The following is a 144,179-nucleotide window of genomic DNA, read 5'->3' on the forward strand; positions in this document are numbered from 1 at the left end:
TTCACTTGAAAACTACTTCATAATTTCCTATAAAACTAAATTTAATTTGCATTCCTCTCTTTCAAGCACATGCCAAAATTTCTCGCTCCATAGTGGATTGTTCACACCTTCATCATAGAAATATTCTCTCGCATTTCATTATCTTAAAAAACAACCTTTTCTCTTTGTTATTTATTCCTCCAGTTATCACCCTCTTTCTTTTCCTTACCAAGAAAAGTATGTCAAAAATGCTTAGATTATGGACTGTCTCACCTCCAATTCTCCTCCCCCTACCCCAACTGTTTTCTGACCCAGCCACCAACTACATTGACAAGATCACGAGTTGCGTCCACAGCGACTGACCCCAAAGTTGCATCTCCACCCTCACTTTATGTGACTTTTTCAAGAGCATTCAGCAACTTGGCCATTGACATGTCCCCCTTTCTTTGCTATAAAAAATATTTTCTTTTCCCCAGTTCTGTGATACTGTAATAAATTTGGGCTCTCTCCTTATCTCACCAAACTAGTCTTTCTCAATCTCATTTGTTTGCCTCAAAATAGTGGCTTGGGCACACTAGTGTTCTTCTTCCAAAGGAATTCAGTGTGGCCTAAAGTGCTGAATAGCATCTATATTCTAGTGAGTGCTAAATTTATATTTTCAGACTCGACCTCTGCTCTGAAGTCTAGACTCATCTATCAAACTGCCTATCTAATATCCCCTCTTAATTCTGTACTCCAAACCTCTAAAGTCTAGACGCATATATCAAACTATCTCATGTTTTCTCTTAATCTCATGCTCTCATTTCCCACTATCTCAGTTAAAGTTATGAAAAACACTGAGGGCTCATCTGCGGCAACAAGGATGGATCTGGACTTAGAGATTTCCATATTAAGTGAAATAAGTCAGAGACACATACATCAATCTCTTGTATGTGGAATCTCAAAAAAAGAAAAGATACAGGGTGCTCAGGGCCGGTGCACTGGGATGACCCTGAGGGATGGGATGGAGAGGGAGGTGGGAGGGGGGTTCAGGATGGGGGAACACATGTACATCCGTGGCTGATTCATGTCAATGTATGGCAAAAACCATTACAATATTGTAAAGTAATTAGCCTCCAATTAAAATAAACAAACAAACAAACAAAAGATACAAACGAACTTATTTCCAAAACAGAGAGAGACTCACAGACATAGAAAACAAGCTCCTGGTTACCAAAGCAAAAAAGTAGGGGGAGTAAATCAGAAGGTTGGGATTAATATATACACACTGCTGCTGCTGCTAAGTCGCTTCAGTCGTGTCCGACTCTGTGTGACCCCATAGATGGCAGCCCACCAGGCTCCCCGTCCCTGGGATTCTCTAGGCAAGAACACTGGAGTGGGTTGCCATTTCCTTCTCCAATGCATGAAAGTGAAAAGTGAAAGTGAAGTCGCTCAGTCTTGTCTGACTCTTAGTGACCCCATGGACTGCAGCCTGCCAGGCTCCTCCATCCATGGGATTTTCCAGGCAAGAGTACTGGAGTAGGGTGCCATTGCCTTCTCCGATATACACACTACTATTTATCAGAAAGATAACCAACAAGGACCCACAGCATTGTGCAGGGAACTATACTCAATATTTTGGAATGACCTATAGGGGCAAAGAGGAGCTTCCCAGGTGGCGCTAGTGGTAAAGAACGCTCCTGCCAATGCAGGAGACATAAGAGATGCAGGTTCAATCCTGAGCTGGGAAGATCCCTGGAGAAGGAAATGGCAACCCACTCCAGTATTCTTGCCTGGAAAGTCCCATGGACAGAGGAGCCTGGTGGGCTACAGTCCATAGTGTTGCAAAGTGTCAGAGATGACTGAGCAAACACATATAAGGGAAAAGAAACTAAACAAGGACAGATATATCTATATCTATCTATCTATCTATATATATATATACACACACACACACACACATGCACACACATATAAATTGCTATTGTAAGCCTGAAACTAGCATGATATTGTAAATCACTATATTCCAATAAAAATTAAAACAAACAGAAAAAAAAAAAAAAACACCACTGAGGGCTCAAGGCAAGAGCCTAGAAGTCAGCCTTGATCTCCCTTTACCTGTCCCCCACATGTCCACTTCATCAGCTGTCTATTAGGTCCACCCCCAAAATACAGAGGGTCATATTTTCGGAAAATGATGATGATTTTCCCCTTGCTTTCCAGTTTGTCTATTTTTCTTATCCAAATGCATTAGTGAGGACCTCTAAGGTGGAACTCAGAGTGCACATTCTTCCTCTGTTCTTGGGTTTCATGTGAGTGCTTCTACTTTTTTTTGGAGTGTAATTACTTTACAATGTTGTGTTATCTTCTTTTTACCACTACTATTACTGAGTATAATACTTATGAAACATTTCTGCTATGCACACAGTTCGTTATAGGAAGTTTCTACTTCGCTGTGCTGCAAAATGTTTACCCATGGCTGTGTTTCGAATTTTCAAGCTATTTTTTGGCATGACCATAAAGTTCTCTTATTCAGTGAAGATATTAGATATAGTATAATTGCACCATCCTTGCGTTCTTGTGATTATCTGTTCCCCCAAGCTACTTTCTCTGGACTCGGGGAACTCTTGTAGTCACTTCTGCTCTGTAAAGCACTTTGCACTGGGCAGGTCCTCGGTTTTCTTTTACCTTATACCAGCTCCCCACTCTAGTATTCCTGCCTAGAGAATTCCATGGACAGAGGAGCCTGGCGGGCTGTAGTCCATGGGGTTGCAGAGTCGGACACGCCTGAGAGGCTAACACACACACACACAGACCATCTCGCTGGATCTTTTAGGGGGAGCCAGGCTCCAGGCTTTCCAATGCTGCTTTACAGCTTTAGAATAGATCCGGTCTTTCTAGTAATTCCGGGTCCAGGGGTTGAAGACACTGGAGCCTGTGCTTAGTGCGCCATCTTGTGGACAGACAGGGAACGGCTGGGTTATTTTGGTTGATGATACCAAGAGATTTGGGCATCATCCTGATTTAGAGGAATGCCCTTGATCCAGCATTTAATGACATACAGCAGGACTAGTGGAAGCGTTTATTCAGAGAAAAGAACAACCTCTCAGAAATTAATGTTGGCTGAAGTTAAAGCGAGGAGAGAAAAGAAACAGACGTGGGAAGAAGTGAAGACAGAGACCATAAAATGTCAAGACCTAAGGAATTTACTTAAAAACTTATTATATCCTTTGAAAGTTTCCATCACAATTCCCCACAAAAATTTTGCTGAAAACATTCTCATAAGTATGCATCTTGAATATATAAGAGGGGTGGGGAGAAGACCAATGGGAAGTTCCCACACATCCAGTCTGACCACAAATATGACTAAAATTTATGTAGACAGCTATGAGGTATAAAAAAATAGAGGGAGAGCTTAAGTCATCTTGCAGCTTCCTTCTACAATAAGAATTTCTTTGAATTTCAGTAAATATCATAGGGCTCTCTGAGACATTCAGTGGGTACAGGTGTTGGGAGTCCTTAATCAATCTTGTATGCCTTCATTGAGCCAAGAAATACTTACTCATCAAAAACTTTTGATGCGTTAGGAACTGTGCTATGCACTAGGGGTAAAGCTCTGAGAAATACAGACTTCAGTCTTGCCTTCATGAAATGTACAGTCACATTAAGCATGTATTAGATGTGAATGTGATGAGAAGTGTTGGACGAAGCTTGGGTGGTGTGACTACAGGTAACCAGTGTGCCTGGTCAGGACACAGCTGGGCATAGCGTTTCTTCTAAGAGATGACCTCGAAACTGAGACCCAAAGAGGAGCCAAAGAACCGTTGGTCTGTCTTTCTTACGAGACTCCTGTCTTTCCAAAGCTGGAAAAAAGCAAATTCTTTGTCTATCCTCTGTGTCCAAGTTCAGTCACACAATTGCATCCAACTTTTTGCGACCCCATGGGCTGCAGCACACCAGGCTTCCCTGTCCATCACCAACTCCCAGAGTTTACTCAAACTCATGTGCATTGAGTCGGTGATGCCATCCAGCCATCTCATCCTCTGTCATCCCCTTCTCCTCCTGCCTTCAATCTCTCCCAGGATCAGGGTCTTTTCCAATGAGTTAGTTCTTCACATCAGGTGGCCAAAGTATTGGAGCTTCAGCATCAGTCCTTCCGATAAATATTCAGGATTGATTTCCTTTAGGATTCACTGGTTTAATCTTGAAGTTCAAAGGACTCTCAAGAGTCTTCTCCAGAACCACAGTTCAGAGGGATCAATTCTTTGGTGCTCAGCTTTCTTTATGGTCCAACTCTCACATCCATGCATGACTACTGGAAAAACCATAGCTTTGACAATATGGACCTTTGTTGGCAAAAGTCCAAAGGCGCTTTTCAAAGGTATTGTGTCCAAAGGTACTTTTAAAAACAAGAATTTCTTGGTGGTCCAATGGTCAGGACTCCACGCTTTCACTGCCACGGGCCTGGGTTTGATCCCTGGTCAGGGAGCTAAGAACCCACAAACCAGGTGGTGTAGAAGAAAAAAAAATAGAGTGTATGGTTTCAAAACCATGCAATTCTAGAGGCGAAGGCCTTGGTGACCGTTGGTTATCTTCACCATCAGTGGAAAACTGGCTTGTGTTACCACTGTCTGGACTCAGGTTGTACTGCAGCTCACCACTGTGAGTAGAGGAAAGAGATGTGAAACCAGGAGTGTCTATTTCAGGCAAGTCCTGTGGGAAAAGACAGGAGTCACACTGCTCTAACAGCAAGCTGGAGAGGACTTAAGGAAGGGGGAATTTTTAGTTGGATGTTTCTGATGACAGGTAATAGGAATCCAGCTCAAACTGGTAGAAACACAAGGAGGAATTAATGATTCAAGAAACAAAAATGTCTGGGCACTGACATGGAGTTTACAGTGATACTAGATCTAGATTCTTGAACAATGTCCTTCGGGATATAGATGTTTGTCTTGATTATCATTGTTTTTCCTTGTTCAAAAGGTTTCATTGCTCTACAGGCTGTCTTTATGCAAAGATGATATTGCAAGGCAGCTCCTGGCTTAAATGGCTCATCGAAGCCGTGATCTCAGGGAAAAAAATCGTTCTTCCAGTAACTTTATTACTTATCTAAAAAGGACACTGCCTGGTTCTACTGAGGTCATATGAACACCCATGATCCAGCCAGCAGGTCCAGGAGATGGCGTACTCTGGTTTTCCGTGCTCTGTGCAAACTCTTCTGATGGGAATGCCGTGGTCCCTTGATGGACAACCCCTTCCAATCACAGAGAAGGCAGAGGCAGCTCCCAAGAGGAAGCTTCATAAAACAGATGGAAAAAAGTAATCAAGTCCACTAAAGAAAGGCACATGTATGTACTGTATTTTTCCTCTTTGAGTCTATACTTGGCTCTGTAATTAGAGGAAGAGTCACTATGACCACGTGTTTTTCAGTTAATCCGTTGGTCTGTTTTAAATTCTTGCTCGGCTGTCAGTTTTTCACTTCGAAATCTAAGTTTCCTGGTGTGCCAATGAGGATTATAGATGCATACACGGTTTAGCAGTATTCCCATGGCTGTGCAACAGTATTCATCTTCCAGCACAGAAGATTCTGACCAAAACGCAGCCACGCGTGCCATGCAAAGCTTTCCTCAGCATGCATGAAACAAGCCAATATTTCTTTTGTTCTTTTGGCTTGCCTTGTTCTATCTTTCAGACACTAACATCGAATTTTCTCAGATAACAGACTTCCAATTGTCAGGAAATTGTTTGATTGTTTCCTAAAAGAACCAAATGGGGTGTTTGGTAGGGTGTGTGGCAGCTCCCGTCTGTGGGGGTGACATGGACAGGTGTGGTCCTCTGTGCTACAGGAATAATTCTAAAGAATGCTATGAAGTATAAACCAGTACCTTCTTCCCCATGCATATGGAATATATCGTCATGAAATTTAGCCTATTATAACATTAGAGCTTTAATTTCTAGAAGCACATTCTCCTGCTTGGAACAGGGCCTGTGACAGTACCTAACTCATAGGTCCCTGTGATCAGGAAATGACCTGGTGCAGTTAAGGTCCTTACTGGCTAGCGTATAGTGAGTTCTCTACCGTGTAGCTGCTATTATTCATTTTAACAAGTATCTGCTGACCAGCTACACTGTGTTCAAACCATGCAGACCAAAGATGTTTGTGAAATACACGAAAGGATTTTAGGATAAAGGGAAAGGTGCTCTAAAGGGATCCAGAGAAAGACATTCTTTGGGACTGAGCAGCTTTGGTCACCCAATAAACCAGATGTAAAACACTCAACAAATCAGGAAAAATAACCTCTTAGTATTAAAAAATAAAACTAGAGAACACATTGTTGAGTTATATGTAGTACTAATTTTGAAAACCACTAACTTAATCTCTATCTAGCAAAAGAATTAGGATAGTCTGAACAAGATTAAGAAAAAAATACAGCTGAAATTTGGGTGGATTGCATGAGGATTAGAGCTGTTGCACCCAGTGATCTGTTTCAGAGCAAACATGTCTACAGTTCTTCACTCCTTTCTATAAGGTGTAGATGATTTCGTTGAGTTTTCTTCCCACTCAGGCAGAAACAGGCCAGGCTGGAAGCCACTTCCAGACAGGCCAGCCCCAGGCCTCAAAGAACGGAGCCAGGTTCTTCTGCACCTTTTCGGAAAACTTCCTCACCCACAGGTTCATCTTGCCTGGGTTGTCCCTGGGGATGTCAGAGAGGGTCTGGTACTCAGCAAAGAACTGGGTGAACGGCTTCCACCCAAAGGCCTCCTGGAGCTGGAAAAGGAGGAGGGGGCAGAATGGGATGTCTATCTACAAAGGCCACCCTCTCACTTACACACATACAATTATGTGTCTTGCTTGTGTGTGTGTGTGTGTGTGTCTGCTCAATCCCTTCAGTCGTGTCAGACTCTTTGCGACCCTATAGACTGTAGCCCGCCAGGCTCCTCTGTCCATGGGATTTCCCAGGCAAGAATAAGAATACTAGAGTGGGTTGTCATGCTCTCCTCCAGAGGAGCTTCCCGACCCAGGGATTGAACTCGAGACTCCTGCATTGTAGGCGGATTCTTTACCACTGAGTCATCAGGAAAGCCATTAGTCTACAAAATCCACCCCCTCATATACACACATAAAGTTACATGTACTGCTTAGTTATAAGCTACCTTTTAACATTGATTTAGTTCTTATCAGTGTCTGTCTTCTTCTCCATTCCCTTGACAGGTGTCATAGCTCATTATGCCTAACTCCAGGCTGAGATAGAGTCTGTGCTTGCACTTTCCTTGGTCTATAATGTGTTCTCAATAAGTGGTAGTTATTTCAGTGTTATTATTTCTCTTATCTTAAGCTTAGTAATAGATAAAGATGTTAATTTGACAGAAATGAGGATCATCTTGTGTAGCTGAAAAATGGAGGCCTTCCCTTTGAAAACACACAACCACCCAGACTTAATGATATTTTTATTCTGTGTTGAAGATTCAACTCTTGGCAAATCTGCTACATTGTCTTATGGACATGGGCAGGTATGTAACAGGAATGCATTCTTTCTGGGTAGAGCTAGAAAGAAGGGGCTTCCCAGGTGATGCTAGTGGTAAAGAACCCATCTGCCAATGTAGAGGAAATAAGAGACACAGATTCGATCCCCGGGTTCAGGAAGATCCCCTGGAGGAGGGCATGGCAACCCACTCCAGTATTCTTGCCTGGAGAATCTCATAGACAGAGAAGCCCGGCAGGCTACAGTCTATGGGGTCACAAAGAGTGATGACTTAGCACAGCACAGAGCTGGGATGAACTTGGACACGGGGAGAAATGAGTGCTCAGAGATGGCTCCTGGAAGGCCCTTGCAATGGATATTCAAGACTGTAGAACTATAGAGCTAGAAAGGATGTGATCTTGGTCCATCATTTAGGAATCTAAGACCCTGGAGGAACATTGCCTTGAAGGCAAGTTAAAGGAGTATCTCAACCAGCTCCACTATCCTTCTTTCATTACTGCTCAGTTGCAATCACAGACTGAGCCATTAGGAGACACTAATTATCATCAGGTTATTAAGTTAAATTCCATTAAAATTGAAACTAGTTAAATTGACTTTAACTGAAAACCTGGGATCATTCAAACACGAATACAACAGGGGGCATAAATAAATAATATCTCAAAGGAATGTATTCGGGGAAGGCTTCCTGGAGAAGGTGACGATCTGATTTTGACAGATGAACAGTTTTTCCGCTCTATAAAGAAGGCAAAACTATTTTAGGGAAAAGGAGTAGTGTTTGTAAACGTACAGAGATACGTATCATGGTGATATGTTCTGAAAGCTGTGAACAGTTTGGATTTGCTGGAGAATGAGTAAGACGGCAAAGCCTGGGCCTTGAGGCAGGAGGAGAAATCACAGCCAGTTACTGAAGAGCCTGGCATTCTCTGGGATCCCATCTATCATGGTCTTTCAGCTTTATCTTCCACTTCCCTCAGTAAGGACTCTGGTTTCCTTGGAAAATGTGAACACAGCCTGTGATTTTTTTTGTTTCTTTTTCTATAGAATCCCATTTTCCTATTCCCTTCCCTCTCTTTCACCAACTGCCATTACAAAAAATTTTAAATTACTCAAAGGCAGGTGAAAAAGTGTATTTATTCTGTGAATAGAGCCTTTTTCACGGAAGGCCCTGGCTGGTGAGGGGTGGCGGGGTGGGGGGAGGGACTAGAGAAATGAAACATGGGTTTGGTGCATTTTGAAGTCTGGATGTGAGCAAGGACTTGTTGAGAGGTGTGTTATACTGACTGCTCAGCCTAACTCAACACTATCCTCTTCCAATTTCCAAGGCTGCTGAAGAGAGGAGAAATCTTATCACTTTGAGAAGCCAGGAGGCTTGGCAAAATGTTTTCATTCTAGCACCAGCCCAGACTGTGGATTACCACAGTTGATTGGTTTTCAAAGTGAAAAGGTCTTGTGTCCATCTGCAAGTCTGAGGAAAACCAGGAGTTCTCTGTGGGATCTCTAAGCCCCTGCATCTCAGATGAGCGAATATCCTCCCCAGTAGGTGTGCCCTTTGGTCAGTTAGGAATGAGATGGCCACAGATAAATGCAAAAGTCCTTTTATATGGATGAAGCAATCAACTGTTTTTTTAATTGAAGTATAGCTGATTTCTAATATTGTTCAGGTGTGCAACAAAGTGATTCAGTTATATATATAATATACATATATTAAATATATGTAATTTCAGATTATTTTGCATTATAGGTTATTATAAGATATTGAATATAGTTCCCTGTGTTATAAAGTAAATCCTTGTTGCTTATTTATTGTATGTATAGTAGTTTGTGTGGATCACAACAAACTGTGGAAAGAGATGGGAATACCAGACCACTTTATCTGTCTCCTGAGACACCTGTTTGTGGATCAAGAAGCAACAGTTAGAATCGGACATGAAACAACTGACCAGTTCACAATTGAGAAAGGAGTATGACAAAGCTGTATAATGTCACCCTGCTTATTTAACTTATATGCAGAGTATATCACGCAAAATGCCAGGCTGGAGGAAGCACAAGCTGGAATCACGATCGCCAGGAGAAATGTCAACAACCTCAGATATGCAGATGACACCACCCTTATGGTAGAAAGTGAAGAGGAACTAAAGAGCTACTTGATGAAGGTGAAAGAGGAGAGTGAAAAAGCTGGCTTAAAACTCAACATTCAAAAAACTAAGATCATGGCATCTGGTCCCATCACTTCATGGCAAATAGAAGGGGAGAAAGTGCAAGCAGTGACAGAATTTATTTACCTGGACTTCAAAACCACTCAGGATGCTGACTGCTGCCGTGAAAATAAAAGACAGAAGAAAAGCTGCAGCAAACCAAGACGGTGTATTAAAAAACAAAGACATCACTTTGTTGACAAAGGTCCGTGTAGTCAAGGCTGTGGTTTTTCCAGTAGCCATGTACAGATGTGAGAGTTGGACCATAAAGAAGGCTGAGCACTAAAGAACTGATGCTTTTGAACTGCAGCACTGGAGCAGACTCTTGAGAATCCCTTGGACTTCAAGGTTATCAAACGAGTCAATCCTAAAAGAAAAAGTGAAAGTGAGAGTCGCTCAGTTGTGTCTGACTCTTTGAGACCCCATGGACAATATAGTCTGTGGAATTCTCCAGGCCAGAATGCTGGGGTGGATAGCCTTTCCCTTCTCCAGGGGATCTTCCCAACCCAGGGATCAAACCCAGGTCTCCTGCATTGCAGGTGGATTCTTTGCCACCTGAGCCACAGGGGAAGCCCATCTTAAAGGAAATCAACCCAGAATATTCATCGGAAGGACTGATGCAGAAGCTGAAGCTCTAATACTTTGGCCACATGATTGACTCACTGGAAAACACCATGATGCTGGGAAGGATTGAGAGCCTGAGGAGAAGTGGGCGGCAGAGGATGAGGTGGTTAGATAGCGTCACCGACTCAGTGGACATGAGTTTGAGCAAACTCTCGGAGTGAAGGACAGGAAAGTCCGATGTGCTTCAGTCCACGGGGTCACAAAGAGTTGGGCACGACTTAGTGACTGAACAAAAACAAACCAAAAGACACCCTAAACCTATTGTATAACACATGAAACTCTGTCCAATTTTCTGTGCCAGCCTGGATAGGAGGTGTGGTCTAGGGGAGAGTGGGCACATGTATATATGTGGCTGAGTCCATTCAATGTTCACCTGAAGCTAACACATTGTTAATCAGCTACACCCCAGTACAAAATTAAAAGTTTAAAGTTTCAGGAAAAAAAGATACCCTAAGAAGGGCAACCTGGAGTGGGAGAAGCTATCAGCTACATAAATATTAATAGCTGACCAGCGTTATCCAACAGAAAAATGCATGAGAATAAAATGGGCACTTCAAAGCAAAAACAAAAAAACCCAAAATCTAAATGTCCAATTAATACATGCAAAGCTGTTCAGCCTCACTAGAAACCTCTGTGCTGGATCTCTGAACACGTGAGATGTTGTACGAGCTTTTAAAGCAGTCCCTGTTTCCTGCAGCCCTCTGGCTCTCCTGTACACAAGCCCTGCTGGCCTGAAAGCCAGGGGGAGGTCACTAATTTAGGCAGGTCCCCAAGAATGAGGCTGGAGAAGCCTGCCCCAATCTTGAATGGGCTACCTCTAGTTATAAGGCTACTAACCTTTGTATTATGTATACGTATTATGTATATGTATTATGTATAGTAATACTTCTTTCTTAGAAGAGGAAGTGTGATAGAAAGGTAATGTTTACTTTGGGAAGATATTTCCCTGTGGTCTGGAATATATAGATATCTCTAGGGCCCCAACTGTGGTGTTGGAGAAGACTCTTGAGAGTCTCTTGGACTGCAAGGAGATCCAACCTAAAGTCCAACCTAAATTCCATCCTAAAGGAGATCAGTCCTGGGTGTTCATTGGAAGGACTGATGTTTAAGGTGAAACTCCAAATACTTTGGCAACCTGATGTGAAGAACTGACTCATTTGAAAATACCCTGATCCTGGGAAAGATTGAGGGCAGGAGGAGAACGGGACGACAGAGGATGAGATGGTTGGATGGCATCACCGACTCAATGGACATGAGTTTGAGTGGACTCCGGGAGTTGGTGATGGACAGGGAGGCCTGGCATGCTGTAGTCCATGGGGTCGCAAAGAGTCAGACACGACTGAGCAACTGATTTGAACTGAGGGCCCCAAAGGTATATTTTGAGAAGGACCTTGGGCTTGCTCCGATAATCATTTATTTTATGAAAGTCACAAATTTAAAAAGTGTTAACTAAAACTTTATATGTGTAATTGATAAAGGCAATAGCTCTTTTGTATGCCAAGAATCTAAATCCATTCTAACAACATTGTGAGCTAAACAGTAAATGAATTTGCTGCCATTCCTGTTCAGGCAAATTGATTTGGATGATTTTTTAAAATGGGTTTTAAAAATGAAGACCATATAAAAAAAAAGTGAAGACCACATTGACCAATCTGCCCCTACATGGGAAAAGACACATAAATATGTTTTTAAAATTAAAACTAAGACAGAAACTGAGTTTGCCTCCATCAGAATAATTTCACTGTTATAGTTGATGGTCAGGAGGTGCATAGCTCAGTTGGTAAAGAATCCACCTGCAATACAGGAGACCCTGGTTCGATTCCTGGGTTGGGAAGGTCCCCTGGAGAAAGGAAAGGCTACCCACTCCAGTATTCTGGCCTGAAGAATTCCATGGACTGTATAGTCCATGGGTTCGCAAATAGTCGGCCACGACTGAGCGACTTTTACTTTCACAGGCGGTGCAAGGTTTTCTAGGTGGCCACAAGGGGGAGACAAAGAGTGAGCAGAGAATCAGATTTATTTAAGATAGGAATCACTTTAATTCTTGTTAGCTTAGCATTGCTTATTGTTTCATTTCAACAATATTTACCACAAGGATGAGGTTTTTTGGTCCCATTTAGTGTGACCAATCACTAATTCTTTAAATTTTGGGGGAAATTAACCACCCATCCTTCTAATCAGTTGGCAATATTATGCTTGTGGGGTAAGATAGAGGAACAGTCCTTTTAATTCTACTTTCTTTAATAATCCTACAGTGATTTGTTTCCTTTGTAAACTATCCAATTTGCTAGAAGTCTGGGTATTTCAGATATTGGATCTAATAACCTATAGGACCTTGGGCTTTGTGCTCCTTTGTCCAATAACTCTCAGAAATGAGGATGGAAGTTTGGGTATCCTTAAGAGAGAAGGCAATGGCAACCCACTCCAGTACTCTTGCCTGGAAAATCCCATGGACGGAGGAGCCTGGTGGGCTACAGTCCATGGAGTCGCTAAGAGTCGAACACGACTGAGCGACTTCACTTTCACTTTTCACTTTCATGCTTTGGAGGACATGGCAACCCACTCCAGTGTTCTTTCCTGGAGAATCCCAGGGACGGGGGAGCCTGGTGGGCTGCCATCTATGGGGTCGCACAGAGTCGGACACGACTGAAGTGACTTAGAAGCAGCAGCAGCAGCAGCAGCAAGAGTGAGCAAAGGGCACTTAGATAAAAGCTCTGGGTTTAAGACGAGCTTCCTCCTAGGACTCCACCAAGTTGTTACATGAAGCATGTAACATGAAGCATGCTCTTTAGAATCCTCCAGGCTGGGTAGGGCAGGGTCTTGATACTGAGGGCTGTGTGGCTTGGATGAATGACCCTGAGTGTGCGTGTGCTAAGTTGCCTCAGTCATGTCTGCCCTATGGGATGTAGCCCGCCAGGCTCTTCTGTCCATGGGATTCTCCAGGCAAGAACACTGGAGGGGGTTGCCATGCCTACCTTCAGGGGATCTTCCCGACCCAGGGATCGAAACTGCATCTCTTACATCTCCTGCCTTGGCAGGCAGGTTCTTTACCACTAGTGCCACTTGGGAAGCCCCTGAACGACCCTTATGGGTAAACAGTTCCTATTTGAGTAACTGGAAATAACCTGTTTGGATTTTGGTAGTGTTTTTTTTTTTTTTAATATTTCTTTTCATTGGAAGATAATTGCTTTATAATCTTGAGTTGGTTTCTGCCATTCATCAGCATGAATCATCCACGGGCATACAGAGGTTCTCTCCCTCTTGAACCCCCCTCCCACCACCCACCCCTCTGGATTGGCACAGAGCACCAGGTTGAGCTCCCCGTGTTGTCCAGCAACTTCACACTAGCTATCTATTTTACACGTGGTGATGCGTTTTATTTCAGTGCTACCCTCTCAATGCGTCCCACCCTCTCCTGCCCCTGCTGTGTCCATTTGTCTGTTCTCTATGTCCGAGTTTAATTCCTGCCCAGCAAATAGGGAATTTTGGTAGTTTTCATCTGGTCATCTGGTGATTCAGTAGCCATACACATAGTTCCATGCAAGCAGAGCTGTAGGTTGTGGCAGGCCCAGTAATACCGTTCAGTATGCTCGCTAAAATTGTGGGTCCTGAGTACAACTTCCAGGGGGGAAATGTGCTTCCTTCCCTGAAAAATGGAGACAGCCATAGTACTTATTCTGTAGGACTGATGTGAGCATAAACAAATAAAAAGTACTTAGAACAGCTCCCAGCAAATGGCATTTATTGGCAATTCACCAGAACTGCGTTGACATCCTTGACAGCAAGTATGCTCTGGAATACAGAATACTCGGAGTGTCCCAGCTACACACAATGAATTCTGAACTTAGAAACAGCAGCAGAGACACAGTCTTCCTGTAGAAAGGAGAAAGGTGCTAGATTCTACTCCAGGGCACCTGGGGGAAAATCAGGTTTTGTCTTTGTCTCTGTGGCAGCCTCTTCAACCCAGCTTTATCCATTCCGTTACTCATCCTTAATGTCATGGCTAAGAACACCAGTTCTGGAGTTGAATTGCCTGAGTTCAAATCCTTTCTTTCTATATAGGGAGGCTAATCACATGCCAGGGCAACTGGAAGATCAGGTACCGATACATTTTTGGAGGCTAAACTTGATATTTAATAAAAATTCAATAGTGAGCATGGATAAGCCCAAACCTCTCCAGGTGAATTTTTTTCTAAATGGAAAATTATCCATGGAAGAAAGCTCCATGAGTTTGTCATTGTTATGGGCTTCAGTCAAGATCTGACTCTTCCTCTTACTGGCTTTGTGACTTCAGAAGTTATTTAATGTCCCTAAGTGTTCCCTTTCTCATCTATGAAGTGGAGTAATGATACTACCAACCTCAAGAGGTCTGTGGTGAAGATTATACAAGATAACTCATAGGAAATGCCTCTCACCAAGCCTGGGGCATAAAGACTGTTCATTATGTATTAGATGGCGTTACTGTTGGACATGGAACAACAGACTGGTTCCAAATAGGAAAAGGAGTATGTCAAGGCTGTATATTGTCACCCTGCTTATTTAACTTAAATGCAGAGTACATCATGAGAAATGCTGGACTGGAAGAAACACAAGCTGGAATCAAGATTGCCGGGAGAAATATCAATAACCTCAGATATGCAGATGACACCACCCTTATGGCAGAAAGTGAAGAGGAACTCAAAAGCCTCTTGATGAAAGTGAAAGAGGAGAGTGAAAAAGTTGGCTTAAAGCTCAACATTCAGAAAACGAAGATCATGACATCTGGTCCCATCACTTCATGGCAAATAGACGGGGAAACAGTGGAAACAGTGTCAGACTTTATTTTTTTGGGCTCCAAAATCACTGCAGATGTGATTGCAGCCATGAAATTAAAAGATGCTTACTCCTTGGAAGGAAAGTTATGACCAATCTAGATAGGATATTGAAAAGCAGAGACATTCCTTTGCCAACAAAGGTTCGTCTAGTCAAGGCTATGGTTTTTCCTGTGGTCATGTATGGATGTGAGAGTTGGACTGTGAAGAAGGCTGAGTACTGACGAATTGATGCTTTTGAACTGTGGTGTTGGAGAAGATTCTTGAGAGTCCCTTGGACTGCAAGGAGATCCAACCAGCCCATTCTGAAGGAGATCAGCCCTGGGATTTCTTTGGAAGGAATGATGCTAAAGCTGAAACTCCAATACTTTGGCCACCTCATGTGAAGAGTTGACTCATTGGAAAAGACTCTGATGCTGGGAGGGATTGGGGGCAGGAGGAGAAGGGGACGACAGAGGATGAGATGGCTGGATGGCATCACTGACTCAACAGACGTGAGTCTGAGCAAACTCCGGGAGTTGTTATCCCATATTATCCATGGGAGAAAGCTCCACGAGTTTGTCATTGCTATGGGCTTCAGTCAAGCCGTGACTCTTCCTCTTACTGGCTTTGTGACTTCAGAAGTTACTTAACATCCCTAAGTGTTCCCTTTCTCATCTATGAAGTGGGGTAATGATACTACCAACCTCAAGAGGTGATGGACAGGGAGGCCTGGTGTGCTGAGATTCATGGGGTTGCAAAGAGTTGGACACGACTGAGTGACTGAACTGACTGAACTGACTGTTCCTTCAGTGAACAAATATTTATTGATTTATTCTCCCATTTTATTTTTTAATTGGAGGAAGATTGCTTTACAGGGTTGTGCTGGTTTCTGCTATACAGCAATGCAAATCAGCCATAATTATGCATGTATCACCTCCCCTGACTCCCTCCATCCCACCCCTCTAGGTCATCGCAGAGCACTGAACTCAGTTCCTCGTGTTCTAGAGCGACTTCTCACCAGCTGTCTCTTTCACGCTTGATAGTGTACGTAAGTCGATGCTACTTTCCCCATCTGTTCGCCTCTTTCCTTCCCCTACCGTGTCCACAAATCCATTCTCTAGTCTGTGTCTACACTGTTTTCCTGCAGTAAGCTCACTAATACCATTGTCTAGATTCCATATATATGTGTTAACATACAATATTTGCCTTCTTCTCTTTTTGACTTCACTCTGTATAACAGAACAAGTGTTTATTGACCTTTTTTTCTGTTAGAAATGCACCTGACGAAGGACACGAGTGAAATAAAAGGAAATTATCCTCGAATTGGGAGAAGGATGTGCTGATGGGCTTCAGAGAAAGACATTCCCCAGGTCCGTTTGCCTGAGGGGCCACTGTGTCTTCGACAAAGCCCAGGGAGTGATACTGAGAACAACAAAACTATGGTTTAAAAACCAAGCTCGAGGAAAATGGCTCAGTGTACACTCTGCTAATCCTGGAGATGAATCTCTAACTGGAACTCCACCCAGCCAAAGAGCCAGGATGGACTGGAATGAGATGATAAGAAAGTTCAGGGGATGCTGGGTTGTGGGGGCGGTCAGAGTGTGATTAACTCGGTCTGCTACAACGCAGAATGCTGTTCCATCGGAGCCGTCTCAGCACTGCTGCTGTTGAGGACTCACAGTGCCTTGATTCCACGGTGACCAGAGGAGCCAGCTGCCTGTTTTGTGCCAAGAACCAACAGGCTGATGGACTTGGTAGGGCTGCTAGAGTGATTTTCACCTTTGGCTGGAGCAAAAGGACTCGAAGATGAAACTAACCAAGAAGACCAAACCCCAATAGTATTGTAACCTCCAGCTTGAGTTCACACCATCTCATTTGAGTTTACACCATTCCTGGGGTGAAGTTATATCCCAACATCCTTCCAGAGACAGGAGAAAGGACACACAGGATGGGCTAGGATCTTGAAGACTATCATTGACACCACATCTGGGCACAACATTCATATTCACTAAATACTCTCACTTAAGTGTCGGGAGCCGCGTTAGGCATTACTGACAAAATGGAGGCACCGTCCCCAGCCCCCTCTCCTCATTCCGCAGGCACGGATCCCGGATCCCGGGATGAAGGAGTTAGGCCTTGTAAATCTGACTTGTCTTTTCCTCTCCTCGGCTGAGTTGACTGAAAAGGAATATTAAGGTGCTTATTGTTCTTGAGAGGAGCATGAGAAGGCACAAAGCCTTCTGCAGTTGTGTTCAGAAAATAATTCATAAAGTTAATTATTGACATTTGTTCAAGGACTTTTACAAGAGTGTTCCAGGATGAGCACATAGGCTGTAGCTTGAGGCCATGGGAGGGATTGATATCTGAAGCCTATTTGTGAGGAGAATGTCTATGGCAAAGGAGTTTACTGAATTTAGGGCTTAGAAATAATTAAAATAGTTAGAAGTTAAAGATTTAAGGAATGTTGTAAAGTTAGCATATTTTACTATAGCTTATGGAAGTTAGGAGTTTTTAGAGACACTATAGCTAGAAGCCTTTTTGAGAGATAGTGAGCTCAGGATGTTAGGGGCAAACAGGATTTAGGAAAATTAGTAGTAAACTGAGGAATGTAGCTTGAATTACAATGTAATCACAAGTTAACTATAGGACACATTAGAGGAGGTAGATAATAGATGATAAGCCTGATCCCCAGAGAATCACTGAAGCAGGAACTCTGTTTGAAGAGCAACAATGATTTATGGAGATGATAAATCTGGGAGAGGGGGAACTGAAAATATCAAACCTCTGGCCTAATGTTTTTGTAACAGTATAGAAGAGAATCTTAAACTTGGAATAAATAGGCGGTCCGTAGAAAACTGAGAGGCTGTCTCATGTCTCTCACCGACACCGTCCATCTTTTCAGGCTGAATCCCTGGCTGCTGGAGTTGGACTCCGGCCAGTGGCGCCCAGAACAGGGGACACTGAAGAGGAAGTAATCTGGGAATGTAACGCGGGACGGTTAGGATTGTACCTGTGGGTGGCCGGCACCCCTCTGCAGTTTAGGCAGGGTGAGGGGGGTACAGAATCAGTAAGAACATTCTCTAGAAGAATGGGTCTTTCTGCATCTAAGAATAGACAAATGTTTATTGAAATATTACTTCATATGTTAGCCCATAGAGGCGTTAAAGTAAGCACAGGAAGGCTGTCTACATTTCTACGTTTGTTTTATACTTTGCATGAGCCAGAAAAGGTTCCTATAGATGCTTTTGCTCTGTGGAATATGATTAGAAAAGTCCTGGACCCCTGTCATGAGGCCGTTAGATAGCCTATGGGGGAGGCTATAGCGGTGGGTGGTGGGTCTCCACCTTCTGCGCAGATCATGTTTTCTGCCATTGACGAAGAAAAGGAGGGAGACTGTGCTCTACCTCCCGAGGAAGGAGAGGGCTTACAGGACGCTGCGGCCGGGCGCCCTGGCGAGCCCCCTCCCCCTTTAAGCAAACCTTTAAAAATTTATCCACCACTTTCTGATTTAAGGCGACCGCCGCCACCTCCGCTTGCGCCTCCCAGGACCCAGGAGTTCCCCACTTTGCCTCCAAAGCCTCCCAGAGCATTGCCTAAGGCTAAGAAAGATAAAGAGTTTTTTTTTTTTTTGAAACAAAGGCGCTTTTAAAGCAGACGCATGCACAATATACAGAGCCTGCTCCTTGGAGAAAACCCCCTCAAGGGGGCCTCACCCAGGCTAAAAAAAAAAAAAGAGAGAGAGAGATTAATCGTAATGGAAACGATTCTACAAATAAAAAATGTTTCTCTTGTGGCCAAATGGGGCATTTTTGCTGGCAATGTCCTGCCAAGCATGGGCAACAAGCCGTGCCAATCAACCCCAGGTAGCGCAGGACTGGACCTCAGTTCCACCACCGCAACAATATTAACCCGTGATGTGCCGGTTACTCCGATTCCTAAGGGAGTGGCTGGCCCCCTACCTGAGGGCATTGTAGGATTTCGGTGGTGCCTGGTGTGATAGATTCTGATTATACTAGGGAAATTAAAGTTTTGATCTTGCTGCCTACTAAAACTGTGCAAATTAATAAAGGTCAAAGAAGAGCACAGCTTTTGCTTTTACCTTATTATCAGACAAGAAAAACCTTGACTTCTCAAGCTAGGGGCCCCAGAGGGTTTGGATCCAGTGATCTAGCTTTTTGGGTGCAGGAAATTACAGCTTCTAGACCTTTAAAAGATCTTTCAATTCAAGGAAATAAAATGTCAGGGCTGTTAGATACTGGAGCAGACGTCTCTTGCATTGCTGGAGAAGATTCGCCCTAGTCCTGGCCGACATGCTTGATCAATGCCGGCCTGGTAGGAATAGGGTCAGTGCCTTCGGTTGCTGCTGCTGCTGCTGCTGCTGCTAAGTTGCTTCAGTCGTGTCCGACTCTTTGCGACCCCATAGACGGTAGCCCACCAGGCTCTCCTGTCCCTGGGATTCTCCAGGCAAGAATACTGGAGTGGGTTGCCATTTCCTTCCAGAGCTCACAAAGTTTGACATGGTCAGATGAGAAGCGGGCACAAGGCACTTTTTGTCCATATGTAGTTCCTTCACTATCTTTTTCTTTATGGGGGAGAGATATATTATCTCAGATGGGAATGCTTTTATATAGCTCAGATGAAAAGGTTACTAATCAAATGCTGCAAATGAGGTATAATCCTGATAAGGGGCTTGGTAAAGATCAGCAGGGAATTGTTTCGCCATTAGAGGCGGTTCCCAACAAGAATAGAGAAGGCCTGGGATATTCAAATTTATCCTAGAGGCTGTTGCTCTTGCTGCCGACCCTATTACCTGGAAATCTGATGACCCTGTATGGGTGGAGCAATGGCCATTAACAGCTGAAAAGTTACAGGCAGCTGAGGATTTAGTTATGGAACAACTGGCAGCCGGCCATATAGAGCCTTCTAATAGCCCCTGGAATACTCCCATTTTTGTTATTAAGAAAAAATCAGGAAAATGGAGATTGTTACAAGATTTGAGAGCTATAAATGCAACTATGGAAGACATGGGCGCCCTCCAGCCAGGTCTCCCTTCCCCAGTGGCTGTGCCTTTTCAGTATAATGTCATAGTTACAGATCTACAGGATTGTTTCTTTGTCATTCCCCTGGCTGATCAAGATTATAAATGGTTTGGTTTCAGTCTCCCTTCAGCTAATTTTAAACAGCCCTATAGAAGGTTTCAGTGGAAGGTTTTGCCTCAGAGAATGAAAAATAGCCCTACATTGTGTCAGAAATTTGTAGACCAAGCTGTACAAAATGTTAGAGGAAAAGATAAAGATCTATATTTATACATTATATGGATGATATTTTGGCAGCTCATAAGGACAGAGCCTTGTTGCAACAAACTTTATCTGAATTGATTGAGGCCTTGGAAAGCTGAGGTTTAAAGATAGCTCCAGATAAGATACAAGTAAATCCTCCTTTTTCTTATTTAGGGAGGGTATTAAATACCCATGCCATGAGTCATGCCCTGTGGAGTCATTGCAGCTGTGGAGAGATCGTTTACTAACTTTAAATGATTTCCAGAAATTATTAGGGGATATTAATTGGATATGCCCACGTTTAAAACTGACTACTGCAGATTTAAAGCCTCTGTTTGATTGCTTAAAAAGTGATCCTAATCCCAGTTCTAAGAGAAAGTTGACTAGTGAGGCAGAGTGGGCTCTTGTTAAAGTGGATCAGGCTTTAAATGATCAATTGATTAGGATTAATATTACCAGAGGATGGGGTTTAATTATTCTCGCCGCAGAGCATACACCTACAGGATGCTTGTGGCAAGAAGGCCCATTGGAATGGCTCCATCTACCAGTGACCCCAAGAAAAATAGTTTTATCTTATCCCAGCTTGGTGGCACAATTAATTATAAAAGGTAGAAAAAGACGTGTGGAACTTTTTGGAAAAGAAGCAGCAAATATAGTGATTCCATTTAATAAGGACCAACTGCAATTTCTTTTACAAAACAGTGATGATTGGCAAGTTGCCCTGATGGATTTCAGGGGTCAAATTTTGTTTCATTTGCCCTCAAGCCCCCTATTGCATTTTTTGAAAACACATCCAGTGATTTTTCCAAAGAAATTTTCTATTCAACCTCTGGAAGAGGCAATTTTGGTTTTCACAGATGGTTCCTCTAATGGTAAAGCAGTCACAATTATTGATGGAAAATCCCATGTTCAGGTAACTGAAGAGATGTCGGCCCAGAGAGCTGAGTTGAGGGCGGTTATTTGGGCTTTTCAACGTTTAAGAGACCACACCTTCAATCTTTTGACTGACTCCCGATATATTGTCAGGTTATTTCCTCATATTGAAACTGCTAATATTCCGGAAAATAAGACTACCATCTTCTCCTTGTTATTTGATTTACAGAAGGAAATTAAGCATAGAGATAAGAAATATTTTGTGGGACATATTAGAGCCCATTCCGGCTTGTCCGGCCCTTTGCATGAAGGAAATGCCTTGGCAGATGCATAAAGTAATTGCTTTAAACTTACACGAAAAGATTGACAAGGCCAAAAATTCTCACAAAATTCATCATCAAAATGCAGCTGGTTTAAGGTATGAATTTCATATCCCTAGGGAAGCAGCTAGACAAATAGTTATGTCCAAATTGCCCAACATTCTGAGGCCTTAGGCCGAATGCTCTCTGGCACATGGATGTAACCCACATCCCGGCCTCTGGAAAACTGTCCTTTGTGTATGTTACCGTGGATACCTCTTCTCATGTTATTACAGCCTCTGCTAGATCAGGTGAAGCAGCAAGAGATGTAATTCAGCACTTGTTTCAGTGCTTTTCCCAAATAGGACTCCCCGAACAGATAAAAACAGATAATGCCCCAGCTTATACTTCTGCTGCTTTTAAGAGATTTTGTCAACAATTTTCTATAGTGCGTTCAACAGGAATACCTTATAATCCCCAAGGCCAAGCCGTAGTGGAAAGGGCGCACCAGACTTTAAAAAGTGAGATAGCTAAATAAAGACAGGGAGAATTTAAATATTCCTCTCCACATCATGTTTTACACCATGCTATGTTTGCAATTAATCATTTTAACGTGGACACACAGGGGCAGACTGCAATGACGAGACACTGGACTCCTAAAGGGGCTACGACTCGGCCTCTGGTTAGGTGGAAAGACCTCCTTCCAGGAGAGTGGAAAGGGCCAGACATACCGCTAACTTGTGGGACAGGGTATGCCTGTGTGTTTCCACAGGATTCCACTTCTCCTGTTTGGACCCCTGAGGTTACTAAGATCCCTGGGGTCCTGGAGTCCTGGAGTCCGGGACCGAGGAAAGATGGGGAGACCAGAAGCTCATCGAGTCCAGACCTGATGGAGCCAAGGAAACGCCAAAGGGCCAGTGACCCTTCACCTGAGGCTTCACCACTAGTACATCGCTTCAGGCACCTGGCGCTTCAGGAGAGACATGCTGATCGAGTTCAACCGTATTCTGCCCCACCTCAAGTACCTTACCTTAAGTATCAGAGCTTAAGTATGATGTCGCCGTCATCGTACTTAAACAACCACCTCCAGCACGGTACCAACTTGGGGCCAGCTAAAACATCTTGCTCAGCGAGCTGAAGAATTAATAGAAAGGGGGAGATATGAGGCCACTCCTATGGTACTCTGCTTGCTGTGTTGGCTTGTCAGCCGAGGCCCTCCAGCTCAGAAAAAGTTCACTGGGCTCATTTGCCTAATCCACCTTCTTTCTAGCCTGTTGATTGGATGAATGAGCCCATTCGTGTTTTTGTTAATGATACTCTTCTTTTGGGCGGGGCTTCCATCTATCCTAATAATGTTAAAACAGTGGTCAGCACTCCCTTCAATTTTTCAGGCGTGTCCGTTTATCCACCTATTTGCTTTGCCATACCTTCCTCTCTACAAGGAGCAGCTCCAGTTTTGAATGGATACATTAGCACTTCCTTGAAAGGCATGCTTACTGATTCTCTGAGAAGCGATGGCAGGAGAGACTTTTGGTCTTTACAGCTGCTGAATCCAGGGGCGCAAGAAAGACTATTTGACGACTTAAAAAAGGCAGCCCCTCATTTAAAGGACTATCCGAGCTGTGCACTCCCCACTTCGGACTCTGATGAACAAGGACTACAGGCCTGGGAAAGCATAAGCAGAATTTCTGGCTTTCCTCGTTGGAAAGAATGCATGTACGCCATAAAGTTATCTATTCCCATTGCTGCCACCAAACATTTTCTGACCGAATGGGGGTGCCCCTATCTTTCAAATCAATGATGGGACTTGATTTATGTAGAACGTTATAGGTCCACATGGAATAATTCATTTCTCCCTATGCCTTTAGTAATTACTAGGTGGCATGCTGATGGATGGGTTCCTCCTTTAGTGAGCTTCGATGGGACGGGTCCCATGCAGCCTGAGTTATGGAAAGGACTGGCTGCCATGGCACCTGTGACTTTACATAGACCTTTAAATGAACAAAGATATATCGTACGGGCCTGCTTGCATTCTCCCTATGCCTTTTTGTTGGCCAGCAATCAGAGTGATTTGGAAGTTTCTGAAGGAGAAACTGTTTACAATGTTATATGTGTGGATTGTTTTATATCAAAGCGTGTTGATGGGAATGATTATAATAATTATAAGGCTGCGATGATTGTAAAGCAGCCACCATATTTGATGGTTCCTGTGAAATTAGAGGGACAATGGTTTGATGATTATGCGTTGAAAGTTTTATATGAACTTAATGGCTTAATTTCTCGACCTAAGAGATTCATTGCAGCTCTGGTTGTGGGAATAACTGCCTTGATTGCCAGAATTGCATCAGTTACAGTTTCTGCTGTTGCGCTGTCAAAAGAATTGCATACGACCTCGTTTGTCGATCAACTGTCCAAAACTGTCTCCGTAGCTCTTACTATGCAGGAAATTATAGATAAGAAAATAGAAAATAAGGTCAATGCTTTAGAAGAAGCTGTTCTGCTTATGGGGCAAGAAATTACAAATTTAAAAATTAAATTGTCTTTAAGGTGCCATGCTGAATTTAAATGGATGTGCGTTACCCCTCTACAAGTGAATGAGTCCATGCACTCTTGGGAATGCATTAGAAATCATATTTTAGGCATCTAGAATCATTCAGATTTTAGTATTGATATTTCTAAGTTTCATCAAGATATTCAGAATATGAAACAGGCGGAGTCTGACTTTTCCTCTCAATGGCTTTCTAATTCCCTCTTCTAAAATCTGGAGGGGCATCTTTCTACATGGATCCTTTTCTACAACAATGATTAATGCGGCCATGTGCTTATGCCTGTTAGTTCTGATTTGTGTAATAGCCCCGTGCCTTTTCAGGATACTCAGCCGAAGTGTCTCTGCTCTACCTACTGAGTTTTATACCTATGCTCTAAAAAATAAAAAAGGGGGCGATGTCGGGAGCCGTGTTAGGCATTACTGACAAAATGGAGGCACGGCCCCCAGCCCCCTCTCCTCATTCTGCAGGCACGCATCCCGGGATGAAGGAGTTAGGCCTTGTAATTCTGACTTGTCTTTTCCTCTCCTTGGCTGAGTTGACTGAAAAGGAATATTAAGGTGCTTATTGTTCTTAAGAGGAGCATGTGAAGGCACAAAGCCTTCTGCAGTTGTGTTCAGAAAATAATTCATAAAGTTAATTATTAACATTTGTTCAAGGACTTTTACAAAAGAGTGTTCCAGGATGAGCACATAGGCCGTAGCTTGAGGTCATGGGAGGGATTGATATCTGAAGCCTGTTTGTGAGGAGAATGTTTATGGCAAAGTTTACTGAATTCAGGGCTTAGAAATAATTAAAATAGTTAGAGGTTAAAGATTTAAGGAATGGTGTAAAGTTAGCATATTTTACTATAGCTTATAGAAGTTAGGACTTTTTAGAGACACTATAGCTAGAAGCCTTTTTGAGAGATAGTGAGCTCAGGATGTTAGGGGCAAACAGGATTTAGGAAGATAAGTAGTAAACTGAGGAATGTAGCATGATTTACAATGTAATCACAAGTTAACTATAGGACACATTAGAAGAGGTAGATAATAGATGACAAGGCTGATTCTGAAAGAATCACTGAAGCACGAACTCTGAAGAGCAACAATGATTTATGGAGATAAAAAATCTGGGAGAGGGGGAACTGAAAATGTCAAACCTCTGGCCTAATATTTTTGTAAAAGTATAAAAGAGAATCTTAAACTTGGAATAAACAGGCGGTCCATAGAAAACTGAGAGGCTGTCTCATTTCTCTTGCCGACAGCATCCATCTTTTCGGGTCGGATCCCTGGTTGCTGGAGCTGGACTCCGGCACTCAGGCACTGAATGCAAACGTCAAAGAGGTAGACTTTGAAGGGAGATTTAGTTCGCAGCTTGTCCACACAAAACTGGGCTGAAGAGCTCCCTTATGTGCACACAGGTGGTGATCAAACATGTTTTTTATCCCCATGTCATGAATAAGAATCCAGATGCACAGAGAGTTGATTGACTTTACATAGAACCAAAGCTGGTTCACAGCCATCTCCATTAGAACAGCCTGTCTCTCTTACAATCAGAAAGCTTCTGAGAGCTGGAGATAAGAGGTTTGTTCAGGGCCAGCTGGGGTGAGGGAGTGATATCAGATTACAATGCAATCCAGAGTCTTTAAAATAATTGGTCATAAATAGAAGCCAAGAGCTTGCAGAAACTCAAAGAAACATCCTCTGCAGGAGAGCGAGGATGGTAAAGCAAGTCTCTGGGTGGCAGAGAGCATAGAGGCAGAGATACGAGAAAAGAAGCACAGCGGTGTTTTCCTGAGAAAGCTGGTTTCATTTTGTCTTAGCATCTTAAAGGACTGCCTGAGGACAGGCGGCAAAGGAGGATTCAGGCTCAGGGCGCACTAGCAAGAAACACAGGGAGGTGGAGTGGGCGAGTGATCACCCCCGCCCTTCTGTGGTCACCCCTGTTCCAAACACACACTGCTGGGTGCCCACTGTCGACATTGCAGTCTAGATGTACATCCTCATGGGATTTTCTTCCCACTCAGGCAGACAGGCCAGGCTAGAAGCCACTTCCTTCTCGACGGGCCAGCCCCAGGCCTCAAAGAACGGAGCCAGGTTCTTCTGCACCTTTTCAGAGAACTTCCTCACCCACAGGTTCATCTTGCCAGGGTTGTCATTGGGGATGTCAGAGAGGGTCTGGTACTCAGCAAAGAGCTGGGTGAACGGCTCCCACCCAAAGGCCTCCTGGAGCTGGAAAAGGAGGAAGGGGCAGAATGAGGTGTAAGTCTGTGAAATACTGCAGCATGCATGTTCACGAGTGTATCTCATTTCCTGTGATTTCTGTGTATGTGTTAAGTCGCTTCAGTTGTGTCCAACTCTTTGCCATTCCATGGAGTGCAGGCTCCCCCGTCCATGGGATTCTCCAGGCAAGAATACTGGAATGGGTTGCCATTTCCTTCTCCAGGGGATCTTCCTGACCCAGGGATTGAACTCGCATCTCTTACATCTCCCGCACTGGCAATGGGTTCTTTACCATCAGCGCCACCTGGAAGCCATTGCTAGCTTTGCTTCTTTACTCGCCCCTGTCTCCCCATCTCACTTCTGATCATAAACAAGATCCTGTTGGCTCATTCCACTTTTTGGTCACAAACCCTGTACCCTTTGAATCTAGTAGGGGGCTACACAAGAAACCTAACTGTGAAAAGAGGTAAACCCTCAACAAATGACACTTATCTCTGTTATCTGTAATTTCTTTAATTAAAAAGAAGTAGTATTCTCAGTTCCCAAGTGTTTTCTTGACTTAGGCATCAGACAGATTTGAGCTCAATTGAGATGGGAATTTGGTCCCCAAATCTGGGAACTTAAAATATCTTTCAGACATAATAAAATCTTTTTTTTTTTCTTGTTTTTCAAGCCATCTCAGACCTGTGACTATTTTCAAGGCTACCGTTTTTCTCTACAGGATACTGCTTTTGGAGCAAAACAAGAAATTAGCAGGCATGTCACAAGCGGTTCAACATATGAGTGACTCATACTTCATAGGGAAGAACCTACCTGAAAGCCATGGGTAGGAAACTCTTATTTGCTAAGATTATAGAAAGTTTTGATTCCTTGGTGGCTCAGACAGTAAAGGGTCTGCTGTAATGTGGGAGACCTGAGTTCTATCCCTGGGTTGGGAAGATCCTCTGGAGAAGGAAATGACAACCCACTCCAGTATTCTTGCCTAGAGAATCCCATGGACAGGGGAGCCTGGTGGGCTACAGTCCATGGGGTTGCAAAGGGTCAAACATGACTGAGCGACTTCACTTTCACTTTCCACAGAAATTTAGAGCTAGCAGTGATCTTGGGGTTTCCAAGATCTCCCCCTGTTATGGAGGAGAATCCTCTGAGTCTGGGGTATGAAACCGCAGGGACAGGTGCACTTTGATCAGCTTCCCTGTGATCTCACGGCTGTGTCCTCACTGACGTGGCCTTGTGAGTCCTCCTGCTCATCTCTATTAATACATCACCACACTGAACATATTATTACACATATAACATTATGAAACATCTGCAGTGTGTCAGGTACTGCGCTAGGCCAAAATGATTAGGGCTCTCGTCCTTCTGGAGGTCCCTGGTCATCCCGAGAGACGGATGTGTAAGTAAACACATTACAAAAGAGGCTGGCTTGTCCAGGAGATGATGTCGGGAGAAGAGGACAAGAGAGCTGAGTTCGGACAGGTGATGTGACAGGAAACAGACAAGACGTTCAGCACATTTCAGCTGCAGGAGAGAAGCATGGGGAGACGCAGAAGCCGAATCGGCAAATGAGTTCCTAGTGGGAAGCGGCTCCGTAAACTGCAGGATAATTAAGGAGGTGGGAAACTGGGAGCTAGAGTGTTGGTGAAGGTCTGATGATGAACGGCCTTCGTCACCCATCTAAGCATTTCCCCTTTCTTCTGAGTGTGAAGGAGCACACTTGAGGGACTTAACCATGGAATATTCAGATTATTTTGGAGTTGGTGTGGAAGGTGGATTGAAGGTGGTTGAAGCAAGATGGGGGAAAAACTTAAGAGGCTTTTGGAGCGGACAGGAGGATGCAAAGGATCTGGGCTAAGGCAACGGCAGGAGGAAAGAAGGGGAGAAGACCTACCGCAGGTGGAGAAAACAGAAGGTGCCCATCTGTCCTGAGACCAAGTCTTGGACTCCAGGACGAGAGGTCTCCCCAGAGCTTTTGCAGAATGATACTCATGGTGAGTGGGTCAGCAGGTAGAGAGGAATGAGGGCTTTGCCTTATACTTCAGTGGCAACTACCATGTGGGGTCTGTTTCCCTGCAATCCTCAGACTGGCTCTAGAAGAATCCAGATCTGATACAATGCAGTTATCTCATTGACTGGGGCTGTCTCTCACTCAGATCTTCAGAAAATGAATGAAAAAAGAAAAATCAAAGTGAGGGTTTGGATGTGCAAAAGCCTGGGCTTGTCACTCCTGACCATAGGTTCTGGGCCCATCATTTAAATGTGTGATGTTTGTCAGGATGCTTAGACTCTCTAACTCAAGTGTGGCTGTGAAATGTGAGCCATGACCATTATTTAGAGGTCATAGCAGACAGGGCAGGAGATCTGACTGGGGCGTGGCTTTCACAGCTTGAAAATATTAAACTTCAAAGCAGGATGGGAGAGGGGAAAGGGATTTCTGCTTATGTCACAGGAAATCAACTCACTTTGAGACTTTGGTGTTCTTCTGTTGGGTTGGTTATTTACTTATTCATTCTGAAGACACTTTGGCTTCAAGTGGGTGGTGGAAACCTGACAATTTCGTTGACAGTTACCTCCTAAGAGGTCTTCTTGTGATGCAGTTGCCCCTCACACTATGAAGGGATGCAACACTCCCTTGACCCCATAAAACTAAGGTGAGAGAAAGCAAAGCAAGACAATCACCATTTCCGAGGCACTCGTTAGGGGTCAAAGGACAAGCCAGTGAGTGGGAGAGACATGACTCAGTCTCAGGGGTGTCTTACTCAGAGTGTCTGCTCTTGCCTGATATACCCAGAGACTGTATGTCTCTCTAGTTATTTTTTTCTCATAATAGTTGTCATTTTCTCTTACATATACAAAAGCACAGGATGTGAGTGGGGCAGGTGTCATTATCTGCATTTTAGAGATATTTGACCTGAGAGGCACCACCCCACAGCCAGGGAAGGTGGTGGGCAGGCTGGTGGGGGTGGAAAGGACTTGGAGAGTTCCTGAGATCTGGGATGCCCCATGATGGAGGGTCTGGGGGCACCCATCTCCCTGAATTTCTGCTCAGTACCTGCAGATATGTTTCCAGAGCTGTCCACACTTTCCAGTCGCACAGGGGGGCTCCCTTCTCCAGGTGTGTTTTGATCCTATTCTCCCGTTCTGGAGGGCTCAGAGCGGGGTGGGCCTGAGCCCTGGGGATGCCCAGGACCGTCTCGTGCACATACACCGACCACAGGTTGCAGGTGGCCTCGGTGGTGTGCGGGGGGAGCTCCCACTGCTCCCGCTGCTGGTTGTGGCCCAGCTCGTGCACGGGGCCCCAGAGCCCGCGGCTTCTCATGCCCGTCTCATCGATGAGCTCCGACACTGACTCCAGGTGGCACATGATGGGGTAGCCCGAGTGCATCCAGCCTGGGAACACAAAGGCAGAATGAGGCACGGGGGGAGGGTCCACCCAAACCCATCTCCCTTCGTTCCTCTCCACTGGGTAACTTTTCCTCACCATCCTGCCTGCACCCGATAATTCCAGAATCTCCCTGCTGACTTAGAAAGCTGATGCCCCCCTTGACTTGGTCCAAAGAGTGCCCAGCCTCCTTCCCATACTTCCACTCTGGAGTTACGCCTCCCGCTTTCTCTGGCCCCAAAGAATATTAATTCTTTACATAGCCATTCCCACTATAATTCAGTGCTTCCTTTCGTGTGAGTTTCCTTTGCATGCCAGTCTGCAACATTAGGTCTTGTATCCAAATCTGAGATCCTTGAGGCTAGGCAGTGTTATTCCTTCTCTTGTAGAAACCACTGTTGTCCAAATTCAACAATGCTTTTTAACAATGAAAATCTTGCCCTTTGTTAAAAGATTACAAATATGGCCAAAGGAATTTTTTTGAATTTTTCCCCCTTTTTTTAAGCAAAAGATGTCCTTCTTTTCTCTGCTGCTGCTGCTAAGTCACTTCAGTCGTGTCCGACTCTGTGGGACCCCATAGACAGCAGCCCACCAGGCTCCCCTGTCCCTGGGATTCTCCAGGCAAGAACACTGGAGTGGGTTGCCATTTCCTTCTCCAAAGCATGAAAGTGAAAAGTGAAAGTGAAGTCGCTCAGTCGTGTCCGACTCTTAGTGACCCCGTGGACTGCAGCCCACCAGGCTCCTCCATCCATGGGATTTTTCCAGGCAAGAGTACTGGAGTGGGGTGCCATTGCCTTTTCTCTAAACCACTAAGTACTTAGTATTAAGTCTTTTTACCCCCTCTTTTCATTGCAAATCTGAATTATGGTTGAAGGAGATATCTCAGAGGTTATAATCTCTCCTTGAAAGAATCCTCACCAGCATCTTGAAGTCCTAGTACCAGTTTTTCTGAGACTGTTCCACCCTTCTGTGAATTCTTACCCTGTAGGTGAACATGATTTACCTTTTTGCATGTAAACATCTTTTCATTTCCATGTCTTCAGTGTAGTTTTCTCCCCTTACTTTACTGTTAAAATTATGCCTTACACATATTAGATATTTTAAAAGGCAAAATAAAAATCAGCAGAAAGGAAGCAATAACAAAGATCAGACAGAAAATAACTAAAATAGAGTCAAAAACAATGGAAAAGATCAATAAATCCAAGAGCTGGTTTTTTGAAAGGACAGTCAACAAACTCTGGCCAGGCTCAGGAGAAGAGCAAGTGGACCCAAGTAAACAAAGTAACAAATGAAAGAGGAGAAATACCACAGACATACAAAAAAATCCTAAGAGAATACTATGAACAGTTACATGCCAACAACCTGGACAAGAAGAAATGGACAAGTTTCTTGGACCAGTTTCTAGAAACACACAGCCTGTGCAAACTGCAACAAGAAGAAACAGACAATTTGAACAGATCACTCACTCACTAGAAGTGAAACAGAATCAATATATAGAAAAATACCTTGGTACAAACAAAAAGTCCAGGACTGGATGGCTTCACTGAGGAACTCTACCCAACAAACACAGTAGAATTTATACCGATCCTTCTCAAACTCCCAAAAGACCGAAGCGGACAGAATCCACCCAAAACCATTCTAGGAAGCTGTCATCACTCTGATACCGAAACCAGACAAGGACACTACAGAAAGGAAGGAAGAAAGAATGAAAGAAAGAAAACAACAGGCCCAAAGAAATGCAAAATAGTAAAGAAAAGGTGTCTACCCGCTAGGAGCATCCCTCTGGAGCACCTACCGGCTGAGATCTGCACATCAGCAACAATCCTCTCTGGACGGCGGAAAGGGAAGGGCTGGGCCGCCAGCCTGGCTATAGCCTCCATCATCTCATCCCAGAGGCGGAGCAAGGGCTCTGGGTCCTCCAGGGCCCGCAGGTCTGCAGTCGGCACCGTCAAGATGATGTTGTCTGTCGCCAGCTCTCCCCAGGGAGCCAGGCTCTCCTGAATACAGCTCCTCCACGCCTCCAGGGATGTCTCACCTAGGCATAAACGTCACGGAACCGTCCCCCACTTCCTCCACCTCCCTTGAACTGACCAGGAGGAGGACACTGAGATAAGGGACGATTACCATGCACGACTACATGCTGTGCAGAGAAGGACGGGCCCCCAGACCCTCCCCTCTGTTCTGCCCTGAAGTCTCCATGGACACAGGGATTTCTCATTGCTGCCTCCACTGCCATCTCCAGCAGTCCCTTCTCCTCCTGTCCACCAATCCTTTCGCCTCTGCTCCTTGGCAACCAGCCCACAACTACACAGCATTCCCTGCTCTCCTCCTCCCCTCCACGTTCAGTCCACTCACCCAGCTTGTAATATGGGGCAGGCACAGCCCTCTTGATGGTGATGGACATGGGCCCCAGGTTACAGCCCGTGGGCACGATGACGTAGAGAAGGCCGCCCCAGAGGTTGGAGACCAACTGTTCGGTCCTGTCCATATGGCACTGGTGAGTCACCACAGGGGCTCGAGACAGCTTGCTGGCACTCATCAAGTTGTCGGTGTGGCAGCCAATCTGTAACTGGAAAGGGAATTGCACCATGCTGGTTCCCTGGGCTGTGGTTGCGGGGTTGTGTGTGGGAGGTTCTGAGAAAACTCCAGCCTCCCCTTTCTGTAAGTGGTGCATGCAAACCATGAGATGGTAGCACTCTAAAAGTCATATGCACTGAACGGTACGTAGAATCATATTTCTAGGGATTTAAACAGCTCCACAGTGGACTGACTTCCCTGGTAGCTCAGTAGGTAAAGAATTTGCCTGCAGAACAGGAGACCTAGGTTTGATCCCTGGGTTGGGAAGATCCCCTGGAGAAGGAAATCCCATGGACAGAGGAGCCTAGTGGGCTACAGTGCATGGGATCGCAAGTTGGACATGACTTAGCGACTAAACCACCACCACCACCACAGTGGACCACCATCAGGCAGACCAGACATAACCCTGAGGCTTATATTGATTAGCAGCTCATGGTGCCTCTGTACTAGACAGAACCTGGGCTCCTACACCAGGGATCAAGCCCCTGAGGCGGTTCTGATGCCGGGAATAAGGCAGAGGGAATCCTTGGCCGCCCTTCGTGCCAGACAGGAGGCCCATCAGACACAGTGGGACATGGGATGAGGGCTCATCCCGGCCTCCCTTCCTGCTCAGACAGATAGAGTGCATCTTGTCTGGAGGCCTGGGACTGTTTTTCTCAGGGTTATTGCAGGTGAGCAAGAGAAGGGAGACTGACCCCCAAGAGACCCTAACTGTGGTAGGAAGTGACCCTCAGAATTGAGGCAGGAGCAATTTTAATTTGGCATCATGGTCTATTTTTGTGAGTGATGGGGTTATGCACACCCTTTAGGGATGAAGGTAAAGATGTAAAACCCAGAAAGGCCGGGCTGGGGAAATGCCTGCGGTTCAGAATATGTCTGGTGTCCTTTCCCCCACATTCCCGTCGGAAGGTGGAGAGCTGAGGACTTGTTTTAGAGGACTCGGTCTGAGGTGAGGAGCTCTACACATGCACTCAGTTGGGTCCTCCTCTCTGCGACCCCATGGACTGCAGCCTACCAGGCTCCTCTGTGTCCATGGGATTTTTCCAGGCCAGACTACTGGGAACGGGTAGCCATTTCCTTCTGCAGGGAGTCACTCCCTTAGGCTCCCAGAAGCTTAGCTGCTTCACCTGTAACGTGGGTAGGATGATGCCTTCCTGCACTGTGGCAGAAGAGCAGTGAGCTGGATGAGAATGAAAGGAGGCAGTGGCGGGGTCCGAGCCTTACCTTCAGGCCGGCACAAGCTGCAGCTTCACACAAGCAGACTTCTGTAACTTGTCCGTTTGGGAGGTAAAGCCCTGTACTCATCCAGGCATCATCGCCTGGGTGACAAAAGGCACAGCAAAGGCTGAGTTATTCCCCTGCTCCGCGCCTCGCAGCACCTCCCAGAGGTACAGCCCTGCCCTGCACACTTCAGCTCATCCGTGCTTCCTGCCTGAAGCCCACCTAAGCCCAGGGCAGAACCCCACTCCCATCTCCTTGAAAGTGCCTGATGGAGAAAGGAACTGGCCCACCGAGCCTTCAGCCCCTACAAGATCCCACGGAGCCCACGAGCCCCCCCGCCTGTCCCCTGCCAGGCCCCTGGTGGCCTACTTGGGTTGCGTGCATTGATCTCCACTGTGTGTTCTGATGGGCACAGATTGGAGCCGCAGGACCAGGCTCCAAGCCCCTGTGCCAGCTCGGAGCAGTCAGTGCCGGAGCGCGCCAGCTCCGTGGCCAGGCAGAGCACCACCGCCTCACAGGAATCACCGGCCACCGGGTTCTCCCGGCTCACAGCTGGGAACCCCGAAAGACGCAGCCGCAGCTGCTTCCTCAGGAGCCGGTGCAGGGAGGCATAGGCAGGGACCCCCTCTGCGGGAATCTGGAGGAAGGCGGCTCCATCCACTCTCAGTTTCGCCAGCCAGTTCTTCTCCAAGTTGCCACCCTCGAGGTTCAAGGTAGCCTGGAATTCAGACAGCGCCTTGCGGAAGTGGTAGTTCAGGCTGTCGGCGGAAGGGACCGGGAAACAGCCCGGGTCCAAGGTCCAAGGTAGGATGCTGAGGCCAAAGCTGTTCAGTATGACGTTACCGGGGAAATCAGCCAACGCGGAGCGGCCGGGGTTCTGGGACGCCCACCACCAGGCGTGGCCCCCGATCAGCAAGCCACCCCCTTCGGCCACGAACTCCTGTAGCTGCTTAGCCTCCTTGTCGCTGTAAGCTGTACAGCAGTAGACGCACACGTCACTTGTCAGATGGGGCTCAAGACTGCACTCAAGACCATGCTCCAACAGCAGGGTGTGCAGTTTTTCTAGACTGGTGTTCACCCCAACTTTGCCTGTCTGGCCTTTGGCCAGCCAGCGCACAGCATTGAGTAAAAAGGGTCCCAAACTGGGAGCAGAGAGCATGCCCTCATGGGCAGCCAGGACCACCCGGCCCCGGCCATAGCGGGCAGCTGCCAGGAAGCAGCGGAGAGAGGCATCTAAGCCCAGGGGGAAGGCCAGGGCCCCATGCACCAGCAGCTGCGAGGGGAGTCCCTTCGTCCCGATGTCGAGCTCCGAGATCCCTTCCAGGAGCTGCTGCTGATCCTGCCTGAGGTCCTCCCCACACCTGGAAAAGGAACAAAGGGGCTGCTCTCAGATGCGGAACCACTGAGACCGGCTCACTGAATACAGAAATCTGGAAGGGTAGGAGGTTACACAGTTCACAGCAATTTTCTCACTCTCATTAATAACACTGGAGATTTGAGTCACTCGTGTGACGCACTTAATTGCAGTGGTCTGGAACTGAACTCACAGTACCTCTGAGGTAAGCTTACTATTGAACATAGAAATGAATGAAGTTAAAAAGTACCTCTATTCTTCAGAGTAACATTTCTGTAAAGAAGGCAGTATAGAACATCAAATCCCATTCTCCACATGCTAGCTCTGATCTAGGAATGTGTTACAAGTAAACTCTTCATACTACACTTGAAGATTTATACACTCTTTTTAAAGGGCTTCCCAGGTGGTGCTAGTGGTAAAGAACCCACCTGCCAATGCAGGAGACATAGGAGACAGGGGTTCAATCCTTGGGTCGAGATCCTGCCATGCCTGCAGGAGAGCACGGCGACCCGCTCCAGTATTCTTGCCTGAAGAATCCCATGGACAGAGGAGCCTGATGGGCTACAGCCCACAGGATCACAAAGAGCCAGACACGACTGATGTGACTTAGCGTGCACTCTTTTTAAAAAGTGTCACTTAAATATGATGACTGCATTTACTACTTGTTACTGAGAAAAAGAAAGCTGACTGCCGAAGGATTACTGCTTTTGAACTGTGGTGTTGGAGAAGACTCTTGAAAGTCCCTTGGACTGCAAGGAGATCCAATCAGTCCATCCTAAAGGAAATCAGTCCTGAATATTCATTGGAAGGATTGATGCTGAAGCTGAAACTCCAATCCTTTGGCCACCTGATGTGAAGAACTGACTCATTGGAAAAGACCCTGATGCTGGGAAAGATTGAGGGCAGGAGGAGAAGGGGATGACAGAGGATGAGATGGTTGGATGGTATCACCGACTTGATGGACATGAGTTTGAGTGGACTCCGGGAGTTGGTGATGGGCAGGGAAGCCTGGCATGCTGCAGTCCATGGGGTTGCAAAGATTTGGACACAACTGAGTGACTGAACTGAACACACAGAGGGGGCTGACTCACGTGCCATAGTTTGCCAAACTCTGATGTAGAATCTAGATCAAACTTCTAATTTACAAGAAATATAGGGAACAAAGGACTTTATTCAACTTCACGATAGGGATTCAGTCAGCAAAACACAGACTTTTTTCAAGGAAACACATTCTATACTATGGGGAAACTGTTCAAGACAAAGTACCTAGTTTCCTTAAGAAAAAAACAGCAAGAGATAAAAAGATTGGAAAGAAAACTCAGTATTATATGAGACATAGAAGTCATATCAAGCTATCAAAATATTTGGGTTTTAATAAAAGATCAAAAAACTGTGAAAAAATAAGACCATTATGGAAATGGATAATGACATTAAGAAATTATTACTTCTTTTAGATGTGATACCTTCTGGTTATGTTTTCAAAACATAAACAAAACAAAAGGTACTTCAGATTCCGTGGCAGAGATGAAAAATGTAGGCGTAGATGAAGAAAAACAAGAAAACAGGTTTAGTTTGCTGGATAGGAGTCCTTGGGAACTATTAAGAGGAATTAGTTGGTGAGATTCACCTGTTTGTCCCTCAGACTTAAAGAGAAGTTGGAATGAATCAGATCCACCCTGGTTCTCTGAATAACTCATCACCTCCCAACCTTTTCAGAGGGAACCAAGTCTAAGCGTGCCAGGCCTTGGGGCTGAGGACACTGCTAACTACTTTCTAAATGTGTGTCTGCCCTTCCTTGATTGGTCTGATCTCCAGTCAAGATCAAACAAGTCATTCCTAAACAAGGCAACCCTGAATATTTATTGGAAGGACTGATGCTGAGCTTCAATACTTTGGCCACCTGATGCAAAGAGTCAACTCATTGGAAAAGACCCTGATGCTGGGAAACATTGACGGCAAAAGGAGAAGGGGATGGCAGAAAATGAGATGGTTAGATAGCATCATCGACTCAATAGACGTGAATTTGAGCAAACTCCAGGAGATAGTGGAGGACAGAGGAGCCATGTGTGCTGTGGTCCATGGGGTTGCAGAGTCAGGCACAACTTGGCAACTGAACAACATGCCCTTCCTCACAGCAGAATCTTGATTTCTTCAGAGGTGCCAAATATTCAGCTCTTCAGGCCCTCTGGCAGCTAGAGTTGGCCAGGTGAGCTAATTTTGGCCACTGAAACATTACAGAAGTCTGATAGTCAGGGCTCCCAGAAAACATATTACTATCTGCATTAAAAGAGACATATGCAGCAGGTATATTCATTATAGCTTATTCTTGCTGGGGTGTAATTATATTGCCAAAAATAGTAGTAGCAATCTTGAAATCATAAGGATAAATGTGAAGCATCATCATAGGGAGGGGTGTGGGTCATGGAAGTGGTAAAGGGGAAGAGAGACAAAGATAGAGGGAGATTGGGAGGGAGAAAGAGAGAGCAAGAGAGGGAATGAATGAATATGCATGAATGAACCTGGGTTATCATAAAGCAAGGAGTTAATGCCACAGCCCTGATTATCTGCCTGGACTTTGTTACAGAAGAGAAATAAACTACAAGATCAGTCCACTACAGCATGGCTTCTGTTACCCATGGCCACGCACAGTGAGTCACTGATTTAACGAGCTACACAAAACCACAAATATCCAAAACTCTGACCTCCTCTAATCTTTCCTTTCCTAGTCCTGTACAGCTCCCTAAGTGGCAACAACCGTCCTTAAAAGTATTTGATCATGGAAATCTCGATTCCTGTCCTCTCTCCTCACTCCAGTTCAGTTCACCAGCCAAGCCTGGAGGCAGAAAGGAGCCAAGGTACTTGTCTCCCTCAAGCTGTGTCTCTGGCTGTCACTGTGTCTTCTCTTGGGCTCCAGTTCCCATCAGACATCCCTCCATCAGGACTCCCAGCTCTCCTGCTGAACAGGCCTAGCATAGCTCCAGCCTTTACCACTGAGCCACCTGGGAAGCCCCCACCCTGCCTAACCCAGGCATCAGACAGACTGATGAATAAGACAAGCACTTCTAACAGATCGATTGTTGCTCTGGCCACAGCCAGCAGGAAAAGTGAGAACTCAGCCCTTCCTGGGCCTTAGTGCATTATAGTTGTCTTTACCTTTCTTTCTGGTGGTTCTGAAAAGCAGTAGGACACCATGTGTATTAAAGCGGAAGCTCACTGATGAGGATCAGATTTATTGTGGACACGCATCAGACTCCCGGGAGGGAAACACCACTTACCTGACCTGGAGAGGGATCTTGGGCACCTTCTTGGAGACCTTGAAGCGGCCTTTGACCCCGTAGGTGTCAGTGAAGTACACTCCGGCCACACTGGTCACCTGGTTCCCTGGGAACTCGGACAGCACCTGGTCACTACCGTGCTGACTGGCCCAGTGCCAGGCCTGGCCCCCGATGAGCAAGCCCCCACCACGTTTCACAAACTGGATCAGTTCCGCAGTCATGGTGTCATTGTAGGCACTGATGCAGTAAACCCCCAGGGGTTCTGCTGGTTCTGGGTGAACCTGTGCCTCCACCCCGGAGCCCTCCAGGATGTGTGCTAGTGATGCCAGGGATGGGTGCACACCAACAGGCGCCCCAGGAGAGGGAGAGAGCCAGCGCACTGCATTGAGAAGAAACCGGGCCAGGCCAGCATCCAGCAGATAGCCCTCGTGGGACACCACCACCAGGCGGCCTCGGCCATAGAAGGAGGCCGCAATGAGGACCTGGCCTTTATCGTTCACCATCACTGGGAAGGCAGCCTCTCCAGTAAGAAGGAGTTCACTGGGAACAGGGTCTTCGGGTAGCTCCCAGCTCGTCACTCCATCCATGAGGGCCTCAAAGGCAGCCGCAGGAGTTGTCGCCATGGTTCAGTGAGCTGCAGAAGGAGAAAGCAAAGACTCAGCTTGGTCAGAACAAAGGAAGAAATGTGTGGGGCAAAAAAAAAAAAAAAGAAAGAAAGAAAACTAAATGCATTCAGGGACTGCCTTGGTATTACAGTGGTTAAGAATCTGCTTGCAATCCAAGGAACACAGGCTTGATCCCTGGTCCGGGAACTAAGATCCCACATGCAGCAGGGCCATAAGCTACCCTTGAGCCCCAACAGTGAGCTGGTAGAGAGGATCCCACAAGCCACAGCTAAGACTTTATGCAGCCATAAATAAATACATAAATAATGCATTCAGATGAAAACCACTTGTTAGGTACCCCAAGTGGTGGAAGGCCCGGGGGTTCAGCAAGGAACACAACAGACAAGGTCCCTGCCTTCACGAATCTAATATTTGAGAAGGGGAAGGACAATAATTAGGTAGACAAGCAGATAAAATGCAGCCATTAATAATTGTTAGATGAAAATAAAACAGTTATGTGATATCCAGCAACCAGAAAATTACTTTAGGTGGGGTTACAGTAAAGGCCCACATGAGAGAGCGACATTGAAGCTAAGACCTGAGATTTAAGTTGAGACCTGAAATGCTGCAAGCGAGCACTTTTTTTTAACTTTTTATTTTACATTGTATTGTGGTATAGTCGATTAACAGTGTCATGATAAGTTTCAGGTAAACAGTGATGGAGAAAGTGAAAGAAAGTGAAGGTGAAGTCATGCCCGACTCTTTGTGACCCTAGGGACTGTAGCCTGCCAGGCTCCTCAGTCCGTGGAATTTTCCAGGCAAGAGTACTGGAGTGGGTTGCCATTTCCTTCTCCAGGGGATCTTCCCAACCCAGGGATTGAACCCGAGTCTCTCTCATTGCAGGCAGACACTTTACCGTCATTGCAGGCAGACGCTTTACCGTCTGAGCCACCAGGGAAGCCAAAGAGTGATGGTAATGTAACTCAAGCAGACACATACATGTATCTATTCTCTCCCAAACTCCCCACCCCTCCAGGCTGCCACATAACATTGAGCAGAGTTCTCTGAGTCATACAGTAGTTGTTTATCCATTTTAAAAATGCAGTGTGGATATATCCATTAAAAACTTTCAAACTATCCCTTCCCCGCAGCCTTCTCTCTGGGAGCTTTTTAACAGAGAGAAGCCCCATGGGGGCTGGAGGAGCAGAACCTGAGTGGTGTGAGGGTGGGGCTGGATTCCACAGGAGCAAGAAGATCAAAGTAAGAGTTAAGCTGAGATGACTCAGGACATTATTTCTCTGGACAAAAAGGTCAGTTGACTTTTCAGAAACAAAATTCGTTCTGGTAGCTCTGACTAAATGATTGGGAAACACCTCCCAGTTGCTTAGGTCTGCCCTCACTAGGGAGTTCCCTACCTCTACTTTGGGGAACATTCTGAGGTTCCCCAGGACTTTGAAAATTTGGGGCGCCTAAAACTGAGTTCATTTTTCCCTTCAGAGCAGCTCCTCTTGGATAAACTATTTATACACCAGTCTTCCCATTTGTATAAAGAGAATAGTACATCCTTTGGAGGATTGTTTTGGAAGATAAAGAGAATGCAGATAAAAACGTCCAGTGTCAGGTATGCAAGGAGAACAGAAATCACGAGTGTCTGTCCCTCTGCTGTGCTTTCTGGCCTCTCCAAGTGACAAGAGCCAGGTAGCAGGTGCGCTGTGTGCCCCAGACCTCATCCAGCAAAGCCCTGGAGGACTCTCCTGGGCACTGGGAGACCTTCTCACCTGGGCAAGGGTCCAGGGGCAGCCCTGAAGTGGCGGTGAGCTGATATGGGGGAAGCTTCCCCTGGGGTAGAGCCATCCTAGGTGCATTCTGGAGCCCCTCATGGGTTACCCCAGGAATTGGGCTCGAGCTGCCCACAGCGATAAACAGCATAGTGAGAGGTCCTTCCTTACTGGACCAGGGTCCTTCCCGGTTTCCTCCTCTCCACGTCCTCACTGTGCAGTTCTGGGCTCACTTCCCAAGTAAACTACCTGTGCTCAGGTCCTTCTATAAGGCTTGGCTTTGGGGAACCATCGAAACTGACAAACACCAAACCCTTCCCTTCCAAGGAATCGCCTCCCTCCTGTTTCCATACACTGTCAGCCACCTCCATTTTGCCCTTGTTTTTCACTCTTATCAAATACCACTCCCTTCAACTTACATTCTTATCCAGAGGAGAGCAAGCTGGTTTCTGTCCCTAAGATGCATTCTGTAGTCTCATCTATAATCTTCCTCAAGCATCTTGTCCTCATTAGTTTCATCCACTCCCCCAGGTAAAGCTGAGTGCCTCCCCCTGGATTTTAAGCCTGCAGAGTCTGGGCTTTCCACAGTTTTCTAAACTTTTTTTCCTTTCACTTTCACTACCAATTCTCTAGAAGGCTTGGCTCCTTAAGCATGCCCAGTATTCCTCATAAAACTCCAGCTCCTTTTCTTTCTTTAACTATCCTTCCCACCTGAGGGGCTTCCCTGGTGGCTCAGATTGTAAAGAGCCTGCCTGCAATCTGGGAGACCTGGGTTGGAGCCCTGATCCAGGGATCCCCTGGAGAAGGGAATGGCAACTCACTCCAGTATTCTTGCCTGGGAAGTCCCATGGACAGAGAAGCCTGGTGGGCTACAGTCCATGGGGTTGCAAAACGTCGGACACAACTGAGTGACCAAACAACAACAACAACCCATCTATTGCCTTATTCTGAATATTGCCCGCAGGAAAGTGAATTCACAAAAAAGTACCAGTCCCAGCTGGAGTATGAAAGCCAGAGGGTGAATGGTTTCAGTATGTGGGTTTGGATGGAAAAGCGCAGCGAGAGATCAGGAAGTCTGAGGTCAAGCCTCTGACAAGACAAGTGAGCTCTTTCATGAATCTGAGCCTCCCTAGCTTTACAGGAAAAGCACCAAAAACAAAACAAAACAAAACAAAACAAACAAACAAACAAACCCCCAAAACCACAGGAAATGAGAAAAAAGACATTCTCAGAACTCTGACTGCAACTGTTACTACGTTCGCATGCATGCACACGCACCCACAAACACACCCCCATACAACCACACATCTTCTGTCAAATTCTTGACCCAGAAATGCAAAGAGGCGAAAGGAAAGCGTTTCGAGACAAACGAAAATAGGGAAAGGAAGGGCGAGAGGAAACCAGAACGTGAACTTAAGGAGACCAGAGACACCGCGACTGCCCACCGCCTGGAATGATCTCCGGCCTGCATCTGGCACCTGGGGGCGCACCGGTCTCCCCAGGTCCTCGGCCCCCGCCCGAAGCCACCTACCCTCCAACTGACGCGCTTGACCCGCGAACTCACGCTTCGGCGGGGCGGGGTGCGGGGAGCGGACCAGGGCGCAGGTACAGATGCGAAGGCGCTTCCTGTGCGCAAAGACTTGTAGGCCGGGGGAGCGGGGCGGGCCGGGGAGGGGGCGGGTCCCGGGGGGCGCGTCCCTCCCGGAGCCTCCGCCCCGCGGCCCCGCCCCGCCCGCCGCACCCGGGGAGGTGCCCTGGGGGATGGGCAGCCCTGATCATGGACACCCCTGGGGGTCAGAACTCCTGCTTCCCCAGACCCTACGAGGGATCCTGTTGTGTGCGAGGGAGCTGGGCAAAGTTGCTGTCACGTTTGATGAGGAAAGCACACGCCGAGTCTCCAATAAGAGACTCGGGGCGGACAAGCCAACAACACGGTGACCCTCGACCCGGGTCGGCTTTGGCCCCGCGTGGATCGGGGCCCCTTCCCCTCCAGTCCCGGATGCGGCGCCCGAGAACCGAGGCTTCCGCGTCGTCCCCACCGGGTTGCTCCTGCGTTGAGGGCCTGTCCCCTGGTGGTCAGTCTCCCGCCGTGCACCGTGTGCCGGGAGGGATTCGCGGGGATCCATGGAGTTCCATCAGAACCGTCTGGGACTGTAGACAGGAATGTTGCCCAGGGATGTGCTTGCTGGCAAGGAAACGTGCCTGTTAACAACATCAGACACGTCCACTCCAGCTGAAGTGATAGAGGGGCTGCGGCTTGAGTTTCTACCCAAGAGGAGTGGGAAGGTCTAAATCAAGGTTAAAGAGGCCCAGATTTGCTGGGAATCTGATTTTGCAGTTTTGCGCAGTCGATACACTATTTTTACTTTCAAGGATTTTTTGTTGTTTGTTTGTTTTGTCCGGAGAAGGCAATGGCACCCCACTCCAGTACTCTTGCCTGGAAACTCGCATGGACGGAGGAGCCTGGTAGGCTGCAGTCCATGGGGTCGCTAAGAGTCGGACACGACTGAGCGACTTCACTTTCACTTTTCGCTTTCATGCATTGGAGAAGGAAATGGCAACCCACTCCAGTGTTCTTGCCTGGAGAATCCCAGGGACGGGGGAGCCTAGTGGGCTTCCGTCTATGGGGTCGCACAGAGTCGGACACGACTGAAGCGACTTAGCAGCAGCAGTAGCAGTTAGTTTTATCTTGTTTGTAGAAGGAGAGAGTGACGGTAGGGATGGGGCAAAGGGTGTAGTTGAGGGTGATTGTAAAGATGTGGACTTGAGATCCCTATTTTATAACCTGTCTCTCCTTCCGGGCTAACACTGGTTATACATGTAAATCATTGCTCTGTTTATGGAGTTACTGGATGTGTCTGTTTTTCTTAAAGGATCGTGACTGTCTGTTTACAAAATTACTTAAAAGCATCCATTAATGTCACATCCTCATTGAATTTTCACATGTACTCGACACTTCACTCATATTCCCTTCTGTCTCAGATCTCGAATCTTTGTAAAACAGGTGGTGCATCCTCCAGTATCTTCCTATCCAGTTCCATTTTTTCTATTTTCATTTTTAAGTTTATTTCTAACTTCTCCTTTGATAAAGATACACTTGGGTAAACTCCATTTCTTAAAAAAAATTTTTGTTGTTGTTGTTTTCTTTTAGGGTATAGCCTATTAACAGACAATGTTGTGATAGCTTAAGGTGCACAGGAAAGGGACTTGGCCATACGTATGCATGTATCCGTTCTCCCCCAAACTCCCCTCCCATCCAGGCTGCCACCTAACACTGGGCAGAGTTCCATGTGCTATACAGTAGGTCCTTGTTTATTATCCATTTTAAATATAGCAGTGTGTATGTGTCCATCCCAAACTCCCTAACTATCCCCCCACCATCCTTCCCCCATCCTTCCCCTCCCTGCAACCATAAGTTTGTTCTCTAAGTCTGTGAGTCTCTTTCTGCCTTATAAGCAAGTTCATTTGTATCTTTCTTTTTAGATTCAACATATAAGAGATGTCATCAGTTCAGTTCAGTTCAGTTGCTCAGTCGTGTCTGACTCTTTGCGACTTCATAAATCGCAGCACGCCAGACCTCCCTGTCTATCACCAACTCCTGGAGTTCACTCAGACTCATGTCCATCGAGTCAGTGATGCCATCCAGCCATTTCATCCTCTGTCATCCCCTTCTCCTCTTGCCCCCAATCCCTCCCAGCATCAGAGTCTTTTCCAATGAGTCAACTCTTCGCATGAGGTGGCCAAAGTACTGGAGTTTCAGCTTCAGCATCAGTCCTTCCAAAGAAATCCCAGGGCTGATCTCCTTTAGAATGGACTGGTTGGATCTCCTTGCAGTCCAAGGGATTCTCAAGAGTCTTCTCCAACACCACAGTTCAAAAGCATCAATTCTTCAGCACTCAGCATTCTTCACAGTCCAACTCTCACATCCATACATGACCACAGGAAAAACCATAGCCTTGACTAGATGAATCTTTGTTGGCAAAGTAATTTAATGTCTCTGCTTTTGAATATGCTGTCTAGGTTGGTCATAACTTTCCTTCCAAGGAGTAAGCATCTTTTAATTTCATGGTTGCAGAGATGTCATAAGATCTTGCTCCTTCTCTGTCTTACTTCACTCATGACACTCTCTAGGTCCATTCATGTTGTCACAAGTGGCATTATTTCATTCTTTTTAATGGCTGAGTAATATTCCATGGTGTATGTGTACCACATCTCTTAAACTCCATTTCTTGCCTCTCTGTATAGAACATGTCATTTCTTCACTGCAGGTCACCCTCTCCTTTGCCAAAAATGAGGTTCAAACTTCGAAATCCAGCTTCTGATTCTACCATTTCGTTTCTTCCCCAAGGTCACTGGTGGACCCCTTTCCAAATCGCATCTCCACCCTGCCTCCTGGCCTTCAGTACACATTGGGTAAGTAAGTGCTGACTGAGTTCATTTTCACTCTTTGCTCTTTAACATCGAGGGAGGAAACAGACAGAACAGGCTCTGTCTTGAAAGCAAGACTCCATCTTGGGCTGGACTGTGGACTTTGAGCTGTATGCCCAGTATTTATGGAAACGACGTACCAGCTGGAAAACCAGACCCCCCGGATGGAAGAGCCCCAGGGCTCGTACCTATACTCTCTGTTGCCTGAAAGAATACCCTAATTATCTGTGTAACCAAATAAAATCATAAATTCTATTATGCTTATGGGGTATGACCACAGGCCTATTGATAAGTGTCCACTGTTAACTACCTAGGCTTAAGGCATATGAATCACGGGTTAACTTTGATTATATCTTTCTTTTCCTTTGTTCAGACTAGTTTCAGGGAATTTCAGGAGGTGGGTTTGGACACATACACTTAGGATATATAAGGTTTTCAGAAAAACTGGTTGGGGTCCTTGGCTAAGAGGAGACTCTGCCTTGGGCCTGCCAGTGTAATAAATTGCACTCCACTATCTGCATTTTCCTTCTGAGTGAGTTTGTTCCCCAGAATGCGTGGCTACAACATTTGGTGCATTGGCCAGGAAACTCCTCACTTTGGGGAGACAAATCCCATTTGGGACTACTCCGAGGCCTTGCGACTCGAATCATCTAGAGTGGGGAAGGTGCTTCACCCTTCTGGAAGGATTTTGCTTCTCAATGCCCGGACCTTTCGTGTTAGCAGGTAGTGGACGGCAGCAGGGGAACTGAGCGCTCAGGTGAGGAGGAACCAACCCATCAGGGTGGAAGAAGGGGCCTGACCACCACCCTGGGAGGGACTAGAAGGGGCATGGACCCACAGGAGCCTGGAATAGGCAGGTGGCAGCGATTGCTTGGTACACAGGTTGACGAGTGTGTTAGAGCTTAGGAAGGAAATTTGTGAATGTCATTTAGGGGGTGGTGTCCACGCTGTCTTGGGGAGAATTATTACCAAGCAATCGCCAGGGAGTTGTTAGAAGAAACTTGGTCTTTGTGTGCTTGTGTTCTGCCCTCCCTGAGGAGGTGTCCCATTTGCTGTGAAATTCTTGACCCCCTCGGAATTATCAGGCTAGAAGGAGGGGAATACATCAGTGAATACCAATTGGCTTTTCTGGAGACGGCCTGGGACTTGGGATATTTAACCCATCTGTCTTTTCGTCCACAGCTGATCAAGCCCACCAAGCCAGAACGGACTTTAAAAGTTAAGGGAGAAACAGTCTTGGACCACGTGGTGTTCTGGTTCGGCCATGCCAACGGACAGGTGAAGACATGCCGATCCCCCTTCTCCCTCTGGGATCTGGCAGGTAAGGCTCTTCTCACCCCATTTAGGAAGGAAATGGAATGGCAATATAAGTGTTTCATTGAGTGGGAATATCAGAAGTACATAGAGTACTGAGAACTTCATAGACAGAACGAAAAGGAAAACTAGAAGACAGTCCAAGAAGGTAAGCAAGATGGGGGGAAATGAATCTAAGGCAACTGTATTGGAGTGCATGATTAAAAGTTTAAAGAAGGGATTTAGAGGAGACTATAGGGTGAAGATGATGCCTAACTGCCTCCACATACTCTGTGAGGTCGAATGGCCCCCTGTGGGAGTAGGATGGCCACCAGAGGACACCATGAACTTACAAATAGTGGAAACAGTCTATACGGTAGTCACAGGAGAGTCAGGACACCCAGATCAATATCCATATATTGACTTGCGGCTAGGGTTAACTCAAGACCCTCCTCTGGGACAAGGTTCTATATCCAGAAGGGAAAGGGAAAAATATTAATGGCACAAAAATTGACTGATGATAAAAAAGAAATTCTACAGGATTTGGATGGGGATGACCTTCCCCCTCCCCCATACTGGATGATGACACGCCCGCCTCCCAGTGAGTGCACCACCAGGACCAGAGGCCGCCTTAATGCCCTATCCACAGCCAGGTGAAGTTCGTGCAGCAGCCGCTGCTCCTCTGCCAGCTCTCCCGGAGATCGTAGAGCCACAGTTTCAGCAGGCTCTGATCTCAGAGATGGAGACTTCTGGTAAATGCCCCCAGGATTCCACCCCAGCCAGATCTCCTAGATTGTATCCACCTCTCCCAGTGAGTACTGATGGGAAGGGGGAAGAAAACACAGCAATTAGAGGCTGCGCTCCACCAAGGAACAGGGGGAAAGAACCCCACTACAGATGCCCCTCAGAGGCTACAACAACCTCCAGTTCAGGTCGCATGGGGCACTACCATCAGCCCCCTGTAGCCTAGTATTACCAGCCATTTTCCTCTGCGGATATATTAAACTGGCAGAGACACGCTCCACCGTACTCGGGGGAGCCACAAGCCATGATTAGGCTAATGGAGACTATTTTCCGAGCCCACCGCTCTACATGGGATGACATAATTCAACTACTAGTCTCCCTTTTTTTACTGAGGAAAGATACAAGCTCCTAACAGAGGCCAGAAAATGGTTAAGAGAAATGGCACCTGAGGGTACTGCAAACCCGCAGCGGTGGGCAGAACGAGCCACCCACGATGAGAGGCCCAGCTGGGACTGTAACACAGAGGAAGGGAGGGGCCACCTGGAGAGATATCAGGCAGCCATTTTACAAGACGTCAAGAGGGGGGCCCAAAAACCTATGAATATGGTAAAACCCTCTGAAGTGATTCAAAGGGAAAGCGAATCACCCTCTGAGTTCTACAAAAGACCGTCCGAGACCTATAGACTTTATAGATCCAGAGGCTGCTGGGTCTCAGATGGTGATAAATGCAGCCTTTGTGTTTCTAGCCTACCCCAAAAATGTCAGATGGGGGGACACCAAGGGACTCATGAATTTTTATACATCCCTGAATGCCCAGTGCCTTTGTTGGGAAGAGACTTGCCATCTAAATTGGGGCCACAAGTGACCTTTCCCCCCACGAAAGACCCACTCTTCAAGTGGGCTCAACCACCTATTTACTCTTCCTCTTGGGAACCCCTCAAGATGAATGGAGGTTGCACAATCTCCTGGAAGGGAAACTGGACAAGCTGAGCAGTTGAGAGAGAAAGTTAACTCAACAATTCCCCGAGGTCTGGGTGGAAGACAACCCCCCTAGGCTTGCAAAACAAGTCCCACTGGTAATAGAACTCAATCCCGGTACAATGATGTCCGAACCCGCCTTGGGCCTGCCAGACCTTGCTAAGCCGTTTACTCTTCACGTGACTGAAAAGGACAAGGTGGCTATGGGAGTGTTGTCCCAGACTATGGGGACACGGGATAGACCTGTGGCTTATCTCTCAAAACCACTGGACAGTGTTGCCCCTGGATGGCCGGGATACTTACGGACAGTTGCTATGGTTGCCTTACTGGTCCAGGAGGCAACCAAGCTGACTTCAGACCAAGATTTGATCGTAAAAGTCCCACACGAGGTCAACACTCTCCTGTGAGGGGACCCCCATAAATGGCTGTTGACATCCCGGATTACTCAATACCAGGGACTGTTATGTGAGAAGCCCCACGTTACTATTGAGCCTTGTCAGGCCCTGAATCCAGCCACTCTCCTTCCTGTGGGAGAAGGTGGGCCCTCACATGATTGCAAGGAAATCCTAGAAGTTTATGCCAGCGGAACTGACTTGAGAGACCAGCCAATCCCGGACCCAGAGTGGGTCCTGTACACAAAGGCACCAGCCTGGCGAAACAAGGACGACGACTGTCGGGATACGCAGTAGTCACGGAAGAAGCCATCGTTGAAGCCAGCTCTCTGCCATCACGAACTGTGTGTCTAATCTGGGCCCTCCAGCTCTCAAAAGGCAAGAAGACAAACATTTACACAGACTCCAGGTATGCTTTTGCTACTTTACATGTACACAGGGCTTTATATAAAGAGCAAGGTCTTCTGACAGCCAACAGAAAGTATATTAAAAACAAAGAAGAAATCTCGACTCTATTAGATGCTGTATGGGAACCTGAAAAGGTTGCAGTGATGCATTGTTGGGGTCACCAAAAGGAAGACCCCCACAAACGGGGGGAAACCGACTAGCAGATAAAGCCGTAAAACACGTGGCTGAGAAATCTGGGCCTGCTGGTGGGGGATCTATCAGAACCTTTGTACTCTCAAAAATGCCTGAGTTAACTTTAACTCTCCCACAGTATACCCTGGCCCAAGACCAGCTGGCTGAAGCAGAAAGGGCCACCAAAAATGAAAAAGGGCAATGCTGCCCCGGGACATGAACAAAAACCTCCAGGAATACAGATAAAAGGCACTCTAAGTGGACTTTAAACCCTGCTGACACTCATGGTATGTACCTTCTCAGGATGGGTGGAGGCCTTCCCCACCCCAACTGAAAAAGCAAATGAAGTGGCTCACTGTCTGCTTTGAGAAATAATCCCCGGATTGTGTTCCCAACCAGTATAGGATCAGACAACGGCCCTGTCTTTGTACCCGACTTAATTCAACAGGTATGTAAAGCTCTAAATATCAAGTGGAAATTACATACGGCATATAGGCCCCAGAGTTCTGGGATGGTGGAACGAACCAACCAGACACTTAAAAGAGACACTCTCCAAGTGGATCTTAGAGACTGACTGCTCCCGGGTGGACTTGCTTCCAAAGGCTCTGCCCAGACTCAAGATGACCCCACGGTCGCATGGGTCGCATGGCTATTCTCCGTATGAAACTGTGTATGGGAGGCCCCCTCCCATTGTAAAACAAATTTGCCTCAGGTAAGGGGAGATGAGATTTCACAGCAGATGGAACAACTGGGTAAGGTAATAAATCAGGTAACTAAGTTTATACAAGAAAGGGTGCTATTCCCCCTTGGGGAACAGATTCACGAATTTGTGCCCGGGGATCAGGTGTGATGAAGAACTGGAAACACTTCTCCTTGGCCCCACATTGGAAGGGTCCATATACTGTTGTTCTAACCAGCCTTACTGCAGTTGAAGTTGTAGGTGTCACTCCCTGGGTCCACCACATGAGGGTGAAGAGAGCATACCACGTAGACCCAGAGGACGCTGAGTGGACTACACAACAGGACCCCACTGATCCCCGTGAAACCAAGATCATCTTAAAGAAGAAAAAGAGATGAAGCTCTACAATTAACTGCTGCTCCAAGGACTTGCTGTTATCATCTTGAGACTAACTATAGTTTCAGCACAAAGAGGGACCTGTGGTATAATTAAAGTTGAATGTTGTGTATATATTCCTGATTTATCTGGCTATATATCAGCCACCCTAGATGACGTGAAAGGTCAGGTAAAAGTTATGTCTGATGATAATCTTCCTTTTTGGACTTCAGTCCTATCTTGGGTGAAGGGTGATTGGTGGAAAACTATATTTACCATTATTATAGTTGCCTTGATAGTTCTGCTTTCTGGACCCTTTATTTTACAATGTATTATGAACTTTGTAACTCAAAGGTTGATGTCGTTCTCCCAAATTGGCGGTCGGAGAGTCAGGGTGCAATATATCCCTATGAATGATGCTCATACTATGAGTTAAGAGCATCAAGAGGTGGGGAATGAAGGAGGAAACAGAACAGGCTCCATCTTGAAAGGAGGACTCCATCTTGGGCTGGACTGTGGACTTTGAGCTATATGCCCAGTATCTATGGAAACGACATACCAACTGGAAAACCAGACCCCCCAGATGGAAGAGCCCCAGGGCTTGTACCTAGACTCTCTGTTGCCTAAAAGAATACCCTAATTATCTGTGTAACTTAAGAGAATCATAAATTCTATTATGCTTATTGGGGTATGACCACAGGCCTATTGATAAGTGTCCACTGTTAACTACCTAGGCTTAAGGCATAAGAATCACGGGTTAACTTTGATTATATCTTTCTTTTCCTTTGTTCAGACTAGTTTCACGGAATTTGGGGAGGTGGGTTTGGGCACGTACACTTAGGGTATATAAGGTTTTCAGAAAAACTGGTCGGGGTCCTTAGCTAAGAGGAGACTCTGCCTTGGGCCTGCCGGTGTAATAAACTGCACTCCACTTTCTGCATCGTCCTTCTGAGTGAGTTTGTTTCCCAGAATGAGTGGTTACAACAACATAATGCTGTATTATTTGTCTCTTTCCCTTTGGATCTCTACCAAAATATACTTTCAGCATTTTAAAGCAGTTTTTTTTTTTTTTTAATTCTTTGAGAGTAGGGGAAGCAGGAATGAAGTGCTGGTACATATTTTAGTATGTTGTGAAACACTTCTCATTTTGGGTGGGATTGTGTTTCCCCAAAATTCCATGTTGAAGTCTCAATTCTCTGTACCTCAGAATGTAACCATATTTGGAGGGAAGGTCTTTAAAGAGGTGACTGAATTAAAATGAGGCCATTGAGGTGGATCCCTAATCCAGTATGACAGGCGTCCCCGTGAGAAGAGGATGAGACATTGGGAATGCTCTCACAGGGAGGACAAACCGTGTGAGCTCATGGCGAGAAAGTGAGGGCCTTAAGCTGTAGAGAGAGTCCTCAGGGAAACCGAACCCTGCCAGGACCTTGATCTTGGACTTCTACTCTCCAGAACCACGAGAAGTAAATTCCTATTCTTTAAGCAAAAGGCAACTCAGAATTACCTAATCAGTAAGTTCTGTCAGTAAGTTAGTGGTTCAATTAGTCTACATCATACAATGTGTTGACTAAAAAAAGATGCACACGGTGATAGTTTTCACTTAAGTGTTTATTTGGAGCAGTATGAGCACTGCAGCCTGGGAGGCAGCACCTCAGATAGCTCTGAGAAACTGTTCCAAAGAGGTAGAGGGGAAGGACAGAATGTATGTGATTCTGGTAAAGGGCAAGCAAGTACATGCAATCCAGCACATATTTTTTGTAGAAAGCTTTGGTGGTCCCGTGAAGCTTCTGCTAGTCACGAGAAACAAGCATCATCACAAAGGATTTTAGTGCTTTTCTACAGATGAGGAGATACAAGAATTGGGCTCATAAAATCGGCTCCTGAAAATATCTCACTATCTGAAGACTTGTCCTGCCAGTTTTCCAGGAGCACAGAATGCCTTATTTCTGCTCGCCACCCTGAACTCCTTCAGGGGGTGTTGAAAATCAGCAGCTGTAGCAGCACATGATTTAATCCTTGAAGAGGTGGATGGCAAGAGCTGATGGCAAGTGCCAATCTGTAACTGACAAGTGGAACCCTTTCCTACTGTTAAAAGAAAGAGAGTAAATCTGCAAGTACTTGTATGCAAATGTTGAAAAGCTTAATGTTTAAAATGTTTTGGTTATGGGACTTGCCCGGCAATCCAGTGGTTCAGACTCCACTTTCCAATGTAGGGGGTGGGAGTTCCATCCCTGGATGGGGAACTAAGACCTCTCATGACTCACAGTGTAAAAACCCAAAACATATGACAGAAGTAACAGATTCAATAAAAGACTTTAAAAATGGTCCTCATAAAAGAATCTTAAAAAATAAAATGTGTTGGTTAGTGCGTGTAGTATTATCTTGTTAATGTTATTAGAAAAAGCTTTTATATAGATACGCAGCTGTTGCTGCTGCGGGGGGTGTGTGTTAGTGTGTGAAGAACTTGATAACCATGATTATCTCTAGGATATTTGGGAATGGAGAATACTTTTTATCTACTGTAGTTCTTTTTTAAATATAGTTTTTATTTTTCTTTCGGTTTTATTGATATATAACTGATGTACAGTGCTATGTAAGTTTAGCGTGTGCAACATAATGATTTGATTTATATATGTCAGGAAATGATTATCACAATAAATTTAGTGAACATCCGTTATCTCATATAGATGGAAAATTAAAGAAATAGAATTTTTTTTTTTTCCTGTATGATGAGAACAGTTAGGATTTACTCTCTGAACAACCTTCGTACATAAGGTATAGCATGTTTATTATCTTTATCATATTGTACGTTATATCTTATTTGTGTTATAACTGGGAGTTTGTGCCTTGTGACTGCCTTCATCCAATTTGCCCTCTTCCCATACCTGGCCTCTGGTAACCATGAATCTGATCTCTTTCTCTATGACTTTGTTTGTTTTTGAAGTTGCAAGTGATTCACAACATCACGGTAGTTTGTATATAACATAGTGATTTAAGGAAAGTTACAGTATTTGGTACCTGCCACCTGACTTCCCAGGCGGTGCTAGCAGTAAAGAGCCCACCTGCTAATGCGGGAGATGAAAGAGGCGTGGGTTTGATCCCTGGGTCAGGAAGATCATCTGGAGGAGGGCATGGCAACCCACTCCAGTACTCTTGCGTGGAGAATTCCATGGACAGAGGAGCTGGGTGGGATACAGTCCACAGGGTTGCAAAGAGTTGGACACGACTGAAGCTACTTATCACGCACACACGCCTACATTTAAAATAATCACCTTGATAAATCTAGTTGTCATCTGTTACTGTAGAAAGATATTACATAATTATTGACCATATTCCTCACGCTGTACATTTCATACCTGTGACTCATTTATTTTGTAACTAAAAGTTTGTATCTCTCAATCTCCCTCACCTATTCCCCCACATACCCCCTCTCCCCTCTGGCAACCACCTGTTTGTTCTCTGTATCTATGACTCTTTTTTGGTTTAGTTACGTTTATTTGTTTTGCTTTTTCAGTTCCTCATATAAGTGAAATCATACAATACTTGTCTTTCTTGTCTAATTTATTTTAGTTAGTTTAATACCCTCTAGGTCCATCCATGTTGTTGAAAGTGACAAGACTTCATTCTATTTTATGGCTGAATAAGGGAATGGCAACCCACTCCAATATTCTTGCCTGGAGAATTTTCATGGACAGAAGAGCCTTGCGAGCTACAGTCCAGGGGTCACAAAGAGTTGGGCACTACTGAGTGATTGAATTGACTGAGTTGCAAAACTTCCTCCTACCGAAGTGCAATCTCCTTTTCGTAGAAAATGACTCCTTTTTTCTTAGTTTGGTCATCACTTCCTTAGAAAAAGACTTTCCTAATCTCCAGACTATACTAAATCCTACTCCTGATATGCCTACACTAAATACGTGTGCTTCTTAGATCTTATCCAGGCTGTGATTTTACATTCATTTGTATAATCATTTGATCTTTCTCATAGGCTTGTATGCTGAGTGTAAAGTCTGTCTTTTTTTGCCCACTATTGAGTCTGTTTCATTTCTGGTATGTAGTATCTTAATGAATACATAAGTGTATGTTGAGTAAACATGTATATAGTGAATGTTCAAGAAATGTCTGATGAATTAGTAAGTAAATAAGTCTTTTGTCACTAGGAGAAACCTATTTGGCAGAGAACCAAATGCAATCAGGTTTCAGAAAGAAAGAACATGCAGAAGCCTATACAAGGAAGATGATCAGATAAGACAGATGGGAATTTCTGAATATTTCAGAGTGGAAACCAGATGTAAAGCGGGGTTAGTTGAGCTCTTGATCTCATACCGGGAAACAACTGGGCTTTGGGAAGCAAAGTGGGAATTGGACACTGAGGGTGGTCAGGCAAGTTTCATGTCAGTGCTGAGTTCAAGGTCTCTTTTGTGAGTTTGTTCTCTTAAGTTTTAACTAGTTTCTACTTACAGCAGCCTCAGTCTTTATGGTGAAGTAATATTTATTAATATTTTTTGCCATATTGTTCTTAAGGACAAATGAGAAGATTAAAGGGTTTCAAACAAAGGTGGTTTTCCAGGGTCAGAGAGCAGAAGAAGCAGGCCCACCATCTACCATTTGGGAGCAAGGCTGCCTGAAGAATGGAAACGAAGTGACACGGGAAGAACATAAGGGTCCGTTTAAAAAACCGGGAAATGAAAGATCGTGACCAGCGTGGGTCCAACTAAGTCATGTGAAGGTGAGGACCCTCAGGCCCTTCCTCCCACCCAGGAGAACACAGAAACTGGTCCACGAAAGTCAGCATATTCTCACTGGGCACATATTCTGTGGCACACTCTAGGAGATGGAGAGGATGCTGTGGTCAGTAAATCTAGGGAGGGGAGAAGACAGGAAACTACGGTATCAGATGGATTTATCTAGGTGCTGAATTGGCTGCAAATTAAGTGCAAGGGAACAGAAAGGAAGAAGCAATTATTTCTAATCAGGGTATCAGAAAAGAACTTACAGAGGTAACACTAAAACTTAGCTTTGGAAAAATGTGCATTACAATGTGAAGCTGTCATAATCCACAGCATGAAGGTATGAGTGTAGAAAGCTTAGTTTGAAAAAGAGAAAATGTTCATGGTGAGGGAAGCTTGTTAACAAGACATATCCAAAGTGGTAGCTCTACAGAGCTGGGCCAGGTTTTAAGCGATTTTGGCTGGTATGATAATGGGTTTGGATTGTAGTTTCCAGTTTCTAGGAAAAGGTTTTTAAGAAATGTCATGTAGGAAACACTGAGGTTTCCTCCTCAACATCTATCTCCTACTTCACCTCTCTTGTCCTTTCTAACCCAATTCCAAATTTATTCAGATAATCCACCTCTTCCCTATGAGATTCAGGGGGATATGAAGCTAGTTCCAGTTCCAAGGTTAGATATGAATTAACTCAAGCCAAGCATGCTAGTACATACCCTTTGCACTGCAGCGACTGGCTGTTTGTGGGTTATAAGTAATATAATACTTCATTGCCTAGCATATACAGTAATTGTACACATTGTCTAGCATATACAGTAACTGTACACAAATCAGCATTGTCATTGTTACTAGTGGCACGTCAGTCCATTTCTGTCAAAGAGAGGAAAAAAATCTTCACAGTAATTCCAGTTTCCCGCATGTGCTTTCCAACTACGGGCTAGCATTAATAGTCGCTGGCCTCCTGCTTCGATTATTTTTGGTTATGAGTTAAATTTAACATGGTCCCATGTATTCTTTCCCTGAAGGGCCTCAAGGATTTGGGAAGGATTAGGCACACTCTAATTTAGGAAGAAAGATGGATGAATCCACCTATGTGCATTTACTGGTATGAGTCACTGGGGAGGTTAATTAAGTCAATGAAATGATCCAGAACAGGTGTCCATGGCTGTTTTAAGAACAAGTGCTTTGATGGCGGTGAAAATGCACGGCTCAGCTCTCCAACTGCAGGGAGCGGGTATGCAGTTGACAGACGGCCCCAGCTGATGTGTTCTAGAATCCTCGGCGCCAAGGCCACACTGCCCAGGAGCTTCTGCTGGCCAGTGATTAATTATGGTGGGGATACAAAGGAGAGGGGTTTCCCAGGTAGCTCAGGGGTAAAAGATCTGCCTGATACAACTTAGCAACTGAGTGTGCACACTAAGGAGACATGGGGCGTTATTTGGCAGGTGACTTTTGCTCAAGGACTCTCCAGAGGCCTTGACAAAACTTTCTGAGACCTGCACTGCAATGTAAGTCCTTCCCTCTTTTACTCTCTCCTTCACTGAGGTTACAAGGACATCACAGTCTGATGGCCCTTCCAGTCTCCTCTGGCTCCCTCTCTATTTTCTCTCACAAGTGTTTCCATGAATAAACCTTAATAAACCTCCTGTATACCTGACCTTATCTGGCTTCTGCCTCTTGGAGGACCCAGGCTAATAGTAGTGGTTGTATCTCCTAACATTAAAATGCTCGTTTATTTATTAAAATTGTGTTGTATTCTGAGTAAAGGGCAAAGTCATCAGTTTGAGAGTATTTAAGAAAGACTCATCCACTACATTTTTCTTTCTGTAGTAAATGTATGATAACTTCTATTCAAATTATGGGGCTTCCCTGGTGGCTCAAAGGTAAAGAATCTGCCTGCTATGCAGGAGACTCACGTTCGATCCCTGGATTGAGAAAATCTCCTGGAGGAGGAAATGGCTACCCATTCCAGTAGTCTTGCTTGGAAAATCCCATGGACAGAGGAGCCTGGTGGGTTATAGTCCATAGGACCCTATGGCTACAATCCATAGGGTTGCTCAGACTGAGCGACTTGAGTATGCACACATTCAAATTACAGCATGGTCTATTTCCAAGGGCAAGTTTCTTCCTGCATATTTATTGTAGGAGACCGGCCTACTAAAAGGCATGACAGAAGAATTAAACAATCTTGCTGAGAGGACATGGCTCAGTATGCAACTCCTGAAGGAATCCAAGAAGGAACAAAAAACATCTTGAAAGCAGGACGTGGGCCTGGGGATGGAAAGCCATCAACAGACGGTTCCTAGCTGTGGCGGCTGGGAGGCACATAGAGATTTACCGGGTCTTTGTCCTTGAGGCAGAAAAACAGGGATATGAAAATGTTAAATGTTAACTGCACGGGCTTATCATTGAAGGCCACCTGTCCTGCTATGCTCACGTAAACACATACAAGCAAGTCTCAGAAAGCATAATAAAGCAGACTTGAGATCAGTTTGGGCGTCTTCACCCCGTCGTGGCGTTGGTCCCCTGATCCCTGCTGTAATTTTCTTGAGTGTTTCTCATTTTTTTGCCACACCGCACTTTTGTCTAGCTGTACTCAACAATTTATTTAAAGCAATGAAGCTAGGGTTTGCTGGCCATCTTGACAGGTGGCCAGCCTGAACTCAGAGCTATAAAGGTTTTCATATTCTCTTTGGTCTATTTGTGAAATTCATATGGGCTTATATTGGCTCCTGTTTAAATCACAGAGACTTCACAGATAGTAGGAGTGGGCATAGGTACAGGCTGCTATATTGTTGATGAGGAGGAGAGGATCTTCTATTTCTCTGGGTCCTCTTCTTAATTTGAATGTTTTTATACTGCCACCTTGATCATTTTGCCTTCCTTTCCACCCTGTCAGCACTGTCTCAGTTCTCAAATTATTCTAAATGCTTTGGCAATCTGTGAAAGTGCATTTCATGTCCAAATTTAGGCAGTTCATACAAAGAAATGTTTAATGCCTTCATGCACATATTTCTTAAATAATTATATATGAGTTCCTATATAGTGCAGATGAATGGAGTTAACTTTCTGATGGCCGCCAGGTATACATACTTGTATTAACACAATCCTTAGCTCCTGACACTGTCATCACTGGTCAATGCATACCTTATTTGTATTTTACTTATTTATTTCTGATATAATGAGACCTATGAAGCCAACCACCTAACGTGACACTTGAACATTGGAAATAACTTATACTGCCCAAGATTTCCTTTCAAAGAAATGCTTCTCTTCATAGCATTGAAATCACAAGAATCCAAATAAGTGACATTTCTATAACTCTCTGGAATTAGAAGTGGAATTGTGTTTGTGTAGCTAGATGTCTGAGAAGTTTAGGATCACCCCACCCCTTCTCGACAGCACTTGGAAGACTGACTCCAATCATGTGCGTCAGTGAAAGAAATCTGTTTCAAAATGGAAGCCAAACAGGGGTCCAAAATCTTTGGAGGAGTAAAGAACACAGGCATGAATGAGTCCTGAAAGTGTTACTTTTGTCAGCAAGGTGGTGCTACTGGTAAAGAACCCATCTGCCAAGGCAGGAGATGCAAGTTCAATCCCTGGGTCTAGGAGATTTCCTGAAGGAGGCCATGGCAACCCACTCCAGTATTCTTTCCTGGAGAATCCCATGGACAGAGGAGCCTGGTGGACTACAGTCCACAGGGTCGCAGAGTCGGACACGACTGAAGGGATAGCACGCACTCAGGGCAGTATTTGATTACTTACTGGCCTGTTAAGTATGTACATTAGGGAGGCTGTGACCTTGAGTGAGGACATTGGTTTAGCGAGTAGGTAAATCAGAGAGTGATATTATGAAGAGGAAATATGAATAAGAAGGATTTCCAATACATGCAGCTGCTGAAGACTGGCAGTAAGGTCAGTACTCATTAGAGTGCTCCAGTTGGCCTTGAAAGGTAGATGGTAGAAGAAAGTTAACGATGAAGAAGGAAGAGCCACCAAGAGACTAGGCATGGCAGTAGACATGAAACTTGGGAGCCCAAAGGTGTCCACTGGATGGTTGACTGTTTCTCTCAACTGCAGGGATCCAGTAGTCACGTATGGATGTAAGAGTTGGACCATAAAGAAAGCTGAATGCCAAAGAATTGATGCTTTTGAACTGTGGTGTTGGAGAAGACTCTTGAGAGTCCCTTGAACAGCAAGGAGATCCAACCAGTCCATCCTAAAGGAAATCAGTCCTGAATATTCATTGGAAGGACTAATGCTGATGCTAAAAGCTCCAATACTTTGGCCACCTGATGCGAAGAGCTGACTCATTTGAAAAGATCCTGATGCTGGGAGAGATTGAGGGCAGGAAGGGGACGAAAGAGGATGAGATGGTTGGATGGCATCACCAACTCAATGGAACTGAGTTTGAGTAAGCTCCAGGAGTTGGTGATGGACAGGGAAGCCTGGCATGCTGCAGTCCATGGGGTTGCAAAGAGTCAGACATGACTGAGCGACTGAACTGAACAGAGAAAAAACAGCTGAAAATCAATTGTAATGTTGAGGCAACAAGGCAAAGAACATGCCAAGGAGACTGACAGATGAATAGAAATCCTCTGATATCATCTGGTCTCAAATACAACTAAAACTTATCAAAACCATCAAACGATAGTTCAGGAAAGCTTACATCAGGGTCTTGAAATGCTCCTAGATTAAGAGACAAACATCATGTACCTTCTTGAGAAAGAACACATGTTGGCGATTTTCATGAGCACCCTGTTGAGCATTCATTCACTTAACAGGTACTTAATCAGCAGACACACGGTGAGTCAGGGACAGGCTTTGTTTTCTGTAGAACACCTGTAGAAGCAAGGCAAGAGGAAGTGTGTCTGAATAGTTGGAGGTTACTTAGTGTGGTTAGAACTAGAGAGTGATGGGCAGACGTGATGAGCTTGGACACCTTGGATGGATCCAGTTACTTGAGGGCCTTATAAGCCATTTTAAGGGTTTGGATTGGATTGTATCTTAGTCAATATGTAGCCATGGAAGGATTTTTATTTGAGTTTATTAAAAATTTCTCAGAGTAATACATGCACAAGGTAAAAAATTAAATAGTACAGAAGGACTTAAAATGAAAAACACAGTTTCCCACTCCACCCTTTTAATACTAGTCCCATACCCTAGAGGTGATGCATTTAACAATTTCTATTTTTAGATATTCTGTTAACTAACTTCCTAACATTAAATAATATGTTTGAACAATAATTTCTTGACTTATTAACTTTAGACCATCTTTAATAATTCCCCATTACAAAAGATAAGGATTTAACTTATGCTATTCCCACCTTTCATCTGCCTATCCTTTCCCAATTTTTTGATAAATGCACTTTTAATGCTTCTATTGGTTTAATTTATAATTTTGAATAGTAACTAATCCTTTAGTCCTTGTCCCATTAACTGTAGACTTTTCACCCCCATTTTGAATGGACAAGTAATTCTACACTTCTCTCCACCACTCTTCCCTCAATGAATTCTCAACCTCTTTCTGCTTTCTTTTTCCCTTTATAAGATAGGTTACTTTCAGTTTCATTTCTGGATAAAAGATTAGGCCTCTCATGTTTTGTTTATAGGCTGATCAGAGCACTGAATACCAATAAATAGTATCTACATTATTTTGGCTTTGTAAATACTGTTTACTGAGAGTTGGTGGCTCAGCAGTAAAGAATCTGCCTGCCACTGCAGGAGACCTGGGTTTGATCCCAGGATTGGGAAGATCCCCTGGAGAAGGAAATGGAAACCCACCCCAATATTCTTGCCTGGGAAATCCCATGGACAGAGGGGCCTGGCGGGCTACAGTCCATGGGGTCACAAAGAGTTGGACTCGACTTACCGACTAAACAACAACAAAGTAGAAGCTAGGATATTTTCTTCCAAACATATCCAATGTCATGATTCCTATGTCACTTGAAATGAAATATACCTACCGCCAATGACAAATCCAGTCTCTTCTTACATTTCATGAGTAATTTTTGTTATCATTATCTCATAATTGGACTTGAATTTAACATGTTTTTGTTTTGTTTTCCTTTGTGTTTATTAAAGAATGCATCTCCTCCATTTCTTAAACATTCCAACTTCTCAAGGATAATGTCTATGGCACAGAATCAGAGAGTCTGAGACCATGCACTCTCATCTGAAATGGGTCTCTTGGCTAATGGTCACTCTAGAGTGAGTCTTCCCGTTGGCTAATGGTCACTCTAGAGTGAGTCTTCCTGTTGAATAATGGTCACTCTGGAGTGAGACATCCTGGGTGAGGTTCACTGTCTTCTGGTTTCCATTTCTTCCTCTTTCCTGATTTTCATCTTCATTTTGCTGCAGATCTTCCTTAGCAGGTGAGAGAGAGAACTTCCTTTCCAAGTGCAAAGAAGGTAGATGTTCTGAAAACTTGCATGTCAGAAAATTTCCTTCATTTGGCTTGCTATGGAATTTTGGGTACAGAGATCTTCTGTATGTGAAGACGTTCCTCTATTGGCCTATATCATTGTGTTGCTGGTGAAAAATCTCCCAATCTATTTCTCATCCCTTTTTTGTTGAGCTAATCATGATGACCTAACTTTATCTTTTCTCTTGGCACTTCCAATATCTTTGCTCCATCCTTAACATTCCAAAATTTCACAAGATTGTGTCTAGATGTAGGTTGTATGGGAGTCTTCTCAATTTGGAGACTTAGTTATTTCTGTTCAATTGTTTTTATCTTCACAACATTTTCTATGTTCTCTCTTCTAGACACTCCTAACAGTTAGATACTGATTGTCTATGTCTTTTTTCCCCCCTCTCTTTATATTTCCTATTTCCTTTTGCTCCACATCTGGGAAGATTCCCTCAATTTTATCTTAGAGTCTGTCTACTAAATATTTTTGGCAGCCTTATTTCAGTTTAAGGGTTTCTTCTTTTCAAGGTTTTCCCTTTGTAGCATCCTGTTTTTAACCTTACAGATGCACCTCACATTTCTCCAAAGATACAGATATTTTAAATCATTTTTCCCAAGTTAACTCTGTTTCCCCCAGAATTTGTTATATTTTTCAAATCTCTTGAATCCATGCTGCTTTCCTGGTCCCTTCCCCAACCACTCCCCCTAAGGCTCAATGTCTGGGAATTCCTAGCCGACTATTTTCACTGAAGAATCAATATGACAGTTTTTTATAGAGTTGCTTGGGCTCCCTCTGCAGTTGTGTGGTCTGTCTGCTTCTGCAGGATGTCTTTCTGTGACTGAAAGCACTTGGTTACTTGAGTAGGGATCTTGGCTGTCAGCAGAGAATTAGCTAATAGGGTAGGGGCTCATTTATTTCCATAAAAGAGAAATTTACTTTGGAGCACCAACTCCTACCTCTCCTCAAGCAGTTTCTTCAATTCCTTTACACAAACAACACCAACAGAACAACCACAATAACAACAGACTTGAAACCAATGGTGGGTTGCCTGTGTTCTGTGCACACAGGTTGGGGTAGAATGGGAGGGGAGTCAATTTCACAACTGACATAATTCTTTAGTAAATAGACTTTTCAGGTACCCAAGTCTCTTTGGGGTTATGTGTCCAGATCAGCTTATATTCTGCCTGCAAGGAGCTGTACTCTTTCATTATTGTGCCTTCCACTTTCTCTCTTCTAGGAATGTGCTGAGATCTTCTTCACTTACAACCAAATTCCTTCAGTTTTCTTTGCTGAGATGAGTCAATTCTCTTTTACGTTTCTTGACTTCAGTTTCAGTGGGGCCTGGGGAGGGAGGGAAGTAAACTTACATGTTCAGTTCATCATCTTAAATTCAAAGTCCCGCCGGAAGCTTTTAGACTGGGCAGTGACATGGACAACTTGTCATTTGTAAAAAGGTCCCCGGGGCTATACTGCTGAGAATGGATTAAAGAGGGTAAGAATCAATATAAAAATAATTCTGAATGACTGAGGATCTAATTTTCTTTCTGAGAACACAGCAGGTCTGGGACACTTGGGAGTCAAGATGCTTTACCCAACAATAGCCAGTCACTGAAAATCCAATAAGCTAGTAGAGCACTTTCATGGTGCCCTAGGGAGGACTGAAACCTGACGATCCCAGAACCCAGATGACTGGGCTGATATTAAAAGGATCGTCCCAGCACTGTCCATTGGGAAGCAAGTACATGCAGCCAAAGTGCTGGCAAGTAAGGACATAAAGGTCCTTCTATTTGCTGCTTCATTTCTTCATTTACTCATCTATTTGCTTGTTCAAAGCACTGTAGTTACTAACACTCATTCTGTAATCAGAATGCCTGGGTTCAAATCCCAAATCTATCACTGACTCGCAATAAAGACTTAGGCAATGTACTCAATCTCCATAAAGTCTAGTTCAAGCATTTGTAAAATGGGGGCTGTAAATTTCCATTCCATAAGATTATTGTGAGGATTAAATGAAACAACCTATCCTTGGCACATACACAACAGCCCACTAATTGACAGCAGTTATTTTAAGTGCTGAATTAATATTCAGCATCTATGTTTAAAGAATCCATATGATAGATATTTGAGAAGGGAAAATAATTCTAGTATTGAGAAATGACACAATAAAAGAATCCAAAGAAAAATACCATCTATGTCAAATCCTGTTGTCTGTGCTTCCACCCAATTCCTAATAAAGCAAATAAAAAGTGTCTTAAAGCAACTAAATCAAAAGACGTAGGAAGGAAAACTGGCTGGATGCACACAGCTTTTATCCTGAAGCCCCAGCTCTAGCTGAAACTACAAAGAATTTTGAGGTTCTCAGAAAGATTGGAAGAAAAGTTAAGAAAATCTCTGAATGCATTATAATTAAATAAAATCTGGGTCAGCCACATCCAGTTATCTTATTCCAGAGTAAAGATTTCTATTTGCACACAGACTTTGTCTGCCAAGCAGCAATAGGAACCTGTGTCACTACGGAAACACAAACACCACCACTGCTCCTTGTTTGCTAAGCACAAACATCCTCACGGTCTCGTTCTGGCTTTTCAAGTGATTTCCATGCTTAATCAAAGAAGGGATTGTACTGGAGAGATGGAATTGAAGGAGACAGAACCCCAAGCAGCTTTGAAAATCCCCATCGTGAATACAGAGACCTGCCTTTAGAGCATAGGGCAGTGTACCAGAATCCTCTGAGTCTGTGTAGAGGGTAGGGTGGAGCAGGATTAATTCATTGCATTTGTAAAAATGCCATCGCAAAGTGAAGCCCTGGTCTAAACTGATGGGAGTTAACTGATACGAACAGTGGCTGCTGGCATTTTCTCAGCGCCTACTAACTGCCAGGTACAGTCACTTTTAGAGGTACTAAAATTTAATCCTCACAATAGTCCTATGAAATAGATCCCACTTTGTAGAAGGGGAAATTGAGTCACAGAGAAGTTGAGGAGCTTGCCCAAAGTCTTATAACTAACTGGTGAAAGACCCAGGACTTGGGTGCAGGGGGCCAACTGTGAGAGACCATCCTAACTCCTGGGCTGCGGGCAGCGAATGTGGACCAGCACGAAAGAAAACCACCCCTTCGAGTGCATGCCCAGTGTCCACACTCCTCAGAGTCACCCGCCTAGGTCTTCCTTGCAACCCCGTGAGGCAGGGATCTTTACCCTCACCCCACACGCAACGAAATGGGAGTTCAGAGATAAAACGACTTTCCCAAGAGCTAACCCTGGTTATATGGGCTCTTCAAATGGCACTAGATGGCTTTTCACAGCTTTTGGAACACTACTCAAGATACAAAATATATGAGTTCTCAGGGAGCTGTCTGAATATCATGGTCAATTAGTGTTTCCATTGAGTTCTATGGTCAGGTTTGGGGGAAAACGATAAAAACAAATCAAGTCCCAGGGAGTCCTCAGGGTGATAGTGACCCACAGAAACAGAGGCCAAAGCTCTCAGCACTGGCCCAGCACAGGGTCAGGAGGGACTCTGATAGCCGAGAGCAGAGGAACGAGCTCATAAATGGAAGGCCACGCTCCTGAGGATTTCTGATTCCACTTTATGTCCTTAACCCAACCCCGGAGATGCTACTAGGATCCAGGGGCAATGAGCTGAGAGGGCAAGGCTAGAACTAAGAGACAGAGGTTGAGGAGTGAATCCCCATCTCTGCCTACCTCCCCAAACCTCTCTACCTGCCACCTCGCTGGGCACTCCTTACATCTGTGTGAGGAGGTACAATTTCATTATATTTTCCTTCCATTCAGGCAGATAGGCCAGGCTGGTTGCCACTTCCTTCTGGATCGGCCAGGCCCAGGCCTCAAAGAACGGAGCCAGATTCTTCTGCACTTGGTGGGAGAACATTTTCACCCACAGATTCATCTTGTCGACGTTGTCTGTGGGCAAGTTGGTCTGGTTCCTGTACTCGGTGAAGAGACGGATGAACGGCTCCCACCCAAAGGCCTCCTGGAGCTGGAAAGACAAGGAGCAAGCAGGTTGAGACATCTGATCGGCAAAAGACCCACCGAACACTCTGAGTGAATGAATGCCTTTAACCCCTTAAACCTCAGCTTCATACCCATCACTGACCCTCTCCTCTTTCACCTGCTCGCCTCGTGGGCTACTTTCGTATTCTGATGATAAGGGTCTCTGAGCCAGCACAGGGCTCAACACAAAGCAGATCCTCAATGAATGACAGTCCAGTGGTCAAAACTGCACTGATTAATATCAGGATTTACCACCAACATCATTATTCATCTGTCTCACTAGACTATGAAAGTAGTAATAGGCTATTACATGAAGATTTGAAATTGGCTGAAGTGCAAAAATCCATTGTCTCTCACAGTTGTAAAGTTAAACCCCCACAACCTGGGGACTGCCACCGCGACCCTGACATAATCTGCACTAACAGGAGGTCTCTATCAATTTGCAAGGTGACCAAATGGTCTTTAGGAAAAACAGTGAGTCCAGGAGAAGCAGAAGACAATATATAGTCTGTGTGTGTCCTGTGTTCAGTTGTGTCCGACTCTTTGTGACCCCGTGGACTGTAGCCTGCCAGGCTCCTCTGTCCATGGGATTTCCCAGGCAAGAATACTTGGAGGGAGTTTCCATTTCCTTCTGTAGGGGATCTTCCCAATTCAAGGAGTAAACCCACATCTCCTGTGTCTCCTGCACTGCAGGCGGATTCTTAACCTGCTGAACCATCTATAGTCTGGGTCTCTAGAGTTAAGAGTAAGGCAGAATTTTAGGTAAAGACTGCCATCTCGGTGCCATTGGAACCGCCATTAGAGCTCAGAGGGACATTAGCAGTTCCAACCTCAATTCAACTTCACCGAGGAGGAAGTTCTCTCCAAACCCAGGGTTACAGCAGTCTCTTGGCAGCCTCCCTGTCATTTTCGTGGTGGAGGGGATCAACAGTGAGAACTCGAGCAGGTGCAGGGACCAGAAGAGGGTGCGGTTGGCCTGAGGCTGAGTTCCAGGATCCAAGGTGCTAAAACCCTCCTTAGTGAGCTGGGACCGGATCCAGGGACTGAGGGGCTGGAACTGGGTGCTGGGTGATAACTGAAAGGCAGGGGCCACCCCCACGTCCAGTCCAGTGAGGAATCATGGCTTGCTTATAACATGGAAACTGAGGCACAGACGAGTCATAATGAGAAGACAGTTTACCCACCTAGGGAAAAAAAAAAACAGCTCCTATCCCACACATTGTGCATGCGTATGTATGCCCACGGAAGTGTGGCTGGCTTCACGGAGCTATTCAGACAGCAGTTTGGTTGCAGTCTCAGGTATGCCTGGGTTTAGAGCCGTGACAGTAGCTATATTTGTAGTATTACCTTTGCCTCTACGGTTTTTAACTTTTCTTACCACTTTCTGTTACTGTTCAGTCGCTCACTTGTGTCCGACTCTTTGCGACCCCATGGAGTGCAGCATGTCAGGCTTCCCTGTCCTTCACTATCTCCCAGAGCTTGCTACCTACTCTCATAAATCTCTTCACAATCCCAGGGTGAATGGTGCGGCTGATGCAATTACGTCCGCTTTCGGGTGGTGCAAAGGGATGCTCTGGGGGTATCATCCACCAGGACCTTCAACCCTGGACTTTGTCAGAGCCTCCCGCAGCCTGCGGGTGAGGGGCAGATTAGTGAGAGGTGACCCCCGGGCACCATGATACTGTCTGCCCAGGGTCCCCCCACCAGTGGGGCTCCCACCGCACCCCCCCATGCTGGCCCAGTACCTGTAAGTACGTCTCCAGGGCCGTCCACGCATTCCAGTTTTTCACATTGGGACCCTTGCCCAGGTAAATTCGGACTCTCTTCTCCCGAACCGGGGGCCACAGAGCAATGTTGGCTCGTCCTCGAGGGATGCCCAGGACCGTCTCGTGCACGTAGACACACCACAGGTTGCAGGTGGCCTCGGTGGTGTGCGGGGGGAACTCCCACTCCTGCCGCTGCTGGTTGCGGCCCAGCTCGTGCACGGGGCCCCAGAGCCCCTTGGTTCTGATGAGTTTCTCATTGATGAGCTCCTGCACCGACTCCAGGTGGCACATGATGGGGTAGCCTGCGTGCATCCAACCTGGGAAAGGCAGGAGGGGGAGGAGAGGGTCAGGGCGCTCCCCACCCACCTAATTCTCCTCTGTACTGTGTCTCCCCAAACACCCAGAATGCTCAGAAAGGCAAACCCAGACCCTTCCAGGCTTTTCTCCTTATCTCCTCATTCTGTAAGAGTGCTTTCGTCCTCACTCTGACTGGCTATAGATACGGAGGCAGGTTTGGGATCACTGTTCATGTTACTATTCAATTTTTTTCTGCTTCTCTGAGAGTGCCCTGTCCACGTGGACCCGTCATTATACTCTTCTCCTCAAAATTAAGAACTAGTGGTTCCCCTTTTCAATATTTACATTTCAATATTTACATTACATTTACAGCTGTCCAGGCTGGCACCTCTTTACAGTGATCATCTGAGTACGCCAAGGGCACTAGAGTCCAGAGGCGATTTCCGTGGTTCTTTAATTTTCACACGCTCTTCATTTTTCAGGCCTCCTGACCCACTGGCAAATAGCCCTTTATTCAATGCTTTCTCCCAACCCCTGTGACCCAGGAAGAGGCCCTCTGCTATCTTTCTCCACTCCCTAAAGTCCCCTGACGAATGCCTGTGAAAGCCCAGCCCTTATGGTCTGCACCATTTCCACTGTTGGATAAGATCTCTTGACATGCTGACTAAAACTGTTACACATTTTAACATACTGTGTACATACAGTTGTGTGTTGTTCAGTCACTCAGTCGTGTCCGACTCTTTGTGACCCCATGGGCTGCAGCATGCCAGGCTTCCCTGTCCTTCACCATCTCCCAGAGTTTGCTCAGACTCATGTACATATGGTTCTAGGGCCTGCTTTTTATGTGCCACATAACGCTTCCCTGGTGGCTCAGACAGTAAAGAATCCGCCTGCAATGCTAGACACCTGGGTTCGATCCCTGGGTTGAGAAGATCCCCTGGAGAAGGGATAGGTTACCCACTCCAGTATTCTTGCCTGGAGAATCCCATGGACAGAGGAGCCTGGTAGGCTACAGTCCATGGGGTCACAAAGAGTTGAATACAACTGAGCGACTTTCACTAACTAATCTCATCATATTTTCCTATGCCATCAAAATATCTCTTTAAATGTCTTCCTAGCGTCCATCGAAAGTACATTACTTAACCATCCTGTAACTGTTGGACACTTAGGGGGTTTCTGATGTTTTGCTGGGGGAGACAGCCAAGTCTCCTTTTTAATGTATTTTTTCCCTTTCTATTTAAATAGCAAGGATTACATTGCATGTGCTAAGTCACTTCCGTCATGTCCAACTCTTTGCGACCCCATGGACTGTAGCCCACCAGGCTCTTCTGTCCATGAAATTTTCCAGGCAAGAATATTGGAGCAGATTGCCTTTTCCTCCTCTAGGGGAATCTTCCCAACCCAGGGATCAAACCCGCGTCTCTGGAGTCTCCTGCCTTGGCAGGCTGGTTCTTTCCCACTAGCGCCACCTGATAAAGCAAGGCCCTGAGGGGGCAGCACGCACAGAGGTTTGCCCCAGGCACTCACCAACTGAGATCTGCACGTCTGCAACGATCCTCTGAGGCAGACGCAGTGGGAAGGGCTCGGCCCCCAATCGGGCCACGGCCTGCATCACCTCATCCCAGAGGCGAAGCAGCGGCTCGGGGTTCTCCAGGGTGCGGAGGTTCGCGGTCGGCACCGTCAGGATGATGTTGTCTGTGGCCAGCTCTCCCCAGGGACCTGGGTTCTCCTGGATCTGCCGCTTCCACTCCTCCTGGGTTGTCTCCCCTGGAAGACAGGCCACAGGGCTTGAAACTCACTTTCCCAAGTCCCTCCCATGAATGCATACCGCCTGAACCCCTCCAGGAGGAGAACACCAAGGCCGTCAATAACCACATACCCCTCTAACCTTCTTCTACAAAGGCCCCAGGGATGTGATGTGGTTTGGTCTTTATCTCCTTGGCCTCAAATCTAAGGAAGCAGACCTCCCTTCCCTCTGCCAGTCCAAACCTCTCTCTCTTCCTATACCAGGCAGCCCCAGAGGGCCTCCTCACCCCCAGCTCTCCCTGTGCTTTGGGGTTCGCTCCAAGGCATCCACTCACCTAGCTTGTAGTAGGGAGCACGCACAGCTCCCTTAACGGTGACAGGCACGGTGCCCAGCTTGCTGCTCTGAGGCACGATGATGTACAGGAGGCCCCCCCAGAGGCAGGTGATGGACTTGGTGGGTTTGTCCAGGCAGCAGCGGTTAATCACCAGGGGGCCTCGGAACAGCTTGCTGGCCCTGGTCAGGTCATCGGTGTGGCAGCCAATCTGTATCTGGAGCAGAGAGATCCCCGAGGAGTGTGACCCTGGGGCACGTGTGGGCAGAAGGGGAAAGTGCCCAGGACAGGGGGACAGGAAGGGTCATGGGTCCAGGAACCCCAGCTAAGTCCAAGCATCCCACCATTTGTAAGCCCTGTGTTCGAAACCCATGAAATTGTACCATCCCTCAAGGTTGTATGGAACAGACTCTGTTAATCTACTGGCAAGGGGTCAAACAGCTCTATTAAGGGTCCTGCTGAGACGCAGACCAGAGGGGCACCAGGTATGACGCAGATGCTAATTCTGGGGAGAGCCAATCCCATACAGAGTCCCTTGGTGTCTCTGTAACAGAGAATCCTAGGCTGGCTGTTCCCTGGGAGTGAATCTGGCTTTGGGAATGGGCAGAGGGCATCCTGCCTTCTGACCAGAGAGAAGGCCCAGGAGGAAGCAGTGTGACTGGCTGATGCAGTGAAGGATTGATTCCGTTCTTCCTGTTCTCCAAGGCTCCTGTTCCTGGGCCAGTGGAGTGACCCCCGTCCTCAGAGGTTTCCTGGGACTGTTTTCCAGGGTTTATGCTAAACAAGTTCCAGGATACATACAGGCACAAAATAGATGCTAACCATCACAATGACCCTCAAGGGGGACAGAGCAGGACGGTATCTGAATTTTGCAAATAGGATGTGTGTGTGTGTGTGTGTGTGTGTGTGTGTGAAAGTGACAGAGCCGGAGCGGACTGGGCAAGTGTGTGACGTCCCAGGGAAGAAGCCTGAGTGTGTAGCACCTCATGCTTCCGTGTGAGATGTACACGGGATGTAATGTGAACTGAGATTTACTAGATGCCACTGAATTTTAGGGCACCATCCATCTGGTATCTTTCTTCTTCCCACCTGTGACATTTAAGCTAAAAGCACAAGACTTGAGCCAGAAGTTGGTCAGGGCTGAGCCCTGGGGCTCTGAAATGTATCAAATCCATACATTTAAATCAATCAGTTAGATGTTCTGCCCCTTAGCTGTTTCATCCTAAGCAACTAAAGGGGCAGAAGTACATGCCCTCTATTGCCAACTGGGGAGGAAAATGCAACCCACTCCAGTCATCTTTCCTGGAAAATTCCATAGACAGAGGCGCCTGGTGGGCTACAGTCCATGGGGTCGCAAAGAGTCGGACACGACTGAGAGACTAAACGACAACATTGCCAGTAGGGTGTGTAGGAGGATTGAATAAGATGCCGACTATGAAAGCAGGAGCATATGGCTTCTGTGTTATGTGGGGGGATGGGGCATGCCTTACCTTCAGGTCAGCAGAGGCGGCAGCTTCAGGCAGGGAGACCTCAATAATTTGCCTTCCGGGTATGTAGAGCCCGGTGCTCATCCAGCAGTACCTGGTGCCTGCCAAGAGTCAGGGAAGAGCAGGCGTTATACTACCCGACACAATTCCATCTGAAGCCTGCTCCCAGAGTCCCTCCAGCAGCTCTGCCTCCCTGGCTCTCATTTTCCAAGCATTCCCTAAAACCCCAACCTCGTCCTCATTGAGATTTGCACGGCAGAGGCTGGAGATGGCCCCGGAGGTGACGAGACCTCAGCTGAGCTGCGGAAGTCATGCCCCCACGTTCCCACCTGCCCCGCTCCCATCTACCCCTCCTTCCTCACCTGGGTTGTTGCAGTTGACCTCCACGGTGATGGGAGATTCCGAGGGGCGCAGATAGGGGCTGCTGTACATGTCTTCAATTTCGGGGACTAATAGAGACAGGTCGCTTCCCGAGTGAGCCAGCCCCGTGGCCAGGGAGAGCATGGCACCCCGGCAGCAGTCGTTGATGACGGGATTCTCACGGGTCGCCACCGGGAGCCGATAGCGACTCAGCAGCTTCCTTAGAAGCCGATGCACCGACATGTAGGCGGGGATCTCCTCCGCGGGGATTTGCAGAAAAGCCGCGCCGTCCGGACCCAGCTTGGCCAACCAGCCCTTCTCCACGTTCCCTCTCTTCCTGCCCATGATAACCTGGAACTCAGCCAGGGTGGAGCGGAAATGGTAGGTCCTTATCCCCGCCTTGGGAGTACGAAAGGGCCCCGGGTTGAGGCTTTGGCTGGTGATGCTAATGCCAAAGGGGTTGAGGAGGAGGTTTCCTGGGAACCGCGCCAAAGGGGATACGCCTGGGTTCTTGAAGGCCCACCACCAGGCCTGGGCTCCGACAAACAGGCCCCCGCCTTCGGCTACAAACTCTTGCAGCTCCTTGACTCCTACATCACTCACGGGCTCAAAGCAGTAGACACTGGCATCGCTGGTCAGATTGGGCTCAATGCTGGTGTCTATGCCCCCCACGGCGAGCAGCCCACTCAGAGTCCTCAGCTCCGTCTGCACCACGATCTTGCCTCTGCGGCCCGCGTCCAGCCAGCGGACGGCGTTGAGCAAGAAGGGGCCCAGTTTACCCACGGTGAATAGGACCTTGTGGCCGGTCACGACCACCCTGCCCCGGCCGTAGCGGGCAGCCGCTATGACACAGCCGTGGTAGGAATCTAGCCCCAGGGGAAAGGCTAAGGCCCCGTGCACTAGCAGCTGGGATGGGAAACAGTCCGAATTGGTGATGTCCAGCTCAGAAATCCCGTGCAGGAGCTCATCTCTGTCCTCGGAGAGATCATCCTCACAACTGCAAAAGACACACGTGTTCTCTGTTACAAAGCGCTCAGCACAGCACCCAGCATGTAGCAAGCGGCAGACTTACTAATATCATCTTTAGCTCTTGCGAGAGAGCTAGGACAGACCTGAGCTCCCTGGGTGCGGAGACTTGTTGGAGGGAAGACAGAGGGCCTCCACAGATTGATCCTGCTCTATCCTTCTCTGTGTATTAACCTGCCAAAGAAAATCTTGAAAGAAGTCCTGCTGGGTTTACTCAATATTGTATCTTAAATAGTCTGGATTTAAGTGTCTGTTCAGTCTTTTAAGCACTATATGAAGAACTGAAGGAGAAATCATGGTTTCATTCTGCTAAGGGGGCTTATTTATAATTTCATGCCACTAGCTTTCTGCAAATAAAGCAAACAGCTGAGTTCTCGTTAGTGGCTCGAGTGAAGAACCACTAGTATCCCAAAAGGCTGGGCAAGGAGCTGACTGGCCTCAACTCTTGTAGGACCCTCTTGTTACTTGAACACAAGAGGACTGACTGTCTACACCCAGAATTCCATACATTCATTCTGGCCCAACAGAAGTGACACATATCCATGCTATAAGTAAGGCTCTTCTCATCACCAACTGCTTCTGTCTGTGTGTGTGTGCATGCTCAGCTGTGTTTGACTCTTTGCAACCCTTTGGATGGAGCCCACTAGGCTCCTCTGTCCATGGGATTCTCCAGGCACGAATATTGGAGTGGGTTGCCGTTTCCTCCTCCAGGGGATGTTTCTGACCCAGGGATTGAACCTGCATCTCCTGCATTGCAGGCAGATTCTTTACCTGCTGAGCCACTGGGGAAACCTCAACTGTTTCTAATCTAAGGGTAACAAACTCCTATAAGGCTTCAGGACGCCTATAACCCCAAAATGGGGATTCAGCCCCAGATAGTGGGATTATGAAGGGAACGAGGTAGAGTGATCTCTCTCTATAAGCTTGAGATCCCAGAGCTGGTTAAGCCCCTCTCACTGATTGTGTGACTGTATGGTCAGAGGCAGCTGTAAGGAAACACTGAAAAAGGGGAGTCAGGTAGTGGCATGTCTGTAGTATTTGTGTTGTACTCTCTGTGGTTGGCAGAGCTGTAATTAACTGATGGGGAAACTACAGTCCTCTTAGTAGGCCCAAACCTTTCCTGAAGATAAAGGCATCACCCTACAAGATGGCTCTCCAGCTCCTTGAAGCACTAACATTAAAACCACTCATCCAGCTGTTTTTGCTCTGATTCCAAAATCACCAGACAACCTTGTGATTACAATATTGCTTCTAGTGATCATTTGCCTAAAGAAAGAAGTCATTCTTTCTTTATAGAGCAGCCAGGGTGGTCTATTTTTTGTGGCATTTATATTTCTCCAGCAACATCTTAGTATATCTTTAATTTGCTGATTTTATTATATATATTAATAATAATATAATTATGGTATATAGATACTTGCATTGTATAGAATATATTTGCATATATAATCTACAATATATAAAATACAATACAATATATAATACAATGTATAATTGTATTATATTGTATATAATATTGTCTATTAATAAATAAAATTATTATTGTATATAATTAATAATAATTTGTGCTTAGTCACTCAGTTGTGTCTGACTCTTTGTGACTCCATGGACTGTAGCCCACCAGGCTCTTCTGTCCATGGGGATACTCCATGCAAGAATACTGGAGTGGGTTGTCATGCCTTCCTCCAGGGGATCTTCCCAACCCAGGGATTGAGCCCAGGTCTTCCACATTGCAGGAGGATTCTTTACCATCTAAGATACCAGGGAAACCCAATTAATATTAATATATATTAATAATATATATATAATAAAATCAGCAAATTAAATATATACAAAGATTATACATACAAAATTAAGTACAAAATGTTTTAGTTCTTATAATGAGTTCTGCTCATAAATTTCAAGCAATTAACTGTCTTACAAGTGTAGTCAGTGAAAAGGTGATCTACACTGGCATTAAGGTTTATACACTAGCTTGTTACAGCAAAATGAGAAACACTGAATGTGCCAAGTTGAGACCCAGACACTGTGTCAATAGTAGGCTTCATCAGCAGGACCCTAGGTGAGGTCCTGCTCACTGATGAGGCTGGGACATCGTCATTTCGTCTGTTATTTCCAACAGCCACGACTTATGTGCAGGGGAAGACAAATGATTGTTTCATTAAAAAACTTGAAGTGGATTTTGACTTTTCCTGTCCCTCTCTGTTTTGAAATGAAACAAAAGTTACATAAAAAAGAATAAAACCATGATAGTACTAGATTTCAAGAAGGGTGCAGTCAGCAAACTGGGACAGGAGGTATTAATAGGAAAGATAAACCAAACAAAATCAGATTGATCAGAAACCTAAGAGAAAAGAAGAATCTGGAACTGCACATAAGTGAAAGAGAAGATCAAGAAAACAAAAACAACAGGGGTTATCATTTGTCCTGAGAAAATGTACTTCAGTAACCAATAATGACCAATCTAGAAATTCAATGCCATTTAACACTTAAACAGAAATCAAAAATATTTGATGAAAATTAATAGCATGAAATATAAGCACCAATCTAAACAAAGGGAAAACCAACTCCCTCCAAAATAAGTGATAACTGGAGAAGGTCCTAAATAAATATTGTATATCATTGGAAAGTTTTGAGATACATTATCTCTCTGCAGGAAAAAAAAGGAGACAGGCTGCTATAAAAAGTTAATAATCAGAATAAAAATATAACTGCCAAACAGACAATCCTATTTAATACAAGGGCAGAAAAATAAGTATTGATATAGCTGAAGACTATGAATAAACCAATAGGCAGGTTGAGTGAAGTGATTCATTAAGAGAAAATGAAGGATAGATAAGAAGACTAATGGCTAGCAAGAAGTTCTAAAAGCAAAGAACAAAGAAGAAATAAACATTTAATTTGATGAAAATTTCTTTGTGCTGAAAAAAAGATCTGAGTTTTTACAATGAAATGACATTACCGACTCTATGGACATGAGTTTGAGAAGGCTTTGGGAGTTGGTGATGGACAGGGAAGCCTGGCGTGCTGCAGTCCATGGGGTCACCAAGAGTTGGACACGACTGAGCAACTGAATTGAACTGATTATATGAATGCAAATCCGTATAAATGAAATAGAGAAGGTCTGGTCAATTCATAGCAAGTTTATGAGCTTCAAAGGACAAGGGAAAGCAAAAACCAAACTACCTACAAAGAAAAAAGTGAAATCAGTGCCCTAAAAATAGTATTTCAGTGCAATGAAAATATTCTACAGCAAGACTCTTCACTGCATAGGGAATACTGAAAGTGTCAAAAGGATTGCTGAAATTCACCACTCACTAAAGGTTTTCAGAGAAGTGACTTGAGGTTACGCTGTAGGTCTAGAAAAACAAAAATGAATACAATATAGGAACAGATTGTCTACACGAAGCAGTGATGGGCAAAAGTGCCCATGTACTGTATAACTGATGCTGAAAAACTGCTGATAAAGTGCTTGTGATATTTTATGTGATTGGCAAGAAATCACTCTGAATTAATAGGAGACACAATATTAAAAACAAAGCGAACAAAGAAACAAAGCTAAGGCAAAACCAAATTACAACCAGAAAACCAGATGATTTCAAAACTTGGGTAGTAAGCAGTGAGCACAGAAAAGTGTAAGGATGGGAGAAATGGAATTCTTGTTTTGAGTGAAAAGGTAGATTATAAAAACAAGTTAATTGTCAACTCAGACAGAAAAATGTACATTTGTTAAAAAATTAAAGGCAACATGGTAAACATGGGTATTAATGTATAATAAAAGGTGGCATTTTATATTACTGGGAAAAGAGCAACTGGACCTATACGTCACCCAAATACATAGTAAAATTTTCAAATGTATCAGAGATATAAATTTTACAAATGAAACCACACATGCACTGAAAGAAACCAAGAGTGGAATCTTTCATTATCTCTGTTGTCCATTGTTCAGTCGTGCCCAGCTCTTAGCGACCCCGTGGACTGCAGCATGCCAGGTTTCCCTGTTCTTTTACTCTCTAGGGGTGACGAAAGCATTCTAATTATGACCTCCAATCAGAGGTGATAACAGAAGATTGACAATTATTATACAGTGTTTTGATCACTTTAGCTTCCCAGTAAATCTGGAAATTATGTTAGTTATTTTCACTTGCATTTAATTTTAGAACCAGTTTGAACTTTGGTTGGGATTGGACTGAATCTATAGCTAATTTGGGGAAAAATTGACATCTTAAAAATACTGAGTGTCCCGATCCATCAACATGGTGTATTTCACTATTTCTTTAGGTTTTATTTAATTTCTCCCAGTGATGTTTTGTGATTTTCAGCATACATGTTGTGTGACACATTTTGTTAAATTTATTTGCTAGTATTTCATGATGTGGGACCCTGTCTTAACAGATATTGTATTTTTAATTTCAATGATCAATTACTACTATATAAAAATACAATTTATTTTTGTATATTGACTTTGTATCCTGAAACCTTGCTAAACTCAATTATTACAGTGGCTTTTTTTTTTTTTTTGCAGTTTTAAGAATATTTTACATAGAAAATCATGTTTTCTGCAAACAAACATAGGTGTGCTTCTTAAATTTAATCTCTATGCTTTTTTACTTGCCTTACTGCACTGGCTAGAAACTTAAGTACAATGTTATATAAAAATATCCTTCCTGGCCTTGTTCTCAATCTGAGGGTATTTCACCAGAAAGTATGCTCTTGGCTATCGGCTTTTCAAAGAGGACTCATCACACTGAGCAGTTTCCTTTTATTTCTGCTTTGTGGAAATTTTATCATGATTTGATATTGAATTTTGTCAGTTCTTTTTTTCTGTCTGTGTGCAACTATTGAATTATATGATGTTTCTCATTTATTTTGCATTAAGAAAATAAACTGTGAATTAATTTGATATCTGAATGTTAAACCAGCCAAGCAGTCCTAGAACAAGCCTTATTTGTCATGATGTCTTATCCTTTTTGGAAGGAAAGTTATGAGCAACCTAGACAGCATATTCTAAAGCAGAGACATTAGTTTGCCAACAAAGGTCCATCTAGTCAAGGCTTTGGTTTTTCCTGTGGTCATGTATGGATGTGAGAGTTGGACTGTGAAGAAGGCTGAGCGCCGAAGAATTGATGCTTTTGAACTGTGGTGTTGGAGAAGACTCTCGAGAGTCCCTTGGACTGCAAGGAGATCCAACCAGTCCATTCTAAAGGAAATCAGCCCTGGGTGTTCTTTGGAAGGACTGATGCTGAAGCTGAAACTCCAGTACTTTGGCCACCTCAAGCGAAGAGTTGACTCATTGGAAAAGACTCTGATGCTGGGAGGGATTGGGGGCAGAAGGGGACGACAGAGGATGAGATGGCTGGATGGCCTCACTGACTCGATGGACGTGAGTCTGAGTGAACTCCGGGAGATGGTGATGGGCAGGGAGGCCTGGCGTGCTGCAATTCATGGGGTCGCAAAGAGTCGGACACAACTGAGCAACTGAACTGAACTGAACTGATTATCCTTTTTACATATCATCATCTATTTACAATATTTTATTAAGAATTTTTGCATCTATGTTCATGAGGGACATTGCTCTGAGTTTTCTTGTCTTACAATGTCTTTCTTTGGCTTTAATATCAGAGAAATACTGGTTTAATAAATCAAACTACAAAAACTTTCCTCTCCTCTTATTTCTGAAAGAGTTCATATAGAGTTAGTATCAAAAAAGACACAGTGCAAACTATAAGCAGTGATTACCTCTGGACAGAAGAATTAGTAGGAGGCAGAGGTGGGGGATGAAGGTCTTTCACTTTTTACTTTTCATCCTTTGGGACTATTTCTTTTTTTCCCAGTAAGCATTTATTTTGAAATTGCAGAAGGGAAAATGTTTACAAAAAGGAAAAGAAAACTCAATTGTGATTTAGCAATTTCTTTTCTAAAGTGGCACATCTTCCCACTTGAATTCACTCTCTAAAAACTTCTAGTTTTGTGAGAACCAGTTAATACAATTTTATTATAAATGGCTAGGAATGTAGTAAGAAGCACAAGGTTTGGTAGGTATGTATGTTCACCCCACCTTGCTGGGTCATGACCTGACTTAACGTTGGCAGTTAGCATTCTATCTATCCTAGCAATGACTTCCAAGGACTTGTGGATCCTTGTTACAAATAAGTTTATTAATATCTGTTCAGATATTTTATCTGCCTGCAATGCAGGAGACCTGAGTTCAATTATTTTCAGAACTACTTGGGGACTCATATTCATGTTGATTATCTTCAGTAATTTGGCAGGTTACTTATTTCACGTAGATAGTCAAGTTTCAAAATTCTGAAATCTTCTTAATCTGGAATTCAAAAGACTGTTTTATATATAATATCCCTTGACTATCTTTCAAAATGAAGTGGAGATTATCTATCTATCTATATATGGTATCAACTTCTGCTGCTGCTGCTGCTGAATCGCCTCAGTTGTGTCCAACTCTGTGTGACCCTATAGACGGCAGCCCACCAGGCTCCCCCGTCCCCGGGATTCTCCAGGCAAGAACACTGGAGTGGGTTGCCATTTCCTTCTCCAATGCATGAAAGTGAAAAGTGAAAGTGAAGTCGCTCAGTCGTGTCCGACTCTTAGCGACCCCATGGACTGCAGCCCACCAGGCTCCTCCGTCCATGGGATTTTTCAGGCAACAGTACTGGAGTGGGGTGCCATTGCCTTCTCTGGGCATCAGTTTCTAATGTCTGCCAGTTCAGGTTTCATAGGAGTGTTTTCAAGCCAAGGAATTTGGAGCATGTGGACATTTCAAAGCATGACTGTTGTTCTACATTCTTTTCTCTGTATCTCTAATGATTGTGAATATACACAGATCACTGAAGACTGAAAACCATTCTCAATGGAGTAATAGCTGAAATGAGGTCAAGGACCTTCTATTATACTCAAGTACTTTCCATTTAAAGAGAGAAAGAGAGTGGAAAGCACACGCTAAGTCACGGTGCGTAAATTGCTAGCTGCAACCTCAGGTTTCTGAGTCCTACTGAACCTAGATATCACAGACTTCTTCCTACAACAGGTACTTGTTTTTTGTATTTCCTCCAAGCTGGTTATTGGAGATGTTTCTGCACTTCTGATTCTCAGATCTCTGGAAATGATTTTCTTGAAATAAGAAATAATGCCTGAGATTACAGCATATACTCAACAAAAATGCTGGCCTAAATGAATGGATGAATGAACAAACACAGGACAAGAACTCTTAACAGAAGCCTGAGATTTGTGTTAAAATGGGACAAGGGCCTTCTCATCCAAAAATAGAGCAAACTATTGTGGTTGAGTCTCCCGGAACCTCCCTTAGACTGATTATCTAATGATATGTTTAATCAGCATAAGTCTCTTTATTGGTAATGCCAATTCCGTGTCTAGCCCTTGCTTGGTTAAATGCATAAAGAGGATAAAACATGGCAGCTGGTCCTGCTGCTGCTGCCTCAGTTTGATGGAGGAAATAGGAAAAGTATCAGTTAAAATATCAATAGCTTATACAACTGGAGTAGAACACATGACTTGGGGCAAAGCAGCATAACGATGGATGCCAGGTATATCTCAATGGTTGGAAACGATATTCATGGCCTCATATGCTTATATACCATAACATGAAGGCTAATGTCAAAACAAAGCATTTTAGATACTTTGAGGAGAAGGCAATGGCAACCCACTCCAGTACTCTTGCCTGGAAAATCCCATGGGTGGACGAGCCTGGTAGGCTGCAGTCCATGGGGTTGCTAAGAGTCGGACACAACTGAGCGACTTCACTTTCGCTTTTTCACTTTCATGCATTGGAGAAGGAAATGGCAACCCACTCCAGTGTTCTTGCTTGGAGAATCCCAGGGACGGGGGAGCCTGGTGGGCTGCCATCTCTGGGGTCACACAGAGTCGGACACGACTGAAGTGACTTAGCAGTAGCAGCAGCAGGTACTTTGAACATGTTTCTTAATTCACTGAATTCTTACAACCACTCTTAAAGGTAGTCATTATTAATCCTGCTTTAAAGATGAGGCTTACCTGTTGCTCAAGGTTTTAGAGCAAGCAACAGACATTATCTCGGAACTTATTAACCTCAGATATGCAGATGACACCACCCTTATGGCAGAAAATGAAGAAGAACTAAAGAGCCTCTTGATGAAACTGAAAGAGGAGATTGAAAAAGTTGGCTTAAAGCTCAACATTCAGAAAAGTAAGATCCTGGCATCCCGTCCCATTACTTCATGGCAAATAGATGGGGAAACAGTGGAAACAGTGGCTGACTTTATTTTTGGGGGCTCCAAAATCACTGCAGATGGTGATTGTAGCCATGAAATTAAAAGATGCTTACTCCTTGGAAGGAAAGTTATGACCAACCTAGGTAGCATATTAAAAAGCAGAGATATTACTTTGCCAACAAAAGTCCGTCTAGTCAAGGCTATGGTTTTTCCAGTAGTCATGTATGGATGTGAGTGAAAGTGAAAGAAAGAAAGAAAGAAATTGAAGTCACTCAGTCATGTCCGACTCTTTGCAACCCCATGGACTGTAGCTTACCAGGCTCCTCTGTCCATGGAATTTTCCAGGCAAGAGTACTGGAGTGGATTGCCATTTCCTTCTCCAGGGGATCTTCCCGACCCAGGGATCGAACCTGGGTCTCCCGCATTGTAGGCAGACACTTTACCATCTGAGCCACCAAATGTGAGAGTTGGACTATAAAGAAAGCTGGGCACCAATGAATTGATGCTTTTGAACTGTGGTGTTGGAGAAGACTCTTGAGAGTCCCTTGGACTGCAAGGAGATCCAACCAGTCCATCCTAAAGGAGATCAGTCCTGGGTGTTCATTGGAAGGACTGATGTTGAAGCTGAAACTCCAATCCTTTGGCCACCTGATTCGAAGAGCTGACTCATTGGAAAAAACCCTGATGCTGGGAGGGATGGGGGGCAGGAGGAGAAGGGGACGACAGAGGATGAGATGGTGGATGGCATCACTGACTCAATGGATGTGGGTTTGGGTGAACTCCGGGAGTTGGTGATGGACAGGGAGGCCTGGCGTGCTGCAATTCATGGGGTCGCAAAGAGTCACACATGACTGAGTGACTAAATTGAACTGAACCAAAAGCTGGCCTCCACTAAAACGGTGCTTTTCCCAGTAGATATGAAATCTCTTACTAGAATCCTGAGTCTTGAAATGAGGCTGTGTTTATGACAGTGGACCCAGTATTTGTTTGAATGAATGCGTAATAGAAAGGTGGCTCTGCACACAAAGTGCAACAGCCACTGCCTTCAGAGCTGGAGGCAGAGTGGAGGCCAGTGAGGATAAGTAGAAGGAAGAGTAGACATTGCTCAGTGAACAGAGTCTGGTGGTGTGGTCATACCGGCAACACGGTGGCTTCAGTCCAGTTCAGTTGCTCAGTCGTATCCAACTCTTTGCAACCCCATGGACTGCAGCACACCAGGCTTCCCTGTCTATCACCAGCTCCTAGAACTTACTCAAACTCATGTCCATTGAGATGGTGATGCAATCCAACCATCTCATCTTCTGTTGTCCCTTTCTCCTCCTGCCACGTGGTGGCTAGTACCCTACAAGGAGACCATGGTGCTTTCTAGGCAGGAAGTAAGGGCAGTGACTCTGAGGCTTGTGTCCTGACATCTGTGGGTGTTCTTACCAGGCTAAAAGTGGATCATAAGGCTTTATCACTTAGGGTTTTATTTTTATGATCATAAAAGTAGTAATTTCTTCTGTTGAAAATTTGATTCATTTTGATAAGGCCTGTGGACAGTTTACTCTTAGAAAGTTTACCCTAAGATCTTATTTAGAATGTATTTTAATAAGAAATGTACAAGTAACAAAGTCAAAGCTATCTTAATTCACACTTGCATGTTCAAATGTGGGTTTAAAAATAAATAGCAAGACATTTGGGCAGAGTAACTAAATCCACAGGGACTTTCAATGTGAACTTGATGGCCAGTGATGGAAAGAACCTCTGTTACTGAATTCTAATAGAAGCATGTTGGTGTCTAGTGTTGTCTGATACTTCTAAAATGAACTGACGATATGTAATACAGTATTACATAGTTACAAGATGACTGATGAAAGATCCAAAGCTTCAATAGAAACCAAATGATTAAATAAATGAGGTATATATTGGCATTCACATAAATGCCAATTTTAAAGATTACACAGAATGTAATAATATATAATTGTTTTTATATTTTTAAAGATTACATAAAATGTAATCTATTTTATAATTTTAATAATTACACAGAATGAAAAATGTGTATGAGCAGAATTCAAAACAGCATGTATATTAAGATGACAAGGGTATAAAATTATGAATGAATAGGAAAGAGATGAAAACAGTTACATTGTGGGTTTGTGATTTAATAATTTTAAAATAAAAATTAGAAAGTAAGGGATCCAGCAATATTGAAAAAGTAGTTTAAAATAGTATGCCATGAAGAATAATCATAATTCAAAAATACAGCTGGCCTTTGAACAACACAGGTTTGAAATGTGTGGGTCCACTTCTTTGCACACACACACATGATTTAACCACAAAGGAAAAAATTTCAGATTCAGAGAGATACAGGCATAACCAAAGAAAAAACAGGTATGATTTTGATAGAGAAAAACATCTTTTAAGGAAACTAACTTAACTAAAGGGGATTATGCTGTTAATGGAATGAGGCTCAGGTTTTACCTTGCTGTTCCGTAGAATGGAGATCTTTGTAAGCAGAAGTTTGATCAACCTGATCAATCTCTGTGTCTCTGAATAACTCTTTTCTCACTGCACATGTGAGTATGGAGCTGTGGGGTGTTCCAGGAGTGCCATGCCAAGGAGAGGCCACAGATCTTCCCCAAAGTCTCTATACTAAACCTGGTGTGCCCTCCTCACCCAGTCCACCCTCACCTCACTCTGCACCCATCAGAAATACCTATGCTTTTTGCTCCAAGGATGCTGAGAGTTTTCATGTACAATATAAGGCATGGCCTGGTGTGATTTTTCTACTGCTAGGACTACTCCAGCTTCTCATCTCTTTCTTCATCCATCCAATCATCCATCTAATACGTGTTTACTGAGCACCTACTAACCATGTTCAATACTGTATGAGGTGCTGGAGGACAATGTGAATGGAACAGGTTGGGTGATGTCCTCAAAGAACTTTCCATGAAGCCTGTCCCTGAATCTATCACCTGCCTCCTTCATTCTCCATCATCATGTCTTTTGCTCCCAGAGATAAAGTCATCTCTAAGGTTAAAGATGTGCCACCTTTCTGTATCTCAGCTTTTGAATTCTCTAGCTCTTCAGTTCAGTCAGTTCAGTCGCTCAGCCGTGTCCGACTCTTTGCGACCCCATGAATCGCAGCACGCCAGGCCTCCCTGTCCATCACCAACTCCCGGAATTCACTCAGACTCACGTCCATCGAGTCAGTGATGCCATCCAGCCATCTCATTCTCTGTCTTCCCCTTCTCTTCCTGCCCCCAGTCCCTCCCAGCATCAGAGTCTTTTCCAATGAGTCAACTCTTCGCATGAGATGGCCAAAGTACTGGAGTTTCAGCTTCAGCATCATTCCCTCCAAAGAAATCCCAGGGCTGATCTCCTTCAGAATGGACTGGTTGGATCTCCTTGCAGTCCAAGGGACTCTCAAGAGTCTTCTCCAACACTCTCTAGCTCTTACTTCCATCCTAATCCCATCTGGTTGGATATTTCAAAACTTTTCTGAAAGCTCTCTAGACTTTATTTGTTTTCCTTTTCCTTATATTTCATTTGCAAGCAACCTTGACCTATGACCTTCCTGGATCAGTCATGCCAACCCTGAGATTCAGCAATATATACATTTTACTAGGTCTTCCCTGTAGCTAAATGGTAAAGAATCTGCCTGCAACACAGAAGGCCCGGGTTCGATCCCTGGGTCAGGAAGATCCTGTGGAGAAGGGAATGGCAATCCACTCCAGTACTCTTGCCTGGAGAATCCAATGGACAGAGGAGCCTGGCGGGCTACAGTCTGTGGGATCGCAGAGCGTGGGACACGACTGAGCGAGTAACACTACTACAGTACACTATACATTTTATAAGCTAGATGCTGGGGGACACAATGGTTACTAAGGAGTTTCTCCCATCCAAGAGCTAAGTAATCTGGTCTGAAAATGTAGCAGCAACAAGGGACCCTGCCCTTCCTGTGTCTCAGGGTATTTTAACACTCTGGTTGACTTATGATGAATCTATGTTTGAATGCCAAATTCTCTTCTGTTAGCCTTGGAGTAGCCTGAAGGCAGAAGCCATGTGTCTGCTTTTTAATCTGGGACCAACGTCCCGTGGGCTAATGCACTCACCTCACCAAGACTGGGATCTTGGGCATCTTCTTAGAGACTTTAAAGAAGCTCGTGTCGCCTTTGTTGTCGGTGAAGTACACACCGGCCACGCTGGTCACGAGGTTCCCTGGGAACGTGAACAGAACCCTTTCATCATCGCCCTGGTTGGCCCAATCCCAGGCTTGGCCTCCAATAAGCAAGCCTCCTCCACGTTTCATGAACTTGACTAACTTCTCAGTCATGGTTTCATTGTAGGCATCAATGCAGTAAACGCCCAGGGAGTCTTTCACTTCGGGCTCAACCTTTGCCTCCACTCCAGAGCCCTCCAGGATTTTGGCCAGAGGTGCCAGGGAGGGGTGCACACCCACGGGAGCCCCGGGGGAAGAGCAAAGCCAACCCACTGCGTTGAGGAGAAAGGGAGTGAGCTGGGCCTCCACCAAGTAGTCCTCGTGGGACACCACCACCAGGCGGCCTCGGCCATAGGAGGAGGCCGCGATGAGGACCTGGCCCATGTCATTCACCATCACCGGGAAGGAGGCTTCTCCGATAAGAAGCAGTTCACACGGGACGGCGTCTTCGGGGACATCCCAGCTTGTCACTCCATTCATAAGGGCCTCGAAGGCAGCAGACGGAGTCGCCATGGCTGGACCGGCTTCTGCAGAGAGGAAAGCAAAGACTCAGCCTGGTGAAGAATCGGTAAACAAACAAACGAGCCAAGCAGTTCACTCTTCCCTAGCTGGGGCAGCTCTTCCCACTGAGCAGATGAGACCGACGCTGTGAACAGACTCAAGCACTCAAGCACTCAAGCACTCAAGGCTGTCGGTGTCTCCAACCCAGGAGACCCTGTTGTGCCCTGTCCATTAACACTCTTACTGTCAAACTAAGTGAGCTCCACGCATTTCCGTCACAGAAGGAAACAAACAGGAGTTAAGAACAAAGGCAGAACTGTGTCTCCAAAGACATACGTTCAAGTACTAACTCCCAGTACCTGTATGACCTTATTTGGAAATAGAGTCTTTGCAGATTCTTGCCTGAAAAATCCCATGGACCGAGAAGCCTGGTGGGCGATAGTCCAAAGGGTCGCAAAGTGTCAGACATGCCTGAGTGACTAAGCACACAATTTAATGACTGGAGTCTTTAAAAGAAGAGGAAATTGGGACACAGGTACCCAGGGAGAGATACACAGGCTATGAGAACATGTAGGCAGGTATCAGGGTCTCTGTGATGTCTCAATGAGCCAAGGAATGCCAAAGACTGCCAGTGAACACCAGAGGTAGGCCAGACGCATGAAACAGACTCTCCTTCAGAACTTCCAGAAAGAACCAATCCTGTCAACACTTGGATATCAAACATCTAAGCCTCTAGAACTGCTACAGAATACATTTCTGTTGTTTTAAGCTACTCAGTTTGTGGCACTTTACTGCAGCAACCACAGGAAAGCAACACAGTGGTGCAGCGCGCTGTCTCCCCACCCCCGCTCCACCCCACTCGGCGCTCACACTGATCATATTAATCTCAGCGTGGGCCCAGAAAACCAAAAGCAGAAAGTAATACATTATGAATTGATAGCAGATTATTACTTGCACCCAGACATAGCAGCAAAAGGTGTATATGTCAATAGATGTGCAGTCACAAAAACCCTCTGCTTCTTCACCTTGAGCTCCCTGCTTAAGGTCACTCTGCACTCTGACCTCCTCTATGTGCCCTTTACTGAAGCACTTCCCTCATGGACAGACTGTTTAACAGTCAGGACAACCAGTCCTCACCATCCTCCCTGACCACTCAGTGGCTCTGGACAATGCTGCTCCCTGGTCCCCGAGGCTCTTACCACCTCTAAACTTATGGCCAGGCTCATGGTCTGCAACCTCTTGAACCGCTTCCTTCCTGGCCTCTCCTTCCCTCTTCTGAAAATGCAGAGATTCCTTAGGTGTTTATCTTTGGCCCTTACCTCTTTTTCCTTGTCTCACTCAAGGTATGATGGCAAAGCAATTATTAATACACGCTTAGGCTCTGGAGTTAGGCTGTCTGGGTTTGAATCTCAGCTCTGCTGTTTACTAACTGAGATCAGGCAACACTTCTCAGACTTGGTTTCCTCATTCATTAAGTAGGAAAAATGGCATCTACCACACAGGACTGTTTTGAAGATGAAAGGAATAGCATTGGTTAGCATTGGTTAAGTGCCCTTCCATTATTTATTTTATTGCCTAAAATTACTTGATCTAAAGTATATTTTATATATATATATATATACACACACACAGATATATGTGTATATATATCTTTGCTTAAAATTACTAGATTAAGAGTAATTTTATACACACACACACACACACACACACTGTGTGGGCTATAGTCCATGGGGTTGCAAAACAGTCAGATGTAACTTAGCAACTAAACAACAAACTACTATATATATATAATGCATATAAATGCATGCGTGTGTGCTTAGTCACCCAGAGTCTTTGCGACCCCATGGACTGTAGCTCCCCTGGCTTCTCTGTCCATGAGATTCTCCAGGCAAAAATACTGGAATGGGTTGCCATTCCCTTCTCCAGGGGATCTTCTCGGCCCAGGGATAGAACCCTCGTCTCGTGCATTGCAGGTGGATTCTTTACAGTCTGAGCCACCAGGGAAGCCCATATATATATAAATATATATATTTATATGTATATGAGTATCAATTACTTATTATACATATATATATATGTGTGTATGTGTGTGTATATAAATCTTCGCTTAAAATTACTTGATTAAGAGTAACTATTTAAGTATGTGTATTGAAACTCCAGTACTTTGGCCACCTCATGCGAAGAGTTGACTCATTGGAAAAGACTCTGATGCTGGGAGGGATTGGGGGCAAGAGGAGAAAGGGACAACAGAGGATGAGATGGCTGGATGGCATCACTGACTCGATGGACGTGAGTCTGAGTGAACTCTGGGAGTTGGTGATGGACAGGGAGGCCTGGCGTGCTGCGATTCATGGGGTCTCAAAGAGTCGGACACGACTGAGTGACTGATCTGATCTGATCTGATCTGATAATAGGAAACTCTTATAAAGTGAAAAAAATCCAATGTTAGATTTTTACCAACACTGGATTAAGTATTTATTGACTTTGATTTTTATAGAGTTCATATTTTAGAGCCAATACTAACACTACTGATTATCTTTAGTTAAATATTTTGATGGGTTCTTGAAAAAATCCTTGGCATAGCCCTTGTCTGTGCCTTCCCCACGCCACGGATGCAAAGGCCCTGGTCCTGACATAACTAATAAACGCAAGAGCCCTACTGAAAGTACATTCTGCCATTTGTAACTGTCTCAAAACTACAAAGTCTTAACTTTTCCCCCTCCAAATTAGCTCCTCTTGGGTAAATTCCATAAGCTCGAGGTCCCTAGTTGTTAAAGAGTAATCTGCACCCCACAGAGAAGATACAATCAGCAGACAGTTGGTTAATGAGGGCTTGTCCTGCCCCTGCTCCTCCTGGGGTCCACAAACAGCCGGGACAGCAAGCACAAGGAGTCACAGTTGTGTCTCCTCTCCCTCCTGCTCCACATCCAGCTGGCCATAGCGTTGTCCATCATGGTTTCCAACACACGCTTCCGCTAACCTAGTTTAGGTCCTCAGTAATTCATTCCTGGACAAAAGCATCTGGCTTCTACGTCATCAGTATCTGTTCTCACCTTTATTCTTCTACAGTCACAGATTGTATTATTTCCCAGAAAAGAAGACCCAGAGCTTCATCTTTGCCCACAGGGGAAAATCTGAGCTTCCTCCTGGGGTTTAAGGCCTCCAGGTCTGGTTGCTCCTCACTTTCCAGCGTGTCTCCAGCAGCTTCCAGGATACTTGGCCTTCCTGGGCCTGCTCTAACTTGAGATTCTCTTTCCATTCTCTTTCTTCTGGTTCCCACTCCCACATCTTTCAAGCCACCAAAATCCTCCCCTTCTAAGAGAAGCTGGTCACAGAAAGTGAAGTCGGAAGTGAAGTCGCTCAGTCGTGTCTGGCTCTTTGTGACCCCATGGACTGTAGCCTACCAGGCTCCTCTGTCCATGGGACTTTCCAGGCAATAGTACTGGAGTGGATTGCTATTTCCTTCTCCAGGGGATCTTCCCGACCCAGGGATGGAACCCGGGTCTCCCGCATTGTAGACAAATGCTTTGCCGTCCAGAAGAGGAAACTTAAATAGCCAATTAATCAATGGAAATATGCTCAATCTCACAGGAAATTGAAATAACATATATGTTTTTCCATAAGCTTATATGAAAAGAAGTGGGGAAGGGGGCAAAGAAGAAAGAGGAAGAGGAGGAGGAGAAGATGAAGATAATTGACATCCCAATGTCCCAGAGGCTTTGGAAACACTAGCACGGTCTGTGAAAGGCCTGAGAATCTGAAAGCAATCTGACAGGGGCAACTCAGTTTCAAAGGTGTGCCCATCCTCAGACCAGCAAACCTAATAACCTTTCTTACAAAAATCAGAGCAGCAGTATGAAAGACACACATACAAGGTTGCTCACCACTACACAAAACTACAAATATAGATAGATACACGACAAACCGAGACGTGGAGATGGACAGATGACAAGGAAGGCTTCCCAGAACCAGTTTTTGACTCCCGAGGGTGCAGGATCGCTGATCCAACTTCCCCATACCCCCCAGACAGGCCATGGTGTCCACCGTGAGACCCTGGGGTGCAGCCCCTACCCACCACCCATACACACTCTGCAACAGCTGCCATACTGTCGGTAGTGTTGATACTCTGAAGTCGCCTAGAGCAGGGGACTCGTAATTTTCTCTCTCTAGCTGTACTCTAAGCTGGTTCATGGGAGAAGAAATATCTGTGGAGAAGTGACCAAAGGCATGGACAGGTGGCCTGGAGGTTTGAAAAGTAGGGAACAAGGGAGAAGAGGGGTGATTTCCTGCTGAGTTGGTTCCTGGGCTAGAGGGGTGGTGGCCTGAGGGGAGTGGGGTTTGGGAAGAAACACCGGAGCACGCCCTCTACGTCAGTTTTCCCCTTTCCTGCACTGTGAGTGAGGCTACTGTGTTAGCCCTGATCTGATAGCAATGCTGTGAATGTGGCAAGACAAGTTTTGAGAGGGAGAAATGTTCGAGTAAAGTATGATAATAGGTATTACAAAGCTATTACAAAGAATAGAGTTAAATCCAGTTTTCATACCTAGAAGAATGTCCCAGATACATCTGAAGTAAAAATTTCAAATCACTGCAATATGTAGGACACAAACCCACTTTTATATGGATAGAGAAACTAATAATAGTAATTTTAGGAGTAGTAACGATATAGTGCTTACCAGGCTCCAAGCATCATTATAAATGCTTTATATACATTATTTAATTCTGACAATAAACCACTGAGGTATGTGCTATCACTATTCCAATTTTAAAAATAGCCGAAACCAAACAACAACAACAAAAAAAACAGAAAACTTGATGGCCAGAGGATTTGCTACTTGGTTAAGTCACATAAGTGGTAAGAGATCGATTAACCATTCAAACCCAGGAAGTCTAGTATTGCAGTCCATGTTCTTAAGTACCAGAAACACATAAGTCTGTTACTCGGAATTTTACTGTTGTTGCACAGTTGCTCAGTCATGTCTGACTCTTTGAGACTCCACAGACTGCAGCCCACCAGGCCTCCCTGTCCTTCACTGTATTCTAAGTTGCTCAAACTCATGTCCATCAAGTCGGTGATGCCATCCAACCATCTCACCCTCTGTTGTCCCCTTCTTCTCCTGCCCTCAATCTCTCCCAGCATTAGTGTCTTTTCCAATGACTTGGATCTTTACATCAGCTGGCCAAAGTATTGGAGCTTAAGCCTCAGCATCAGTCCTTCCAGTGAATATTCAGGATTGATTTTCTTTGGGATTGACTGGTTTGATCTCTTTACTGACCAAGGGACTGTCAAGAGTCTTCTCCAGCACCGTAGTTCGAAAGCATCAATTCTTCGGTGCTCAGCCTACTTTATGGTCCAACTCTCACAGCCATACATGACAACTGGAAAAACCATAGCTTTGACTATCAGTTCAGTTCAGTCGCTCAGTCGTGTCTGACTCTTTGCGACCCATGAATCGCAGCACGCCAGGCCTCACTGTCCATCACCAACTCCCGGAGTTCACTCAGACTCATGTCCATCGAGTCGGTCATGCCATCCAGCCATCTCATCCTCTGTCGTCCCCTTCTCCTCCTGGCCCCAATCCCTCCCAGCATCAGAGTCTTTTCCAATGAGTCAACTCTTCACATGAGGTGGCCAAAGTATTGGAGTTTCAGCTTTAGCATCAGTCCTTCCAATGAACACCCAGGACTGATCTACTTTAGAATGGACTGGTTGGATCTCCTTGCAGTCCAAGGGACTCTCAAGAGTCTTCTCCAACACCACAGTTCAAAAACATCAATTCTTCAGTGCTCAGCTTTCTTCACTGTCCAACTCTCACATCCATACATGACCACTGGAAAAACCATAGCTTTGACTAGATGTACATTTGTTGGCAAAGTAATGTCTCTGCTTTTGAATATGCTATCTAGGTTGGTCATAACTTTCCTTCCAAGGAGTAAGCGTCTTTTAATTTCATGGCTGCAATCACCATCTGCAGTGATTTTGGAGCCCGCCAAAACAAAGTCTGACACTGTTTCCACTGTTTCCCCATCTATTTCCCATGAAGTGATGGGACCAGATGCCATGATCTTCATTTTCTGAATCTTGAGCTTTAAGCCAACTTTTTCACTCTCCTCTTTCACTTTCATCAAGAAGCTCTTTAGTTCCTCTTCATTTTCTGCCATAAGGGTGGTGTCATCTGCATATCTGAGGTTATTGATATTTCTCCCGGCAATCTTGATTCCAGCTTGTGCTTCTTTCCACCCCACATTTCTCATGATGTACTCTGCATATAAGTTAAACAAGCAGGGTGACAATATACAGCCTTGACGAACTCCTTTTCCTGTTTGGAACCAGTCTGTTGTACCATGTCCAGTTCTAACTGTTGCTTCCTGACCTGCATACAGGTTTCTCAAGAGGCAGGTTAGGTGGTCTGGTATTCCCATCTCTTTCAGAATTTTCCAGTTTGTTGTGAGCTACACAGTCAAAGGCTTTGGCATAGTCAATAAAGCAGAAATAGATGTTTTTCTGGAAATTTCTTGCTGATGATCCACTTGATGATCCAGTGGATGCTGGCAATTTGATCTCTGGTTCCTCTGCCTTTTCTAAAACCAGCTTGAACATCTGGAAGTTCACGGTTCACGTACTGCTGAAGCCTGGCTTGGAGAATTTTGAGCATTACTTTACTACCATGTGAGATGAATGCAATTTTGCGGTAGTTTGAGCATTCTTTGGCATTGCCTTTCCTTGGGATTGGAATGAAAACTGACCTTTTCCAGTCCTGTGGCCACTGCTGAGTTTTCCAAATTTGCTGGCATATTGAGTGCAGCACTTTCACAGCATCATCTTTCAGGATTTGAAAGAGCTCAACTGGAATTCCATCACCTCCACTAGCTTTGTTCGTAGTGATGCTTTCTAAGGCCCACTTGACTTCACATTCCAGGATGTCTGGCTCTAGGTCAGTGATCACACCATCGTGATTATCTGTGTCATGAAGCTCTTTTTTGTACAGTTCTTCTGTGTATTCTTGCCACCTCTGCTTACTATCTTCTGCTTCTGTTAGGTCCATACCATTTCTGTCCTTTATCTAGCTCATCTTTGCATGAAATATTCCCTTGGTAGCTCTAATTTTCTTGAAGAGATCTCTAGTCTTTTCCATTCTGTTGTTTTCCTCTAATTCTTTGCACTGATCACTGAGGAAAGCTTTTTTTATCTCTCCTTGCTATTCTTTGGAATTCTGCATTCAGATGCTTATATCTTTCCTTTTCTCCTGTGCTTTTCACTTCTCTTCTTTTCACAGCTATTTGTAAGGCCTCCCCAGACAGCCATTTTGCTTTTTTGCATTTCTTTTTCTCGGGGATGGTCTTGATCCCTGTCTCCTGTACAATGTCACGAACCTTATTCCATAGTTCATCAGGCACCCTGTCTATCAGATCTAGTCCTTTAAATCTATTTCTCACTTCCACTGTATAATCATAAGGGATTTGATTTAGGTCATACCTGAATGGTCTAGTGGTTTTCTCTACTTTCATCAATTTAAGTCTGAATTTGACAATAAGGAGTTCATGATCTGAGCCACAGTCAGCTCCCGGTCTTGTTTTTGCTGACTGTATAGAACTTCTCCATCTTTGGCTGCAAAGAATATAATCAATCTGATTTCAGTGTTGACCATCTGGTGATGTCCATGTGTAGAAACTTCTCTTGTGTTGTTGGAAGAGGGTGTTTGCTATGACCAGTGTGTTCTCTTGGCAAAACTCTATTAGTCTTTGCCCTGCTTTATTCCGTACTCCAAGGCCAAATTTGCCTGTTACTCCAGGTGTTTTTTGACTTCCTACTTTTGCATTCCAGTCCCCTATAATGAAAAGGACATCTTTTTTGGGTGTTAGTTCTAAAAGGTCTTGTAGGTCTTCATAGAACCGTTCAACTTCAGCTTCTTCAACGTTACTGGTTGGGACATAGGTTTGGATTACTGTGATATTGAATGGTTTGCCTTGGAAATGAACAGAGATCATTTTGTTGTTTTTGAAATTGCATTCAAGTACTGTATTTCAGACTCTTTTGTTGACCATGATGGCTACTCCATTTCTTCTAAGGGATTCCTGCCCTCAGTAGTAGATATAATGGTCATCTGAATTAAACTCACCCATTCCAGTCCATTTTAGTTCGCTGATTCCTAGAATGTCGACGTTCACTCTTGCCATCTCCTGTTTGACCACTTCCAATTTGCCCTGATTCATGGACCTGACATTCCAGGTTCCTATGCAATATCGCTCTTTATAGCATTGGACCTTGCTTCTATCACCAGTCACATCCACAACTGGGTATTGTTTTTGCTTTGGCTCCATCCCTTCATCTTTCTGGAGTTATATCTCCACTGATCTCCAGTAGCATATTGGGCACCTACCGACCTGGGGAGTTCCTCTTTAAGTATCCTATCATTTTGCCTTTTCATACTGTTCATGGGGTTCTCAAGGCAAGAATACTGAAGTGGTTTGCCATTCTCTTCTCCAGTGGACCACATTCTGTCAGAGCTCTCCACCATGGCCCATCTGTCTTGGGTGGCCCCACACGCATGGCTTAGTTTCACTGAGTTAGACAAGGCTGTGTTCTGTGTGATCATATTGGCTAGTTTTCTGTGATTATGGTTTCAGTGTGTCTGCCCTCTGATGCCCTCTCGCAACACCTACAGTCTTACTTGGGTTTCTCATCCTGAAAATCTATGGAGGCCACATTTCAACAAGCTAACACTGACTGCATAGGAAAGGAAGAGGTGAACAGTATTCATTCTCCTTATATAAGTCTGTTGTTCAGTCACTAAGTCATGCCTGACTCTTTGCGACCCCATGGACTGTAGCACACCAGGCTCGTCTGTCCTCCACTATCTCCTAGAGGTTTTTTTAAAAAATTAATTTATCTATTTTAATTGGAGGATAATTACTTTATAATACTGTGGTGGGTTTTGCTATACATCAAAATGAATCACCCATGGGTGCACAGGTGTCTCCCCATCCTGAACCCCACTCCCTGCCCCATCCCTCTGGGTTGTCCTAGAGCACTGGCTTTGTATCTCCTGGAATTTGGTCAGACTCTTGTCCATTGAATCAGTGATGCCATCCAACCATTTCTTCCTCTGCTGCCCCCTTCTTTTGCCTTCAGTCTTTCCCAGCTTCAGGGTCTTTTCCAGTGAGTCAGTTCTTTGTATCAGGTGGCCAAAGTATTGGAGCTTCAGCATCAGTCCTTCCAATGAATATTGATTTCCTTTAGAACTGAGTGGTTTAATCTCCCTGTTGTCCAAGGGATTCTCAAGAGTCTTCTCCAGCACCTCAATTTGAAAGCATCAATTCTTTACCACTCAGCCTTTTTTATGGTCCAACTCTCACATCCATACGTGATTACTGGCAAAACAATAGCTTTGACTATATGGATCTTTGTCAACAAAGTGATGTCTCTGCCTTTTTAATATGCTTTCTACGTTTGTCATAGCTTTTCTTCTGAGGAGTAAGCATCTACTTCCTTTGAATTGTTGTATGTATTACTATAATAATTAAAAATAGCATTTGCATACACACTAAGTCACTTCAGTTGTGTCCAACTCTTTGCAACCCTATGAACCACAGCCCACCAGGCTCCTCTGTCCATGGGATTCTCAGGCAAGAATACTGGAGTGGGTTTCCATGTCCTCCTCCAGGGGATCTTCAAACCCAGGGATCAAACCCAAGTCTCATTATGTTTCCTGCATTGGCAGGCGGGTTCTTTACCACGAGTGCCACCTGCAAAGCCCCAGAATAGCACAGATAATACAAATTCAGTCAAGTAAACCCATTAAACAATTGAATATATAAATGATTAGATTCATCAACTGATTCTATTTCACTCATCCTAAAACATCTTTCTTCATCTCCCGATAAATTATGCATTTGTCCACCAATAAATCTGATTTCCTCCTCTGTGGAGGTTCCTTGAATTTTGCAGCTAATTCTATCCCCGCTTTAACCAGCTAACAGTGACCCCAACGCTTGATTTTTAAACCAAACGCTTCCTTCTTGTGTTTGAATTCCTGTCTGCCCTCCTAGCTTTATGAGCACAGATGGACACAGCCTGGGGGAATCCTTATTTCTCCCGTTAAGTTCATCTTTGGTTCTCCTTATGGATCCTGCTTTCCCTGCTTTCTCCAGGCCCACTAGCTAATGAAACCCAAGGTACTTCTAAAGCAGAAGGTATCTCGGGCACAATTTGTAACTTAGGGGATAGAGCTTTATAAGTCCCTTGCCTCTACTACAAAGAGGCCCCATGGTACATGCACAGGGTCTCCTTTTAAGAGCTGTATCTGTAAGAGAGAGAAGGTAGAGGGCTAGCTTTGGATACTGTATCACACCTACATTATAGCTTGATTTTAAGTCCCCAAAGTAGAATAAGTATCTGAGGTCAGGGGACATGTTTTATATAGTTGGATTCCACCCCCAGGAATGAACAGGTACTCCATAGATGAATGACTGAATGATGGATGTGGGTATGAAGGGCAAACTTGGGATCACTTCTACAGCATATAGCCACTCTGGCCTTGAAAAATGATTCATATCACAGACACCAACTCTACAGGTCCTGGTCCATTTTTACCAGCAACCTCTTGTTTCTTTTTCTTTACATGTCTAATATCTTTTCCAGTGTCCACCATCTTCTGCTAATAGTAGCCATAATCAGGGTGGGTTCAACACCTTTCACATTCTGTTTTAGATATTACCAGTTCAATCTATTGATTTGATTTTCACTTAAAATGGTTTAATCCATACATTTAAAAGAATATGTAATGCACATAGAGGGCTTCCCAGATGGTATTAGTAGTAAAGAATCTGCCTGCCAGTGTAGGAGATGCAGGAGACGTGGGTTTGATCCTCGGGCCAAGAAGATCCCCTGGAGAAGGGAATGGCAATCCACTCCAGTATTCTTGCCTGAAAGCCCCATGGACAGAGAAGCCTGGCGAGCTATCGTTAGAAGGGTCACAAAGAGTCTGACACCACTGAACACACACACACTAATGCACATGTTAGAATACGATGTTAAAATAATCATAGAACAATACACAAAATTAAACTTCCATATACCAATCACCTAGCCTAAAAGACAGACCATTATTAATATCTTTCAAGGCACTCTTGTGGCCTTCCAGAATCAATTCCTTCCCCATCTCCATAAATGTAGGCATTCAAGACTTTGCTTTTTCTATTCTTCCAGTTCAACCTTAATGCAATCTTTTCTTAATCCCCAAGTTCCCTCCGGGGGCTCTCTGTCTTTCTCTCACTCATATTTGCCCACTTTTCTCACTCGGTAATTCCCAGGAAAATCGAGTAATGGAAGAGTATGGGCCCAGGAATGAGACCTGAGTTTTTTGTTTTTAAATCTACCTGCCGCTTCTTACTATTGATCAGCCTGCTTTCCAAGGTGTCTATCACATGGACAGTGTGGGAGAGGTCAGTCAGCTCTGCGGCGGCTGTCAGCACTAAAGTTCTGGTGTGGGATCCCTCTCCCACTTTCCCCTTCCAGGCTCTAGGTCGGCCAGATTTTCTTCCCTAGGCCCGGAGCCAGTCAGCAAAGAGCATGTCGGTGACGTCAGAGGAGTGGAGAGGGGGTTGAGATGGGGGAAGCAGGGGGCGGAGGGGTGAGGGGAGGGGAGACCACGGAAAGCTCGCGTGCATTGGCATGGAATTCTCAGGCCTGAGGGCAGGGAGCTTAGGGTGGGCTGGAGGGACACAGATCATCCGCCCCTGTTAGACAAACACACACACACACACACCCACACACACACACACACCCCAACCAGTCTCGGGGTAGGGAGGGGAAGGGGCAATGAGAGTGGGCGAGGGATCTCAGACCCAGAGACGGTGTTTGCAAAGATCAAAGGGCAGGAGGACAGAAGTGATGTTCCATCCCCAGCTCCCGGTGTGTTCCCGAGCAAGCCCTGCCACCACCCAGGGGCTACGGCAGGCTCAGCCGATAAAGCTGCGGATGAGAGGCTGTTTGTTTCTCTTAGGCCAGGCCTGCGCGTAACTCGACCACACAAAGCAATTAAACAAACATCAGATGTCAGAACCCGGAGAGAAGCAATGCGGCAGGAGGGACGCAGAGCCCGAGAGCCGAAAACAATCACAGGAAGGGGGACGCAACAGCGAGGGGGTCCGCCCCTCTTTTTAGGTACCCGCAACCTTGTCCCCCGCCGGGCCCGCGCCTCTCGGCCTCCGGCGCCTGCCTCCCCCTACCGATCTCAGCGCACGGCCACCCGCCCCTGGTCCGGCCTGCGGGGTGTTAGGAGAGGGCCACTCACCAGGTCGCCCCTGCAGCTTCCACGGAGGCAGCTGGAGCAAGCAAGGATGCGTGCACAGAGGGGCCCTTGGTTCTGCGGGGAAGGCACGTCCTCGCAAACAGCTCTGGGCGAGCGAGCTGGGCGGAGCCCGAGGGGGAGGAGGGGAGGGGCTCCCGACCAGTCTCCTCCCCGCCGCCCACCCCCCCAACCCGCTTCCTCCTGGGCGGGGCCGCGAGCCCTAGGGGCGACGCTTGGCAGGGTACAGCACTTCTTTGTGTCGCCGGCCCAGTGGGCTTGGCATTGCGGTGGCTCCCATCCGGACAGTGGGGGTGGCCGTTTTAATAAAGACATATACTTCTCTGACTATTCATTAGTAGAGGAAAAGGCTGAACAAACCATAGGATACAGCCTACAGAATATTATTCAATGCTTATGAAAAGCTTAGATCTCCAATTCGTAGGAGGAAAGTACTGGACGTATTGCCTAGGGAAAAATAAAAGTGGTAGAAATTGTTCAATAGGCTCTCGTCTTTATAATAAAAAGCAGTCTTGCGTATATTTGTATTATGGTGCGTGAAAGGACAGATTCATCTCTCCCTGCTAATATTGTTTAATCTGAGGAATATCGAAGGGCAATTTTTACATACTTCTGCATCATATGTACGGTTATGTGTTACTTTTGTAAATTAAAAATAAGAATATATTATATGTCAAGCTACCAAAATTGGCTGAAATTTATTCTGTGTACCTTTCAAGTCCTCTCTCTTTCTTGAAGTCCTTTCTGATGACCAGCTGACAGTTGCTTGTCCCTTCTCAGAACTGCAAGTTCCTACTTTGTGTGGTGACTTCGCCGAGCTCAGGTGGTACTATACAATGGTTAGGAATTCAGACTGTCACCAGATGATACGGAATCCATCTTAGTGCTATAGTTTACGGGCTAGGTGACTTTGCACAAGTTACTTAATTCTCTGTGCCTCAGTGTCATGACCTATAAAATGGGGATGATAAAATTGGTACCTATGTTACAGTCCAAGGCTTAAATCTGTGAGTGAATACCAGAAAGTTCTTAGATCAATGTCTGGCAAACAGTAAGACTATGAATGCTTGTTAAATAAAATAAATACTCTGGTCATCCTAATATTTGATAGCATACAATGTTTCAGGAAAATGCATACCTTTTAACCTTGAGTAAGATTTTGGTCCAAATCCAAGTCATTTTTTCTCTCCCCATCTCCCTTCAACCCCCTTTTCCTAAATTGAATTGTATGAACAATATTCAATAGGATCATGTATGTTAGTTGAGCTCACTGGCAGGATTTACATAGAGGTAACACCAGAAATTAAGGGATCCCAAATTCAGGATCCTGCTCAGTGGAGGGGTGATGGCAAGGAAGTCTTTTACCTTCTCCAGGGGCCAGGGTTCTCAGCTAAACAGGAAGGGTGGCTGACTTGTTTGTTAAGACCGTTTTGGGTCTGAAATACCAAGATTAGTAGCACCAATATAAAACCCCAAAACACGGAGTTTCATAAAAAATGTAAAATTCAAAACAAGAATGCATATATTACTTACATACAAATAAATAATAGAAGGACAAAACTATACATGGGAGGGATACAACCTAACTTACCTCTGAGGATGGCGGTGTGAGAGTTGGTGGGGAAAAGGCTTTAAACCTCATATTGTTTCTTAAAAAGAGATACACAGAGGGAACGAGGGATTGACGTTGAGAGGGAAAGAGGGAGCTGAAGGAAAGGTGATCTGATAAATCTGCTGTGTTGTTTTCTGTGCTTATCTGTTGTTTTGAGAGTCTATTATGAAAAATGTTTGGAAAGGGCAAGGATGCATTAGACTCTCGATGGCTACCTTCCTGGACGAGAAATACAGCACTAAAGAAATAAGGGCCAGAATAGTAGGAGGAAAAAAACAAAAGCCAGAAACAGACATGGAGAAACCTCAGGGAATCCTCTTTGAAAGATGTCTGGCTTATTAGGCCCAAGTGGTCTCAGGCCGAACACCCGATCGCTTTCTTAGCCCCGCTGGACTCACTGTCCCCACGCCCCCGGCCGCTTCCCTTTCCCAGCCCAGCCCAGCCGCAGGGACCTCCGTCTGTGCTCCGTGGCCAGAAACTTTATCTGTACAAGACTCACCCGTTGTCCAGCAATATCCACACCCGCTACTTCAGAGGGGGAAGGGGCTCCTCTGCAGAGGTGTGACACGAAGAGGGGGCACACAGTCCAGGATTTGATAACTGGGGGAGACGGCGGTGGAACCTGCGGGTGAAGGTGGGCCGCAGTGGGAATGGGGGAGGGAGGAGGAGGCCGTCCCGGTAGCTGATTGGCGGACGCAACGGTTGGGGCGGAGCCTGGCCGACATCCCCCCGCCCCTCAAACCGCAGAGGCCCCGCTTTGTGTGTTTCTGCGCAAAGATGCCGCCGCTGATCCAGGATGGAGACCCTTGCCCCAGCCCTGGCAGGGAGGCAGGGCAATTTGTCAAAAAAGAAATCCATGAGACTGTTTACCAGCCAGCGAGTTGGTTAATAAATAATGATAGATCTTTATATAAAATAATAAAGCTGTTTCAGTGAAACATTAATGATCCTACTTTAGTACGTTTCTGTTTTTCTAACAGGAAAAATAAGGATATATTTGGCTACCTTAGAAAGTGGGAAGGGTTGACAGGTAGTTTTTTTTCCTCTGCTGCTGCTGCTAAGTCTCTTCAGTCGTGTCCGACTCTGTGCGACCCCAGAGACGGCAGCCCACCAGGCTCCCCCGTCCCTGGGATTCTTCAGGCAAGAACACCGGAGTGGGTTGCCATTTCCTTCTCCAATGAATGAAAGTGAAAAGTGAAAGTGAAGTCGCTCAGTCGTGTCCAACCCTCAGCGACCCCATGGACTGCAGCCCACCAGGCTCCTCCATCCATGGGATTTTCCAGGCAAGAGTACTGGAGTGGGGTGCCATTTTTTCCTCTAGAAATTTTGTATTTTTTAAACGTTAAAAAAATACTTTGAAGTAAAAAAATAAGACTGTTTAGTAAAACCACTCAACGTATATATCCAGCAGAAATGCATACATATGCCACCAAAAGACATGTACTAGAATGTTCAAAGTAGCACCATACCATCCTGGAAGCTACCCAAAACCTACCCTTCCCTGCTTTCTCACGCCTACCGCCAGCCTGTCACTATCTTCTATTATAAGAGTCTTAAATATGTTTTCAGACCAACAAATATTGAGAATTTATCATCAAAAGGTCTGCTTTAAAAGAAATCCTAAAGGATATATCTCAAGAAGTGATAAAATAATCTTAGCTAAATAATCTGAGATGTTAAGACAAAATGATGAGAGACTTTCTGTTCTATCACTGAGAAAATTCCTTGTTTTGGAACAACTCTTCCATTAAAAACAGCAATAAAAGTTGGGTAAAATATAGGAAACAAGGGAAGACTTTGAAGAGCAAACAATATAAACAGAACTTGAGACGCTACAATCCTGAAGCAAGGAAAACACAGGATATGAACTGTATACTTGCTATGGCTTTATTTTTTTAGAGCATTTTCCAGTTCACAATGCAGGATAATTGAGGCCAAGCAGGAAGTGTCAGTCTTACTGGTTCAAGATTACCAAATGAACTGGAACTCAAAAGGTAAAATTTCAGACAAGAAGAAATCTCAGAGATGTAAATCTAAAAATCTATGTACAAATTTCCCTAAGTCACTGACTGATTTCTAAGCTATGCATGCACAGGGAGAGACCCAAAAAACTTGCAGAAAATAGTGGCTAAAATGCCAATCAACTGAGCAGTCATTTCAGTAGTTCTAGTCTTATGGAAATATGGAGATCAAGCCCCATCAAAGTGATTCTTACCAACACTCTGCTTTCAGTTAAGAGGTGAGAAAAAGCAAGGCATATGATTAAGAACAATGCATAAGACGTAAGGTCTATGCTCTTGGGTAGAAGAAAAATCTGAAATGGATCAGTTCTAAGAAAGCATAAACTAACCTTTGATACTATCAAAGTAATCTTCTGTTACTTTATCTGTCTCCCACCTCAAAAAAATAAAATAAAATCCTCTTTGGAAAAAAATAACATCAACTAGAACTTCCTGATTTTTCATTCGTGATGTCTGTGTCTAATCAAAAATTTAGAAGGAGGCTAAAAATAAGGATGAATTGTAAAGAACTCAAGAGAAACAACAAAACATAGAAACAGACTTACAAGTGGTTTAGGCATTTGAGTTCTTAGACAGAAACTGAATTTAAAATAACTGTGATTAATGAAATGTGTTCAAAAATAAGAGAAACAGGCTGGAGAATTCCAGTATAGAATTAAAACTGATAAAATGTTAAAATAGAAATTTTAGAAATAAAAATAATCATTGAAATCAGGAATTCAAATACACATGACCAAAGAATTGGTGAACTGCAACAGGAATCAGTAGAAACTATTCAAAAATAACACACAGAGGAAAGAAAGGATGATGCATAAGGAGATGAAAAGATATAGAAAGAATATAATAAGAATTATGAGACAAAGTAAAAGGTGATGACGTGTAATTAGGCTCCCCGAAGAAAAGGAGAAAGAATGAAACAGAAGCAATATACTGATGATTAATGACGGAAAGTTCCCCAAAGGGCTGAAAAACATCAAAACTCAGATTGAGAAAACTCTCCTCATTCCATCAGCAGAATAAATAAAGAGAAAACGACACCTAGGCAGATTATAATCAAATGCTAAAAACCAATCTTAGAGAGGAAATCTGTAAGTTAGTGAGAAATAAAGGATGATTTCCATTTAGAGGAACAATAATGCATATGGCTTTTCAAATGAAATGATAGAAACCCAGAACACAGTGGTATTGCTTTAAAAAAAGAAAAAAGGTAATCTGCCAACCTAAAACTCCGTGCATAGCAAAGATATCCCTCAAAAAGTGAAGGCAAAATAAAGACAATTTTAGATAAACAAAAGCTCAGAGAATTTGCTAGCAATACAATATAAAAAGCAGTTCTTCAAGATTAAGAAAAATGACCCCAGATGGAAGTACATAACAATAGAAAGGAATCAAGAATCCTGGAAAGCGTAAATACATAGGCAAATGTAAGTCAATATTGACTATTTAAATAAACAAAAGCATTTTATGGGATATAAAAGCATAAAAATATACAATAACAATAGCACAGCTGCAAGACACACTGGAATTTGTGCCTTGAGCCTTATACATACCCTGATACCAAAGTCAGACAAGACTACAAGAAAGGAATATTACAGGCCAACATCCTTGAGGAATATAGATGTAAAAATCCTCGATAAAACATTACCATAGTGAATCCAACAGTACATTAAAAAAATCATACACCATCATCAGTTAGGATTTACTAGAGGTATGCAAGGATTTTTCAATATCTGGAAATCATTTCAACTAACAAAATGAAATATAAAATCATCTCAGCAGATGCAGAAAGAGCATTTGACTTTGTCACCCAGGCGGAGGGTGACAACCCTCCTTGACAAAAATTGTGAACCAACTGGATATAGAAGGAATATACATCGACATAATAAAAGCCATATATAACAAGCCTATAGTTATCATACTCAAGAGTAAAAGATTGAAAGTTTCTCCTCCAGGATCAGGGACAAGATAAGGGGTCCCTCATTTTTTTTCCCAATATAGTACTCGAAGTTCTAGCCAGAGAAACAAGGTAAGAAAAACATATGCCATCCAAAATGGAAAGAAGCTAAATTATTTTTATCTATAGATATGTCTGTTTGCAGATGACTAAATTCATTTATTAAGCTTTTCTATATATAAATTTGCAATCAGAGACAATCCAGCATTATTAATTCTTCCAATCCATAAACAGAATATCTTTTTATCTGTGTCTTCAATTACTTTCATCAGCATTTTATAGTTTTCATTGTAGAGATCTTTTACCTTCTTGGTTAAACTGTTGTTGTTGGGTGTGTGCTCAATCATGTCTGACTCTGTGAGACCCCATGGACTGTAGCCCACCAAGCTCCTCTATCCATGGAATTTTCCAAGCAAGAATATTGAACTGGGTTGTCATTTCCTACTCCAAGGGATCTTCCCTACCCAGGGATCGAACTTGTATCTCCTGCATCTCCTGCATTGGCAGGCAGATTCTTTACCACGGGGCCACCTACTTGCCTTTGGTTAAAGTGGTTCCCAAATATTTACTGATTTGATGCTATTATAAATGGGATTCTTTTTAAAATTTCCCTTTCAGGAAATTGCTAAATTGCTGTTAATGCAGAGAAACACAACCGATTTTTCTAAGTTGATTTTGTATCCTATAACCATATAGTCAACTGACCTTCAACAAATGTGCAAAGCACACACGGTGTAGAAAAGATAGTCTCTTCAATAAACGGTGTTGGAATAATTGGATATTCACATGCAGAAAAACAAAGTTGAATGCTTCCCTCATACCAAATACAAAAAGCAACTCGAAATGCATTACAAACTCAAACATGAGATCCCAAACTGTAAAGTTACTAGAAGAAAACATAGGAAAAAGCTTAACACTGGGCTGCACAATAAATTTTTGGATATGACCCCAAAAGCACAGGCAATAAAAGCAAAAGTAAACAAGTGGGACTATGTCAAACTAAAAAGTGTCTACAGGGTGGGAAGCAACAGAGTAGAGGGACAACCAACAGAATAGGAGACAATATTTGCAAACCATATATCCAATAAGGAGTTAATGATATCCAGAATACATACGCAATGCAAACAGTTCAGTGCCAGGAAGATAAGTAGTTCAATGAAAAATAAACGAAGGACCTGAATAGACATTTCTCAAAAGAAGATATACAAATGGCCAACAGATATATGGAAAAGTACTCAAATCCACTAATCATCATGGAGGTATAACGCTAAACCACAAGATACCACTTCACACCTGTAAGAAGCGTTACTATCAGAAAGACAAGAGATGACAAGGGTTGGTGTGGGTAAGGAGGAAGGGGACAGCTTGTGCACTGTTGGTGTGAGTGTAATTGGTTCAGTAATTGTGGAAAACAGCATAGAGACTTGTCAAAAAATTAAAAATAGAACTACCATCTTATTAACAAGCCTAGTTCTGGGTGTATATTCAAAGGAAAATAAAACCAGTATCTGGAAATAATATCCACACTGCCACATTCATTGCAGCTTTATTCACAGTAGCCAAGATATGGAAACAACTTTATTCATTAATCCGTCTGATAAGTGTCTATCACATGGATTAATGGATAGAGAAACTGTGGTATATATACACAATGGAATTAATTTAGCTATTTTAAAAAAGGAAATCTTGCTATCTGTGACAAATGGATGAACCTTGAAGGCATTTTGTTAAATTTTGAAATAATGCAGGCACAGAATGACAAATACTGTACCAACTTCATTTATATGTGGAATATAAAACAGTTGAACTTACAGAAGCAGAGAGTAGCATGGTGATTACTAGGAGCTGGGGAGAGGTTGGAAATGAGGAAATATTGATTAAAGATTGCAAAATTTCAGATATTCAGGTTGAGTAAGTTCTGGAGATCAAATGTATAGCACAAGGACTATTAATTAACAATATTGTATAACATAGTTGAAATTTGCTAAGACAGTAGATCTTAATTGTTCTCACCAAAAGAAAATGGTAAACTATATTAGCACTGTTGGTGGGAATGTAAATTGGTATAGCCACTATTGAGAGCAGTATGGTGGTTCCTTAAAAAAGCTAAAATAGAGCTAACATATGATCCAGCAATCACACTCCTGGGCATATATCCAGAGAAAACCATGGTTTGACAGGATACAGGCACCCCTGTGTTCATTGCAGTGCTTTTTACAACCAAGGGTTCCATTTTCTCCACACTTTCTCCACCGTTTATTGTTTGTGGACTTTTTGATTATGGCCATTCTGAATGGTGTTAGGTGCTATCTCATAGTATCTTTGATTTGCATTTCTCTAATAATTAGTGATGTTGAGCTTCTTTTCATGTGCCTGTTGGTCATCTGTATGTCTTCTTTGGAGAAACATCTATTTAGATATTCTGTCCATTTTTTGAATAGATTGTTTTTTTATATTAAGCTGAATGAGCTGTTTGTGTTTTGAAAAGTAATCCCTTGTCGGTAGCATGTTTTGCAAATATTTTCTCCCATTCTGTGGGTTTGTTTTTCATTCTATTTATGGTTTCCTATGTTGTGCAAGAACTTTTGATAAAGAGATCTACAATGAGAAATTTTAAAATTCACCATAGCAGTGAAAGATTTTAATGTATCTGTTTTTGTAATTGATAATTCAGGCAGATAAAAAATTGGTGAAGGTATGGCACATATGGATTGCATAATTAAAACACTTGTTTTAAAGGAATATATAAGACATTATATAATTAGAGGCCACACATTATTTTCAAGCAAATAAAACTGACAATTTGCTAGGTTATAAAGCTGACTTCAATAGTCCAAAGGAATTGGTATCATAATTCTCTGAATTAATTATAAATTAGCTAGACAACATTTACTAGAAGATGATAAAATATTCTTTCTGAAGAGATTGTAAACTAAAATACACATTTTAAAAAATTCATGGCTCAAACAAGAAGCCATAATGGAAATGATAAATATTTAAAGCATGATAGCAAAATATTCATTTCAAATCTTGTGAGATATAGCTAAACAGCAGTGACACAAATTTATAGCCTGAAGAGCTTATGTAAGAACAACAGCTCAAAATTAACGAGCTAAGCATACACCTTAAAAGCTCAGAAAAGACATAACAGAAATTCAAAGAAAGCAGGAAGAAGTAATAAAATAGATAATAATTAAGAGAACAGACAGGGTTTTTTTTTTGTATGTGTATGTGAACAGATGTATGTGTATGTGAACAAAGTATTCCAAGTTCTGGCAAAATTAATCAAACCAAAAAGAGAAAGGAAATATATAAAATCTGTTGCATTAACTTTGGTTAAATATTTTGGAAAATACAATTCATGAAAACTGACTCCATAAGAAAACCTAAATAGTCCTATAATCCTTCAAGTAATTGGATGAACAAGTTTAATCACCTCTGACAAACTAAATTCCAAACTTTGAGTGTTTTGCTGGTGATTTGAAGCAATATTTGACCAGATAATTCCAATCTTGCACAAATTCTCCCAGAAAACAGCAACAGTGAGAATACTACTCATCTTATTTTATGAAAAGATATTGACAACAGGTAAGGTTAGTACCATAAAGAATATTTACAGGCTAATCTCAATTTCCACATATAGATGCAAATATCTAATGTTTATCATTATATCTACATATAAAAGTTATCACATATTTAGCATAGTTTATTCCAGGAATGTAAAGTTGATTTAATATTAAAAATTGAATACTGAACCTCACCAAAATAACATACTTAGAGAAAAAATTAATATGAGAAAATCAATACCCATAGTAGAAGCATTCAACAAAACATTTTACTCACAATAAAAATGCTTACCAAAAGAAGAACTGAACTTTCTTATCATTGGACAAAGCATTTACAAAATAACCATCCTGAATGCAATATTTAAGGCTGATACAGTGACATCTTTTACTTTATTATCTTAAGGATAAAACAAGATGCCCCTCCCTACTTTTATTTAACATTACACTGGAAGTCTTAGCCAATGTAATAGGACAGGAAAAAGGAACTGAAAGTGTAAGGATTAGAAAAGAAAAAACAAAACTGTTATTATTTTCAGAACATATGACTGCTTTTGTAGCAAATGTGATGCTATAGGCAAATTCAGAATTATTAATGCAGGTTATCATGTTTGATACATAAACAACATATAAAAGGCAATTGGATTTCTATACACCAGAAACAAACAATGGGCTACAAAATATAATCTTTATAAAGCAAAATATTTATAATAGCAGTGAGAATATAATGTACTTAGAAATAAAGTTAACAGAAGTGAGCAAAAGGGAACAATGAAAAATATTAAAAAACATACACAACACTAAAAAAAAATAGTGATAAGCTAAATAAATGGCATTATATACCAAGTTCATAGATGGAAAACTTCACCCTGAAGAGGCCATTTCTCCCCAAATTGATACATAGAATTAATGCAATATCAATAAAAATTCAAACTCCTTGCTTGTTTCCTGTTTTGAAGAACATGACAAGTTTGTTTAAATATTTATATGGAAGGTCAAAGCTCCAATAATTGATTTTTAAAAAATCCCTTGAACCAGAAGAAGGATGTAGGAGAATATTTCCTACCAGATTTAAAGATTTATTATAAGACTACTGTAGTTAAAAGCAATTTTGTATTGGTAGTTAGACAAATAGATAAAGAACGAGAGCAGGCAGTTTAAAAGAAACTCATGCATATATGAAAAACGTGATTCATATAGATCACTGGTGCTGGGACAGTTGATTGTTCATATGGAGTAAATAGTATAACAAGAAACTTTCAGGTGGATTACGACATTACCAAATTCAAAACTTTAAAAGTTTTTGGAGAAAAGTAAAGTAAAATTGAAATTAAAATTCAAACTTAATTCACTGGCAGAGATAGAAAGACATACAAAGAAAGAAAAGCTAAGCACCAACTAAAAGCAGATATTTGCAGCATGTACAGTTAACTAGGTATTGATTAACATCCAGATTGTATAAAGAAAGCATTCCAATAAGACAATAAGAAAAACAACCCTATATGAAAATGAATAAAAGGCAGGAAGCAGAATTTCCCAGAGAGAAAGCACAATAGCTCATCATTATATAAAAATATGGTCAGTTTCATTAGTTATCAGAGAAATGCTAATTAAAATAAAAATAGAATGCTAATTCATGCCTATTAAACTGGCTAAAAATGAAATTTGATAATGCCAAATTGTGACAAATATGTGTAAATAGAGGAACTCTCATCTGTTGCTGGAGAGTGCAAGCTGGCCTAACACTTTGGAAACAGTTTATCAATCACCTAATAAAGTTGAATATAAAGAAATCTTATAACCTAGTAGTATAACCTGAGTGTACACTCTAGGGAACAAGAGTGAACCAGAAGGCACGTACAAGATAGTTAGAGGGCATTATTTATTAATATCCCTTGTAGTGTATGTGTGTGTGTATATGTTAGTCTCTCAATTGTGTCCGACTCTTTTCGACCCCATGGACAGTAGCCCACCAGGCTCTTCTGTCCATAGGGTTTCCCAGGTAAGAATACTAGAGTGGGTTGCCATTTCTTTCTCTAGGGATCTTCTCGACCCAGGGATTGAGCCCCAATCTCCTGCATTGCAGGTAGATGCTTTACTCTCTGAGCCACTATGGAAAATGAGACCTAACAATCCCTGCCTCCAGATATTCATGAGGTCTTGTGTAACCTTCTCACTTTGAGTTTGGGCTGGAACTAGTGACTCACTTCCAATAAAAAGAAGATGGCAAAAATGATGGTATGTCACTTTTGAATTTAGATTACAAATAGACTCTGTCTTGTCTTTGTGTCTGGAAGCTTCACACTGGTGGAAGCAAACTGCCATGGTATGACCAGGTCTTATGCAGAGGCCCATGTGGCAAAGGACTGATGTGTCCAACCAAAGCCAGTGAGGCCAAGAGGTCTGCCAACACTCATATTAGGTGAGCTTGAAGGGGATTTCCTTCAGCCAGCTTTGAGATGACTATAGCCCCAGCCAACATCTTGCTTATAGCCAGTGAGACAGTGAGTCAGACTCCCAGCATAGCTCCTCCTGAATTCTTGACCCATTGAAACTGTGAGATACAGCATTTCTGTTTGTTTTGCTGTTTTAAGCTGCTAAGTGTTGGTGTAATTTGTTATATAGCAATAGATAGTTATTAATAATACAAATCCCAAATGAGCAATAGCCAATAAATGTAGAATGGATAAAGTATGTTGCTGTTCAATGCCAAGTTGTGTCCAACTCTTTGCAACCCCATGGACTGTAGCATGCCAGGCTTCCCTGTCCTTCGCTATCTCCCAGACTTTGCTCAAATTCATGTCCATTGAGCTGGTGATGCTACTCAAACTATAAGCAGTGAAAATGAAGAAATCATCACCAGGGGTGAACCTCAAAAACCCAAGAATACATATAGTATAATGCCATTAATATGAAAGTAAAAAATAGGGAAAGCCAACACATATATATGATTTTGGAATATATTAGACACTTCCCTTGTGGCTCAGCAGTAAAGATCTGCCTGTCAATGCAGGAGAAGTGGGTTTGATCCTTGAGTTGGGAAGATCCCATGGAGAAGGAAATGGCAACCCACTCCAGTCTTCTTGCCTGGGAAATCCCATGAACAGAAGAGCCTGGTGGGGTACAGTCCATGCAAAAAAGAGTCGGATACAACTTAAGCAACTAAAAAACAATCAAGGAAAGCAAGGACATGATTAATACAAAAGTCAGCATAGATATTATATCTCAGAGAAGAGAGAAGGATGGGCATGACTGAGGATACAGAGGAGCTTCTAAGCTATGTTCTATTTCTTGACCTAGGAGAAGGTCAGGCATTCACTTTGTATGTTTTATATATCTTTTATTTGGAGAAGGAAATGGCAACCCACTCCAGTATTCTTGCCTGGAGAATCCCATGGAAAGAAGAACTTGAAGGGCTATAGTCCATGGGGTCGCAAAGAGCTGGGCATGACTGAAGCGACTTAGCATGTAAGCACATCTTTTATTAATGTTTACAAAAATCAAACCAAAGAAAAAAAGAAAGCAAAGTATTGAAGTGAAGTCAATTCACAAATAAATATTTTGAGGAATGGAAGGATGGATGGGTGGTTGGTCAGCTAGACAGATTCATTCTGCCCTTTTAAGTCTAGTTGGGACTGGCACTTCTTCCAAGAAGTTTCCAAGATTATCTGATTCGTAAATCTTTTTCTCCTACACAAAAGGCCTCGCCATTGCAGGATGAGCCAACTCAGTGGCCAGCTGGGGGATGTTTACCTGGGAACTGCTGAATTCAGCACTGACTGCCTCAGGCCCAACGCATTGCAGGCGAAGCTGTCCACCCGGTTCCCCGCACCCACTCTCTCGCCCCTCGCCCTTTCCTCCTTTGCCGCAGACACACTCAGCTCCGGATGGCGCCTGGAGCACTTGAGGGAGGAGAGGACTTTCACCTTGGGTTTCTGCAGAAGCCAGCTACCCCCAAAGAATTCAAGAGCAAGTCCCCAGGAGGCGAAATGCATCGCCTCCAAGGTTCCTTTCGGTTCAGATCTCCATGGCTCCTTGCGGGAGCGCAAAAAAAGCACAAGAAAATCAGGGGGTCCCTTATCCCCAGACAAGCAAAGGTGAATAACAATGCACCAAGAAGGGGACTGAGATGGAGCCGTTGGGATTCACCATGGAAGGGGCCGAGAGGTAAACAGCAAGCAACTCCCGGTGGACTCGTCCGCTGCCCTCCCCTCGAAGACTGCAGAAGCCCCGTGGCAGTCCCCACGCCTCCCGGACCCCACACAAACGCACGTCCCGGGCATCCCCCCACGACGCCCGTCTCCCCGCGCGGCCACCCGCGCTGTGGCCTGTGTCACCGCCAGGCCTCTCTTGTCCAGAACCCATCGTGGGCCCACACTCACCCTTAGCCCCGTTATTCCCTGCAGCGCGGGTTGGGGGCAGAGGGCACCGGCTAGGAGGGGGCGGCCGCAGTTCCCAGGGGGCAAGAGCGCCTCAGGCGAAAAGGGACTGGGCGGCTGACCGAGTCCAGGGACGTGGAAAGGACAGGGCGGGACGCAAAGGAGGCTGTCCCGGGAGCTGATTGGCGGCCGCGGCCGTGGGGGCGGAGCCTGGCCCACCGCCCCGAATCGCAGAGGTCCCGCTTTGTGTCAGTTTCTGCAGGAAGATGCAGCCTCACATCCAGGATAGAGACCCCCGCCCCCGCCCTGGGAGTGCAGCAGGGCAATTTGCTGTAAATCCGTCAGACTATGAACTAGTGAGAGGTTGAAAATGATAATGCATTATCATAAAGTATAATGCACAATTATTTCCAAGGGCAAGTTAAGTCTATGAGTCCTAGGCATATTTTTAATTAAAAGAATAAAGTTGCCTTAAAATGGAGGGTATAGTTACATTCTTCCATAAGAAGAAATCAATCTCACTTTGCTTTTTTGGAGAGAAGGGAAAGAATGAGGAAGTTGACTATTGATACTTATCTTCATAACCACTGAATAGTTTTAAAATGTCACGAGTTGTCTTATAAAGCAAATAAAAGGGAAGGTATGAAAAATTTTTGCTAACCAACGGATAGGTGACAGATACTGGGCATGAGGCAGAGAAAGAAAGACATGGCTGTTGAAAACCTGGACTCTGAAGTGCCTGCCTCATCTTCTACTTACTAGCCTGGTGTGCATTCCATTCCTATGGCTGCCCTGACAAGTGACCACAAACTCAGTGCCTTGAAACAACACGTTTGTTATCTTGTAGCTCTGTAGGTCAGAAGTCCAGAGAGAGAGCGAGCGTCTCGCGAGGTACATCAAGGTGTAGGCAGGGCTCATTGTTCCTTCCGTAGCCTCTAGCGGACTATGCATTTCCTTGCCTTTTCCAGTTTTGAGAGGCTGCCCAAATTCTTTGGCTTGGGGCCCTTGCTCCATCAGGCAACAATCTTATCCCTTGGACCTCTGTTTCTGTCGTCACATCCTGTTCTCTGCTTCTCCTCTTCTATTTATTTCTGAGCAAGTTTGACCTGTTAGTTCCTTTGTGCCCTGGATCCAAAAGGTCTCCCTCAATTCTAAATTCTACTGCCTTTTTTATGCTCATTTCCCTTCGGTCTTTCTGTTCATCTCCTCCTTTTTGCATTGTTCATCTTTGTCCCCCAGATAATTTTTTTTTTATGTAGGTAGAACATGTTATCAAAACACTTGCCTTGTTCTCTTCCACTCAAAAGTCTGCTGCTACTCGGAGCTCAGAGTTGTTGACATACACGTGACATATGTGAGAAAGGACTTCCTAAACTCCTAGGGGCGGTCAGTACAAGATCTCAGTCCGCCAGAGCTCCCCTCGCCCTCCTTTCCTCCCCAGGCCCAGAGCCAGTCAGCAAAGGGTATGCTGGTGATGTCAGAGGAAGAGGGGTGAGGGGCAGCAGCAGGGGGAGGAGAGGAGCTGAGCAGAACAGCCGGGTCCCCGTTGGCCAGGAATTTGCTGGCTGAAGTCTGTGTAGTCTGCTTGTGTTTTTGCAAGCTGGAGGAGGTTCACAGGCTTCCCTGGCTGTTTCCTGCCAGCCCCCAACACACACACACACACACACACACACATGCGCGCGCGCGCACACCCCCTAAAGCCTGGAGGGCCAGTGATCTTGGCCTCAGGAATTTTGTACTGAAACCCTGTGATCATACTCTATCCCAACCCGTGCTCACCCTTTCTGTTGCCTGTGTCTCAGTATTCCTTTTTTTTTTTTTTTAATACAGGTAGAAATTGGATGATATATTTTAACTCTGAAACTCTGTGACCAATTGCACAGAAAAAACAACCCCAACCGGAAATGGTGGACTCTGCAGGTGTGTCTGGGGAGAGTATGGGTGAGCAGACATGTTGCCTGTGTGCTGTCCATTTTTGAGAGGAGCAGGGATATGGCAAGAGAGAAATGCAGCTGTCTTGGCGGAGAGAATGAGAGAGAAAGCTCAAGGGTAAGTCTGCAATCTCTCAACACCCATCTGCGTCCACCAGGTCCCCCAGCAGCCCCACCTCTCAACTGCACATACCTGCCCAGACATTGGCTTTTCCTTCTACCCTCAAAGGACTCTGTAGTCAGAAACTACCTCTTTGGGCCTGGGAGGGAGGTTGCTCACATCTGGAAACCTCTGAGAAGTCATGCCCCCTTGTCTGCCCTTCAACGCCAGAGCAGACTTTGGCAGGGAAGTGCCGAAGTCTTGCCTGTTTTCAGTAAAGGAGGCAAAGGAGAAGGGAGCAGAGGTTGTGAATGCAAACACAAAGGTTGACCCTGCCCTGAGTCAGGGGAATTCTTCCTGCCTTCAAACTGGGACGTGTGGCTTTTTGCCCTGCCTGTAAACTCCAGCTGAAATGTGGGCTCTTCCTGAGTGTTGTGCCTGTTGACTTTCAAACTGGAATTAACCATTAACTCTCTTGGCCTCCAGCTTCCAGACTCACCCTACAGAGTTTTAGGCTTGCCAGCCTCCATAATTGTGGGAGCAATTCCTAACATTAAATAAATCTTCAGCTATGTATCCATCTATGTATCTATCTATCCATCCATTCACCTGTCTGTCCTATTGGTTCTGTTTCTCTGGAGAGCTCTAATACAGCCCCACCCTCCCCTGAGTTACTCATCTGGAACTTGCTGTCCAGTACTACGTACCCGCCTCAACTGCTTCCAGCCTCCACATGGCTCTGTTGCTGGAACTCCTGAATACAAGCCCCTCTCAGGGGCTTTTCTTTATGGAAGTAAAGAATGAACTCAAGACAGGTCTTACTCCCTGTGTTTCCTTGTGCTGTTTTCCCCTTCACCACCCCTTAGAGATCTATGTTGTACAGCAGAAAGGGAGATTTCAGTACACTGATTGTAACTCTTCACTCTAGTCTGGGATAAAACTCATAAATAAATCTACTCCTGGAGAGTCTTTATGGCTGCTTCCTTCTCTCCCCATTGTCTTCCTCATCTCCTCATATGATCTTCCATATGAAATCTTATAGGAACTGAAATAGATGTTTAAAATTGAATTATTACAAACACCACTGAAGAAAAAATTTAAAGCTTATGCTTGGGATATTTTGTGGGTTGAAATCAAGTTTTCTCAGTCTTAAGTAAGAACTTCACTGAGAAATAAATATAATTAAATTAGGAACAGTGGGAGGATGGGAGAAAACTGGAGGAAGACTGATTAAACTGTAGAATTTTTTTTTTTAAGAAATATTAAGTGCCATCTCTTTTTTAGGATAATGACTTCCTTATTTTTATGAAAGCAATGCATTGCATAAAGGAAAAATAATAAAGAGGATCATATTGTACATAGTATTTTTAATATAAAAGGTATCGGTCTTAGGTAGTTTAGGCTGCTATTACAAAGATCAACTGGGTGAATTAAGCAAGATATTTATTTCTGGGAAAGACTGAAGGCAAAAGGAGAAAAGGGTGGCAGAGGATGAGATGGTTAGATAGCATCACCAACTCAATGGACATGAATCTGAGAAAACTCAGGGAGACAGTGAAGGACAGGGAAGCCTGAAGCGCTGCAGTCCACCAGGTTGCAAAGAGTCGGACGCGATTTACCAACTGAATGACAAAAATTTCTCATAGTCCTGAAGGCTGGGCAATCTGAGATCAAGTTGCCAGTAGATTTGGTGTCTGGTGATAATCCTCATCCTGGTTCATAGTGTCTTCTTGATGTCCTCACATGGCAAAGAAAGCTCAGATTTCTTCATCCCCTTCCTAGGGCAGTAATCCCATTCTTGAGGGCTCCAGCCTCATGACCTAATGACCTCCCAAAGCCCCTACCTCCTAATACCTTCACATTAGTGTTTAAGATTTCAACATATGAATTCTGGGGGACACAAACATTCATTCTCTAACAGTATTATTTTTAGCCTAAACTGAATTCAACAAAGAAGCTGAAGAACTACTCAGGTAAATGTTTCACCACAACAAGAACATCTGAATATTGCTAAGTGTTCTGCACCAGGATTTCCTTCCCTGGGCTCAGCGTGTCCTCTCTTCAGAGCATCTTATGTTTGAACCTTGGAAGGCCTTGAGTGCTACAAGTTTCCTTGTTCTTTGCCAAGACCATGGTGGAGGTAGAGAGAAGTTTCTACCTCTCAGATTGTACTCTGACTTTTTCCCAGGCTACTCCCATGTCATTCCACAGACTCAGAACTAGGTAATATCAGTGAGAATACTTAGCATTTGGTACACTCACCTTCTTTCCTTAGTACAATTTCTCAGTGATGGGGTTGTTGGAAACGTGAGTGAGAGTAGCATTTAAGCATCATTCCAGGATGAATCAGAATCTAATTTTTTGTAGAGGCAGGATCTAGAACCTGGCTTTAAATACCCATTTTTATGTAAGACGTGACTTGAAGAGAGCCTGGTATACAGCAAGGGCAATGCATTTGTTATTAAATTATGTTCACTTTCAGAAGTTTGTGAAATGAGGTTGTGCCCCATTCCTTCTTTGCTGTATGTTAAGAAATATTTCTTTTGTGCTGTTACACCTTTCTTTAGGTTAATTTCATTAAATATTGATGGAAGGGAATTTTGGGACCTGGCCTGCTTCTGCCATTTTTACTTGGAAATTCCTCCAGTTACCATCTAACAGAAGTGAGCATTTATGTGAACCAGCACATTTCTGGAAAACATCTGTTTTCTTTTATAAAATTCTCAAGTGATCACACTTTTTACTTTAACTGTAAAAAGTCTTATGAGTCATTTTTCTCCTAGTCACTCAAATATATAGTCTGCAGTCTCTTTTCTCTTGCTTCTCTCTCTCTCTAAATCCCATTTGGAAATTCAAGTAAAGTGGTTTGGAGGAAGAAAAAATGACCTAGCATCCTTCTAAGGGAAGAAAAGCTACCTATTTTAAAGAAGGATCCAAAAAAAAGGTTGACACTCTTGGTCAGTGTTCAGGCTAGGGTTCTCCTGGGAGCCACTCTTGGACATGTCCTGGCTTATAGAAGTTATTGATGATGGTACTACCAGGGGCTGGGAGTGTGGGAAACTCCAGATCCACTCAGTTTCTTCTAACTAGCTTTCAGCCAAGTACTCATTCCCTCAGATTCAAGGCCTAGATTTCAGGCATGTAACCCTGGGCAAGGACTAATGCTAATGCTGAAACTCCAGTACTTTGGCCACAGATATGAAGGGCCGACTTATTGGAAAAGACCCTGCTGCTGGGAAAGATTGAAGGCAGGAGGAGAAGGGGACAACAGAGGATGAGATGGTTAGATACCGTCACTGATTCAAGGGACATGAGTTTGAGCAAACTCCGGGAGATAGTGAAGGACAGAGGAGCCTAGTGTGCTGCAGCTCATGGGGTTGCAAAGAGTCAGATATGACTTAGTGACTGAACAGAAACAACAAATACTAAAATATATAAAATCCGGAATGAGTGAGGCATCTTATTCAATTTGTTCTGTTTTTTCTAATTGATCCAGTAGATTTCCATATTTTAACTTCTTATGTTTGTGGAATGTATGTCCTTTGTTGTATTAAGTTCTATTTTCAATAAGCTGTTTATATTTATTTAAAAATGGAACTTTTATTTCTGGTGTACCTATTAAAATATGTGGGACAGAGTTCTGTGGAATAGCAATCGAGGACAAACTGGTCTATGGATTGCTTTTCTTGTTTTAAGTCTGCCAGGCTTAGTACTAGAGCTGTGTTAACTTTCTAGAATCTGGACACGAATAAAACTTTGTTGATATTTTGGTTTGTCATATTGAAATAACATGTTTCATGATTATAAAACTATCCTGTTTATTACAGAAAATTGGGAAAATATAAAAAAATCAGGGAACAAAAATATTTAAGTCACCTAAATATATTCCCAGTACTAAAGATAACTGTGGTTAACATTCTAATCCCTTTTAATTTATCTATATCTATATAGGTATCTTTCTTGAATTTATATATGTTCAGATACTTATGAAACAAATTATTGTGTGTGTGGTATGCAGTTCTATGTTGTATTCTTTTCACCACAATTTCCCCATGACATTTCCCCATGACATTAAATGTTCTTTAAATATATTTTCGATAACTGTATAACAGTTCCGCTTATTGAAATTATACTTAGTTATTTTCCATTTTGAAATTAGGTGATTCCAGAAATTTGCTAGTCAAAATAATCTTGTTAAAAGCATCTGTTTTACTTACATCTTGATCTGCATTTCTGATTATAGGATGGATTCCTTGCAGTAGAAGTAAGGAACCAAAAGACATGGCATTTAGAAGATTTTTGATACCTAGTACCAATTTATCCTCTAGAAATATTTTATATATTTATACTCTCAACAACCCAATATAAATGTATTCTTCTGGACTTCCAGTGGACTGTCTTCTTTTCTAAACCTTATATAAGCTTTCTACATATTACCTGAGATCCCTTTTGGTACAGATAGAAACAGGTGTGGCCTAATAGGCTTTCCTTTCCTTTCTTTTCTTCTGAGTCCAACACATATAGAGCCTAAAATGAGAGAAAGGTATATTTTCTAATATAAACCAGGGTATGGAGAGGTTCAGAGAAGGCAATGGCACCCCACTCCAGTACTCTTGCCTGGAGAATCCCATGGACGGAGGAGCCTGGTAGGCTGAAGTCCATGGGGTCGCTAAGAGTCAGACACGACTGAAGCGACTTTAGCAGCAGCAGCAGCAGCATGGGGAGGTTATGAAGATTTACTAGCTTAAAATCAGATTTGCAGTTCATATATTGGGTTAGCCAAAAAGTTCGCTGGGTTTTAAGTAAAAATAAAAGACACATTTTTCATTTTAACCAAGACCATTGTTGAACAACGTATTCCTTCACTGAACGAACTTTTTGGCCAACCCCATACTTGCTACACAAGGCTCCAGATGGCAGCGCCAGGCAAGGCAGTCTCTGCACACAGCCCCTGGCGCCATCTTGGACTGCAGTGTTGTGAACAGCCTCTTTGCACACGGTCCCCAGCTGCCATCTTGGATTGCAGTGTCGTGTGAAGTGCTTCTGCACACTGCCACAGAGCTGAGCTGATGGTGGTAGCTGTTCCACACTAGGAACTCTGGTCTGAAGAACCGAGTATAAGACCTCTACATGTGGCCCCCTGTGAGCATGTGAAACTGGACTCAGCGCAAAGGGGAAAAAAGGTTAGGCTTTATCTTATTAACCAGATTCTATTTTTTGCCTGAAAATTGTTAATGGGCTGCGCCAGTGACCCTTCTGGGGCAGAACACTGGTTAAAAATGGCCCAGATACTTCAAGGGGGCGTTTGTGAGGCTGTGGTGGGGCCTGCAGCTGTGGCCTCTGTCTCCCCAGAGAGGCTCTGTGGAAGCAAAGTTGGCTTATGGGGCTTTGGATTCAGACTCGGTTTTCTCAGAGAAGAGGGTGCTGAGGGCAGGTGCCCAGGAGCAGAGCTGCCTTTTGTTTGCTCTGCTGCCAGGATCCTGGTAGGAGAATGAAGTGAGTGGAGATTGCAGCCACACACTGGTATTAATATTTTCTGTGTCTAATGTGTCCTGTTCCTGCTTCTGCTCTGTTCTGCCATGAGATCTTGGCTTTGTGTCCCCCAGCCCTCCAGCTGGGTTGAAAATGAAGGTCACTCTTCCCCGTTCCCCTGCCTTCCAGCTTGCACCCTTGGGACAGGTTCTCCACAGTCTCCCCATGGGCCTGGTCTAACTAAAGAAGGGATTTGTCCAGAGAGGCATCAAAGTTTACTCAGTCCTTTGTGTGTGTGTGTGTGTGTATTTAGTCACTCAGTCCCGTCAGACTCTTTGCCACACCATGGACTGTAGCCCTCTAGGCTCCTCAGTCCATGGGATTTTTCAGGCAATAATACTGGAGTAGGGTGTCATTTCCTCCTCCAGGGGATCTTCCCTACCCAGGGATAGAACCCACCATGTCTCCTGTATTTCGGGGTGGGGGGGCGATTCTCGACCGCTAGCACCACCTGGGGAGCACACTCAGTCCTTTACTTATCTTTTCCTTCCTGGTGAGAGTTTTTTTGGCTCCCTCTTCCATTGTCACCTTTCTAATTAGGATATATCCCCTCCCTCACCGTCATTTTGCAATTCTCAGAACTAGAAAGAAAACCATTAGGAAAATCAGAAAATGGCATTAACCTGTACAGAAATGCCCTTGGTTCTCAGGAAGCTGAGGGTTTAACAAGAACCATGGATACTCGCATGCAATGGAAGTGATCAAATGGCCTAATTTTATTGGATTAATTCTAACTGCCCCGAAACTTTATTCTGAGACTCTAGGCAGGTCTCTTGAGCTCTCTTGGCTTCTAGTGGGGATAATGAGATCTTACCTGAAGTCAGGGGCAGGACCATGGTCTCTGAAGGCCCCTCAGTACTAAGATCTACAATTCTATGAATACTCTCTAAATTCCCAGAAACAAAGTCACAATCCAACAGAATTTCAGTATTCCCACTCTCTACCGAAGTGTTCTGAGATAAGAAATGCTAAAGAAATGAGATGGTATATAAATCAGAATGCTGCTGCTGCTGCTAAGTCGCTTCAGTCATGTCCGACTCTGTGCGACCCCATAGACGGCAGCCCACCAGGCTCCCCCGTCCCTGGGATTCTCCAGGCAAGAACACTGGAGTGGGTTGCCATCTCCTTCTCCAATGCATGAAAGTGAAAAGTGAAAGGGAAGTCACCCAGTCATGTCCGACTCTTAGCGACTCCATGGACTGCAGCCTACCAGGCTCCTCCATCCATGGGATTTGCCAGGCAAGAGTACTGGAGTGGGGTGCCATTGCCTTCTCCTTAAATCAGAATACAGATCTCTAAAATAGGAAGGACTGAGAAAATGTATATGCAGATTTCTGACTATCAGTGAATGGGCAAAAAATTCTAATTATGAAATGAAATTATACCGAATTTTCTGTAGCCAATCATAAACGCCCTAAAAATGTGGCCTGATTCAGCCAAGGCACAGACAGGAGGCATTTAGCGTCAAACACAACTGAATGACTTGCTGGCATAACCAGCCTGGAAGCCATTTGGGGTACTTTTTGCTAATGTATAATTGAAGTGGAAGAGAAGGAAGCCAAAGCCAGGGAGAAATATGAGACTCAGGATAGAATGGCTGAGGCTGCATCTTGGACCCAAGGTGCAGTTCCAGAGTTTGATGTCAGTCTGTCTGAAACTGACAGACTGACAGATTAAACTGATGGTGGCTCTTTGCTTCTAAAGGCAGAGAGGACTGAGACGGCAAGACACACCATTTGGGCCAGGAGAGGATGCAGGTAGAGAGGCCATCTCAACATTTATTCTTCATGAAGACTGATGGGCATGAGATCACTGACTTTACTCTCCTGGGCAGAATTCACAGGAAGATAAGCAAAATCTTAATAGTCCATTGGATGATTTTGCTAAATAAAGTTTGTTGTTGTTCAGTTGCTAAGTTGTGTCCGGCTCTTTACGACCGCTTGGACTGTAGCACACCAGGTGTACCTGTCCTTCACTATGTCCCAGAGTTTGCTCAAACTCATGTCTTTTGAGTCAGTGATGCCATCCAACCACCTCATCCTCTGTTGCTCCCTTTTCCTCCTGCCCTTAGTCTTTCCAGCATCGGGCTCTTTTCCAATGAGTTGGCTCTTCACCTCAGTTAACCAGAGTGTTGGAGCTTCAGCTTCAGCATCAGTCCTTCCAATGAATATTCAGGGTTAATTTCCTTTAGGATTGACTAGTTTGATCTCCTTGCAGTTCAAGGGACTCTCAAGAGCCATTCTCTTCTCCAGGGGATCTTCCCAACTCAGGGATTGAACCTGGGTCTCCTGCATTGCAGGCAGATTCTTTACTGTCTGAGCCACCAGGGAAGCCCAAATAGAGGTTGGGCATTTGAATGAAAGTCCTGCCCAATTCATTATTGATCAGCCAACCTTCCTTGACCCTTGGGGATTCCATTATCTCCTCTGAAGGATTTGGCAGTACCTGCTTTTTAAAGTGAGATCATTACCTGGAATATAGGGCTAGAAATGGTTTTGCATGCATCTTGATGATAAAATGAAATGCATCTCTGTCTCTCTGTGTAAATCTACCTGAATTAGGTCCTATAAAGCACTTGGTTGTTGCTTTACAAGCAAATTTGGGAGTTTCTGAGTTTTTCTTGTTATGAACACTTGCTTCATTTATGATCAATTTATTCTCCATACCTTGACTTAAATTTTATTCTATATAAACAGAAACTTCATTTCAATTAAAATTTCTATTGAAAGTTAAATTTCGGGGCAATATCTGAAGAAAAATGTAACTACAATTAGACTTCTAAATTAAATTTAAAATTCAACTTCTCATGTTACTATATACGTGAAAAATTCAACAAAGATGGCAAGGTGATTAAGGCCTATATTTCAGATGGGTAAGTTTACACACCTCTGCTTAGAAGATGGTAGTTTCTTTTGATATTGGATCCTTTAAAATGGGAAAAAACACCAATTATTATTTTATTAGAAATATAAAGGAATATGTAAAATGGTACAAGGCATTGCTTTTAATTGTCATTATCCCTTTAGTCTTCTTCAGTCTAGAAGAGTTCTTCAGTCTCTCCCATTATGACCTTGAAACCTTTGAAGACTATACCAGGAATTTTATATATTTTCAATTTGCTTTTCTCTGCTATTTCTTTGTGATAGTTTCAGGTGCTGCATTTTGGCAAGAGTATCACAGACTGCAGCCATGAAATTAAAAGATGCTTACTCCTTGGAAGGAAAGTTATGACCAACTAAATAGCATATTCAAAAGCAGAGACATTACTTTGCCAACAAAGGTTCATCTAGTCAAGGCTATGGTTTTTCCTGTGGTCATGTATGGATGTGAGAGTTGGACTGTGAAGAAGGCTGAGTGCCGAAGAATTGATGCCTTTGAACTGTGGTGTTGGAGAAGACTCTTTAGAGTCCCTTGGACTGCAAGGAGATCCACCCAGTCCATTCTGAAGGAGATCAGCCCTGGGATTTCTTTGGAAGGAATGATGCTAAAGCTGAAACTCCAGTACTTTGGCCACCTCATGTGAAGAGTTGACTCATTGGAAAAGACTCTGATTCTGGGAGGGATTGGGGGCAGGAGGAGAAGGGGATGACAGAGGATGAGATGGCTGGATGGCATCAATGACTCGATGGACGTGAGTCTGAGTGAACTCCGGGAGTTGGTGATGGACAGGGAGGCCTGGCGTGCTGTGATTCATGGGGTCACAAAGAGTCGGACACGACTGAGCGACTGATATAATCTGATCTGATCTGATCACAGAAGTGATACTGCTCTTCATTCTACTGGATGTTCCATGATTTTGATTTTTCCTTTTACTAATGTTTATGTTCATTACTTGAGTAAGGTGATGTCTGCTAAGCAGTTGAGAAGTTGTTTCTTTAGCAGAAATCCATTTGGTTCTCTTACAATACCATCCTCCAATGCTGTTTTAATTTAGTTCATTCCACCTTATAACCCCACAAACATTGTTTCCAAATATGGTGGCAATGACATATCTAAGGTCTCTGAGCTAGTTCTATTTGTATTTACACAGTTTTGAGGTCCTGTTAGCTTTCTTTATTTGATTACTCAGAACACTTTCCTTTCCTTTTTTTCTTGATACACAGTATCACTTCTCTCTAACTTCTATCTAGGAACACTGTACGTTGGTTTCCAATATCTCACTTTGAACATACACATTAATGTACAGAAAGTATATTTCTTCAAGTTTACACAACCCATTATAGGGAAAACTAATTAGAAAAATCCTTTTAGTTGTTATAAAAACAAAATAGAATTTATGTATTAGAACTATTTGTCTAAAATAGGTTGTTGGGAAATCATATATAAAATGCAATTTTAATTCTCAAAAGAGATGAAAAAGTTGATGGGAGAGTAGGAAGAAAGTGGGATGGCCAGAATAGACAAGGGGGGAAAGCTGTGCCAACATCTGCCACCATGAGTGGAGACTGTGCCTGGGTCTGGATGCCACACGCATGAGTGCTGGGTGGTGATCACCATCTCCAGTCCTCCAACAGGTATAACCAGTGCGTGAGAGTACTCAGCTCCAGAGGTTGTGAAGTAGAGAGAGCAGGTGGAAGGGAGTGAACTTGGAAACTCTGCCCGTGCCCTGTCCTTAATACCTATGTGATGCTGTCCTTTTTCTTCTCTGGACCTCAGTTTTCATGCTGTGGAGCAAAAAGGGAATATTTCAGGACTGCAAGATGCTGAGATGAGAAATAAGGCACAAGAGTAACACAAAGAGAGTAAAACAGAAACGGATGATCAAGAAACTTTTGCCTGCTTTGGGCTCACAGAGTCTTTAACCCATGGACACACCTTCCTGCGTCCCACACTTTCAGAAAGATCTGAGATTCCAACCACAGAAGTGTTCTGTCTGCCTTCCTCCCCACCCCCACCCAAGGAACTGTCCATCTGTCCTCTCATTCCTGACACCTGTTAGACAACTTGCTGTGTTCCGGAAACTCTTAGAGGTAAATGTTTCAGTCTGTGCTTCTGTTCCTGTTCAGAATGTACTTAGAAGGAGATTCATTGTCAGAGAAGCAATGAGGAGACAGATCAAGAGTGCAGGGTTTAAAAAGTAGGAAAAGAGAGTTATTTATTTTTATTTTTTAACTTCACAATATTGTATTGGTTTTGCCATATATCAACATGAATCCGCCACAGGTATACACGTGTTCCCCGTCCTGAATCCTCCTCCCTCCTCCCTCCCCGTACCATCCCTCCGGTCGTCCCAGTGCACCAGCCCCAAGCATCCAGTATCATGCATCGATCCTGGACTGGTGACTCATTTCATATATGATATTATACATGTTTCAATGCCATTCTCCCAAATCATCCCACCCTCTCCCTCTCCCACAGAGCCCAAAAGACTGTTCTATACGTCAGTGTCTGGAAAAGAGAGTTAAAAGGAGAATTATTGCCCATAGAAACCTCTTTCATTCCTGCCGGGCTTCATTGAGGCCTGAGGAGCTGGCGCTTTGCTGTGGAGACACTTCTGGTTCAAGAAGATTTATAGATGCACCTCATGAGGCCCTTATGCTTTAAAAACTCATAGAGCTGAGTGAAAAGAAATTACAGAACTATGAAAAAATATTTTAGTGTTGTTAAAATGTGTTTTTTTTTTCTTTTAAAGGATCAAGGCCAACATGGCTTTCTCATTGAAGTACCACGAGAGTCATCGGCACAGTTGGAGGTGGTGAGTTTCAACAGGCTTTTGAAAATTATCACAACAGGCTTTCAGGTAAAGGAGCACACAGGAGAAGTAAGAGGTGGTTTTGCACTAAAATACATAAATAAGTACAGTTTAAAAATTGAGCTGCCTTCTAGGAATGGAAAGACTTAGTCATGGGCTTGGGCTCCCCAGTGGCATTCGGAACACCATACACCTGCCTGCTCACAGAACTGTTTCAGTGGGTGGGGCAAGAAGAAAATATTTCCTTTAGGCATACTAACACAAAATCAAACCTGTTCTTGCAATGAGCTTCAAATGCCAGTAAGAGAATGTGATGACTGCAGTGGCAGAAGGCAGGAAAGCAGTTGGAAAAAGGCTGTCCAAAGAGACTGTAATTAGCAGTTTCCCTAATTATCCACATGGTTCACCATGCTCCATGCATGGGCTCTCAGGTTAGTGCAATTTGGGGCTCAGCTTAGGGCTGGGGGTGAGAGAGGGTTTATATCTTTAAATTTCAAAGATTATTAAAGGCTTCCTTCCGTGGAAGGAAACTCAAAGAATATCTAAAGGAAAAATATGGTATGAACCCCAAATTAAAGCCCAAAGTGAAATATTTCCATTAAGAATTTAAGGGTAGAAAGACAAAAAGAAATCTTCCCTCATTATGAGATCCAAAGAAAGCTACTCTTAACATTAAAATTTTTCTGCCTTCTCCTCTTTTTAAAAACATATTTGCAAATTGCACTTAGTTAATCAGTTATTAAAAGTAAGTTTTTGGAAGTAACTGTAGATTCACAGGAAGTTGTAAAAAAATTTACAGAGAGTTTCTGTGTATTCTTCACCTAGTTTTCCCTACTGGTAATATCTTAAGTAGTTATAGTACAGTATCACAGCCAGGAAACAGACACTGGTACAATCCACAGAGCTTGTTCCAACTTCATCAGTTCTGTATTCACTCATTTGTGTGTGTGTGTATATATAATTCTGTGCTGTTTTTTATCACATGTGTATATTCGTGTAATCACCACAGTCAAGATACAGAACTGCTCCATCAGTACAAAGCTTCCACATTCCAACCCTTTACAGTCACATACACCCTAACAACATACAATTTTAATTTTTGCACTCTTTCACTGTTATGGCCCTAGGGAAATATTACTGAACAAGCAAAAATCCCTGCTCTATTGAGAAAATACAGAAAATACAAAAATTTTCAAAATGAATATAGGTGTATCTTGGGGATATTGCATGTTCAGTTTCAGACCATCACAATGAAGTGAATATTCAAATAAAAAATAAACAAAACATGAATTTTTTGGTTTCCCAGTACACACAAAAGTTATGTTTACCTTATACTGTGGTCTATTAAGTGTGCAATAGCATTATGTCTTAAAAAAGTGTGTGTGTGTACACACGTGCTCAGTTTTGTCCAACTCTTTGAGACACCATAGACTGTAGCCCACCAGGCTCCTCTGTCCATGGAATTTTTCAGGCAGGAATACTAGAGTGGATTTGCATTTCTTACTTCAGGGGATCTTCCCAACTCCAGGACTGAACCTGCGTCTCCTGTACTGGCAGGAGGATTCTTTACCACTGAATCACTTGGGAAGCCAAAGAAGAAAGGCTTTCCCGCCCTTGATTCAAAAATTTTATTGCTTAAAAGATGTTAACCACCATCTGAGTCTTCAGGGAATCATAATCTTTTTGCAGTAATAACATCAAAGATCACTGATCACAGATTCCCATAATAAATATAATAATAATGGAAAATTTAAAATATTGCAAAGATTAGTGAAATGTGACACAGAGACACAACATGAGCAATTGGTGTTGGAAAAATGGTGCCAAAAGATTTGCTTGATGCAAGGTTGCCACAAAACTTAAATTTATTAAAAAAACACATATCTGGGAAGTTCAGTAAAATGAAATATGCCTGCAGAAAAAAAATTAAAAGGACAGGAAAGCCTGGTGTGCTGCAGTTCATGGGAACTGCAAAGAGTCAGACATGACTGAATGACTGAACAACAACTGGAAAGAACTACTCATGGATGTTTTCACGATTTTAGGAAAGGCTGCTGCTAAGTCACTTCAGTCGAGTCTGACTCTGTGCAACCCTGTAGACGGCAGCCCACCAGGCTCTGCTGTCCCTGGGATTCTCCAGGCAAGAATAGTGGAGTGGGTTGCCATTTCCTTCTCCAATGCATGAAAATGAAAAGTGAAAGTGAAGTTGCTCAGTCGTGTCTGACTCTTCGCGACCCCATGGACTGCAGCCCACCAGGCTCCTCCATCCATGGGATTTTCCAGGCAAGAGTACTGGAGTGGGGTGCCCTTCTCCATTTAGGAAAGGCACGTCTCTACAAATCTAAGAAGCTATCTTCTGGGTTTCAGGCAGATGGGACAAAAAGACTGAGGAGATTGAGAGTGGGAAATACTAAAGATTTTTTCAGATAATGAAGGCAGATAGAAAAGCAAACCAAATAACAAACCAAAACCAATTCCACTTAGCTCTTGGTGCTTAAGCTAGGAAATTGACTCTGGCAGGGACAGAAGACAGGTGTTAAAAAATATCAGAGAGGCAACTGCTGACAGATAGTTTGAAGTACTTTTCCTGATTATCTGTGTGAGTCATCCTTTTATAGGTCAAAGTTATGCTCATGTTGGTGCATTCAGGTCAGGGCAGGACAGTGACCTGAGACTGAAGCCTTGAAGTTCCATGGGTTAATCTTTTTGACATTCTTTGAGGGTCTCCTCCCTGTGGTTATAGCCTGGGCACAAGCTTTTTAAAGAAAAATCAAATAGACAAAAAAGGAAATTCATTGTTTATTTTTTTTTTCTTTCTTCTCTTATAGCGTGTTAACAGAAAACTGGAAAGAAGAAAAAAACCAGTCATTATCGCACTCCTGTTGTTTACCAAGTTTCCACATGTCGTACTCATCCAGTGCTGATAGCTGAAATTGCGTGCGTGCGTGATTAGTCACTCAATCGTGTCTGGCTCTTTGCAACCCCATGGACTGTAGCCCACCAGGCTCTTCTGTTCATGAGATTTTTTCAGGCAAGAGTACTGGAGTGGAGTGCCATTTCCTCCTCCAGGGAAATCTTCTTGACCCAGGGATCTGATCTGTGTCTCCCATGCCTCCTGCATTGCAGGCAGATGGTTTTCTGCTGAGCCATAGGGGAGGCCAAGCAACAGATGGAAACTTCAGCTAATTAAAGCTGAAAATGCATCTATTAAGGGGTACAAAATAACTCATAGAGTCTCTGAGAATCAGTCTTGGAGTTGACCCGTGTCTTGCAGAAGGGTCAAAACTCATTCTGCAGAACTGGTCTGGGGAGGACAGCACGCTAAAGTCTTCCCTGAGCCTGGACGGTGTATTGTGTGTTGCAGATACCCCTAGGGCAGTGTCATCACTACTGATTCTAGAAACTGGACTTGCTACTGCTTCTAGTGCCAGCCTTTGTTGTTGTTGTTCAGTCCCTAAGATCTGTCCAACTCTTTGTGACCCCCGTGGACTGCAGCACTCCAGGTTTCCTTGTCCTTCACTGTCTCTTGGAGCTTGCTCAAATTCATTTCCACTGAGTCAGTGATGCCATCCGACCATCTCATTCTCTGTCACCCTCTGCTCCTCCTGCCCTCAATATTTCAGCATCAGAGTCTTTTCCAATAAGTCAACTCTTCCTACCAGGTGGCCAAAAGTATTGGAGCTTCAGCTTCAGCATTTGTCCTTCCAATGAATATTGAGGGTTGATTTCCTTTAAGATCAACTGGTTTGGTCTCCTTGCTGTCCAAGGAACTCTCAAGAGTCTTCTCCAGTACCACAGTGCGAAAGCATCAGTTCTTCAGCACTCCACCTTCTTTATGGTCCATAAAGAAGATTTGGACCATAGCTTTGACTAGATGGATCTTTACCAGCAAATGATGTCTCTTCTTTTTTAACATGCTGTCTAGGTTTGTCGTAGCTTTTCTTCCAAAGAGTGAGGATCTTTTAATTCCATGGCTGCAGTCACCATCTGCAGTGATTTTGAAGCCTGAGAAAATAATGTCTGTCGTTTCCATTTTTTCCCCCATCTATTTGCCATGAAGTGATGGAACCAGATGCTATGATCTTAGTTTTTTGAAAGGTGAGTTTTAAGCCAGGTTTTTCACTCTCCTCTTACACCTTCATCAAGAGGCTCTTTAGTTCCTCTTCACTTTCTGTCATTAGGGTGGTACCATCTGCGTATCTAAGGTTGTTGATATTTCTCCTGGCAATCTTGATTCCAGCTTGTGATTCATCCAGCCTGACATTTTGCATGATGTATCTTGTATATAATTTAAACAAGCAGGGTGGCAATATACAGCCTTGATATAGTCCTTTTCCAATTTGGAACCAGTCCATTGTTCCATATCTGGTTCTGTTGCTTCTTGACCTGCATACATATTTCTCAGGAGGCAGCTAAGGTGGTCTGGTATTCCAATCTCTTTAAGAATTTTCCAGTTTGTGATGATCCACCACAATCAAAGGCTTTAACCTAGTCAGTGAAGCAGAAGTAGGTATTTTTCTGGAATTCTCTTGCTTTTTCTATTGTCCAATGGATGTTGCCAATTGGATCTCTAGTTCCTCTGACTTTTCTAAATCCAGTTTGCACATCTGGAAGTTCATGGTTCACGTATTGTTGAAGCTTAGCCTGAAGGATTTTGAACATTATCTTGCTAACATTTGAAATGAGTGCAATTGTATGGTAGTTTGAATATTCTTTAGCACTGATTTTCCTTGGGATTGGAACGAAAACGGACTTTTTCCAGTCCTGTGGCCATTGCTGAGTTTTCCAAATTTGCTGACATATTGAGTGCAACACTTTTACATCATCTTTTAGGATTTGAAATAGCTCAGCTGGAATTCCATCACCTCCACTAGCTTTGTTCATTGAATGTACTGTACGATTTTATTTGTATATAATTCTTGAAATGCTAAAACTATAGATAGAGAGAACAGATGGTAATAACCAGCGGTTAAGGAAGGAAAGTTATGACCAATCTAGACAGCATATTAAAAAGCAAAGACATTACTTTGCCAACAAAGGTTTGTCTAGTATAGGCTATGGTTTTTCCAGTAGTCATGTATGGATGTGAGTGTTGGACTAAAAAGAAAGCTGAGCACCAAAGAATTGATGCTTTTGAACTGTGGTGTTAGAGAAGCCTCTTGAGAGTCCCTTGGACTGCAAGGAGATCCAACCAGTCCATCTTAAAGGAGATAAGTCTTTAATGTTCATTGGAAGGATTGATGTTGAAGCTGAAGCTCCAATACTTTGGCCACCTGAATCAAAGAGCTGACTCATTTGAAAAGACCCTGATGCTGAGAAAGATTCAAGGTGGGAGGAGAAGGGGATGACAGAGGATGAGATGGCTGGATGGCATCACTGACTCAGTGGACATGAGTATGGGTAAACTCCAGGAGTTCATGATGGAGAGGGAGGCCTGGCATGCTGCAGTCCATGTGGTTGCAAAGAGTTGGACAAGACTGAGCGACTGAACTGAACTGAACTGAAGGAGAGGGTAGAGGCTGGACAGAAATAGATGTGGCTATAAAAGGAAAACATGAAGGATTCTGTGGTGATGGAAATGTTCTGTATCTTGACTATATAAATGCCAACATGTTGTGATACTGTATTATTACATTATCATGTTAATCATGCCACATGACTATAACTACATAATTACATTATGTATCATACTATTTTATGATATTGTACTGTAGCTTTCCAAGATGTTACCATTGGGGTAAACTGGTCAAAGGGTATAAGAGATACTTCTGTATTATTTCATATGACACATTGATTTACAATCTAAGTACAAACTTTAATTAAAATAAAGTTTGAAGAGGCATAGAAGTTTCATCCTTCTCCGTCAAGAATGTTGGATGACCTTATTGTTTTTCCATTTTTTTTTTATTAATTCCTGATATTCTCTTTGTCAACTTTTTGTAGATTTAGATTTTATTTAATATAAATATAATTTAGTGGCTTAAATAGGTGATTATCTTAATTTTTATACAATTTAAAGGTTACTTTCCATTTACAGTTGTTATAAAATATTGGCTATATCCCTCATGTTGTGCTGCTGCTGCTGCTGCGTCATTAAGCCTATCTTCAGTTCAATTCAGTCACTCAGTTGTGTCCAATTCTTTGTGATCTCATGGACTGCAGCATGCCAGGCTTTCCTGTCCATCACCAACTCCTGGAGCCTACTCAAACTCATGGCCATAGCATCAGTGATGCCATCCAACCATCTCATCCTCTGTTGTCCCCTTCTCCTCCCGCCTTCAATCTTTTCCAGCATTAGGGTCTTTTCCAATGAGTCAGTTCTTTGTATCAGGTGGCCAAAGTATTGGAGTTTTGGCTTCAGCATCAGTGAAATGCCAGCAAATCTGGAAAACTCAGCAGTGGCCACGGGACTGGAAAAGGTCAGTTTTCATTCCAATCCCAAAGAAGGGCAATGCCAAAGAAGGTTCAAATTACCACACAATTGCACTCATCTCACACGTTAGCAAAATAATGCTCAAAATTCTCCAAGCCAGGCTTAAACAGTACATGAACCATGAACTTCTAGATGTTCAAGCTGAATTTAGAAAAGGTAGAGGAACCAGAGATAAAATTGTCAACATCCGTTGGATCATTGAAAAAGCAAGAAAGTTCCAAAAAAACATCTACTAAATAGATGGGGAAACAGTGGAAACAGTGTCAGACTGTATTTTTTTGGGCTCCAAATTCACTGCAGATGGTGATTGCAGCCATGAAATTAAAAGATACTTACTCCTTGGAAGAAAGTGAAGAGGAACTAAAAAGCTTCTTTATGAAAGTGAAAGTGGAGAGTGAAAAAGTTGGCTTAAAGCTCAACATTCAGAAAACGAAGATCATGGCATCCGGTCCCATCACTTCATGGGAAATAGATGGAGAAACAGTGGAAACAGTGTCAGACTTTATATTTTTGGGCTCCAAAATCACTGCAGATGGTGACTGCAGCCATGAAATTAAAAGACGCTTACTCCTTGGAAGGAAAGTTATGATCAACCTAGATAGCATATTCAAAAGCAGAGACATTACTTTGCCAACGAAGGTCCGTCTAGTCAAGGCTATGGTTTTTCCTGTGGTCATGTATGGATGTGAGAGTTGGACTGGGAAGAAGGCTGAGCACCGAAGAATTGATGCTTTTGGACTGTGGTGTTGGAGAAGACTCTTGAGAGTCCCTTGGACTGCAAGGAGATCCAACCGGTCCATTCTGAAGGAGATCAGCCCTGGGATTTCTTTGGAAGGAGTGATGCCAAAGCTGAAACTCCAGTACTTTGGCCACCTCATGCGAAGAGTTGACTCATTGGAAAGGACCCTGATGCTGGGAGGGATTGGGGGCAGGAGGAGAAGGGGACGACAGAGGATGAGATGGCTGGATGGCATCACTGGCTCGATGGACATGAGTCTGAGTGAACTCTGGTAGTTGTTGATGGACAGGGAGGCCTGGTGTGCTGTGATTCATGGAGTCGCAAAGAGTTGGACACGACTGAGTGACTGAACTGAACTGAACTGATTGCTTAATTGACTACACCAAAGCCTTTGACTGTGTGGATCACAAACTATGGAAAATTCTTCAAGAGATGGGAATACCAGACCACCTGACCTGCCTGCTGTATGCAGGTCAAGAAGCAACAGTTAGAACTAGACATGGAACAATAGACTGGTTCCAAATCGGGAAAGGAGTATGTCAAGGCTGTATATTGTCACTCTGCTTATTAAACTTATATATAGAGTAAATCATGCGAAATGCTGGGCTGGATGAAGCATAAGCTGGAATCAAGATTGCCAGGAGAAATATCAATAACCTCAGATATGTAAATGACACCACCCTTATGGCAGAAAGCAAAGAAGTACTAAAGAGCCTCTTGATGAAAGTGAAAGAGGAGAGTGAAAAACCCGGCTTAAAACTCAACATTCAGAAAACTAAGACCATGGCATTCGTCCCATCACTTCATGGCAAATAGATGGGGAAACAATGGAAACAGTGACCGGCTTTATTTTTTTGGGCTCCAAAATCAATGCAGATGGTGAGTGCAGCCGTGAAATTAAAAGACGCTTGCTCCTGGGAAGAAAAGCTATAAACAACCTAGACAGCATATTAAAAAGCAGAGACATTACTTTACCAACAAAGGTCCATGTAGTCAAAGCTATGTTTTTCCAGTGGTCATGTATGGATGTGAGAGTTGGACTATAAAGAAAGCTGAGCACTGGAGAATTGATGCTTTTGAACTGTGGTGTTGGAGAAGACTCTTGAGAGTCCCTTGGACTGCAAGGAGATCCAACCAGTCAATCCTAAAGGAAATCAGTCCTGAATCTTCATTGGAAGGACTGATGCTGAAGGTAAAGCTCCAAAACTTTGGCCACCTGATGTGAAGAACTGACTCATTGGAAAAGCCTATCTTACACCCAATAATTTGTACCTCCTTTTCCTACACCCATATACTGCCCCTCCCCACTTCTCCCCACTGGTAACAACTGGTTTGTTCTGTATATCTGTGGGTCTGCTTACTTTTTGGTATATTAACTAGTTTGTTGTATTTTTTTTTTAGATTTCACGTGTAAGTAACATGATGCAATATTTGTCCTTTGCTGTCTGACTTGACTAAGTATAATGCTCTTCTAGACCATCCATGTTGCTGCAAATGGCAAAATTTTGGTTTTATTTGTGCTAAGTAGTATTCTATTGTGTATATATACATATACATATATACCACATCTTCTTTATCCGTTTGTCTGTGGATGGACACTTAGATTGGTTCCGTATCTTGGATTTTTACATCTGTCTATGTGATGCTATTGCTTTTGGAGCTTAAGTAGTGTCATGAGACATGTACTAGAATGTCTGTCATACTGGCCATGCTCACGGAACCCACGAGACCATGTGTGCATATATTAGGGACTGAAGCACATCTCTTCTCTCTCTAGGGGAAGAAATAAGGGCATCTGGAGCTCAATGGGGGAGAATTGGTATTTACACTAGATTTAGAGGCAGGCCCTGTCAGTTCTTCCTAGATTGGGACACTGAAGGTTAAAGTTTGGTTTGGGTAACAGGAGAACATCCTAAAATCTCGGTGAGCTGGCTTCTTTGACTTTTTAGAATGACCTAGGGCTACAACGTAGATATTGGTGGGAGAAGGATGGAGAACAGCTTTCCACAGGAGAATGGCAGCACGGAGGCCCCGCCCTTTTAAATTGGGAGCGGGAATAGCAATTACCATTCTGATGCACGGGGCCTCTGAGGGGAATCCATTGGTCCTGCATTGCCAGTGAAGCGGCTGCCAAAGCTCATTAGGTCTGTGTTGGAGCTGTTTTGGAGCTCTTGTCAACTTCCTCCCAGTAGTGTCCCTCACAGTCACAATTAGTCTCAGGTGACTTACTGGAGCCCAAGGAATTTGGGAGTATCTATTCTATATGGTCCATCCTTTTATTGGAAAAGAAAACTCTTTAGATCAACGTAGACATAAACAGTAGCAGAGATGTTTATTTTGTCAGACATTGATTAATGTTTGATAGACATCAACGTCATGTGGAAGTGTGGGTTTAGAAGATATAGAAACAGAATTGATGTGATTTGTTAAAGATTTTAGATTAGGGATGTGAGGGATATGAAACATGGCCAGCGAACGCTTCTTATTCTAAGTATCATAACAAAAGTATATAGTAAAATAATCCTGTTTTGCAAAGGCAAGAGGCTTGGATATGATATTTTTCAACAGACTTCTCCAAGGTTGGAACTCATACAAAGAGATGAAGACACTTAAGGAGGAAACCTAGAATTATGAAACCCTTAGTTAGATATTAGTATTGACAAACAGATGGTAGGAATATTAGCACATTACATGTTTAGACAAGAAAACATAAATTGCTTTAAAGCTATTATTATTATTTGTGAAGGGTTTGATACTCATGATACTATGCTTTTCCTTTTGATAACAGGCAAATTAAAATGTAAAGCAATTAATGGTTTATGCAAAGACCTTTAGCATGTAGGGATTGAATTGGAGTTAGGTCTAGGTCGGTCTCCTAACTCTCATCCTGGGGTTGATTTCTCTAGAATTATCTGCAGAGACTGCACTGTGGTGACTTGCCCGAGAGAGGGAACTTGACTTCAAGAGAACCCCAGTCTTAGAAATGGGACAAGACATATAAAGAAAGTGAGAATTCTCATGATGAAACCATAAAGATATTTCACCAAAAGTGAATGCTAGGTTGCACATGTTTGAGAAGCTGAATTTAAGACATTGGACTTGATTAAGTGAAAACTCAGGTAACCATATCAGGCTTAAGAGGTTAACCCAAAGAGAAAAAACAATTAAGTGATCTTTTAGCATGTCAAACCCATTCTTGAGATATCAACCACCTGAAGGGCCCTGGGCTCTCTGTTTCCCTACATGGAGATGATGCAGATATTACTTCTCAAGATGGGTACACTCAATGTCTACATCAATCACTTCTTGAATCACAAGTCGGAAAACTCTTTCTTTAAATGAAAGTACCATTTCTCTGGACAGCTCAGCTTTATAAAGGTATGACTCATTTCTTTTGATCAGCATGAAAGGAACATATCTGCAGGCATATAAGCATGTGGGACGCACAGTTGAGAATTCTGCTTCTGTCCTCAGGACTTTCACTTGTCCTGTCCAGGACCGTTTAGAATCCCTTAGATTCTGTTTCGAATCAAATAGGTTTAAGCTTAAATGGACACTTTTTAAAAATTTAAACAAAAAATCGTAACTGACTAAATTGAACTAGTTAGTTGTATTAAGTTACATAAAATATGTTGTATTAGGAATCTTAAAACTCATTTTCTGTTTCCATTTTTTTGTCATAGAGCGAAGGCATTTTGGTTCTATTTGTTATATTAATAACTGGACTAATGGGAGAAGGCACACAGAGATACTTTTAATTAGGGTCACCAAAGGTTATATTGTAACAATGAATAATTGGTCTTTGCTCTCCAAAGGTCATATCTGATTTTTCCTATAATTTCTGTGTGCCTCATCAACAACCCCCCCCCACCCATTTCTAAGGGTCTCAGTTTTCTACTCTTTCATGACATATTTTAAAGGAGCACAATAAATTCAATTAATTCATATTTTAAAATCCTATTTAGAATAATTATGTCTAAACAGTTCACAAAGAAGACACTCAATATAAAAGGAATAAATGCAGATGCTGTATCTATTTTCTTAATCTACTATGTGTCTAAGGTAGGACTTTATGACTATAGGAACCAGGAATATTTGAATACCAATGTATTAAAATTTAAGTAATCTTAAAACCAAAACAATTTAAAAAATAAACACACTGTTTATTTTAAAAATAAATGCACTCTTTGATGGGTTAAATGTAATTTGCCAATTTATCCATGATAAGTGTTTAAGTATTAGTAGAGTTTTAATAATAGAATGTTTTGCTCTGAAACATGCACAAGACATTGAATGCTACAATTAATGTAAAATATAATGATTCTCCTACTCAGGATGTTTTAATTCTATAAGCAATTACATATCCAAAGATCTGTTAGCTATTTAAGGCTATAATTAAATTTGCAATTTGGAATGATCAGTCTGGTGAAAAAGTATCGGCTGCTTTCCAGTAGGCACAGGCTGAATCAGAGAGGTTGAAAAGGAATTTGTTGACTCTTGAGCAACACAGCTTTGCATTGTGTGGGTCTCCTTTTATGCAGATTTTTTCACTGTAAGTACTACAGTTCAGAAATGGTACAGCATTGCAACATGAAAGTATGGTTGAGTCTGCTGAAGTGGAGGAAATGGGAGCGCAGAGGGCTGTCTGTAAATTACACTTGGATATTCAACTGCACCGAGGCTGGTCACCCCTAACCTCCTCATTCTTCAAGGGTCAATTGTAGCTTAAAAGCAGGAACTGTTAGGCTTTTAGAAGTCACCCTTTCCCTCAGATGTGATGCTGACCTTCATTTGTAGTCATGTGAGGGCTGTAGTAGAGAGATGTGCGGGTGAGAAAGAGGAGCACAGGGAGACTTGGGCTGCATGCTCTCCAGGCAGCTTGTACAGCACAAAGGGGAACAGATAATGTACTCCTCTGTTGTCTGCTACCTCCCAGAGTTTGTCCAAACTCATGTCATTGAGTCGGTGATGCTATCTAACTGTCTCACCCTCTGCCAGCCCCTTCCCCTATTTCCTTAAATCCTTCCCAGCATCAGGGTCTTTTTCAGTGAATCAGCGCTTCACATCAGGTGACCAAAGTGTTGGAGCTTCAGCTTCGACATCAGTTCTTCCAATGAATATTCAGGGTTGATTTCCTTTAGAATTGACTGGTTTGATTTCCTTGTTCAAGAGTCTTCTCCAGCACTACAGTTTGAGCAGAGGGGAAGGGTAATATTCACAATTGAAATTCCAACATCCAGGGAAGATGGCACTTCATCCATGTTTGCAAAATCATTCAAAAACAAAGTGTCTACTTATTATGCATATCTGCTAAGTACTCAACAAAAGTTAAGATTTGTTTTCCTCTTTTAATACTAGGAAGCTTAAGAGATTATTTTCATACTCTCAGTTTTACCAAGATTGTATATACACGCTAGATCATATATAGAGTCTATGTATATTCCTATACATATGTATAGGAAAATAAAAAGAACAAGTCAGAATGAGTAAAAAAATAGGGTAGAAAAATAAAAAGAACAAGATAAAATAGCCCTCTTCCCCTTCCAAAGACGGAAGACACGAAATCTCAGAGACTCATAATTTCCTGGACTTTCAAAGCATTCAAACCAACATCTTAGATTTCAGATCTATTCAAGGTTTTGCTTCGTTTATTTTAACTGTGGAGGGACTATGAGGAAAGCACAACATTTGTTACTCTGTCTCTCACAGGGCACAGCTCATGCTATACCTGGTAGTATGCTACTACTGAACTATGATGACAAGTAAGTTTATAAAATACTTTCCCCATGTTATCTACACTCGAGCATACATGCACTTTTAAGTTATGCAGCATTATCAAATTTGGTATGCAAAAGTTTAAATTTCTAACCCAATCAAGCATCTAGTAAGTCATAAAGAAAGATTTACATTCAGGTTCCCAAATTCCAGATTTTTCTAGCATTTGCCAGTCTTACTTGTTATATATCTGCCTCTTACAAATCCTTTAACAATATTTTATTTATACATTTTACCGTATTTTATGTAGTAGGTACATAGAAGGAAGTCTGCGAACTTCAGACCATGTTTATCTTCTTTGTTAATCATTTTACTTCCCATTGTCATCTGCACTTCTCCCCTCTCTGGAAATTGCAGTAACTTAGAGCTTCCAAAAATTGCTCAGCATTATTTCCAAGGCTTTGACTGACTCTATGAGATCACATCATGTCCAGAGGAAAGTGCTAGCCTCTCTCTTATGTAGAATAGATATAATACATAGTACAATCAGGCCTGTCTTCTTGGTCCATAAATGGTCTAGAATATCTGGTCAAGGTTGGCCAATCATTATGTTAAGCATTCTTCTAAGAAGTTATTCTTATGATTCTTTAATTCAATAGCATCTGTTATTTCTGACTCTCTCTGCAGATTAATAATCCTGTTTTTTATATGGGAGCAGATAACCAGACTTGGGTGAGAGGATTCATTCTCCTTGGCCTGTCCAGTGACTGGGCCACTCAGGTCGCTCTCTTCGTCCTGTTCTCAGTCACTTACCTGCTGACCCTGCTGGGGAACGTCCTCATTGTTCTTCTGATCAGACTGGACAGCCGACTCCACACTCCCATGTATTTCTTTCTCACCAACCTGTCCTTTGTTGATGTCTCCTATGCCACAAGCATCGTTCCTCAGATGCTGGTGCATTTTCTTGTGGAACATAAAGGGATCCCCTACGTGAGCTGTGCAGCCCAGTTATTCTTCTCCCTGGGCCTGGGTGGGATTGAGTTTGTTCTCCTGGCCATGATGGCCTATGACCGCTATGTGGCTGTGTGCGACCCCCTGAGATACTCGGTCATCATGCACGGAGGGCTCTGTGCTAGGCTGGCCATCACATCCTGGGTCAGTGGCTCTGTCAACTCTCTCGTGCAGACCACCATCACCTTTCAGTTGCCTATGTGCACGAACAAGTATATTGATCACATATCCTGTGAACTCTTAGCTGTGGTCAGGCTGGCCTGTGTGGACACCTCCTCCAATGAGGTGGCCATCATGGTTTCTAGTATTGTGTTGCTGATGACGCCTTTCTGCCTGGTCCTCCTGTCCTACATCAGGATCATCTCCACCATCCTGAAGATCCAGTCCACAGAGGGGAGAAAGAAAGCCTTCCACACCTGTGCCTCTCACCTCACAGTGGTTGTTCTGTGCTATAGCATGACCATTTTCACTTACATCCAGCCCAATTCCAGCCCTTCTGTGCTTCAGGAGAAGCTGATCTCTGTCTTCTATGCCATTTTGATGCCTGTACTGAACCCCATGATTTACAGTCTAAGGAATAAGGAGGTGAAGGGGGCCTGGCAGAAGCTTCTGGGACAATTATCTGGATTAACGTCAAAAGTGGCGACTTGATAAATCATGAGCATCACTTAGACAAAAGAGCTTTGCCTGTGTGTTCCCCCACTTAACTCTGATATGAAGCTTCAAATTCATTGCCCTGGCAACCAGGAATTGGTGATTCTGGGTTAGAGTGTGGGACATGGGCATATCTCTATGTCATGGCAGCATGTTTAGAGAAATAAAGCACTACTGTAATAGAACTGATCAGTCTCCATTCATACGACCCTAGAATAATGAAAAAAATTCCATGTTTTGCTTTATAATTTTGTTTGTAATCATAGGCCTATTGATGGATCTTACTTTGGACTATTTGTTCTTTTTTTTAAATTTAGAAATATGTACTTTGACTTCCAAATGCATAACTCTTTTTTAAAAACCAGGTGACCCACTCAAATGACTAAAATTAAGAATATTGGTAGTGCTGAGTTCTGGTACAGATATGGAGCAACATGAACTCATTGTTGTTAAGGGTATAAAGTGGCAGTTTCTGTCAAGGGTATAAAGTGGCAATTTTTAATAAAATTAACCATATGCTTACCACATGACCCAGCAATTTTCCTCTTAGGAATCTTCCCAGGAGAAATGAAAATTATCTACAAAATGACTTGTGTATAAATGTTCATAGTATTTTTGCTCATAATATCACTGGTCCTTATTAATCCAAAAATTTTTTACAGCTTTATTGTGTTTTCATTGGGAACAAAAGCATTTTTACCTTTTAGACTCACCAAAAATAATGTGTGGGATATATATCCATATCCAGTAATTATATGAATTACTGTTCTGAGGAGAGTGTTGCTATCAAGGCTGATTAAAAATGTTTTTGAGCTTGACCTTTGAGATCTGGAGATAAAACTCAACCTTTGGGTCCCAGAGGTGACTCAGAATAGTCAAGTAAAGGTCTTGTTTTACCTGAATAGAATATGACTAAAGGTGAATATACACATGGCTAGGATTGGCCCAGGAACAGCTACATTTCAAACTCTTTCTGATAGTAATATAAACTGAGAGTAATTTAACCTCACAGTTTATGAAGAATTTGACAGGGTACCATTTAAATGTTAAAACTCTTCAACCTCTGAAAAATATCTTAGCTCTTTTCCTAGACTTTGGACACAAAATAGGCACATAAAATTTGAAATAATGTATAAAATTTTTAAGGTGTATTTAATCTAAAAGAAAGATTCCTCATCCAATACTGATGTAAAATAAGACAGACTTAATTTGGTGAACCAAGATGGTCGAGTCAGCTGTGAGGATGTCAGCTTCCTGTCTCCATAGAAACACGTTCTTCCATCCTTCCTCCTCCACACAACAGGGCCCTAGCTCATCTTTGTAAATCTACCAAGCTGAATTAGTTTAGAGTAGACCTCACCTCTGAGAGAAAGCCTAAATAAAAGAGGGGAAAGTAGTAATTGTACAAGAAATAAAGGGAAAGGGGGAGAAAGAATACGATAGCAGCTCATCTTCATACTCCCTTGAAGACTTCTCAAAGTTCTTTCTTCCATTGTCTCTTCTTTGAGTCAGTTGATGTGCAGTTCTACTTGTGAACACACAATCTCAGTGTTCAAACAGAGTTGATATTTAACTGTACCTTAAAAAGGGTTCAAGTGGAGACCAGAAAAGTAAGGGAAAGTTATCCAGATGACAACAGTCCAGACCAAGGTGCAGACAGCCTGGGAAAGGTGCAGAGCTGGGAGAGCATGGAAGTTCAGAAACAGCCCACAGCCTCACTTGCAGCGCAGAGAAGATAGAAGATGCAGGCAGTAGTGAAGGTGAAGCAGGCAGGTAGAAGTGTCAGGGTACAGAGGGCACTGATGCAAGATTATCTTCTGACTTCATCTGAGACCAGTGGGGAGCTAGTAGAAGAAAATTAGTGGAAAATACAAGTATACGCATGTCAATTATACACACGGTGCTTTAAGAAGGGGAATTTCTATGCCTGGTTGAGATATCTGTAACTCTTCTGCAGTCTTCATCTCACGACCCCTTTGCCTGCACCAGCCTCCACTTTGGTCGTCACCCCTTCCCCCAGCTTCAAGGTCAGCAGCACAGTAAACCTTTCTCTGAGTCTGATCCTCTGCCTCCACTTTCTTTTCCCCCCCATACGCCTTAAGCACAGTTTGTGTGCTATGCTTAGTCGCTTAGCCGTGTCCAACTCTTTGCAACCACAAGGGCTATAGCCCGCCAGGCTCCTCTGTCCATGGGGATTCTCCAGGCAAGAATACTGGAGTGGGTTGCCATGCCCTCTTCCAGGGGATCTTCCCAACCCAGGGCTCAAACACAGTTTACCATATTTTAATTTTTTAGCACAGTTTACCATATTTTTATTTGTATGTATTTATTTTTTAATTATTTATTTTCAATTGGAGGATAATTGCTTTACAATATTGTTTTGGTTTCTACCATACATCAGCATGAATCAACTATAGGTATACATATGTCCCCTCCCCATGGACCCCCCTCCCACCCCATCCCACCCGTCTAGGTTCTGCCTCCATTTCACATCTCTTTCTATTGTCTCTGTTCCCATCATTGTGCTCGCTTAAAGATCCATCTTCTACGTGGGACCCCTAAGATTATCCAGAATAGCTTCCATGTTAAGATCCTTAATTTAAAATATGTGCAAGTAACTTTTAACATAAAAGGCAGGATATTCACACATTCTGATAATCAGGGCAAAGACATCTTCAGGAGGTCAGTCATTATTTAGCTTATCACAGAACCTATTCAGCTTGGACACTTAGTTTTTCCCCATGACCCCAGTAATCTTCAATAGCTCTCTTACTTCTTGATGTGATACAATATACAATCCTATCTTTTAGATTTCCTGCCTTATAATGGGGATTATTTCTTCAAGAAGCCCTGAAGAATTCCATTATCATTTCTTGAAATCTAGGTCTGCTAGAAAATATTCATTCAGGTTTGTTTATTTGAAAAGGTCCTTATTTCTCCTTTATTCTCAAAAGATACTTTTTCTACACAAAGAATTCTCTGATGACAGCCCCCCCAACTCACCACCACTACCTCAGACTTTAACTTTATCCCTCCTTGTCTTCTGTTTTGCATAGTTTCTGAGAAGCATTCTACTTTCAGTTTTACTTCTGTATGTGATGTAACTTTATTTCAGGCTCCCTTCTCGATCTTCATTTACCTTTTAGATAGAATATCATATGTCCACGTTTTTGTTTTTCCCTATTTTGCTGAATTTCTTGGTTTTGTGCTTTCAATTTCTTTCATTATTTTTTTTTTCAGTCACTATATCTTCAAATATTTCTTGTATTCCTTCTATCTCTGTTTTTCTGTTGGGATTTTCCAATTTCACATATGTTAGCTTGTTTGCTATTGTCCCACAGGCCTGGAAGAGTCTTTTCTCTTTTTATCATTATAATTTTTTCCTCTTTGTGCTTCAGTTTTGCTAATTTCTATCAGTTCATCTTTTTTCTTACTGATCATTTTTTGATTCTATTAAGTCTACTCATAAGCAGTCGTTAGTTCTTTGACTATGTCCTTCATACCTAGCATTTCAACTTAATTTCTCTGTGTAGTTTTCAGTTCGATGTTGAAATTTCTCAAGAATTTATGACAATGTTTATCCTTTCTTCTAGACCTTTTAATTTATTTATGAGTCTTATTTTAAACCTCTGTGTGATAGTTCCTGTAATCCAAAAATATCTTTTTGAATTATTTTCTTTCATTTTAGAATATTTTCTTCTGTTAACCTTTTATTCAGTGACATTTACATTTTTTTTTTTTTGCCTTTGCCTCTGACCTTTAATTTAGATTTACAGCTTGTGTTTTTCACATAGTATAATAGACTCATAAATAGTATAATGCCTTGAAATGGACACATTTCTTCAGTTTGACACGTGTTTTATAGATAGTATGAAAATCAACACAGTCATGGGATGAGCTGGGTTTGAGTTTTGTGTTTCTGTGGTGATGGGTGGTTGGAGAGTTCCTTCTGCTCACTGCTGTGGCTGTGGCTGCCTTCTCTTAGACCTGCACCAGGTAGAAGGCTTTCTGCTTTCTCTGGTTTTTCACCTTCCTGCAAACATTCTTGCAAGGACTCTCCTAAATCTGTGGAGAAAACATTGAGAACTGGTGGAACTCCTCTTTTTGCCATGGCTCTCAGCCATTCTATACTCACCACACCACACGCTTGAACTTTAGCAATTTGTTGAATCAATTTTCACTCACTAGTTTGGGAGCCTATTTTCCTTCCGTACTGTGACCCATGTAAGTCAGAGCTCACATCCTATCTTTTCCTGGATGGACTTATCCTTCTTGAGATTTATGCTATTTGGCTGCCCTGCAATCTCAGTTAACCAATGATTTCACAGGTAGTTATGATTTTGTAGTTCACTGAAACGTTTCTTGTTTTAGATCAGATCAGATCAGTCACTCAGTCATGTCGGACTCTTTGCGACCCCATGAATTGCAGCACACCAGGCCTCCCTGTCCATCACCAACTCCCGGAGTTCACTCAGACTCACGTCCATTGAGTCAGTGATGCCATCCAGCCATCTCACCCTCTGTCGTCCCCTTCTCCTCCTGCCCCCAATCCCTCCCAGCATCAGAGTCTTTTCCAATGAGTCAACTCTTCGCATGAGGTGGCCAAAGTACTGGAGTTTCAGCTTTAGCATCATTCCTTCCAAAGAAATCCCAGGGCTGATCTCCTTCAGAATGGACTGGTTGGATCTCCTTGCAGTCCAAGGGACTCTCAAGAGTCTTCCCCAACACCACAGTTCAAAAGCATCAATTCTTCGGCGCTAAGCCTTCTTCACAGTCCAACTCTCACATCCATACATGACCACAGGAAAAACCATAGCCTTGACTAGATGAATCTTTGTTGGCAAAGTAATTTAATGTCTCTGCTTTTGAATATGCTGTCTAGGTTGGTCATAACTTTCCTTCCAAGGAGTAAGTGTCTTTTAATTTCATGGCTGCAGTCACCATCTGTAGTCATTTTGGAGCCCAGAAAAATAAAGTCTGACACTGTTTCCATTGTTTCCCTATCTATTTCCCATGAAGTGGTGGGACTGGATGCCATGATCTTTGTTTTCTGAATGTTGAGCTTTAAGCCAACTTTTTCACTCTCCACTTTCATTTTCATCAAGAGGATTTTGAGTTCCTCTTCACTTTCTGCCATATGGGTGGTGTCATCTGCATATTTGAGGTTATTGATATTTCTCCCAGCAATCTTGATTCCAGCTTGTGTTTCTTCCAGTCCAGCGTTTCTCATAATGTACTCTGCATATAAGTTAAATAAACAGGGTGACAATATACAGACTTGATGAACTCCTTTTCCTATTTGGAACCAGTCTGTTGTTCCATGTCCAGTTCTAACTGTTGCTTCCTGACCTGCATACAAATTTCTCAAGAGGCAGATCAGGTGGTCTGGTATTCCCATCTCTTTCAGAATTTTCCACAGTTTATTGTGATCCACACAGTCAAAGGCTTTGGCATAGTCAATAAAGCAGAAATAGATGTTTTTCTGGAAATCTTTTGCTTTTTCTATGATCCAGTGGATGT

The 144,179-nt window shown here is 43.5% G+C and overlaps 3 protein-coding genes across 10 annotated transcripts; 1 reads left to right on the forward strand and 2 right to left on the reverse strand.

Annotated features, from left to right (window-relative positions):
- Positions 1-25,126: 25,126 nt before the first annotated feature.
- On the reverse strand, positions 25,127-59,591 carry LOC133246590 (TRPM8 channel-associated factor 2). 6 transcript variants are annotated; one of them, XR_009736084.1, is made up of 9 exons: positions 41,979-42,114; positions 38,065-38,698; positions 33,805-34,796; positions 33,439-33,533; positions 31,993-32,206; positions 31,433-31,672; positions 29,308-29,645; positions 28,147-28,410; positions 26,178-26,264 (listed from the first exon to the last, which is right to left on the reverse strand). XR_009736084.1 is itself a non-coding variant. In XM_061415008.1 (8 exons), exons 2-8 carry the CDS (start codon positions 38,685-38,687, stop codon positions 26,022-26,024), a joined length of 2,745 nt encoding a protein of 914 aa, XP_061270992.1. In that variant the 5' UTR covers positions 38,688-38,698; positions 59,359-59,591; the 3' UTR covers positions 25,127-26,021. The 6 variants fall into 6 exon arrangements, 5 of the variants coding, with proteins under 5 accessions (XP_061270992.1, XP_061270989.1, XP_061270988.1 ...); XM_061415008.1 differs by lacking the exons at positions 28,147-28,410; positions 41,979-42,114 and adding an exon at positions 59,359-59,591 and having other exon boundaries at positions 25,127-26,264; XM_061415005.1 differs by lacking the exon at positions 28,147-28,410 and having other exon boundaries at positions 25,127-26,264; positions 42,012-42,116.
- Positions 59,592-59,672: 81 nt separating this feature from the next.
- TCAF1 (TRPM8 channel associated factor 1) lies at positions 59,673-111,009 on the reverse strand. 3 transcript variants are annotated; one of them, XM_061415003.1, is made up of 10 exons: positions 110,856-111,009; positions 99,435-99,557; positions 84,405-85,038; positions 71,059-72,053; positions 70,700-70,797; positions 69,213-69,426; positions 68,659-68,898; positions 66,814-67,151; positions 64,804-65,054; positions 59,673-62,396 (listed from the first exon to the last, which is right to left on the reverse strand). In XM_061415003.1, exons 3-10 carry the CDS (start codon positions 85,022-85,024, stop codon positions 62,387-62,389), a joined length of 2,766 nt encoding a protein of 921 aa, XP_061270987.1. In that variant the 5' UTR covers positions 85,025-85,038; positions 99,435-99,557; positions 110,856-111,009; the 3' UTR covers positions 59,673-62,386. The 3 variants fall into 3 exon arrangements, with proteins under 3 accessions (XP_061270987.1, XP_061270986.1, XP_061270985.1); XM_061415002.1 differs by lacking the exon at positions 99,435-99,557; XM_061415001.1 differs by lacking the exons at positions 99,435-99,557; positions 110,856-111,009 and adding an exon at positions 97,309-97,443.
- Positions 111,010-137,702: 26,693 nt separating this feature from the next.
- LOC133246859 (olfactory receptor-like protein OLF3) lies at positions 137,703-138,696 on the forward strand. Its single transcript, XM_061415435.1, has one exon. The coding sequence runs from the start codon at positions 137,703-137,705 to the stop codon at positions 138,654-138,656; it is 954 nt and encodes a 317-aa protein (XP_061271419.1). The 3' UTR covers positions 138,657-138,696.
- Positions 138,697-144,179: the final 5,483 nt, after the last annotated feature.

Source organism: Bos javanicus, chromosome 4 (genome assembly GCF_032452875.1).
Source record: "Bos javanicus breed banteng chromosome 4, ARS-OSU_banteng_1.0, whole genome shotgun sequence".
Classification (NCBI taxonomy): Eukaryota; Metazoa; Chordata; class Mammalia; order Artiodactyla; family Bovidae; genus Bos; species Bos javanicus.

Excerpts from the sequence above, each read along its gene's own strand:
- LOC133246590 (XM_061415008.1), bottom strand. The coding sequence starts at position 38,687 with ATGGCGACAACTCCTGCGGCTGCCTTTGAGGCCCTCATGGATGGAGTG. Across the intron at positions 34,797-38,064 it reads AAGATCCCTCTCCAGGTCAG|GTGTGGGGAGGACCTCAGGC; the intron begins GTAAGTGGTGTT and ends TTCCTTTTCCAG. Across the intron at positions 31,673-31,992 it reads TGCCCCATATTACAAGCTGG|GTGAGACATCCCTGGAGGCG; the intron begins GTGAGTGGACTG and ends GTTTATGCCTAG.
- TCAF1 (XM_061415002.1), bottom strand. The coding sequence starts at position 85,024 with ATGGCGACTCCGTCTGCTGCCTTCGAGGCCCTTATGAATGGAGTGACA. Across the intron at positions 72,054-84,404 it reads AAGATCCCAGTCTTGGTGAG|TTGTGAGGATGATCTCTCCG; the intron begins GTGAGTGCATTA and ends TGTCTTTTGCAG. Across the intron at positions 69,427-70,699 it reads CCGCCTCTGCTGACCTGAAG|ATACAGATTGGCTGCCACAC; the intron begins GTAAGGCATGCC and ends TCTCTGCTCCAG.
- LOC133246859 (XM_061415435.1), top strand. The coding sequence starts at position 137,703 with ATGGGAGCAGATAACCAGACTTGGGTGAGAGGATTCATTCTCCTTGGC.